The sequence below is a fragment of the Pantherophis guttatus genome, chromosome 2 (genome assembly GCF_059756535.1).
Source record: "Pantherophis guttatus breed Tessera chromosome 2, ASM5975653v1, whole genome shotgun sequence".
Lineage (NCBI taxonomy): Eukaryota > Metazoa > Chordata > Lepidosauria > Squamata > Colubridae > Pantherophis > Pantherophis guttatus.
In genome coordinates, this window is record NC_142064.1 from 192,502,265 (window position 1) to 192,646,443 (window position 144,179).

Here is a 144,179-nt window from a genome sequence, read left to right on the forward strand (position 1 = left end):
ATTATTATCTTGTAGGTGGCAGTCCTATGCCCTCTGCTTTTCAAGACTCCAGTCTCTTATCTTCTGGGTAATGTAAACTTTTGTTATTTCTGCCCTGAATATCATTTTCTTCTACAAAGGCCTGAAAGTTACTACCAAATTTCAGCACTAGTTCTTGTTTCTGTTCTTCTTTCTCATCCACTGAACTTGGGTTTTTTTTTGGCTGATTGTCTTTCTTGGAGAATTACTTCCTCTGTCAGCTTCTGGGGTAGCATTTCTTTTGCTTGGTCTAATCAATCTCTGTCTTCTGTGATGAACAGAAGTATGACAGCCACCACTCTAATTCTGTTATTTTTTTCCTTCAAGCATTGTTATTTGCAACTTCCCCCACATCTCAAGTTGCTTATTAGTTAGTAATAAGGAGCTTGCTGAGGATGATATGCTTTGTGCATCTCTAGGCAGGATCTCATATGGGTGTCAAATGTCTTCAGATTGTCAGTTTGTATAGAAATAGTTGTTGATTTATCAAACAAGTCTAGAAGAGTCTGAGTGGTTAAAATGAAATATTTGGTTAAAAAGCCAGAGGAGAGTTTTGCTGTTAGAAGGTAATTTTACTCATCAGCTGGAACATCATTAGAGGCACAAGTACAAATGCTACTTTCCAAGTGAACAACTATACTTATCAGAAGCAGTATTTTCCTGGAAGTTTTCACTCTATAAGAATCCATTATTTTGGTTGGCAAAGGGAGAAGTTATTTATGGAGATTCTCAACCATCCAGGTCATGATTGCCCCCAAAGTGTTTTTCAAATGACAACTGGAGAAGTTGGCATATGATCTAATTTCTGAAACAGCATTTCAACAATTTACAGACTTTACAGAATTCTAGATGAAATTCTCTATTGAAATATCTGAGGTGAAGAGCTCATTTATCTTTAATTGTTCCAGGGCTGGTTTGGTGTCCCTTTTTCGCATCCATAGTGCCAAGAGCTTAAAGGTACAGATTGAAAACTTAAGTTGATAAAATAAGTGAAATGTTAAAGTAAAATTTAAAAAGGAGAAACAATAACAAATCCCAAAATATCCAAGAGCTTGTACAGAACTTGCTAAAAGTTATTCTAGCATCATTTTAGAAAAAAAGAAATGAGGAAAACGTTGTGGCAAATATATAGCTGGATACCTATGGACACTACTATATATAAGTGACATGATCCTCCTATTGAACAAATCAGTCTGAGGAGGAGTTTTGCTTTAATATTCTAAGAAGGAATAAACCACAAGAAAATAAACATTGTGATATTTTATAATACAGGAAGTCTTCAACTTACAACTGTAATGGACCCTGCCCATCACGGTCCATAAGTCGTGACAATTGTAAATCAAGTTATCCATGTGAGATGACTCAATTTTATGACTTTTTTGCAGGGTCATTAAGTGACCGCCGAGGTCATTAGGTAAACCAATGGTTCGCTATGAGTCAGTTTTGCTGAGAACCAAAAGTAAATGCAAGTTTTCAGCAAAAGCATCATAAAACACAGTCACACAACAATCGGATGCTGCAAATTATCATAAATGCATGCCAGCTGTTGAGTATCTGATATGCAAGGGGGTCCAGCTTTCAGAACCGGTCTTAAGTACCCTCGGGGGGGGGGTTCATCATAAATTCCTGTAGTACTAAAACTTATAACTGGCACACAGGAGTTACGTGTTTGGCAATCTATTCTATTCACTTAGCAAAAGCTCAGTCTAGCTCTTATGTCCTGCTTTCACTTATCACACAGGACAATTGCATATCACAATGGTGGACAAACTGTATACTTGTGGCTTTGCATTTGAGTATTTGCTACTATCAGGATGGATAAGGCCAATTATAATTAGACACTGCATCAGCAGTACTGATCTTTAAAATAAGCTGAGCCAAACTTTAAAAATCAACTGACCACTGAGAGAAACTCAAAGACTCATCCCTGCAGATGAGCAGACAATATTTCTCTTGTCTTACCTCTTGTAATTAACAACGGGCTTTCTCCAGAGCTCATTTTAATTTCTCCCTCAGCTATCTTGGATTGCAAATTCAGCAAAACTCCATTATGACAGAGGTTATACCCATGCAGTTCAGGTGAAATGAATCTATTGAATGTGTGTTTGTTTGTTTTAATGCTATGTATTTTAGCCTGACCTGACACAAAAGCTATTGCAGCTGCTTTTTTAAAAACCGCCTGGTCAAACATAGGAGGCTTATATAAGTAACTTTATAAGCTGACAGAGATCCCAATATTATCTATTTAGTTATCAGATTTTGCCATCACTTAGCTACAATGATATATCAGATTACAATTATGGGACAGGGTAACCAATGTGGCTATATTGATAGCTACTAGGTATATAATAATAAGATATCACGATTGCCTCTGTAATTTATTTTACTGAGCCTAGTCTATTATAGTAATAATATTGTTTTTATTATGCTAGGATGTTTTCAAGAGGAACACAAACATGCCACAAGCATTGAAAGTCATGATCTGAGTGTTGTATCCTTTGTCTTCACTTTTAATATGTAGGACCCTATCAAGAAAAAAAGCTTTGATTTCTTTCTGTTCCTTTTTAGACACTTGAGTTAGCTAAACACATCCATGGAAAGAACATTTGTTAGGGACACACACATATTACACCTTGAAGCCTCCCCCCCCCCCCATTCACTTGCTCAGTAAACTTGCTGCCTGGAAACTGTCTGTGTTGTATTCCTTCGCAGCTTTTGTAGTAAGAGGTGCTAACCCTTCAAAAGCAATCAGCAAAGTTTCTGGGCATATCCTTTGCAATCAGAAGTTATTCAAGTGATAGTTCTACCAGCTGAGCATACAGCTCTCAAAACAAACCGCTTCTCTGTTCCTTTCTTTCTTATCTCTTCCTCATGTTGAACCCTAGTATGAAACTTGTGTTAACCCTTCTTGGTTGCTCTCTCAGCATGCTCATTCCCTGGAAAAATGGATACCTTATATTCTCTCTAAATTTTGTATAGCATCCTCAGTTGCAATTGCAGGATTATGGTTCCCTAGGCTGGGGTTTTTTTCTTCTTTCTTGCAAGAAGTTGTTTTTCCTTAGACATAACTGAGGCAAAAGTAACAGTGGTGGGGTTTGAATCAGAAGTGGGCAGAAGTACCCATTCTTGGACACCTCTCTTCTTTCCTGAGTGACAGCCAACCAGAAAGCAAGATATGGACAGAAAAGTCTGTCCTGAGGATATGGACAGAAAAGTCAAGATGGTTGCTGTGATGGCGTAACAGAAGCTGTGCTTGGTTTGTATTTGTGTTGCAGGTGCAATAAAAACCAGGTGGAATTTTGATTGCATTATTGCGCCACCTCTTGACCTTTTTTTTTACCACATTCTGTGTAGACTGCTTCTGGGAAGAGACAATTTGTTTTACCATTGCTTGATCTCCTATAAAGAAATTTTGAAAAGAAAAAAAACCCTCCAAAACATGAAATTTAGCTCCAGATTTGGGTTGGATGGCACCAAAGAGATCCAGAACACTCTAATGCTTTGCTGACTTCTAATAGTCATCGGGATTTTTGAAGCCTAGAAACATGTGTTCTGAAACTAAGAGACTAAGGTCCTGAACAGTAGCTGACCAGCAATAGCAGGGATAAAGGATACAGGCCAGCATTAAGCCTATAGCAAGATAGGAGTAGAAACATTGGTGTAGTTTTTTTTTTTTTGTTTTTTTTTTTGCCAGCTAAAGGATTGGTGAGATCCAATGGATAAGGCATCAGGCTAGAAACCGGGAGACCATAAGTTCTAGTCTCACCTAAAGCACAAAGCCAGCTAGGTGACCTTGGGCCAGCCACTTTCCCATGGCCTGAGAAACGAAGCAATGGCAAACTACTTCTGGGGAAAAAAACTTGCCATGAAAAGAGTGGGGACTTTTGTCTAGGTAGTCTCAGAGAATTAGACAAGACTGACTGGAAAACTGGGGAAACAAAAAACGATTGGTAGACAGAACTTCAACCTGGCTATGAGCAATAGCCCTCAGCTTAAAGAAGTAAGACAACTTCTTATTCCATTTTGTTAATCAGCCTCCTGGGCATGGTTCTCCCCTTCATTAGGAGTATCTTCAAGAATGCACACAGGCTTCAGGCAAGGGTTATTACTGCAATTCCATAATAAGCAGGGTGCCTTCTTAGATTTAACCAACTCACTTATCCTTTTACTTTGATAGGCTCTTCCCACTTGGGGATTCTTCCAATCTGCTGGCTGTGCACAGCACAGATTTTCGCAGGTAGGGGAGGCAGCTCCGATATACCGTAAACTTAGCAACGAAATGGGCATCGAGGGGTTGGAGCTGGTGGTAATATTGCTTCAGGACTGAACTAATAAATAAATACAGCTGACCTACGGGGAGGGGCGGAGGAAGGCGAAAGGCCATTATACCCAGCAACTAAATCATGGTGGCTGAGGGAAACGCGAGAAAGAGATAAATTCCTTTTCCTGCTGATCAATGCTTGCTCCGATCAGCCATTTCCGAGGCTCCCTGAGCGTCCCCGACCGTCCCCCCCCCCCGCCCCCGCCTCGGTTATCTGCCTGCGGAAGGCAAACGATGGAGCAACTTCACGCGGGGGTGGGGATGGGAGCGGGAAGAGCGGAAGCGGAGCGGGAGAGCCGACTTCTCGCTGCAGAAGCTCGCGCGTCCTCTTCCCAGGGAAGCGCGTGAATCATCGCTGCAGCGCGCTTCTCCCGACCGGGTTCCGACAGATTCCTTGCTCTCCCCACCACTCCGTCCCCAACACACATACACGGACCAAGCTCCGCCTGCGAAAAGAGCCCGCCGCAGGGCCATCGATAGAGCGAAGGAGGCCGCCTGGGGATCTTTATAGTGCCCATCCCTTTGCCCTAAAGGCTTCAAAACAACGGGTCGCGCGGGGTTATGAAGCTGCCGTGCTGCAAACCCTGCTGCAAACATTTGGAGGGCCGCTCAAGGTCAGCAGAGAGACGAGGTTTTCCTGTTGTCTCTTTGCTACCCGCTCTAGCGGTCACTGAGATTGTTTGCAGCCCGAAGGCAGTAGCCATGAGGGCTACCGAGGTCGTAAGGAGCGAGCGAGGCAAGAGAGCAGGTGCCCTGCCAGGGACGCTTCGCCTCAGCAACGTGGGCTGGAAGTGGGCATTCTCCGGCAGTCGCTGCTGGCCGGTCTGCTGCCTTTTTTTTTTTCTTTTCTTTCCCCTTCCTGTGAGAGGCGACAAGATAAACATCTCCTTGTTGCCATCTAGTGGCCGTTCGTATTTTTTCGGTCCGGGTGATATAGGTTTGCTTTTGAGGTCTCAAAGTCTCTCCTTGTTCCTGGCCTATCAGCCACACAGCCCAGAGACCATCCTCCAACCCCCACTATTGCGTTTACTCCACTTCCATGGTGCTCTTAGCTTTCAAGTTTCCCTCTCTTGAGTTCCAAAATGAAACATAAATAAATAAAATAAACAAATAATTTGGTTTTTTTTTTGTCAGTCTCAAGTCTCATCTTTAGAGAAAAGGTTGTTGTGATTGGTCCAGCTGACACAAACAAACAACAACAATTATTACCACGCCTACAATCAGGCTTGTCTAGAAACAGGAAAAGGTGAAAACTGCATCAAGTTCTTGATGAACCTGAACATTTGCAGTGTTCTGCCTCACCCAATCTTGTGTTTCTCACTAGCCTTCCCCACCTACACACAGTTCAGCGGAGTTCAATGGCAAAGGATGAATCAGCTGGATGGAAGGAAATGGAACTGTGTCATCTGCACTTTTCCTCAGGCTGCTGAAAAGGCCTGCAGAACCTGAGGCAAGGGTTGCTTTTTTTTTTTTTTAGCTTGAAGTCTACCAAGTCTGGCATTGTGGCTCAGCTTTCATACTACGGCATTTGTCTCATTTAAAAATGCTGAAATCAACAAGGGACGCGTTGAGGAGTGTTCTGGGTCTGGAGCACAAAGAAACATGACCGAATGGGCAGAAAAGTGGTCAACTAAACCTTTGAATGGGATAACTTTCTCAGGGGTGACTATGTTGCTAATTCCGGTAGTCAAGAATCGGATGTTCAGAAATTATGACTATTCTCAGGTTTTAATATTTTGCTTTACTGATGTTATTGTGTGACTCAGGCAGATAACATCCCTGGTTGCAGTTAGCCAAATTCCCTTTTATTGTTACCATTTTAACTGAATGCTAGCAGAGCAAACATTTCAAACTTGGATTTAACTGTTATTAAACAGGGAGGAATTCTACTCCTGGGACTCCTGTCTCAAAGCTTTCGATCTAGAATCCCTAACAAATGAGTAGCCTATAAGAAGGTGCCTTCTCTTATAGTTTATCTGACAGATTCCTACATAGGGCAGCAAGTACACTATTAGATGCCCAGGCTTTAGAGAACTTCCCAAATCCCTTGATTTTTCCAGAAACATTAGTCTCCAGGATTCCTGTTACAATAGGTCTCTATGCGCAAAACATATTTGTCTAAGAGCTCCTTTAAAAGCCCAAGTATTCCTGCCAAGGTCCCTATAAGTTATGTGTCATGTTTACTTCAGGCAAGGACAGGAAGAATTAGACTGCAACATGTACATACGATGCAGAGCAGGAATGGAGGCCACAGGGAACCAGTTCAAATAGAACTAGACAATATAAGCATTTGAGCTAATTGGGAAGCTGCTGACACCAGCACCAACATTTGATAGTGGCTTCTTTCTTTCAAAGGACACAGTTGGATCCTCCTCCCACAAGAACTGATGGCGCAATTTGTCTGGATGCAGGACCAGCCACAGGGTAATTAGCATCCTTGTTATTATTATTCCTTGGGTGTAGCACAGTTGTAGATCATTTGCAAGGAACCAGGTGCACAAAGGTATATTTAATACCCGTGGAAGGGTCTTTATTTCTTAATGATCATTTTGGTTGGCTCTTGAGGAAACAGACGAGAACATTAAGAGAGGCAATCATCTTGGATAGCTGCTCTGTGGTGAGTGGAGCAGAGTCTTATTAAATCTTAATGTGCGCTTTATTCCTGGGAAATGTACAAAGCAATTAGGTAAAAATTTCTCATAATTTAATTAGAAAAAAATATGTGGGAAAGAGAGCATCCTGTGGCATTTCAGTTGGAGTCAGTTTGTTCTGAAAAGGGAAAAGCCAACTATGCTGGATAAGATAGGTAATAAGATAGATAAGATGGGTGCCTCCCCACCTGACATGTTCAGGGCTTGGAAGATGATGTCAGAAGACAGAATAGTACAGATAGAATGACATCACTGTGGTACTCTGTTCCTGATGTCACTCAACCAATAGAGAGAAGCATGAAATAAATTTAAATAGCAAAGGATTGTTATCAAAGATTAAGAACTAGCTATATAAAAAGATTCAAACTTGTATTCTAATAAATTTTGTAAGTTAGAGCCCAGCTTATTAGAAATGTGAAGTTATTGACATGTCTTTGTGGAAATGGAAGAGTTCAGCTAAGAAGAACTTAAGAACTGAAGCAGTTGCCTCAGGTGACAAATACTGAGTGGTGCAGACAGTTGTGCGTCACCTGGCCTCTGGACCCTCTAAATGAGTCTGGAGGAGAGCTCTCTGTCAGTGCTGAAGAAGTATGATGTTGCCAAACCCTTTGGCTTTTGTATACAGAAAGACCGGGTGGGGGAAGCCATTTTGTTTCTTTGCCTCAGGCAGCACAGTCATTTGGGCTGGCCTGGAGACAGGATTTTTAAATATAGATCTTCCATGAAGTGCGAAAATATCACAGTCAATTTGTGCTCTACACACAGTCAGCAGTAGAAAGATAAAAGGCAGGAGCAAGAATGCTGTCAAGTCCTCTTCTTCCTTTCCTCTGCATCTTGTCGGCCTTTGCTGCCCCCTCTGTTAAGAGGAGAGTTGAGTTTAAGAAGGCAGAGCCTTTTCTTTTTTGTGTAGGAAGTATTTCACCCTGCAGGTTCTGTGGCACGCAAGTTGTGCGCTAAGATGCCATCTTCTGGAAGTTGGCAGTTGTACGTTAATGCATTTTGACAGGAGATAGCCCAGGCACTGCCTTGCTGTTAGCAAATAGTAAAAGATTCCTTTAGTCTTTCTTATTTTTTCCTCACCCTTCTGGCAATCTATCTACTTTTAAAAGTTATTAATGTGTATATTGTTATTCAGCAAAACATATTTATCTTCCTCCTCTACTTCTGTTTAAAGAAGAAACTGGTTTTTAGAAACACTGAAGGGCTTTCTTCCCATCTGTACATGAGTGTGTGTGTAATTAGATACATCTTAAGAAGAATTAAATTAACTTGCTCTGGAAAAACGGTTCTTATCACAGTTCTGCTCCTAAGAGTCCCCCAGCGGATGAAACAAATTACAAAATCTGATCCATTGGCCAGAGACATACTGCAGATGCCATTTCTATAGCTCCCCAGCAGTAAATGTATAAAATGAATGGAGCAAGTAAATAGGTGTCAATGGGAATAGATATGTGCTGAAAATCCTCCACATCCCAGCCCAATAAAGAAGATCTCCAACAGAGAAATGTGTGCAATTCATGCAAATGCACATCCACATCTCTTGTGCAATTGGCCACTGGAAGAGAGGGATATGCAGAAGATACGGATATTGACTTCTGTGTATATAACTGAAGTGGAAATGGAGGTCCCGTCATATTCATATTGCAGTGCTCATCCAATCCTTCCCTCTTTTAATTCTACCTGCAAATCCTAACAGATTATTGACAGTTCCAAAAAGGATAGATAAACACTGTCTGCCGAGTTGCTCGCTACTGCAGCTGTCATCACATTGCACTAGAATGGCTCCTAAATTAAAGAGCTTACAAGAGGAGTGGTGGGGTTTTTTTGGGTGGTGGACATGGAACACTTAACCCTTCAGGTCATATTGAATTATAACTTCCAGCAATCACAGCCAGCACAACTGATGGTAAGGAATATTTGGAGATTTTGCAGATCCTTTACCTGTGTGACTGCGGCTATTGGCAGAATCACATAAACAGCTCCAACACCATTGTGGAGGATAAAATTCACTTTAATTAGCTTGGGTGGGGGCTATCCTGCCTAGAGTTATCTGATAGGAAATAATATCTGGGAATAGGAAATTGATTTTATGAATCTGACTGGACAGCTTTTGTTTGATTTGGCCCTAAAAGAGGTACAAGAGGAACTATCTGACTCTGAATGAAGGCCAGTGATGGAGAGATTGTAACACTCAGTGTTACATGTCAGTGATGGCGAACCTATGCCATGCATGCCGGAAGTGGCATGCAGAGCCATCTCTCTGGGCATGTGAGTTGTAGCTGTTGCTCTTCTGGGTTCCAGTGCATCAGCCAGCTGGTCTTCACACATGCAGGAGTGCCGGAAATTGGAAGAGCAGCCACCCGGTGTGCATTCACATGCCAGGAAAATGATCTTCCAGTTTCCGGTGCATACATGCGCACTGGCCACCTGGTCTCCTGGTTTCTGGCATGCATGCACACACAAAGATCAGCTGGCCAGTGAGCATGCATGCGCCGGAAACTGGGAGATCATCTTCCTGACACATGCATGAGCACGGGGTGGCTGCTCTTCCGATTTCCAGTGCTCCCGCGCATGTGAAGACCAGCTGGCCAGCGGGCCAGAACCTGAAAGAGCAAGGGGAGCAGAGCTGCCAGCCAGGATGGGCGGGTCAGGGCTTCCGTTCTCGCTGCCCAAGTAGGCTTCTTGTGCGCCCCAGCCCTCCAGCCCACGGCACTAATGCATGTCTGTGGTCTGGAGCGCCTGGCCAACTCGGGTGCATGGGGCAGCATGGTGGTGTTTGCTGGCTGGGCGGCCAGCTGCCCCGCCCGCTGTTCCTGCTGCTGCCAGGGGCGAGGGCCAAGGGGGCGATGGCGGTTCTCACATTGCCACTTCCGGCTGGGTTACTGGAGCAGTCAGGAGGAGGAGCCCCATCAGGGAGGCGAGCTGCCCCAGGAGGGCTGGAGGAGAGCCCAGCTCATCATGCATGGAGATGCCGCTAAGGGACTGGCTTGCCAGCGGGGGAGCAGCTATAGGGGCCAGCCAGTCGCTCCTACCCCTCACCCTGTGGCTGCTGCTGCTCTTCTGGGGTTACAGGAGGAGCTGAGTCCATGTGAGAGAAATGTCTGTCCGGAACCAGGGTAAGAGGTGCGCTGGCAAAGAAGCAGTCACACTCCCTTGGTAGAAGTGATGGGAGGGGGCCTGTGCTGGCTTGTTCTCAGTGGTGGGCTGGGGGGGGCGCTTCATCCCAGCCAGAGTTGGGGTAAAGCTCTCCTGCCTGCTGGCCCCCCAACCTGAACCCCGGGAATGCCTACACCCCTTTCCTCTGAGGCCAGGAAAGGACGCCAGCTTTCCAGCAGAGGGAAGCGGCATTCTCCGCCCAACCTTCTCTCCCTGTCCGAGGCTACGGAACTGGGTCATCGGTGGGGATGTCCCGCCACCCCAATAGGGGCTGGGGGGGCAGAGGGCAGGCATGGAGGTGCGAGGACCCCCAAAACACCAGGCAGAGCCAGCAGTGGGTCTCCGCATGTGGGGCAGATCCCTTCCCCCACTGCTGAAGCTCCGGTGCCCCCTGCCACCCCTTTGCCCCATGGCCCAGGCAAATTTTGACATTTGAATTTTGACACTCTTTTGGTTTCTGGTCAACTGGTCTTCGTGCACACATGCATGCCAGAAACTGGAAGACCAGGTGGCTGGTGCGCATGCACATGCCAGAAACCGGATGATCATCTTCCTGGTGCACGCATTCGTGCTGGGCGGCTGCTTTTCCATTTCTGGCACATGCATTCTCCAGTTTCAGCACTCGGTGCTGAAAAGGTTCGCCAACAGTGCTCTATGTTCTGCATCTCAGATCAGTGTTGATTTCTGGTAACTGCTTGGACAAGTCCCTGCAGCTTTCTTGGCTAGATTTCAGATGGGATTTGCTATTACCTGCTTCCCTAGGGTTGAGATAGAATGATTGCTTCAAGGTCATGCAAACTGGCTTTTTTCCATATTCTACATTTCCTAAAACTTGGGAATCATTGATTTGCATGATTCTATACCTTTCTCTTTTGGCATTTCAACATGTTTGTTATATTACCTTCCCAAACAAACTCAAATTAATTTTAATTAGTGTTATATAGATGATTTACAATAAAGATCCATCACCGCTTATAGTTCAAGCATACTTAACATGGAAGTTGAAGATTCTGATTTCCTGCTTGAGTGAGCCATAAAAAGATGCTCACTGAGTTGAGATTTGTATCATTAAGGTGGGTTTTAATATTAGGCAAAAACATAGTCAATGAGAGTTTTAAAAATCAATATAATTCTTAAGCTCTAAAAATGGACGGGGCTGTCCTAGATCAATAAATAGCTCAGATGAGCCACTTTGTATGTGTGAATAAACTGTTCAGATATATTCTGTGGATTGTAAAGGCTTAAGTTAATAAATATTGGAAGACCAGTTATAAAGGCCTGGAAGCACTAAAGTTAAAGAAAAAAGAGAGAGAAAGGCTGTAGGTTGTCAATATTGTCACAAGATATTGGGATTCATTTCACTTCATGTATACCTGAACTATTCCTGAATTTCAACAGATACATAAAACAGAATATCATGAAATAGAATGTAACAGTTACTTCCAAAGGATTAAAGCTAACTTTAGAGATGTGAGAACAAGTTTAACAAAATAACAGTTGGAAGGGACTTTGGAGGACTTCAAGTCTAACCCTCAGCCCCCATAATTTATGGGGGTCCTTTTCAGAGGGACACAGTCATGTCATCAGGATTATTTAATTTCTGAAAGATTCAGGAAATTTCCATTATCTTATACTCTCTATATCTTTCCCTAACTGCAGGTGGATGATGATTGTTTTTCTTAGTTCCAAAACTTTACTATAGTAATGCCACATCTTAAGATCACAGAAGAGGTGCCAAGTCCAAGTTCAAATCAAATATTAAAAAAAAGAAATGTTTAATCAGAAGATAGTTTAAGAAAGAGCAAAAGAAAAAAGTGGAAAAAACTGTTTGCGAATGTTGAAACTGTGACACCTGCATTTTGCTTTAGGTTCTTCCAGATGGAAGTCTAATATCCAATATATGTAGTAATACCATGGAACATCTGTCTGAATGATATCATCCTTAAATCATCCTTTTTTTTTCATCCCTCTTGGTCCATTTGTCTATTGTTGGAGACTAGATCCAGAAGCACAAATCTCCAATGCATGGATGCTTCTTAATAATTAAACTCATATGTGCGTGTGGAAGTGTACACACACACACACACACAGTATGTGCATGCCCATCTATGGTCAGGCTTATGTTAATTCAGTGACCTACCTCTTTAAAATGCTTTGCTAAATCAATAAGTACTTTTTGCACAAGTAACTGCTTGCAAGATCTAGATGCCTTTTTTAGAAGCAAGTCACCTGCTAGAATTCTGTGCAACACAGTAAATGAAATATTTACCGGGGTTTTTTATTGATTATTTTAATAAAACAACATTGCATTGATATCAGCAATGACTGTTCTCATCCTTCCTGTTCCTGTTTCCTGCCTTTTGATGTTTGTACTGTAGGAAGTTAGCACCCATCCCTTTCCTAGAAGAATGAAATATTTTAGGAAATATTAAAAAGGCAGAATATTATATTTCCCTGGATGAGAAATGGAGAAACATGTTTTAAAGACAAAGCAGCTCCCACCTTCCTGCCCCCCACCCTTTGTTAATGGGCCAGAGGCAGAAACCAATCCTTTGTCAAAGGACATTTGCAACACAATAGCAACAGGAACTAACACAATGGGACCCATCTAAACAGAAACTTACAACATGGCATCTGGGAAGATTACATCAGCCAGCAAGGCTAACTAAGACCCCCACCCCCTGGAAGTCTGACAACCAATCAGGATACTCTTTCTGGGCCCCAGGAAGTTCAAAGCCAGAGAAAGCATAAAACCCGAAACTCGCTGTATCTGCCCTTTTTCTGTTCAGGAACTCAAGCCATGTGATCCTGTCCACCATTAAACCATCTTTCCAAGCAGTGTCCATGTTTCCAGTGTCTTTTTCCCCACTTGGAGCAGAACCCAGAAGGATATTTCTTCAACAGCACAGAGATTTTGAATGACGTTGTGGTAACACTCAACCCCCTTTCAGGTTAGAGTTCAATCCTAAATAGGGGCAGATGTTTCTCTCCTGGGGTTCAAAGAACAAATATCTGCTGCAAACTCCATGTCGACATCAGGAAGGGCATCTGTCCAGTAAATGTTCAGCTCCATCCAGTCGCCCCAACTCTACCCCAAATTAAGGGATTGCAGGGTAGTTTAAAAAGGGAGAAATGTTTGTACAGAGGTTCCTTACATCTGATTCTGAACTTTGCTATATTCTGCCAACTAGAATTTCAGAAGATCAAAACTAGCCCGTACCTCTTTTGTTCATCCTTTTTCAAGCTAGCAGACATATTTTATTGGGTGTGTGTACAGTACATACGTTAATGAACTATTATTCTGAAGGGAAAACTTATTCACAGATTAATTTCTGTCTGTTGATCTCCAATTTCAAGACAAGGTTTCATGACAAGAATAGCTTATGTTACTAGAAAGCCCTGGAAAGCTTTATGGTTTAGGATGCCATTAGCTTTAAGACATCTGATCCAGATGCCTTGCATTTTAATTTGTTTGAATACATTTTGACATTTTGACATGGGGTATGTACAATGACAATTCCTTGCCATTGTACAGGCTAAGAGACTTGTCACTTAGAACTCGATACTTTACAATGAAAATCATATCACTAAAAGGATATTTTTCACTGTTATGTTCAGATTGAATTCATACAGTATAGTATTAAGGTTCCCTTTTTTAATGGCTTGACAATACCATTTGCAAAATGCCACTTTCAAAATCTTGGCCTCTTCACCCCAGAATGGTTTCTATAGAGAATTATGGCATTGAAAACAAGACCTGTCTAGAATTGGGGGAAAAAGTGTTAGTGTCTAGATAAATTGGTCTATTATATTTGTCATCTTCAGAGCCTTCCTCCAATGGAACTTGCCAACTGAAATTATGCCCCAGGATCTATCATTTCATGGATTGCTAATTTGTTGACAGGTAGCAGGAATAAAAGATTTCTTTTTCAGTGGAAAGAGGAAGGAAGCAGATTCTGACATTTGTGTTGGGCAAAATGCTTTTTAATACATATAAATAAATGATCCTAACCAAAAGGTTAACAGGTGGCCATGGTTATAGATTGCATACAACTGTTTACTTTTGAAAAACCAAAAGTCAAGGGGCTCCAAAAAGATCTCTGTAAACTGAGTGAGTATTAAAAAAATGCAAATGAGGTTGTTTAAGAAAGTCTAAAGTGATGCATAATGAGATAAACAAAGCTGATGGGGCTCTGCGCTGTCTAGAATTAATAATAATAAAAATATCTTAAGAGTTATGGGGGATCCCTCAGTGAAGATGTTGACTTAGTATGCAAAAGCTGTAAGTCAAACAAATTCTATACTAAGATGTACAACTATGGAAGAATAATAAAATCTCCACAGTGAAGGAATGGATTGCAAAAATGTCAGAATTGGCAGAAATGGCAAAAGTGATCTATTTGGTCAGAGAAAAAAACAATCAAAACTTTTCTGAAAAACTAGAAACATTATATGCTGAAAGGAAAAAAAAAGATTTATATATTTGAAGAGTAAGATGTGGATTAAATAAAGCGCTAAAGGGATTTGTGCTATATCTAAGGGGAAGGAGGAACAATAAGTTTATAATTATCTGCTGGAAAGATTGGAAGTCATTCATGTATTTCTTAACTTTATTTTTTTCTCTTTTTTGTTTCTTGTATTTCCTTATTTTTTCTTTCTTTCCTTTTTCCTTTATATTTTTTTTATATGTCTTTTATTCTGAGAAATATATAAAAGATAAAGGTTCCCCTCGCACATATGTGCTAATCGTTCCCGACTCTAGGGGGCGGTGCTCATCTCCATTTCAAAGCCGAAGAGCCAGTGCTGTCCGAAGATGTCTCCATGGTCATGTGGCCGGCATTATATATATATATATAACCAATTCTATACTAAGGATTATTAGAAATCTTTGAAAAAGGAAGATCTGAGGAAAAAAGCATAACGGAACAACTAAAATGATCAGAGGGCTCAAATACCTTTAATATGAGAAGATAGAAATGTTTGAAATTCTTTAACTCGGATAAAAGATGACTAGATGAAAATATCAAGGTATACAAAACCATGCCTAAGTTGCACAAAGTGAGCATGAAGTTTCTTTCCTTTCTCTCAGAAATTTAAAACCACGGAATATTAAATAAATGTTCTAGAAGATCTAGAATACAGAAAAGAAAATACTTCTTGATACAAGAGATAATACAGTATATAGAATTTATTACCACAGGACATGGTGATGGCCATTAACTTAGGTGGCTTTAAAAGGTGATGAATAAATTTGTGGTCGTCATGACTTCTGAAAGGCTATTTGCCTTGAAGACTTTATGTGACCCCTAACTCTAGTTGCAGAGAAAAAAAAAAACAGCTGGGAATGCATAGTTGCAATTGATGCCTGTGAGCCTTGGGACCTCTGGTTGATTGCTATGAAAAGCAAAATACTGGATTAAAGAAGACTTTGGCTTGATCTTGCAAAGCTACTGTTATGCTTAGTTGAAGGAGTGATGGAGTTTGTGGGATAGATGGATATACCTTAACTATATGGGTTAAGAAAAGAAAAATTCTGGAAAAAGGCCAACTTTGTCCTTTCTTAGGAATGCTGCTCTTTAGCCTGGATTCTTGTCCTTTTAAATTGGAAATGCATGTATTGTCAATCTCAAAAGTCTTGACAGTAAAAAAAAATACAGCAAAGTAGATCAGAGGAAGGTTGGCAGCTTATTCTTGGGGGTTGAGATGCTGCTATCCCATAGCTTGTCACGTCTTTGTAGAAGTCAGTCTCTGTAACAGTTGCATAAGGTCAGGTCAGGAATCAAATAAATCTCTCTGGACGATTTCATGTTTACAATCCTCTAAATAGATCTGACGCTACTGTCACATGGAGAGATATCAGCTTCATAGTCTTAAAATAAAGGGTAAACAGGCTAAGCTCTTCCCTAGCATTTGAACACGTTTTTACTGCTTTTGAAAATCGCAAGGCTTGAACAGGGCAGCTTGAAGCCGTCCCTTTTGTCCAAAGTGATTCTGTCTATGCCAAAGATTGCCAAAAGACTTGGGTTCACCTTTCTTGAACTTCGTATGGACATTTAGAGTTGACACACAAATAAGTGATAATGCATATATGCCTGATTTTTAAAGATAAGGATCAAATATGTGTAATCTTTTGCCAGCCAGTTATTTTCTGCCCTAGTACATCTAGATGCAAGGCTGGTATTAGGGCATAATTAAATACCACAGTATGCTGCAATCAAAATTTAAATTTAAATCAATAATTGCACCATGCTTTTTGTTTTGTCTCAAAAAACAAGTTCTGGCAAGCAAGGGAAAGATGAAATTCTAGTAATACATACTAAGTTAGGCATATTTCATATGAGCATTTTATTAGTTAATTTTATTTTTTCGGCACACGGTTGCTGTCCTTTAAATGAAAGCTATTTAACAAGCCACCCCCTCAGTGGGGGAAACATTGCTGCACACACGCACGCACAGAATTAACGACTGAACAATTTTGGGAACTATTTCCTGAAATTAAATACATAACTTTTAAATTGACTGAAATTGTTCCATGTTGAAAGAAGTGGGAAGGGGAGGGGAGGATTTCTTCATATCACAGAAGCAATTCCCATTTAAGTCATAGAAAAAGTCATTTTGTATATTTGTATCTATTTTCTTTTTGGTAAATACTGATACACTACTCTAGCAGAGGGGATTAAAATAGAAAAAGATTGCCATTATGCACATGCCTGAAACATAATAAGATGTTTAAACTGCAACTTAAATTACTTCTACACAAAGCCTAATGCAAGAAACTGTATGAATTCTGATGATGAAGAATACGTTTATTTCATAAACCAGAACAATGATGCTTGTCCTGATTGCATATGACTTCACTGTGTGTGGAATTCATGCAGTTTCCTTTAAGGAGAAGAATCTCTCTCTATAAAAAAGTTTCTCTTGTCTTAAGCAGCTCTGAAAAATGGGATGAGAAACAAACAATAAGCACGTTTTTCACATACTAAACTGTTTTCCTGAAAGTATCAGCATTTTCATTTAGAATTCTTAACATATATTGCCTCTTCCCCATTATTTATGTTAAGAAGACCAGTAGGGCATTCCTGTCACATCAGTAATGTGTTTGGTGAAGTACAGGTAGTTCTCAATTTACAATCATTCATTTAACAATCAAAGTTACAACGGCACTGAAAAAAGTAAATTACAACCAGTCCTCACACTTATTGCAGCATCCCCAGTCACATAATCAAAATGTGGGTGCTTGGCAACCAGCTTGTATTTATGAAACTTGCAGCAACCTGGGGTTGATTGTCATTTGTGACCAGTCATATAAGCGGTCAGTCAGGAAGTTGGATTATTTAACGACCCCATGATTTACTTAATATCTGCAGTGTTTTGCTTAATAGCCATGGCAAAAATGGTAGCAAAATTGGGTGTGACCTACTTAACAATTGTCTCGTTTAGTAACAGAAATTCTGTTCCCAGTTATGGTCATAAGTCAAATACTACCTCTAGTTTCTTTTACCACTGCAAGATAGCAAACCTTCCACTCCATGTCAGTTTGGTTAGTGGTTGGCCATCTTGAGTTGCTGTATTGGCTTGCCACATTATACAGCAAGTATCCACTTAACTTTGAAAGTCTTCCAAAGGCAACAGCAGTGATTGCGTTCCAGAGCAAAAAGTGAGAAATAAACAGTTGTTATTTACAATTTTGTATTTGGAAGACAAATTGCTATAATATCTGATCCAGTGGCAAAGTGATTTTCACTGTTTTGCACCTTTTTTATTTAAGAGATAACCATTATAAATATTAAAATAAAAATAAAATCTGACAAGGATGAATGAAAAAATGTAGAATTGGAAAACTTGCCAGATTCACTACGGCAGAGGAGAGATCCAATTAATAGTGTTGACTAACCATTCTATAAATGTATTTTATGTTGTATCCAAAAGCCTTTATCCACACATTATTTTGCTCTAGGAAAAGGCTTCCTTACAGGAACACATGAAAACACAAGCACACATTAAAATAAGCTGTATGAACTCAAGTCCTACATTAACACCAACAGGGTAACAAAAAGATTGAGATGGCTACACAAGATCAAATACTGGAAGAACTGCTCTGCTCTGCTCTGCTCTGCTCTGCTCTGCTCTATTCTATTCTATTCTATTCTATTCTATTCTATTCTATTCTATTCTATTCTATTCTATTCTATTCTATTCTGCCCTCCTTTTATAGGTCTGGAAGTGTCACATTTAAAATGAAGAATCAAGGAAGATAACTTTTCCAGATACCAGCAGGAGCAAACCATTTTTCAAATTCCTTTGCAGAACTAAAATCAATATGCTAGTTCTCTCTAGTTTTATGAAATGTCTTGAAAAATATGTCTTCAGGTTCTAAAAGCATTACTCTGGTTTCTCTTCAGATCGTATAAATCTTTCGCCTTTTACTAAAAGCATTTTGAGTGAAAGGGGAGAAAAACTAAAATGCTTGCTTTGATCAAAGCTATAGAAGAGAAGATCAATAGCATGCAGAATGAGAGCTACAGGCAGTATAAACAAACTGGTTTAATGGTCAAGATCTCCTTTATCAGAACTATAATGTTTAATCTGGTGTGGGGGGGAGGGGCTTAGTATCTTCCCAAAATATAAAAATATTTCGTCATGTTCATTAAGTGACTCACCATAGTATTTAAGCAAATCTGGCTTCCCCCATTGACTTTGTTAGTTAGAAGCCTCCTAAATAATAATCATGTGACCTCCAGGATATGGCAACAATTGTAAATACATGCTGGTTAAGAAACGCCTGAATTTTGATCATGTGAGTATGGGAACTCTACAAGGGTTGTAACTGCGAGATCTGGTTGTAAGTTACTTTTTTCAGTGCCATTGTACCTTTGAATGTCTATTAAGTGAATGGTGATAAATTGAAGACTACCTGTATTGTACTATAACTCAGCAAGATACCAGTGACCATATCAACTTTGTCCTTTACACTCTCATTTCCAGTTTTTCTGAAAATGCACACGGGTACACATCAGTGAAAAGCTTATTTCCTGATAATAAGTATATATAATAAAAATAATTATAGTTCTTCAAAAACCCTACCTCCAGGGATTTACACAAGGCAGTCTAACAACTCAAATGTACATGAGGCCTTCTCGTCATTCACTTTTAAATCTAGCATATGAATCTTAATCAGCATCTGGACTGAAGGCAGAAGGAAAGGAAAGCAGTTTCAAACAGCATCCATAGAGGGCTCCCTATGCCATCTGAACACTTGGCTTCTCAATTTAAAGAAATTACATGCAAGGACACTAAGATTCTTAGAACGATTGATAGCTGTAAGGCTATTTTTTCATTTCCTAAGTCCATTCTTGGTGTGTGTGTTTTTTTTAAAATCAAAATGTGGAACTTTGTGGCAATGCTAAATAAAAAAAAAAAACATGAAGCTGATACACAGCTCCTTCTCTGAACGACCACTCTCACTTTATTAACAGATATGTAGTTAAGAGAAAATTAAAAAATAAAATTTCATCTCTGTAGCCAAGGATGGCAACAAAGTACTGACCTGTTCTCTATATCATTTGAATGGCAGTCACCTTTTGTAACCTTTGACAGGTTGTATGAATGCTTTGACAGGAAAGACAAATGCTTAGAGCAGTGGGTAAATTACACCATACTCAATCCAGTAACATAATTCACACAGGAGCCGGGCTTCTAATTGTGTATTTGCAGTACCAACCCAATGGTTTTCTTAAAAGCTGCACTCAGGCACCCACTAGCACTACATGATGCACTACACAACGAGACCATACAGTAGTGCTCCTTTCTGTACAATGTAAAAAACAATGACCGAACATTTACATCCACAAGCATGGATAACGTTAGTGTGATTCATTCCCATCATAAAGGTAATCAAATAAATAATATAAAAAGTCTACAGTACATGGAAATTATACTGCATTTTAGAAAACTACCCCACAGATTCACATTTTAAAACATATTTACTAGGTTAAAACACATTAAAATGAAACATGTCCCCATTAAAGATGTCACGAAATGGGATTTAGTTTTATTGCATGACGTTGCATAAGAAAGTATATTATTGAAAACTGTAAGGCATCATGCAATTATTCATAAAGCTTATTCATTACTATCCGTTGAGGAGTCGTTATTCACTTTACATTTATAAAATTGGTTCTGAAAAAAATACTTAAAAATTTAACATGATGAGCATTAAATAGGACCATGTAGGGTTGAGCTGTTAAAAAGTGCATTCAAAAACATACTGTGTGGGAAAGCTAAAAACAAAAATGGGTGAGAACTGCAGACAACATATAAGTTAATCCAAAAAGAAGGTGGCTTGATAGGCCTAGAGACTAATGTTACAAGATCCAAATTGACAAACTTGCTTAAAATCTGTTTTCAGTCTTTACGCTTAAAATTTAACACAATTGATACAATAAAAAAAATACGCTTTTGTAACCAAAATCTATTAAGTTCAAGTTATGTACACTAATTGATCAGAACATGAACAGGTTTGGATAGTGTGTAGTAATGTGAATTTGGCATTAATCAATGTATTGTGCCATCCAGCGAAATCCTTCCCCATAACCTTGTCTCTTCAACACACTGCACATGAAAACTTCTAAGGGCCGAGTGTTCAATTCCTTCACTGAGACATTCCCCTGGAAATAAAAAAAGAGGGTGCAGATTCAGTCATGAATTCTTGATGGAGATTTCTTTACAGGAAGACAATGCCCAACAGCACTATTTGATAGTGCTGACCACCTTTAACTCTTGTAGCTTTTTTTAATCTATTGTCCAACCACACTTGGCCACTAAAGAACATTCTATATTCTATGTATAACTATTCCTGGACAGAAATAGTTTGGCTTAACTTTCTAGGTAGGCAATACGTAGTTTTACAAGGGGGGAAAAAGGATAAGTTTACTTTTATTGTAAATGACACAATTAGATAATGAATTAGAAAAAAAATCCAACAAACTTGTTACAACTGGATTCCTGAAATATTATTAAACTCTGCAGAAATATGGAATTGTTACAGAATTTTAGACAAACTAGAAGTAAAGCAGAGCTCAGAGGAAAGAAATATGGCTAACACACTGAATCCCAGAGTTTAGTGTTATGGAAAAAGGCACATACCTTTCCTGTTGTCTGGCCGTACAAACCAAACATTTCTCGTAACCTCTCTTCACTGATGGCTTCTGGTCTGTCAATCTTGTTGCCAAGAATTAGGATAGGCACGTTAGCAATAGTTTCATCTGTCATTAATGCCTAAGAAGAAAGGAAGAAATGTATAATATTTTAGGTTTCATACAACCAGTACAAAATAGAAGGACATCAAATACAAGGAGAAACATCTGAAGACCTTCTGAAATGGTACTGAAAAGTATCTATACTAACTAACTGCCAGATCTCTTGAACATTAAAATAAGAAGGAAAAGTCAGATACCCTGTATACAAAATACCTTTCTTCCAGTAGTGAAATCCATTTATTTTTCCTACTGGTTCTGTGGGTGTGGCTTGGTAGGCGTGGTGGAGCTACCGGTTCTGTGGGTATGGCTTGGTGGGTGTGGCAGGGGAAGGATACTGCAAAATCCCCATTCCCTCCCCACTCCTGGGGGAAGGATACTGTAAAACCTCCATTCCCACCCCACTCTGGGGCCAGCCAGAGGTGGTATTTGCCGGTTCTCGGAACTGCTCAAAATTTCGGCTACCTGTTCTCCAGAACCTGTCAGAACCTGCTGGATTTCACTCCTGCTTTCTTCCATGTGATTCTACTTCATAACATTAAATAAAGATCAAATATGATATATAATAAAGGCCTATCAAAGGATTTCTATCTTAAAATGTTAGAATTGTATTAACCAAGCTAAGATTAAAGTTTATTCATCAAATATTGTATTCAGGGTACATTGGACATCCCCCCCCCAAACTATTTGAAAGGATGGACAATATTGGACATCAGATTTTCTAAGATGGATGTGTTGAAGGTTCACTAACTCATTTGATATGGTTGTGTGATCTTTATCATTTTAACTTCATTCTGATTATAACATAATGACTTGTATATGATAACAAGTGGCAACTATATTAAAATTATGAGAGGGTGACTAGTTAGCAATCACAATTAAGATTTGGGGATTGGGATGAACTGTTGCTAATATTTCTTTTCCAGAAATATTCATTTCATTTTAATGAAAATAATTTCTTTTAAAGTCTATTTATTTATGTTATGAAAAATATAATGCTCTTTGATATTTCCTACAATGGCTTGCAAAGAGATGAAAAATTGATCTCGCACTGCATATTACTTTCCAGTAATACTATGATGTAAGAAACATGGTGAAACTTCCTCTAGAATAGGGGTCCCCAACCTCTGGTCATGGACTGGCACCAGTTCACAGCATGCCAGCAACCAGGCCACGCAAAGAAGCAAAGCACCATTCGCGAAATGCAGGCATCACGCAAAACCATGTCCCCTCCGGTCCATGGTAAAACATTTCCATGGACCCACTGTACTAGAACCTAGATATAGAATATACATTATGGTCCTTGAACATCTTCTGTTGATCAAATACATTTTTTGATAGGGAGAAGCAAACTACCTAAGGACACAATTCTGATTGGCAAATTGTGGACCTCCTGGCTTGTGACTATTGATAGATCTGACTTTACTAACCCAGATTTAAGGAAAAGTACATGATAATAGTAACTGGTCTTTCCCGCAATGACACAACAGATCCACACAAATGTTTAATCATAAAAGTTTTGTTGCTTTCCCCGCAGTCATCGCAATGTTGGGCTTTTCATCTGGATTTTAGCAAGTGCCAAATATATATAAACTCACATCAAGTTCTTGCTTAGCTTCAGCCAATCTTTCATGATCCGCACAGTCCACTAGAAAGACAATGCCGTTGATGGCAGGCAGATAGTTTTTCCAAACCCTGCGAGCTAATAAAAGAGGGTTATAAAGAGACTGCAACAGGAAATTGCTTGCGACTCTTCTTACTTTATTCATAGATGGTACAGGTAGTCCTTGACCTATGACCATAATTGGGACTTAGAATTTTCATTGCTAAGCAACTTGGTTGTTAAACGAGTTAGATTTTACAATATTTTCTGCCACAATTGTTAAACAAATAACTGTACTTATTAAATGACTCATGCGGCTGTTAAGTAAAACTGACTTCTCCCATTGACTTTACTTGTTGGAAGCCAGCTGGGAAGTTTACAACTGGAAATCACATGACCCTGGGACTGAGGCCATTGTAAATACATGCCAGTTGTCAAGCGCTCAAATGTTGATCCTGCAACCATATAGATGTGGTGATGGTCATAAGTGCGAGGATCAGTTGTATGTCATTTTCAATGTCGTAACTTTGAACAGTGGTTAAACAAATGAATGTAAGTCAAGCAGTACTGGCATTAGCATTTCATTCGGTTGGATAAACTTTTTAAAAGGGCATTTGGATCTATGTGTGAAAAGATTTTTGAAAGCGATTTTTTTTTTGCTGGGTTTAAAACTGAAAACCATATCATTTATATTGAGAAATACAGTTTCTTGTGGATTTATTGTTGAATTACCATGTAATATTAAGAGCGTTTGAAAAAATTATTATATTTTGAAATGGATCTTTTTTTTAAAAAATGTCCTATAACTACAGATAGTCCTCAACTTACAACCACAATTGAGCCCAAAATGTCTGTTGTTAAGTGAGACATTTGTTAAGGGAGCTTTGCCCCTTTCTTGCCACAGTTGTTAAGTGAATTACTGCAGTTGATAAATTAGTAACCCGGCTGTTAAGTGAATCTGGCTTCCCCATTAACTTTGCTTGTCAGAAGGCCGCAAAAGATGATAATATGAGCTTGGGACACATCAACTATCATATATATGAACCAGCTGTCATGGCTTAGGACCTGGGTACTTACGGGACTGCCTTCTGCCACCTGTAGCCTCTCACCGGCCTTCTGCCACCAGTAGCCTTTCACCGGCCAGTATGCTCACATAGAGAGGGGCTCCTCAGGGTGCCGTCGGCCAAACAGTGTCAACTGGCGGCCTCCAGGGGGAGAGCCTTCTCTGTGGGGGCACCTGCCATCTGGAATGAGCTTCCCCCGGAAAGACGGAGGATCCCGGATTTACGCACCTTCCGCCGTGCCCTCAAGACCTTTTTATTTCAACAGGCTGGCCTGGCCTAACTTCCTTTTTAATTGTAAATTGTAAATTTGTTTTAAAACATTAGGGGTGTTTTAATTTGTTTTGGGCCAAATTATTTAATGAGTTTTATATTGTCTTTTAAATTTTGTAGTTTGTGTGTTTTATCTTTTTGGCTGTTCACCGGCCTGAGTCCTTCGGGAATAGGGCGGTATATAAATAAATAATAATAATAAAAAAATAAAAAAAGTAAAAATAAAAAGCATCTGAATTTTGATCACATGATCATGGAGACGCTGCAAAGGTCATAACTGTGAAAAACAGTCATAAGTCACATTTTCAGTGTCGTAACTTTGAACGGTCACTAAATGAACTGTTGTAAGTCGAGGACTATCTGTATTACTAATACATCTTATAAAAAAATTAAATAGTGCACCCTTTCAGGAGCAATATTTCATGTACTCTAGAAAACACCATTTTGAGACCACTAGATAGCCAAAGTCGAAGCTGATAAATATATAAATACAAAGCAAAAATGACAAGAGGACTAAGTTACTGGTACTCTAATATTCAACAGCAGAGCAAATCCTATAATAATTTGTCTTATTTCAAATGTAATAAAAACCAAAGATGGGCATAATTTTATCTTATTAAAATCATAAAACAATCATAATCGTACTTTCTATTATTATTAGAAATAAAAATGAATTGTTGAAATTTGACTGGAAAGTGTTAGAACAATGAAGGTGCATTGATACAACATTTAAGTTGACTTCACCCATAGAAAGGATACAAAGGCTTACGCTTAATATGTGCATTTATTATGAGAAAAAAGCATCAGAACAATGTCTACACAACAAATTTAAAATCAAATACAATATTAAAAAGATTTTCAGAACTGGAAAAAAAAGTTGCAGTATGATCACCTTGGAATACAGCAAACAAAGATTAAACTAACATCATTTAGATACCTCTGTGAGGATTTTGCCTGTTTGCTTCTCTTACCTTGAGCATGTCCTCCTAGATCAAAAGTTGTAAACGTCATACCAGCAATTGTCAGCTCTTCAGAAGCTATAGAAACATGAATTATTTTTTTTAAAAAGTGTCTTTCAGTAAATCTTCCCCTTGAATTTCTGAAAGCAGCTAAGTACTGGCTTGGTTAATGGCCTATGTCATTACAGGGCCAAATCAAGTCAAATTGAAAAAAAAAACAAATAACTGTTCCAACTCCTTCATCAAGTTTTTAATGTTTGACTAATTTTGACTGTAATATATTTACAGTTTGCACATTTGTACAGTTCATTTTTACTGTTATAAGATATTTTTAAATGCTTATATAAGAAGTGATGGCAAACATTTAATAAACCTCCAACTATTTGATTTCTTTCACACTTAATATTTGTATTTGTATTTGAAATTGTGATCAATGAAAATAATTTTATTATCAGCAGTGAAAAGAGAGAAAGAAAGAAAGAAAGAAAGAAAGAAAGAAAGAAAGAAAGGGAAAGAAAGAAGGGAGGGTGGGAGGGAGGGACAGAAGGAAGGAAGGAAGGAAGGAAGGAAGGAAGGAAGGAAGGAAGGAAGGAAGGAAAATGAAAGTTTAACTCTTTAATATGTTACTGAATCTAGACCATATGAAAATATAGTCCCCTTACAGCTTAAAGATGTTTCAAAGATTGACAGAGAATACATAACTTGATTTTACTCTTTAACATCTAAGTTTTACTTTCAGATAGAGTCGGTGCATCCTCTAAGTGCCTCCCCAACCAAGAATTTTGGAAACTAACACCACCCATTTTAATTCATACCCTGCCCCATAAGCTTTTCGGTGGCATAAAAATTAACATAACATACATCAGCTTTGAAGCAGTGCTAAGTATACATCAAAACTAAAACAGAAACATTGACTTACTGGGATGTAACGTGGGGACATGTTGTCCCAGTCTGTCATCTTTAAGCATGTGCAAGAGAGTAGTTTTTCCAGCATTATCCAATCCAAGGAATACTAGTTTACCTGTTTTCTTGTATAATCCTGAAAAAGAATGAGACTGTTCGGTAAACATGAATTAATTTTCTCAGCTCACACCAGAATGACATAAGAAACCTAAGGTAAGGGTAAAGGTTCCCCTTGCACATATGCCACTGAGCCGCGTCCCTCTTGACAAAACCTAGGCATTCTGTATAGCACCATATACTCTTAGAATTTAAAAGCAAATATCCAGGCACTGCTCTGGAAGATACTGCTTAAAACATGATAGGTGAATGCTGAAACCAAAACGCCAACATGTTTCTTCTAGTTCATGCTGATTATTTAAATCAGGGGTGGGGAATGATGGCCCTTTTATGATTTGTGGACTTCAACTCCCAGAATGCTTGAGCCAACCATACAGAGATTTGAAAATAAGCCTTAAAAGAGTAGCCAGTCACTATTCAATGATTCTGTGAAGTAAGAATGAAAATGTAACATTTTAGTTTTCTGAGGATTCTACTGTTATCTCTGGTTTAAGGGTTTTCGGGAGTACAGAACAGCAATGTCTGGGCAGAGAGATCTGTCAAGAAAGTCTCTTTGATGTGATTGATTGAAGCTCCATCTTGTGTACATGTGTACAATAGCCACACATCAGTAAAAGGGCAAGACATTGATTGCCCTGCCACAACTGTCCTATTAACTTTTTTTTGATCCTCAAATGTGGACACTGAAAGATAAAATCAGTTTATCTGGCAGTGCCTTCCAGAGATTCATGCAGTGAGTCTGACCATCATGCAAGCAGGTAGCTACTTGCTAGCTACTCATGTGATGGTTAGACTCACTGCACAAGTCTCTGAAAGGCACTGCCAGATTTATAGGCTGCCAGGCTACTTCATCTCACATTATCTATCAGATATATTTTTGTCTTTCTCCATCACCCCACTCTTTAATCCAAGGACTCCACTGTTAACCAAGTCAAAACATGCATTAGGCCTTAAAAATGATAAGCGAATTGATACACCCCTGCCCCATAAATAAAATTATTTCATTAGGGTAAAGTTTGAGATATTGCTTTTATGTACTTGTGTATCACCGGGTTCTCAAACTTTGCAAGCTTACACAGGCAAGCACGGACCAAAGACCAGAGTGAGTTTTGACAACACTCAAGCTGTGCCTCTGCAAACCTGGTCACATTTTTTTTTAAAAAATGGCCAACTCCCTTTAATTTGGTCACAACTCACCATTTGAGAACTCCTGCCTCAATCAGTTTACCAGCACCTTGTTACTCACAAAGCAAAAGGTAGGGAATAATATCCCTCATGATACTGTAACAGTTTTGTATGTTTGTGACTCACTTCATTGCAATCGTCAGGAGCAGGTTTATGTACTAATGAACCCAACAATCTGAATACGGGGGTAAAAGGGAGAAGGTACTTTGGAAAAAGTAGCTGCCATGCCACATCAAAATGTAAAGAAAAATTAAACCAGCAATGGGGACTAACATGATGGACTGTTGACGAGTATAGATCAAGATTAATAATGGAAGAGGTTGGGGTTTTCTGTGCTAAAATAAAGTGAAGGTCACATTGTGTTCTTTGTGATAGACTCAAAAGCCAAATTGCCAAATACTGTATAGATTAAAAGTAACTTTGCAAATAGCTCAAACTATTAGCTTTGTTTTTCGTGTATTTTAATTGCAAGTGTTTCGTTCGTGTATCCTTTAGCATGTCTAAATCAATAAATAAGAAAGATCAGTCAATCTGCATCAACTTAAATGAAGTTGTTTAACCAGCACTGTGTAAAAAAAATCAGAAAGAACCATCCATGAATGTAAATTAGAACATTGGCATGGAACTGTGGATATCTTACCTAAAAATTGCAGTACACTACTGAAGCCACTGTAAATCCAGTCAAATATAAAGGACATTTCAAAATCTTATTGGATCTGAAAGAAAAGAAGAGTAATCACAGGTATGGAAGGCATTTAAAATTTACTGAAACAGCACATGGGAAAAGGAAGAAAGGGTAAGCTGTATCTAGGGGGTGAATCTACTTTAACTGTTTTGTTGTTGTGAAACTACTAAAATGTGAACTGATTAAAATCTTAAGTACTGCACTCAAGAGGGAAGTATTTTCATGCTAAAAGAAAGGCCACATGCCAAAGAAAAATACAGCTCTGTCTTCCTGTTGGTATTTCCCCAACAGCTTTCTCCAATGGAAGACTCACTGCCTAGATTTCTGCCAAGTGGCCTTGGGTGGAGAAGAGGAGTCACCAACTCGGATGCACAGAATAGCATCACGTCTATAAACTGTATATCTATTCATTTTCTGTCAGTTTATGTAACTATAAATTTACAGAGAATGAATAGACTTAACCACAACAGCATTATGAGGTCCTGCCTAAAGGCATCTGCAGTTCAAATAATATTTTTCTTCAACTGCACAGGAAGTGGCTGACAAATATGATTGCTTGACTCCTTATGACTCCTAAGCTATAGCATTGTCCTTTTCTGAAGGATCTCAAAAAAGTAACCAATAAAAAGCTTATTTTAATCCAAAACAGCAGAGTTTTAAAAATGATTTTGAAGCAGTGGGCAAAAAATGCACTAGATACATTGAAGGTTTTAAGTGAAAAGCTACAACTTACTAAAAATACATTTGTTGAAAATTTATTATAATGTTATTATAATATTAATTTATTATATTATTACCTTAATATTTTAAACCTGTCATTTTACACAAAGTAAGGACATAGCATTTTCTTTAAGCAACTAGAACCATAAATATTACTTAGAAGATTTATCTGTTAAAGTTATTTTCTACAGTACACAATGATTCTTATTTACTGGCCAATGACTATTGCCATTTTCCTATATGTATATTCAGATTGGACAAATTTCATATAAATTATTGGATGGATTATGAAGCCTAAGCACAGAATCATAGCAGTCTCTTTTCTTTCTAGAACACAGAACACTGCCAAGACACACATACAAACAACAGCACAAGATTCATCACAAAGCAAAGAGGAGAAAATCAGAATGTGTGTGCATCAAGTTTTAAAGGCAACTACTTTTGTAAATGCCAACTGAGGTATCACTATCAAACTGAGTTGCTGGGGGGTAAATTAGTTTATTACCATCATTGTTGTATCTGTTGAAGCAGATTCAAAGGTGTCTTTTTAAAAAAGAAAAAGAATATGTGTATAAATTAGTCTTTTTTCTTTTTTTAAGACAGTTTTACTTTTTAATGTCTTTGTTGTGTTTTTTATTTTTTTATCCTTTTTTAAATATTTTGATGTTTTGTATTTTAACCTTCTTTGAATAAACTAAAAATTTCTGGGGTGGGGGGAAGTGATTCAACGGTTTGCACCTGAAGGCTCTTCAGAGCTAAATCCAATGCTGTTCTGCCACCAATTAAGATAAAATCTGCTTCCGTCTAGATAAAATGTAATCTGCTCAGAATCAGGTTACAACAGGAAAATCTATCTGCTTGACCAAACACCTACTGTAGATGGCCCTTGATCAGTTTTTTTTTTCCCTAGTCTCCTCAGTGACAGAACAGTTTCTGGTCCAACTTTAGATTAAACTACTTTAAGGAAGGTCAAGGAGATACCAGTGGTTTAAAATGGTCAAGACAATTCTATGAGACAAAAATAATACAGACAGTCCTGTATAATTTACAAAATTTAGTGATTGCTCAAAGTTACAAAGGCAACGAAAAAAGTGACTTATGATCAGTTTTCACACTTTCAATCATTGCAGCATCTCCATGGTCACATGATGAAAATTTGGACAATTGACAGCTGGCATTTATTTACGACAGTTGCAAAGTCCTGGTGTTATGTGATCACTTTTTTGCAACCTTCTGACAAGCAAAGTCAAGGGGGGAGCCAGATTCACTTAACAGCTGTGTTAGTTACAACTGCTGTGATTTACTTAAGAATTGTGGCAAGAAAGGTCATAAAATGGGGCAACACTCACTTAACAGCTGTCTCACTTAGCAAGAGAAATTTTCAGCTCAGTTGTGTTGCAAATCGAGGACTACCTGTAGCATCTAGGACTTTTTCATTTGAAGCAAAGAGAGTTAACATGATAGAAAGGTATAAAATTATGCATGGTATAGGAAATAAGGTTTATAAAGTGGTACTAATACTTCACGTAACTTTGATTCTATGCCTCTGTTTATACAACCCAGGATTAGCTTTTTTGGCTACTGCCGCACACTGCTGGCTCATATTCAAGTGGTCATCAACTAGTACTCCACGATCCCTCTCACAGTTACTGTTTTTGAGCCAGGTCTCACCTAATCTGTACTTATGCCTTTGACTTTTCCTGCCTAAATGTAAAACTTTGCTTTTCTCCACATTAAAATTTATTTTGTTGGATAGAGCCCATTGTTCAAGTCTGTCAAGATCTTTTTGGATCCTGAGCTTGTCTTCTGGGATGTTGGCTATTCCTGCCAGCTTAATGTTACCTGCAAATTTGATGAGTTCCCCTTCTACAACAGTGATCAGTCTCATTTGAGACAATGATGAATCCGCATACAGACGGGAGGTTGAACAACTAGCCTCGTGGTGTGATTGGAACAATCTGGAATTGAACACACTCAAAACCGTAGAAATGATGGTAGACATTAGGTTTCTCTTAATGTCTACCATCATTTCTACGGTTTTGAGTGTGTTCAGTACTTCCACCTTTCACAATACTAGACAACACAGTATCAACAATAGAGACCTTCAAATTTCTAGATTCTACCATATCACAAGATAATGGACAGCTCACATCAAAAACGTCATCAAAAAAGTACAACAAAGAATGTTCTTTCTGCGCCAACTCAGAAAGCTCAAACTGCCCAAGGAGCTGCTGATACAGTTCTACAGTGGAATTATTGAGTCTGTCATCTGCACCTCTATAACTGTCTGGTTTGGTTCTGCAATCCAACAAGACAGACACTGACTTCAGGGGATAATTAGAACTGCAGAAAAAACAATTGCTACCAACCTGCCTTCCATTGAGGACCTGTATACTGCATGAGTCAAAAAGAGGGCTGTGAAAATATTTACAGACCCCTCACAACCTGGACATACCCTCAAAATGATGCTATAGAGCACTGCACCCCAGAACAACTAGACACAAGAACAGTTTTTTCCCGAATGCCATCACTTTGCTAAACAAATAATTCCCTCAACACTGTCAAACTAGTTACTAAATCTGCACTACTATTAATCTTCTCATCATTCCCACCACCCATCTCCTTCCACTTATGACTGTATGACTGTAATTTTTTGCTTGTATCATTTGTACCCTATGACTATCATTAAGTGTTGTACCTTATGATTCTTGGTGAATGTATCTTTTCTTTTATGTACACTGAAAGCAAATAATAATAATAATAATAATAATAATAATAATAATAATAATAATAATTATTATTATTATTATTATTATTATTATTATTATTATTATTATTATTTTATTTCTATACCACCCTTCTCCTGAAGGACTCAGGGCAGTGTACAGCCTATTAAAAGCAGAAAGACAAACAACAATTAAAATAATTTAAAATTATTAAATAATTTCGGCTCAATATTAAAACCCCCCAAAATTTAAAACATCCAATTTAAAATCATTACATTGATAGCCCGACCTGGCGGAACAGCAGGGTCTTTAGGGCATAGCGAAATACCCTGAGGTCGGAGATCTTACGCATTTCCAGGGGCAGTTCATTCCACAGGGCTGGGGCTCCCACAGAGAAGGCCCTCCCCCTGGGTGTCGCCAGCTGACATAACTTGGCTGATGGCACCCTGAGGAGACCCTCTCTGTGGGAGCAAACTGGCCGGTGGGAGGCTACTGGTGGCAGAAGTCAGTCTCAAAGGTACCCAGATCCTATGCCATGGAGCGCTTTAAAGGTGGTAACCAACACCTTGAATCGCACCCGGAAAACCACTGGGAGCCAGTGCAGCTCGCGCAGGAGGGGTATCACGTGGGCACAACGGGTTGTGCCCATAACCACCCGCGCGGCCGCATTCTGGACCAGTTGGAGCCTCCGAGTGCTCTTCAAGGGGAGCCCCATGTAGAGAGCATTACAATAGTCCAGCCGGGAGGTGACAAGGGCATGAGTGACCGTGCGCAAGGCGTCCTGGTCCAGAAAGGGCTGCAACTGGCGAATCAGGTGAACCTGATAAAAAGCCGCCCTGGCCACGGCCGTCATATGCTCTTCAAAAGACAGCCGTGCGTCCAGGAGGACACCCAGATTGTGAGCCCTCTCTGTGGGGGGCAGCGATTCACCCCCAATAGTCAGCGATGGCACCAGCTGACTATATCAGGACGCCGGAAGCCACAGCCACTCGGTCTTGGAAGGGTTGAGTCTGAGCCTATTTCTCCCCATCCAGACCCGCACGGCCTCCAGGCAGTGAGACATCACATCAAGGGCATCGTTGGGGTGATCTGGGGTGGAGATGTACAGCTGAGTGTCATCAGCGTACTGATGGACTCTCACCCCAAAACCACGGATGATCTCACCCAGCACCAAGACAAATTCCTTGTGTGTCCAATCCCACTTGGCCAAAAAAAAAAAAAAAAACTTATTCTATTCTATTCCCTCATCTAAATCATTTATAAAGATATTGAAGAGTACTGGGCCTAAAATGGAACCTTGTGGTACCCAACTGCTTATTTCCCTCCATGTATATGTAGTACCATTAAGGACTACTTGTGGAATGTCTATGGAGATTCCTAGTCATCCAGGTCATGGTTTTTACCAAAGGTGCTTTTCTAAGAGGCAGCTGGACTTTCTGGTAAGTCCGGTTGCCTCTTGAAAAAGAACCTTTGTGACTACTTGTTGAGTACAGTTTGTCAGCCAGCTACAAATCCACCTAGTGGTGATATTGTGTATTTCACATTTTTCTAGCTTAGCAAGAAGTACGTTGTGGTCTACTTTATTAAATGCCTTACTGAAATCTAAGTATACTACGTCCACAGCATTTTGCTGGTCTACTAATTTGGTCACTTTATCAAAGAATGAAATAAGATTGGTTTGGCATGATCTATTTTTAACAAACCAATACTAGCTACAGGTTATATTTTTGTTTTTAGATATTCAGAGATCTATTTTTTGATTATCTTTTCCAGGATCTTCCCAGGTATTGATATTAGGCTGATTGATTTGTAATTTCCTGAGTCTGTTCCCACACCCACTTTCTTGAAGATGGGAACCACATCAGATCTTTTCCAATCCTCAGGTATTTCCTCAGTGCACCAAGATTTTTGAAAGATATGGTACAATGGTTCTGAGATAACATCTGCCAGTGTCCTTCAGAACTCTGGGGTGTAATCTGTCAAGTCCTGGTGATTTATATTCATCAAGATCAGATTGGTGTTCTCTTATCATTTTATTACTTATTTTAATTTTTATTTCTAGTCTATCTTTTACAATAGGTTTTTGGTAGGTTGTGCTATAGTTTCTTTTTGCATGAAGACTGATGCAAACAATGAGTTAAGCAGCTCTGCTTTCTCCCTACTACCTGTTACTTCCTTGCCATCTTCTCTCATTAGTGGACCAACTATTTTCTTTACTTTTTTCTTGTTATTGAAAGAAACTTTTTAAAAATCATCTTTGACTTTTGTTGCAAGTCTTTGTTCATTCTGAGCCTTTGTTTTCCTGACTTTGCAGATTCTGGCTATCTGCTGATATTCTCCCTTAGTTATGTGTCCCTCTTTCCATTTTTTTGTACTTGTCCTTTTTGTCTTTCAGTTTATCAGAAAGATCTTTGTGCAATCATACTGATTTCTTCTTGAATTTTTCTTTTTCAGTGGTATTGTGCTGGACTAGGTTTTTATGATCGCATTTTTCAGAGTTTCCCACGCTTTTTGAGTTGTTTTCCCCTTTAGGATTTTCATCCATGGAATCTTTCCTAGGCTCTCTATGAGTTTATTAAAATCAGTTCTTTTAAACTTTAAGACACTGCTTAGATTATGTTCTATTGCTTGTGTTTGCATTATATTTAATTCCAGTATGACATGGTCACTTTCACCCAAGGTTACGGCAACTTCAACTCCCTCTATCACTTCTTCTCTATTAGTAAGAATTAGGTCTAGTATAGCTTTTCTTCTAGTTCCCTGCTCTACCTTTTGGATGACAAAGTTGTCGGCTAGGTTGGTTGAAGATATCTGATGAAGGAATAAAATTAAGGAATACAATTATCACATGAACTCTTGGTTACACAACACCATATGTAAGGGCTATCACTTACAAGTCTGAAAAGCAAAGGTCAAGAACAAGCAAACACAGCAGTACATACACGTCATCTGATTTATTTATTGCTTGAACAAAATACCATCCAGAAAAAGCTTACAGGAGGCTTAGGAAATCTATCTTCTCAAGTAACATACAAATCAGTGCAGAGAGTATGAAGCAAAATAACTACTCAAGTTTCAGAAGTGAAAACCACTTCTTAAAACCTAGTCATATTCAATTAAAGAGAACTTTTTAGGTTAAGCCCCAAAGTCATCTTCTTTCTTTAAAACTATATTGGAAAAACCATGCTAATGTAAAGATACTGTAGAACAGGGACAGGCAAAATGGCATGTGGTTCTTCTGATTCCTTTTCTAGTCCCTCTCCCCAAATCATCTCCTCGAAGTCTAGCAGAAAAGAAACTTAATGAAAAAAGATTTCCCACTTATTTTCAGCGGGGAATGAAATAAAATAGATGTATTATGGTATAAGAAGGCATAGCCCCCCTTTCCACCAACCTCCATAAAATCTGATTTAATTCCATTCTTCAATGAAAGAGAGGGGGGGTGTTGACAATTCCAGTGCTCTGGAGTTATTATTTGTCACCACAGCATCTATTTTGGCTTTCCCTGGAAACTGTAAGAAGAGTGATGGATGATAGTGTTGATGATGATCATTCAATTACAAAAGATTGCCCGTCCCTGTTGTGGCAAGTGAAATGAGTTTTTACCAATTCTAAGAACAAATGTGTTCAATGGGAGAAATATACATTAAGAAGTTTGAAATGTTGTAAATATACAAAGACCCTTTAGGTTTAAACCTTCATCTGGGAGCTGCTGTGGCAAGAACTACACTCAGGCAAGTAACTCTTTAGAGAGAACAGCAAAACTAAGTTCCTACCCTGTTGTAGCCACTCCAGAACCCAGGCTCCCCTCCTCTCACTTAACACTGAAAGCTGCTGAAAGAAAGAGAAAACTCACTACCTCTTTTCTGTTAACCCAAAACAGGCTAGTAAGTTTTCTAAGCTTATTTACAAGGCTGGATTAAAACGCAAATGTCATTTTGTAATTAGGGACTATTGTATATACAAGCAAGATGAAGGGAGTCTATTTTTAAAAACTACTTGGATTGATAAAGCTTAACCAAAAGGAATGGGAGAAATATACAATCATGCAAAACAACAACAACAAAAACCCCACCACCCCAGGAATACCCAACATTTGCAGTGAATATAAATGAACTGCAATAAAAATTAAAAACTTTTTTGATTATTCAAGCATTTCTGGGTTAACGAAGGAGTATGGTCAAACGTATGTTTCCCCTGAGCCATGGAAGCTCCCTGAATTACTTTAAGGTAATCACTCTCTTTTATTCTAAATTATCTCACAGGATTATGGTTGATGGGATGGGGGAAAGCTGGCAAATTGTTATGGATGCCATCTTGAACTCCTGGAGAAAAGCCAGGATATATATTTAATTTAATTTAATTTAATATTTGAATTTATATACCGCCCTTCTCCTGAAGGACTCAGGGCGGTGAACAGCCAGAAGTAAAAAACATCTAATACAAAATTTAAAAAGAATTTAAAAATAAATTAAACATTTTGGCCGACAGTTAAAATCCCCCATTAAAAATCCAAATTAAAATACACAATTGGAGAGATTAGGCCAGCCCGACTTGATGAAATAAAAAGGTTTTGAGGGCCCGACGGAAAGTACATAAGTCTGGAATCGTCCGTATCTCTGGAGGGAGCTCATTCCAGAGGACAGGTGCTCCCAGAGAAAAAGCTTTCCCCCTGGGGGCCGCCAGTCAGCATTGTTTGGCCGAGGGCACCCGGAGGAGCCCCTCTCTGTGGGAGCGTACTGGCCGGTGGGAGGCTCTTGGTGGCAGAAGGCGGTCCCGTAAATATCCAAGCCCTAAGCCATGGAGCACTCTAAAGGTAGTCACCAACACCTTGAATCGCACACGGAGGACCACCGGGAGCCAGTGCAGCTCACGCAGGAGAGGTGTTACATGGGAGCACCATGACACTCCCATAATCACCTGCGCGGCCGCATTCTGGACCAGTTGGAGCCTCCGGGTGCTCTTCAAGGGGAGCCCCATGTAGAGAGCATTGCAGTAGTTCAGGCAAGAAGTGATGAGGGCATGAGTGACCATGCGTAAGGAGTCCCGATCCAGAAAGGGACGCAACTGGCGAATCAGGCAAGCCCCCCTGGCCACGGCCGTCACATGCTCTTCTAAAGACAGCCGTGCATCCAGAAGGACACCCAAGTTGCGAGCCCTCTCTGTGGGGGCCAATGACTCGCCCCCAATAGTCAGAGATGGCACCATCTGACTATATCGGGACGCCGGAAGCCACAGCCACTTGGTCTTGGATGGGTTGAGCTTGAAGCTGTTTCTCCCCATCCAGATCCGTACGGCCTCCAGACACCAGGACATCACATCAAGGGCATCATTGGGGTGGTCCGGGGTGGAGATGTTCAGCTGAGTGTCATCAGCGTACTGATGGTACTTCACCCCGAAACCATGGATGATCTCACCCAGCGGCTTCACATAAATGTTGAACAGAAGGGGCAAGAGGACTGACCCCTGTGGCACCCCACATACAAGGTGCCTCGAGGTTGACTTCTGGCCTCCTGTCAACACAAACTGCGACCGGTCAGAGAGGAAGGAGGAGAATTACCGCAACACGGTGCCCCCCCCAACCCCTCCAACCAGCACAGCATGATACCATGGTTGATGGTATCAAAAGCCCCTGAGAGATCTAACAGGCCCAGGACAGAGGAACAGCCCCTGTCCCAAGCCCTCCAGAGATCAACAACCAATGCGACCAATGCTGTTTCCGTGCTGTGCCTAGGCCTGAAGCCCGACTGGAATGGATCGAGAGAGACCGCTTCATCCAGGTACTGGGGAAACTGTCGCGCCACAGTTTCGAAGATTGGAGACTGGATGATAATTTGCTAAAACAGCCGTGTCCAGGGAGGGCTTCTTGAGGAGGGGCTAATTGAGGAGGGGCCTTTCAAGGCGGCGGGAAAGTAGCCCTCTCTCAAAGAAAGTAGCCCTCTCTCAAAGAAGCATTAACAACCCCCTGGAGCCAGCGTTGCGTAACCTCCCAGGAAGCCAGCACCAACCAGGAGGGACACGGGTCCAATAAACAAGTGGCCGCGCTAAGTCTACCCAGAATCCTGTCCACGTCTTCAGGGGTCACTTGGTCAAACTCCTCCCAGATAACACTCTCCATCACCCCGCCTGTATCTACCCAGTCAGAGTCCAGGCCTTCCCGAATTTGAGCAACTTTATCATGCAGATACTGCACAAAATCCTCAGCTCTGCCCTCCAAGGGGTCCTCCCGCGCTCCCAGATGGAGCAGGGAGCAGGTCACCTTGAACAGGGCAGCTGGGCGGTTATCTGCAGATGCGATAAGAACGGAAAAATAATTAAACTTTGCCGTTTTTATCGCCACTAGGTAGGTCTTAATATGAGACCTTACCAGTGTTCGGTCGGAACATATAGGTCGCAAATAACTAAAATCAATAAATTAGGTTTCATTCTGCATTTTTCACATGTACTTCAGTCATTATAAAGCTAGAGTGAAGAAGGCATGAAGATTTTGATACATGTCAGCAGCAGGATGAAATCTCTGGTTCATACAATATATTAAAGGAATGGTGAACTCCAGTCTGTCCCATCCTTGGATTATTGGAATTGATGTGCGGACATGTTAATATATACCATTATAAAGGAAAGATAACATTTACTATTTTATCATTTGCTACATTTTATCAGGCTGGTTTTTATGCTTCTTGGCCTGATTAAGAATTCCAGAGAACTCCAAAATGTGCCTTCCTGTATTTAATAGTGAAAAAAAATCCAATAAAATATAGCTTCGTTTATTGACATATTAGCTGTTTGTGCTAAGTGATAATACTGTTTGGTTAGTTTTGATTTAATGTATTCTGTGTTCCCAACCCTTGCTGCTTCTTTAACAATTTTTTTAAAACAAACCATAGTTTATGACTTAGTAAGCTACCAGACAAGTTAATATACAACTTGACTGCACTTTAGTCATTGACCCTGGAAATTCTGTCATTTCAGGCCACCAATCACCTAGAAACAACTTGGCAAATGAAAGTTTAAAGTCTACTATGTGACTGCAAAAATCATATCAACTTTAGTCAATCTAGACTTAACTTAATCTCAATACTTCCAAGAATTGCCCATGTTTTATTATAAGACAACTGGTTGTCTTTTCAATAAATTCTGTTTACAAGTAAAGCAGAAAAAGATTTCTTCATCTTATTAGCAAAACAATATCTGATTCTGATTGCTGATTTCTCCTGAGAAAATGTACCACTACAAAATTCATACATATTTCAACTTGTTATAAAAAATTTCCATCTTCACAAATGAATATTCAAATAGTAATTCTTTTAATTGTAAATTGTTACATCTCTGATTTTATAATATAATACAACTCAAACATAACCAGCAATATGCCATGCAAGTTACCATATAGGCTGCGTTCTACTCTTGTTGAATAGAATGTCCAAGTTTTGGCCAGGTTTTTACTTCAAAAGAATTAAAGAAAATAACATACAAGTAGTAGGGTGTTAAAGTATATAGATAGATTATTCACATGCTTACTAAACTCTGATTTTTTAAAACTAGTTTGTTGAAATAACCAAACAAACTAAATCAATGGCTGGGTTCATATAACACGCTTAGCCAGAACTGGAATCACCTTGAAGGGGAGATGGGTGGTACAGAAATTTAATAAATAAATAAACTATGCAGTCCCATGGTTCATTCTTAATTAAATTTCATGACTAATGTTATGTAACATTTTGCATTTCATAAACTTGTGTCTGAAGTATATAATACAAAATACTAAAAATGATGCTATTGCAATCTCACCAGATCCTATTAATGTTCTGATAAAGGCAGGGTGGATTTGATTTAAATCAAGTCGATTTAAATCATGATTTAAATCATGATTTAAATCACTAGTAAAAAGACTTGATTTAAATCAACTCGATTTAAATCATAATTTTTAAAGAGCAACTGTCATCTCTGCTACTCCTTTGACCCGCTGTTGACTCACCGATAATCCCAGTTTTGCAGAATATACAGCCTTGTGCTACATAACTAAGCTCCATTTCATGCTGAATAAACTAAATTATTTATGTATCTTAAATAGAAAACTATCTTACAATAGATTTTTACCCCAAAAGTTTTTTAATAAAAAAAAATCAATAAAAATAAAAAAAATCTGATTTAAATAAAAAAACCCGATTTAAATAAAAAAAATCTGATTTTTTTTATTTCTTAAAAAAATCATTTATTTTTATCCACCCTGGATAAAGGTTTTCAGAATGTTTTCTATACAGTATATACTTTTTATAACAGATAGCATCTCCAAAAGTATAGAAAGATAACAATAGTAATAAACGGTTCAAATTTGGGATTGAAAAGTAAGAAAGACTATACTGCAGCACCATTCATGTTGAATGGAATTTTACAACCAACTTAGGCAAATGAAATGAATTACTGAGCAAGATTTTGAAAATAAATGTAGTTCAGCAAAAAGCAACAGCTAAAATACAATTTCAATTAAAACATTCATAAAATTCCTTGATTATTTCATGCCTCTGTGCATCACTAAAACTAAATGTATGAGAATCTCCATGACAACTTTTTGAAGGCTTTATAATTAAAAGTTTATTACTACATGAAGATATTTCAATAATGAAAAATCCTAGAAAATATAGGATCTATATTTTAGGGATCCATTCTAGGGAAAAAGGTACAGCATGCTGCATTATGCCATTTACTGGTATAGGGAGCTAATAAGGTCAGTAATTTAAGTTTCATTTACAAATTTAATGTTTCAAAACTTGAATACAAAATTACTCCATTTAAATTCAGAATGAAAATATAGTGGAAGCATTTTTATGATCTCATATATCTGTATCCTCATCTTTTACTATTTGCAAATTAGTATTCCTTCTTAATATTATAACGTCATCTCATAGATTTCTATCAGCTAAGGTTTCAGATCTTGAAGATATCTTTCTTAGCAATTTACAATCTACTTCGATTAATTTCACTGATAAACCATCCTGTGAATTGATTATATTTCATCTTGAATTAATGTATTGATTTTTAAAAATGTGGGTTAATATATAATCTGTTCTGAGAATTCTGGGTGGTAGGTTGACGAGGGTTACAAAATTCTGAATTTGAAGTTCTGATTTATTTATATTTATTTTATTTACTACATATTTTGCCGCCCATCTCCTACACAAGGTGACTATGGGTGGCTTACAAGCTATAAAACACTTTTAAAAATATTGTAATTAAAATAACAAAACATAAACATTACAAGGATTAAAATATTATTAAAAACTGTACTGAAACTGAAACTAAGAGAGCTAAGAGTTGGATGGGACAGAGGTGTAATCTTCTTACACCACCTCCAGTGATAAACACCCGCCTCAGGGCCCTAGGCCAACCAACAAAGCCAGGTTTTAATACCCTTCCCAGAGGCCAAAAGGAAGGGGGCAGTGTTCTCAATTCCGGTAGCAGAATGTTCTACAAGGATGCGGCATGTGGTCCGTTCCACCCATTCACTACAGCACACAGATGTTAAACAAACTAAAAAACATTCTATACAATCTGAAGAGATGCCAAACAGCCACACTGATTATGCACTAATTCTGTATGTAGAAGCATATGGAAGGTTTTACAAGTCACAAACTTTGTTTTGCCTTAGGCCAGTGGTGAAATCCAATTTTTTTTTACTACTGGTTCTGTGGGCGTGGCTTGGTGGGTGTGGTGTGGCTTGGTGGGCATGGCTTGGTGGGTGTGGCAGAGGACGGATACTGCAAAATCTCCATTCCCACCCCACTCCAGGGGAAGGATACTGCAAAATCTCCATTCCCACCCCACTCTGGGGCCAGCCAGAGGTAGTATTTGCTGGTTCTCTGAACTACTCAAAATTTCTGCTACTGGTTCTCCGAACTGCTCAAAATTTCCACTACCAGTTCTCCAGAACCTGTCAGAACCTGCTGGATTTCACCCCTGCCTTAGGCCCAGAACAAAGTTATTGGCTGTATCTATAGAAAACCTCCTGGAAGACAAGATTCAAACAGTCCAATTAAGAGTATGCATTTCATTTTAATCCATCCAAAATAATAGGTGGTGGGATCCCAATGAATTCAGTGGTATCAGTTTGTTTTCCACAGTCATTTTGGATATTTGCCTGTGCTATCAATTTAAGATGAAACAGATCAGGAATTTTAGTGCACATGTTGTAATCTAAGCCTTGCTTGAGTTCACTAACAGTTTGAGCAATCAGAGGGCTAAGGACACCTTGGAAGCAATATTGCAATTGCTTGATTGCCTTGGTTAGTCATCTCAGGAGGGTCATCTTTGCCCTGATCTTTTAACACAGCTGCATACCTATTTCTAATCATTCATTTAAATTGCATTATTCTACTTCTAAAACTGAAACTTTTTTGGCATGGTCTGTTTGGTTCAACTTCATGCATCTACACTTCAGAACAATTTGTATCGTAACAATTGAAAAATTATGATTTCAACATTCTCATGGTTGATATCAGAAACCTCCTGGGGGAGAAGATGCAATTGTTTTGTGAAGTAGTGAACTAAGGATACTAAAAATAATTTAACACAGTAATAGCAATATTTTTTTTAAAGTAAGGTTAATTTAAACTTTTGGAACTGATATACTTGCCACTCATACCTCATTAAATCCTTGAGGTTTATGCAGTGGTGGGATTCAAATAATTTAACAACCGGTTCTCTGCCCTAATGATTTCTTCCAACAACCAGTTCATCAAACTGCTCAGAAAGTTAACAACCGGTTCTCCAGAAGTGGTGCGAACTGGCTGAATCCCACCACTGGGTTTATGAGATCTACATGAAACTTGATGCCCAACATATAATTTAACAAAAGTTTTACACAGTAATGTCTTCCATAATCTAATCTATATCATTTACAAAATCTCTAAAAGAGAATGTATACATTTAAAAAGATACAAGATGTCCATATTCTGTATATCAGAGTCCACGTAAGTATTATCATATCAGAATAGCCAAAGCAATGCTCTTTCAGGATTAATATATGGTTATGAAAGTTTGATACCGAGAAAGAAAAAGCGTACACATTTGCCTCTGCAACTTACACATAATAAATTAGAAGAATGATTTGGAAAGCTGTCCTATCTTGGATTTACAAAAGAGACAAGTTAAACTACTGAAGCTGTTCCTGAAAACAGACAAAAATAAAATGATAAGAGATCAACTTGTGGACATTATTCAATGGCATTAAAAATATGTTATTAAAATGCAAACCGAAGAACTATAAAGTAAAATTTAACTGGGTAGAATACACATGTTATGGTTTCTGGTAGCTCTTAATGGGATTTCTTGTTGACCTATTAAAGAACTATTTATGACAGATTTTTTTTTTTGCTTTATTTCTTAAAAAAAATAGTAAATTGTATAAAAGATTGGATTTATTTGATTAAGGTTAAAATATATATGTTAGTATTTCGGGTAGCTCTTAATAGACTTTTGTTAATTAGTACTGAATGATGGAGTTTCTATAATTTGACTATTGATATGGAATCATATAGGAAGAGATTTTTAAATTGAAATATTAGAGAAGGTGTTAATTACTGAAATGGTTTATACTTGTGTGGAGAGAGAGGAAATCATCTTTTATATATCTTTTTTCTTTTTTCTACATTGTTGCATTTTCCTGTTTGGTTTTTATGTTTCTTATTTGTATTAATCCTTTATCTGTCTACTTATAAACTTTAATAAATTATATTAAAAAAGCAATGCCTCTGAGTTATGAATCTGGGGAAGGATACAAAAAATATTGTGGCCTGCAAAAAGAACCACTCAATTAAGCCCAGACCAAACAAAGATGAATTACTCTCCTAAAATGATGATCACCAAGCAGAAACTCATACATTTTGAATATATGATGCAAGCAGATAATAGACTAGAAAAGACCACTATGTCTGGCAAGGTTGAGGAAGGAGAAGATAACAGATAAGGTGGATGGGCGGCATTAAAGAGATTATAAAACCTCCTTTAGTGTGGCAATGGAATATCACAGAACAAATTTAGGTTGTAAAAATTGGACATGCAGTATTAGGAATAAAACTCAGTGTTTTGAGTTGACGCAATGCAAAATATGCATGAAAACAATACTTCTTCTGGTGTTTATTTCTGAAACAATGAAAAAATGATTGTCCCCTTGTCTAAAAATCTGCAAAATGACAGATATTCAGCACCACATATCACATATATCATACTATTAAATTAATAGATATATTTTTAAAATTAGCCTTCTGGCTTCATCCTGTACTGAAAGGCTGTACATATTTTTCATTTTTTATGCTACACATGTAAGCTCACAATTCTTCTATTTTTTTCTGAAATTACTATTACTACTAGACTCATACTCAATCTACCAATATATCAACACTTATTCATTGCTGATATACCTACAAAGGGATGAGTCAACTAAATTTTGATTGCAGAGAGATGAAACATGGTCTGAAGAAACAATCTGTATTAGGCAATCTTGGATATCCATAACCATTTCAAAATGAGTAATAGAAGCCTTGTTTCATGAAATGTCTATCCTGAGTCTAACAGCTGGTGTTGGAAAAATATTTTAGTCATATGTGTTAACAATTCAATAGGTTTGTTTCTTTAAAAAAAATATAAAATACTTTTCATCTGAGCAGCCTACAGGCTTATTAGATATATAAAGGAAGGCAAGTTTTCCCAAATAATTGTTTGTGATGTCACATTCCCTGAGAATGTAAAAGGAAAAGCTTTTAGAAGTACACAGTAATTGTAAGGGAGGCAGGATATGCTAGTCGTGAAATAGAAGATGTTTGACAGGGAGAACCTCTTCTTTCCATGAAGGCTCTCCTCATAAATGAAGACTCTGGAAAAGCAGGATCCTCTGTGGTTGAAGAGGAATGTGACAGAGGTGGAGCTAACCTGTTGACTGTACAAGGTTAAACAGTCCAAAGTTTATTAACTTGGAAACAAAAGTCACCAAATTCAATGATTCCTAGTACATGAAGGTTGCCTAGGTCTGTTGTGTTCTCAATCCTGGACTGAGACCTCTATCAACTTGTTCGCAAAGAGAAGTAAAACCAATTCAATACGTTAAATATTTCTTCTCTACTTATCCCCATCCATAGTAAATAGGGCTAAACACATACATTTCTAGCATAATAGCAGCATATGCATAGTTGGGAGTAACTGGATTCAATACAATTTCTTTTACTCTGTGAGAAGTAGTTAGGAGTTTGTATGTAAGAGAATGACTTGTGTGGGTATGTGTGTATAAATGCAGATATATGTCAAAGCACATATTTGGGGTGGGTGGGTGAGGGAGTTTCCAGAATTGTTTTGAGGGAGAACTGGCAACTTAGTTGACAAATAGGGAAAACTGGGCTGTGAATACAAATTTAGCTGTGTTTACAGCAGTTTTCTACCTAATCCTTTTTTTGAGGGGAGTACAAGGTTGTCTTACATTTGGAGCTTTCCTCTTTTTTGTGTAACTGCAATTTGATGTGCTTTACATCCAGGTACCCAGTTTTAGAAATGTAATTCAATTATAATGTATATTTCAGATGCCTGCTTTTTTGACAGAAAAAAGCCAAAATCATAACCAAACTTCATTGTTTAAATGGTTTCAATCATTACTTAGTCAAAAGCAGTATTATTCCTAAACTAAGGGATTAAATCTAACTTGCTGATGGGGTCTAAGGAAAGAAAACATAAACGATTGTATACTCGCTCTTCTAAATAGTACTCCCAAACTGCTTGAAAAATCCAGTTCCATTGTACTAGCCTTCCATAAGCCAGGAAGCAATTATAGTTTTCAAACAACTCACGTTCCTCTCAAGGGTATCTGTTGTTTGCTTCATAGCAGTGGAAGCTCATGAGTATTAACTTTATTACTTAATAATTATCAACCAGAAGAAATTGCTAACAGGCATTTTAAATTATGCTTTTAATGAGGATTTGAATATACATTTGCCAATTTGGATAGCTTGTCTTTCATCACCTTCCAAACTTCTCGCATATGTGCCATGAAGGCTTTGAGCAAATCATTTCGAAGTTTTGCCTCTAAATGGGCATTCTCGCTGCCTACCTCAACTGACTGCTTGTAAGATGAACTAGAACAGGCAGAAACAGACAAGTATTTAGCACATAATCTGTACTATAATAGTGACTCGTAATGAGAGATAGATATGTGCCAGCACACAGGTCAAATCTCCAGCCTAGTTTCACCTTTGATCTCTTTTTGTACTGACTCACTCTGTGACAACAGGGCGGCTCACTTAATCTCTGCCTTCCTTCCTATAGTAGGGTGCTCATTTGCTTAGGGAAGGTTATAAACAAAGCTAATATTAATGGGGCCTTCATCGGTATCCCACTTAGATACTCGCACTCTCACACACATGCAGACTTGTACAGCACAAAATAAAGTAATGGTGGGGGGCGGGGGGAGTTATGGAATCAACGTGGGAAAATTCGGCTAATGTGAAATACAAGGAACGCGGCCGGTGGGGGGCGGGGGGGCGAGAGGGCAACCAAATCTAAGAAAACAAGAGACACAAGTAAAGGCAGAGGCCAAGAGGAAGCCTTGAAAGACGAGGAATGCGTGCAAGTCAAAGGGAGACTGGGGAGGGGTGGGGAGAGGATAATAGAGCAGAAAGGCAGATGAGAAGGATCGAGATCAAGGGGATCAAGAGAAAGGGAGAAAATCCAGAAGCCTCCCCAGCCCAGCCCGATGCCAACCGCTTCCTGCCAACCCGAGAAGAGCCACTCACCCTGTATGCAGAGCCTGAGATTCGCACCCTTCATCCACAGCTACCAACACAGCAGCCTGGAGGCCTCCCCTCTCCTCTGTTCTGCTTCTCCTCCGCTCCGCCCCTCCACGGCTCCTTCCTTCCTTCCGGGCCGTGTGGGCGAACCGGTCACCCGGCTCACGCTTGCGATCTGGCACGCGCGGCAGATCGAGATCTTCCCCCTCCCCTTCATGGTGGATTCCCGTAGGTCAGCCTCCGGAGCTTGCCCTTCACGGTTGAAATGGAAAGGACTGGACGTACCAGTTAGTCTCGCAACCCAACCTGTCAGCAGAGTTTCAGGAAGCCCATCTGGAAATTTAAGGCGGGCTCACTGCCATGGCCCTTCCAAGGCATTAGATAAGTAGATTTTAGGAAGGAAATAAGGAGAGTTCTGCAGGTAACCTACCGTAGTAAAACAGAGAAGATACTTCCAGACACCACTGCCAATGAACATGTCTGTCTGTCTGTCTGTCTGTCTGTCTGTCTGTCTGCCTGCCTGCCTGCCTGCCTGCCTGCCTGCCTATCTATCTATCTATCTATCTATCTATCTATCTATCTATCTATCTATCTATCCTCTTATTCTGCCTTTACCATTCTGTAAGCAACAAAAATCAAATGGGGAAGAGGTAGATCACAATTGCTTAATAAATGTTCCATATGGAAGTGTCTAAGTATCTATATGGGGAACAGTAAATAGCTTGCGGCAAAAATACCTATGTATTGTGGCACCTTAAAAGTGTATTATTATACCAGACATTGCACTTCCATCTCCTGTTTCTTTCCCCATAACAAGCACTCTTTGAAGTAGATTGCGCTATAAGATTTATAAAAGTCTTCTAATCCAAACTTCTACCCAAAGTAGGAATCTTCTGACCATTCCAGATAAATATCTCTCCAAGCTTTATTTGAAAACTTGCAATCATGGAGCCCAGCTCAAGGCTATCCCATCTCTTAATAGCTCTCATAGTCAGGAAATTCTTCCTTATTTCAAGTTTGCATCTCCCTCTGTAAAGCTTTCACCCACTGTATCTTGCCATGCTCACAGAAGCATCTTATGTGGAATCTTATGTCCCAATTTCATTGTCTTCTGAATAAAAGTCTGATCTGTAGAACATGAGTTCTCAGCAAAACAACTAAAATAATTGAAATCAGCTCTGTCACCATTATAGATGTGTTTAGCAGGCATGCTATTCAACCAGTTTTGAGGAAATTGAGCTAATATATCCAATTTGCAAATATAAGATTACAGTACAGGTAGTCCTTGATTTACAACCACAATTGAGCCCAACATTTTTGTTGCTAAGTGAGATTTTTGTTTGCCTCATCTTACAACCTTTCTTGCCTGCAGTGTGAATCAGTCAATTGTTAAATTAGTAACAGGATTGTTAAATTATTCTGGCTTCCCCATTGACTTGCTTGTCAGAAGATCATAAAAGCTGATCACATGATCCTATGACACTGAAACTATCATAAATGAGTCAGTTGCCAAGCAGCCAAATTTTGATCATGTGACCATGGGGATGCTGCAACAATCTTAAGTGTGAAAAACAGTTATAAGTCACTTTTTTCAGTGCCATTGTAACTTCAGTTACCAAACAAATTGTTGTAAATTGAGCACTACCTGTATACAGTATTCAAGTCCAATTTATGTAAAATTGGAAATCACAAAATGTAATTTATTTATGTAATTCTAAATCTTGCATTGGTTTTCTAACCATGGAACAACAATAAATGCATTTTAAGATGATATGATTTACTAATTGGACTTTTTAATTTCTCTTTCCTTAGTATCAGAACACCACAGAAAGCTAGTTTGTACCTTATAAAATGTATAATTTCAGATTATGGAAATTACAGAATTAAAGGATTGAAGATGGGCCTTCCAGATCATTTAATTCAACTCCTTATTACGATCAACATGACTAATTTCATAATACATTTGGTAGAGTTGTAATATTGTTATTCCAAATAAATTTCAGTTGGTTCTCACTCTGAATTTTTTCAGATGGCAATCCTATATATGTTTATATTCAGTGGGATCTTCTAAGTAAATATTTATATGAATTGCAGTCTTAGTTGTTGTTTTTTAAAAAGCACTTTAGCAGATTTTTAAAATATAATATTGACCAGTCCTCAAAGCCTATTAAATAATATATTTATAAGAGCAGATGTATCTTGCTCAACAACCTTTACAGTCACTTTAATTTTAGGATTAAAACTAAAATATATATTGCTCAGGTATGGATGCCTCTGGATCAACGTATTGAAAAATATAAAAACACTTAACAAATTATCCCCCAATAGCAAGAGAAAATTGATGATCATCCTCAATATTTGTGTATTTGCAAAGTAATTGCAAAACAACCAACCAAACAAACAAACAAATTAATAAGGTTTTGCAAAGCTGCAAAAGTAGCCTTCACTGGCACATCAGGAAACAGTTACTAGTGAAAACAAGTATTGTCTTACTACATAAAAGGATGTATAGTAGTTACAATGTCTACAATTTATGGAGTATCAGCAGCCTTAAAATCGGATGAAGTCTGTCCGGGACCTGTAACTAGTTCTGAAATGCTTGCATTTATCTGAAAAACAGATTATTTCCCCCAAAATCATTTCGTTTTTAGATGGAAAACTCAGTTAAAAGATTAACTGAGGATACATTGAAAGATGTATAGATATATTTTACCCAATGGAGAAATATAGATCCACATTATTTAGCTATTAGCTAGTTATTGCTTATATAGAGTGCAGTACTGCAAGCTACTTCTGCTGACTGCTGGCTTCTTGCAATTTGGCAGTTCAAATCCCACCAGGTTCAAGGTTGACCCATTCTTCCATCCTTCCAAGGTGGTTAAAATGAGGACCCAGATTGTTGGTGGAAATATGCTGACTCTGTAAACCGCTTAGAGAAGGCTGTAAAGCATTGTAAAGTCTCAAAGTTTGTTTGATGTTTTAAACATTTGTTGCAGAAATACTCTCATTTATGAAAAGATATTTACATCTACTTAACATCATCTTTCACTTGTAAGATTATAATTCTTTTTCTATTATTTCTTTTCATGAAAAATTTGTTGAAAAGGGAAATATACCTCTTCAGTAATTTTAATTAGTATGCTGAAATATTGACCTGTCATTAGCGCATTGCATTCAAACTTTGCTCCATTTGGTCTTTTTTAGAATGGTGTGGTTTGCATGTTTGTGTGTGTGTGTGTGTGTGTGTGTGTGTGTGTGTGTGTGTGGAGAGAGGGGGGGAAGAATGAATTAAGAGACCATGGATTAATACAATATATATTCCAATGTCTTGATTCTAATTAATTAATTAATTAGATTAACTAATTAATTTTTAAGCACCAGACTCATCAAGACCTAGAGTTCTTGGATGTATTTCTTACTTTTGGGTTTGCCATAGTTGTTTATCTTATATAGCCACAGTATATATATGTACATATTCAAAAGTATCTATTAAATTTAGTAGAGCTTAGTGTCTTGTATGATTGAAATTGTATGATAAAATTCTGAGATTGAATTCTGCTGGCTGGGAGACTAAAGAATCACCCTATAACTGAGGACAGCTCTAGTGGAACTGAATTTTCATTGAAAATTAAAGTCTTTCCCATTGGAATCAAAAGAATAGAAAAGGTCAACAAAAAAACCCACAAAACATTGTGGCCACATTGTGTTGTCACCACAACAAAGCATAGGTTATGATGTAACAGCATGCTTTTTTTTTGGCCTTTGAGTCAGTATTTGATTAAGTAGTTCCTACAGGGTTTTTTTATTTTTTGGGAAGTGGTGTTGTGCTTAGGGTGAGATTAGATCTCACTGCTTCCTCATTTTTAGCCTGATGCCTTTAGCCTGACTCATTATTCCACACCATACAGTAACAATAGAGATCATAACTAGGCTGATAGGAGAGTTATATACTCTCACCTTGTATCATGCATCTTCCAAAGGGATAGAATCCATTCAACACTCTGTGTGTGGATCAATAGGAGATTCATCAATAGTATTAAGTACCAACAGTGACTGGGATGCTGTCTGTCAGGTTGTTAAATCTGCCAAATGCAGAGGGGCATCTCTATGCCTATTGCTACAAACTTTATGTTTTTTAGGGAGTGCTAGATAATATGAAATTCTTTCTTCCACCACAATTAGTCCAGCTTTTAGGAATGAAGATGTGAGGCAGGTGAAAGGGCTACTTAATGAGCCCAAGAACAGTGATTCTCTCTCTGTTCATTCAGTTTATCTGACCTATAAAAGGAGATTGTAGAATGGGTGTTGTTGCCAGTATGCAAAGCAGGGAGGCAGAGAACTGGTAGAGAAAAGATGATGAGGCTAAGGCAGGGGTGTCAAACACACGTCGTCATGGCGGTGTCACATGATGTGTCGGGACTTTTCCCTTCGCTAAACCAGGTGAGGGCATGGCCAGCGCATGATGCATCCAGCCTGCGGGCCGGGAATTTGACAGTCCTGGGTTAAGGATTTGGCTTGGCAGTAAGTCTGGCCTGACAAGCAACATTGTCAGAATTGTCACATTAGTTACTATAGATTTCTTCAGAAAGATTGGTTGACTATGATAGGAACCATTTCTGTAATGTTCCAATAATGTTCTGTAATGTTCTGTAATGTTCCAATAAGGAACATTTCTGTACTATTTGAAGTATAGACTTGATTTTCTACCTATTTCTTCAATTTCCATGATGATCTGCTTGCTAAGCAACTCTGGATGGCTTTTAGATAGTTTAAAAATAACAGTTTAAAAGTTAATAAGAGACAGTGCTGGGGGAGAATAATTCTGATAGCACACAACTAAAAGAGGCTCATGTAACATTATGGCCATTATGTTAACATTATGTAACAGGGGAGGTGGAACAATGTCCTCTTCAAATTCAAATGATCCCAATCTGCAGCCTTTAATACAGCCATAAAAAGCTGGTCATAACAGGATAAGTGTGGTGAAAGAGAAAGCATGTTTTGCCTTCTAGATCCATGAAATGGTATTGTAGTGGAGATCTTGTCTCTGTCAAGTATGGCTTCTTCTCCCAAAACCCAAAAAGCAAATGGGGCTATATTGACACTTTTTTCCCCTGCTGAAATTAAAAATTTGGTTTCTTTCTTCTCAATGCTCTGTCAAAAACTAACAGCCATTAGTGTCTTGAATGAGGACACGGAGAATATCAATGAAACTTTTCATGTACTGGCACATGATTGGTGGGAGTCTAATGGTGTTTCTAGGGATGGTGTAGTCGTGCAGATACCATATTTTTTAGTTGTCTATTCCCCACCCTGCTCTCAGGATAAGCAAATTTAGATACAATGGACATTGTACCATAGTAGTAATGACATATCTCACTCCTCTTCCCAAAATACAAATCTCATATTGTTTTTCCCAAGATATTCCATCTATGTATTCATGTAAAACACTCATTTCTATCCCACTGCAATCCAGAGACTTGTTTGTCATTTCAAAAGACATTATCTGTTTCGTTTAGAATATTTATTTGACATACTATTCCATTTTAATCTTAATCGATTAACTTTAATAAATTTAAGATAATCTAACTCTGGAGTGTGGCCAGAATGTGAAGATAATTATAAAGGTTTTTTTTTCCTCCTTCTAAAGCATCCTGTTATCTGGTTGGAATTTAATGCAACAACAGAGCTCTGGAACACAGTATTTATGAGAAATCAGTTCAGCAAATCATGTAAAGATGATTTTTTGCAAAGTACTCAGCTGAGAAGACTGCTTTGATTTTTCCCTTTGTAATCTTCCAATATTAATTTTTTCCTCAGTTAAGCTGTCCTTTTTTTAAAAAAAAAATCTTGCTGTTTGGATTAAAAATATCAAATTTTTGCAGAATTTTAAAAATACCCTTCTTTTATCTTTTAAAATACATGTTATAGAAGTTGTCACCAAGCTAAACCTGCCTGAACTGTAGTGGGTGCCATGGGAGCAAGAGAAGGGAAGAAAGTTGAAAGCAGTGTTCTATTGTGAAACAAGCCTTCCCCTTCTGTACCTAGATAAGAGGTGGAACTTGTATTGCAACATAGTGCAATATTCTGCAGATGCCACTGCTGATGTCAAAAAACTGAGCCACATCAGCTCTGCTTAGGTGGCAGAAGTCTAAGAAATATCACACCTGCAGCATAAGCTACACTGGAAAGCTGAAAAATCACGCCAGATGATGCAGTGTGGCAAATTCTTCTGTGGTGTTGCCAAAGAAAAAAGGAAGGGGAAAAAAAATCCCATACGGACATGCTTCGGAAACTATCAGGAGCCAGTGTGATTTTAGTTTAGAAAATTGTCCTGTTCCTTTTATAAATTTGCAACTATAAACTGTCCAGGTTTGCTTCCATATTACATACCGTATAGCTTTATGCGTTTTTGACCCAACTTTACACCATACTAAATCTCAAACTCTGGGCGAGCGAGCTGATTTCCTAGGATTGAAGAAAATTCACTTTCCGAATCCTAGAAGACTTATTGATTTACCCATTAATCGTTCCGAGCAGCTATAGATCGGTTTTTTTCTTTAAAATTGGACTTCTGAGCAGGGTGAACCCAGATGTCACTGAATCCCGCCTGTCAAGTCAACGCTTTTAAAGCAAAACCTGACCGCGATGACGTCCCCAGGGCGCTATCCCTTTAAATCTCTACTGCGCCTCCAAGGCCACCGTTTTTTCAGCCCTAAGCCCCGCCTACGGCTGCGGGCTCCTCCGTTCCGGAAGTGCCACGTGTACCGAGTGCGCCTGCGCGGCCTTCGTTTACTTTCTTCCGGTGTGAAGAGCAGGGCCTCCCCTCCTGGGCTTGGCGAAGGAGCAAGACTCAGAGACGCCCGCGAAGCGATCCTCTTGCTTGCCGCTATGGCCCAGCCGGGAAGGCCCGCGTATAATAGCCTTACTAGAGCCGGCCAGCCGCCGCCGCCACCGCCGCAGCAGCCGTACAGCAATGGTGAGTGAAGCCGGCCGCACCCCGGGTCGTGTTAGGGGGCTCCTCTAAAGGGGGCTTGAATCTTGGGTGTCTCTGGCTCCTTTTCGGCAGGGCAGTCATATGTCACGCCCGCGGAGGGGCAGGGCAGGGCAGGGCAGGGGGGCCGGGAGCGCGGAGGATCCGTGTACGTGGCGGCGGTATGCCGACCCCGTTCGGTGTCGCCCCTCGCGGAGCAAAAAGCCCCCCCCCCGGTTTCCAATCCCGAGGCCTTGGCTTCCCTTCGCGATGGCAACCGGTGCTTGGAAGGCGCTGAGTGTAATAGGGAGAAAACCTGGGAGTAGCAGTGGAGCAGTGGCATCCGCACTCGTAGCAGCTACGGAGCATTTTCTTGCCGTTCTTGGGGGCGAGACAGCGATGGGCGCTCCCTTGTATCGCTCCCTGGCGATGCTTTCGTAACGATGAAACAAACGCCCGCCGCTTGAGAGTATTTCCCAGAATTTAACACGAAGACACGGGAAGCGGCTCCCAGAGGGAGAAATAGGTTCATCTGGGTAGCAGAATAATATATTCTCATATATATATATATATATATATATATATATAGCCATATATATATATATATATATAGCCATATATATATATAGGCAATACCCGATGAGCTCACAGATTATTGTGGCCCAGGTTTTGTGGCTTGCAACCAATTGAGGCTGTGTGAGAAGAGGGTATATGTCTTTAGAAAAACGGGATGGTTTACAACGACGGAAAAGTCCCCAAATGTTTTGTGTTCTGTACAATTAATTGATCAATTAGCCTTTTGAGGCGGCTTCCCAGCTGAGCATTTTTCCGCAAAAAACAAAACAAAACACCATACAGTTATTTTTTTAAAAAAAGAAAGAAAGAAAGCACTATTGTGAAGAGAATTGCATATAGAATGGATGCTGCTTGCTTTCTGGGATCTGTGGGTGTAAAGAATGCGGTGCATAATTCAAATCCTCCTGTTTTAAGGAGTTCATTATGCTGGTATAATCAGAAAATCTCTCAGCTGACTAGTTGCTCAATTTCTCCTCCTCTCTCAAAGCTGTCAAATGAGGCTGGTTGAGGAACTGTGTAAACTGTGCCTCATTTGTGTGCGTACCTGTGTGTTCTTCTGATAAAAATAGAGCAATAGCCAAACTTTAGCTGTGTTTCACTGTATAGTTTCATAGTTGGATGTTGGCAGTAATTAGTGCTCTATTTTTTTAAGACTGTAGGTCTAGGAAGAGAATCAAGTTGTATTAGTACTTACAGGAGTTGTACAAATTTTGTTTCTGAAAAGATTGAAACTGTGGTTCCATAAGTTACATTTCTGTAATATAGAACTTTGTCCTTTCCCCTTTACTACACCAATTTGGAGTTAATGCTCATAGGTTACATGATGTGGGCTTCCTGTTTACACGTGAAGTGTAGAATTCTAAATCAATATGGGCATCCTGAATTATAAAGTGATAGTGACCCAAAGTTAGCTGGAAATGGCGTGATTGTTTATTGCAACAGGATTTTGTGCTGGAGCTGGTGGACAACAAATAGAGATGTAGAAAGAATGCAAGCCAGTGGTATTGTTTAGTGTATTGGAAACTGATTTAGGAAGAGTAGCATTTGGCCTGTAGATTCTTGGTATCTTGCAAATCAATCAAGATGGACATATAGACATGGTGTGTGATTTTTAATTAATATGTTTGGTCTTGATGCAAATCATGGTACAGGTAGTCCATGACTTACAATTCTAGCTGATGTTTAGATATACCACCCATTATCAAACTATTAGCTATACATTTGGCTAAAGGAAGCAGTGAATCCCATTTTAACTATCCATTATGTAAAATATACTTCATTTTAACAATCCTGAACTCTCAACATATTTAGTTTCAATAAGTAAGTAACTCTGAATCCCGATGTTGAAAGAAAAAACTTGCTCCATCCGTATTTTCCATACCATGCATAATTTTATATTCTATCATGTTATCTCTCTTTGCTTCAAATGAAAAAGCCCCAGATGCTCCAGGTAGTCCTTGACTTACAATCACAATTGAACCCAAAATGTATCTTGCTAAGGAAGACAGTTAAGTGAATTTTGCCCCATTTTACAACCTTTCTTCTTGTTGAATGAATCACTGCAGTTAAATTAGTAACACAGTTAAGTGAATCTGGCTTCTCCATTGACTTTGTTTGTCAAAAGGTGATCACATGATATCGGGACAGTGCAGTCATAAATAGGTGTCCGAATGTGTGACCACAGGGATTCTGCAATCGTAAGTATGAAAAATGTTCATAAGTCACTTTTTTCAGTGCCATTGTAACTTCGAGATGACTAAACAAATGGTTGTAAGTCAAGGATTACCTGTATAGTGTATTATCTTTCCTTAATTGAAACAATTTTAAACTTGTATAGGTCTTATATTTTAGTTTGTCTATATGGATTTATGATGATCTAAAACATTGGAAGATCTATTTTAATTAATTAAATATATGTATTTTTAGCTTATAAAATATCCCAAGACTCATTTGACTCTTGCACAGAATTCTGAATGTGGTTTGTGGTTACCCAAAATCCTGTGCAGCTTCTGCGGCAATAAAGGCAGTAATTCTGAGTAAGCTGCAACTTTAAATAGAACAATATACATAGATGACCAGTTGATATAAGCATGATCTTTTATTAAAAATGTATGATCTGAATTAAGGAATTATAGATTCCACTTGTTTTTACAATCAGGGCAAGCCTAAATAGAAAACATGTTTGACTTATGCTAGATAAAATAATAAACTATCATTCTCCACCAATGTTTCAAGCCTGTTATTCCATTATCTTTCTGCTTTTCCAATCCAGTAATGGCAGTGTTCATTGTCTGTTTGAAGACTGGATTTCACTAATATTATTTAAAGGAATCACATTTCTGTACTCCATAAAACTGAAAATGAGATCTGATATCTTATGTAAAAAGGAGGAGGAAGTGGAATTAGGCATTGTATGTAGCAGAAATTCCAGTCTGTGATTTTCTGAGCATCAGAAAATTTTAAGTCTTAATTTTATTTGCATTGATGCTGAATAGTGCTTTGGAAAACTAAAGTGTTACAAAGAAACATAATTAGAATTCCAATTTGTTTCTAAAGTAATAGGAAAATTTATGTTCACGCTGCCTTGCAATTATTATCCATTTTCTATGTAGAGAGATGGGTTTTGATCCTGAAAATTCTATGGGAATTATCATATGGAATGATGGGAACATTTAAGCTTTTACACTTCCCCCAAAGGAGATGTCCTCTAGACTTGTTATATAATTTGATGCTGTATTTAGTTACACAGGCATAACACATTTTAGAATCTGATGTTTGAATTGTCACAATGTGACCAGTATCTGTCCCTCCAGGAAAGGCATTTGTAATTGTGATTTACCACAGTTTTGAAAAATTAGAAATTTTGCTATGGTGTCCCCTACTTTATGATTTCAAGGCAATTTCAGTTAGATATGCCTCTTTGCGTTTTAAATCTATTTCTGTTATTTTTCTTATAGGTCCTATTGAATTTAAACCTGTCCATACTATGCATATTCTATAGGTTCTTATTTTGGCTGATTTAATTCTAATGGCTTTTGGCCAGATGAGTGTGACTACCTTATGATATAAATCCATAGTCAGGAACATTGTATTTAATTACTTTAAATCAGCTTATTCACTAGTAGTTCTTAATAAAATTACAGGTGGTCCTTAACCTAGGACCACAATTGAGCCAAAAATTTATGTTGCTAAGTGAGACATTTATTAAGTGATTTTTGCCTCATTTTACGAGTTTTCTTGCCACAGTTGTTAAGTGAGTCACTGGAGTTGTTGGGTTAGTAACATAGCTGTTAAGTGAATCTGACTTCCCCATTGACTTTGTTTGTCAGAAGGTAACAAAAGGGGATCAGATGACCCTGGGACATTGCAGGCATCATAACTATGAGTCAGTTACCAAACATCCAAATTTTGATCATGAAGATGCTACAGTGGCTATAAGTGTGAAAAATGGTCATAACTCACTTTTTTCAATGCCTTTGTAACTTTAAACAGACACTAAATGAACTGTTGAAAGATAGTCCTCGACTTATGACTGCAATTGAGCCCAAAATATCTGATGCTAAGTGAAACATTTATTAAGTGAGTTTTACCTCATTTTACGACCTTTGTTGCCATAGTTGTTAATTGAATCACTTCAATTGATAAGTTACTAACCCGGTTGCTAAGTGAATCTGGCTTCTCCACTGACTTTGCTTGTCAGAAGGTCATAAAAGGTGATCACATGACCTTGGGACATAGCAACGGTCATAAGTATGAACCAGCTGCCAAGCATCTGAATTTTGATCACGTGATCCTGGGGATGCTGCAAAGATCATAACTGAAAAATGATCATAAGTCACATTTTTCCATGCCATTCTAATTTTAAACGGTCACTAAATGAACTGTTGTAAGTCAAAGACTACCTGTACCTGTATATTCTTTGATATAACTTTGACTGAATGGTCTTAAGAATTCTGAGAAAGGTAGGTTCAATTTTAGAAAGTGTGTACTTATTCAGAAAATTCAGATTTCGATAAAATGATTTGTCTGTCTTTCTTACAGTTGAGAAACTATATTAAAACGTTCCCAAAGTTGGTAGGATTAATTGTCCATTGATATTATTAATTTTTATTAAATATAGCTTTGGATAAGGAACTTAGTCCTCAAATCCTTGAAACTGCAATAGTGTCTTCTGTTCTCTTATTGCTTTGTTTTGTATTCTTTCCTTCATTCTTTGCATAGATTCTTTATTGTACAAATTATACTCTCATCTCATATTTGCTATTCATTAACTTTCTTAGTCATTGCACTTTTATTGAGAAGTCTAGTTAATGAGGCTGTTAACATGTCTTGCTTCTACTGTATATTAGAAAGAAGAGTATATTATAAGAAGTTATGTTCTTTGTTTTGTGTTTGTGTTAATTTTTAAGAAAACTTGTACAATCTCATTTGAAACTTGACTTTTTAATTTAAATTTCATCCATCATTTTTATCCATCCTTATTCATCGTTTCACTTTGGCTACCATGTTTGCTATGCAGTGACAGTTGCAGTTATTGATATTGGAGCTAGGTGTGTACTGAGTAGCTCTTGCATGGAGAATATGAGGGCAGGACAAGTTGCAGTGGGAAAGCACTGAATGTCTAGGTGGAGGAGACGGGATCCCTCTGTTCTACCACAGCTGGACCCAGCTGTTGTTTTGCAGTTGACTTACAGATCCTACCACTTCCTCCCTCTGCAAGGTCTTTCCCTGAGGCACCTTGGGAGAATGAGAGCACAAGTCCAACACTGCTAGAGCCTGCTCGGCCCACTGTTCGTTGTGATCCCCTCCCTGCATCTACAGTGAGTAGACCAAGACACAGCTGCACCCCTAGCCTTAGATTGATGTAAATTGCAGGCAGGGACAGGACCTGCTTCCACGGCCACTACTACTGTTTGATGTGGTTGATGATGCTTCAGTGTGAGGTTAAAAGTGCAGCTTGCCTGTACACGTGGCCTACTTGAAACTGCCACACAAGATGTTTGCCTACTTCCTGGATGTGAGGCGGGGAGCCATCAGTTTGAGACTCTTGTTTCAAGTTGCAGAAAATTTGAAGAAATACCTAATATGTACTTTTTCATACAGTGGAAGAGAGATAAACTTTAAAGGAGCAAAATATGAGCTGATCTCCATGTACAAGAATTATGAGGAATTCTTGTTTCATAACAAGAATGTTCATAATGTTCCTTCCCTCAGTCTTGTTATCTTTTGCAGGAGCAGATTAATTTTATCTGGTTATCATCCAGAGCTTGCTATATAACTTGTTTGGCCAATTATATAATGTTGAAGGCATGCACATCATTTGATTAGTTGAATAGTTTTTAATCAGACTTAATTTGGGGATCCAGAGCAGCTTTTGAAATGACTTGGATTTAAAATCAGATTGAAAAATGTAAAAGTGTTAGGACAGAAAAAGAGATCAAGCTAAAGATAGCCTTTTAAATGTTTATGTTCAAGTATAGAACGTTATTAAAAATACATATGATTGAAATAAATGGACTTGATCCTGATTGAGTTTGTATAACTTGTGACAAATAAGGAAAGATGTGGGAGGGTTTTTTCTTTCCCCTTATGTGGGAAAACATTCCCATCCTGTTAATCTCACCTTCCACATTAATATTTATTTTCCCAAATCATCTTTTGGAGGGAAATACTACTTTTTGTTACTTTTTATTGACAAAGGGTTAAACAACCACTTTTTTATTATTCTTTTGATAAAATATAAAAACCCTGTGGGAAATAACAACACATGCTGTTGAAAAATATACCTAGTTGGGCACGGCAAAGAAGGTGGCTGATGTATTTCTTTCTGTCAGTTCCTTCCCTGAGGTCTTGTAATACCATCATGCCTCCAGCTTTCCTTACTATATGCAAATAATTGTTCTCTATTTTCAGGTAATGGTTATTCTGTTGACAGAAATGCATGCTTTTAAAAATTATATAATTTACTGTAATGCTGAGGTTGATGGTGCTCATGGGCAGCTATACTTCATTTGGAATATTTTTTTTAACTTCTCCCTATGACTTCTTTTAAGCCATTGCTAAAGAGAGGGTCTACAGTTATGGCGTTGTTGGGATGCACTAACACATCTGAAGTATCTTGACCTTTTATTATGGAATTACAGATAATAATAAAGCTGTGGGATTTCTGAGTAATTTGGCAGTTTGTAAAGCCAAATAATGTTAGTGGTTGGCCTTATTAGCTTTATTTCTACTACTGAAATAACCTAAGGTTTCTCAACAAAAATGCTTCTCATTTATTAATTGGAAATGTCTTCCTCTAGGTCCTGTGCCAGGCTCATTGATGAATTCATCACACTTATCAGATGGACAGGGACATAATTCTTTGATCCCAAATATGTATACTCAGCAAATTGCAACAAAGAATCCTCTGCATGCCACCTCCGGACAGTATAGCCATGGTACATCTTGGAATATACCTTCTGGTCAGACTATTAATAGAACCCCAATGGGATCTTCTCTGACAGCATCACAGCCAAGTCCTGTTGCCCAAATGCCTTCTTTGTTGCAGAACTCAACTGCTATATCAACTTCTGATGGTAGTTTTTATTCTGGAACTAATCTCTCAGCTAATTCAAACTGGCAATATGTACAGAATCCTTTGACTCAACCTAATCCAGTATCTCAACCAAATCATTTTGCTCACACGGTAACTTCACCGTTACCGTCAGGGAATACAAATTTGCCCACAAACTATCATTATGTTCCTTCTGCTGGAGGTCCTCCAGTTCAAAACACCTATACAAGGCAAGGTAAGAAAAAGGAAGCAATTCTCAAGACTATATCATTATATCCCATGTACGGAAAAATCCTACATTAGGTATTTTCATCCAGGTATTCATGATATACTTATGAACGTGAAACTGAGGACTGTATAAGTGGGCGTACCTTCAGGGATTCCCTCAGTCTCTTCCTCCTCCTCTATAACTTCTAAGATTCCACAAATTTGTGTCAGAGGGATTCCCCTTTCATGTCAGAGTTGGAAAACCAGTTTAGCCTCTTTTAAATGCTATGCTGGCTGATGGTACTGCAAATTGTAATCCGGTTACAGTATTCAGCAGCATCAACCAGCATAGCCAAAGATAAAGAATATTATATCTGGAGGGTTGCAGATTCCTCAGTCCTGTAGGCTAAATAAATAAGATTTCATACCCTAATTAGCAATAATGTTCTATTTCATTAGCAATAATAAATTTTCTTCCTGTTTAATGTGAGCCATTAGCTGGCAGCTGATTTGTTGTTTAGTGAATTTTCAGCTCTCTGATAGTTCTGGGGGCTAAAAATTTATAGTAGAACTGTGTGGCATGGTAGAATATAATATATAGATGGGCTGTAATATGAACTTGCAAGTATAGTTAGTCCTCAACTTAGGACCAGAACTGACCCCGAAATTTCTGTTAAGTTTTCCCCATTTTACGACCTTTCTTGCCACAGTTAAGTGAATCACTGCGGCTAATAAAGATAGTTACCCGGTTGTTAAGTGAATCTGGTTTCCCCATTGACTTTGCTTGTCAGAAGGTCACAAAAGGTGACCACATCACAGCAACGGTCATAAATATGAATTGGTTGTGAAGTGTCTGAATTTTGATCACATGATCATGGGGAAGCTGCCAAGGTCATAACTGTGAAAAATGGTCATAAGTCACACTTTTCAGTGCCGTTGTAATGTTGAACAGTCACTAAATGAACTGTTGTAAGTCGAGGACTACCTGTATTGATTCTGTCTTGCCACAGATACGTAGTGCTGATGTGGTGTTGAGAAAAAGGGTAGATGTAGAGAACATTCTATCCCTGCTGTAAAATGGATATACTGACCTGTGTTGCTGAACTCAGTTCTTATTGAATGTTCTGTACTTCTTGTCTCTGTTTTTAAATGATATGATACACTTAAATAGAACATATATTTGCATAGAACAACTGTATGTGAGTCACTATGTTGTAGTATTTAAGTAGAAACACACACTATGATTCTGTAGCAATATGTTTGGTCTTTGTCAACAATTTCTCATGGGATAATTGCATTGGGTAAGATCTGTGATTTTGCTTATGTATAACATTAAACTTAAATTACTGTAGTTTTTTTTTTTTTTCAAATCTGCAATAATGATTTGATTTATATCTAGCACTAAACTGTAAGAAGGGGTGGGCAGCTATGGCCCCTTTACAATCTGTGGACTTCAACACATTGGCTGGCTCAGGAATTCTGGAAGCCCATAGGTCGTAAAGGGGCCACCCCTGTGGCACAGTGTTAGAGTGTAGTACTGCAGGCTACTTCTGCTGACAGCCGGCTGCCTGCAATTTGGCAGTTCGAATCTCGCCAGGCTCAATGTTAACTCAGCCTTTCATCCTTCCGAGGTCAGTAAAATGAGGAGCCAGATTGTTGGGGGCAATATGTTGACTCTGTAAACCACTTATAGAGGGCTATAAAGCACTGTGAAACGGTATATAAATCTAAGTGTTATTGCTATTGTGCTAACTAAGAAATGAACAAATTCTTTATGAAAATAAATTCATTGAGAAACTGTGTTAGGTATAAGTTCTGCTGGTTCTTGTAGGTACTGTTCCACTGCCAGCTAATCAGTTAATTTATTTGCCAGTTCAACCTCCTTTAGGAACTTCTGCTGTTGGAAGTCCAGTTTATACACATCCCTCTGCTCCCCCATTAGCTCCTCCCCCAGCAAACATTGCATCCCAGGCTGTACAGAACTCAGCAGGTATGCAAGAAGGTAAGCATTAATGTGGTTATTAGAGGAAGTTGCTTTCAGACAGTTAGGAGCAAAAATATGAATTATGTGAGCTGAATTATGTAGGAGTAATTGAATATGATTGCATGTGCATTCCAGTGGTGATACTTTATTTAGGAGAAAAGGAAACCTCTTAACAGCTGAAAAGAAATAAATGCCATTTTTCCCCGAAAATAGAACTACCTCGAAAATAAGTCCTAGCTTAATTTTTACACATGCGCCCAATATGAGCCATACCCCCAAAATAAGCCCTAATTAAGACCCGCCCATGGGCAAAAATTAAGCTAGAATGGGTATGGTGGGGTGGTGGAGTTGCCCTACTACTTACCTTTGGACAGTTGCAGCCAGGCCTCGCACACCCCGACACCTGCCTTGCCCATTTCTTCTGCAGCTGGCAAGGCTTTCCTGAAGGCCTCTGCAGCCAATAACAGAGCTCCGGATCGATCTGGAGCTCTGTTATCAGCTGCAGAGGCCTTCAGGAAAACCTTGTCAGCTGCAGAAAAAGTTCCTGAAGGCCTCTGACAGAGAAAAGGAAGCCCGGGGCAATGCATACAAGTGAGGTGAGTCAGTGGATGACATCCCCCGAAAATAAGAACTGGTGCCTTTTTTGGTGTAGATATGTGTGTGTGTGTATATATGTGTGTATACACATACACACGACGCTCTAGAGCACTGCATACCAGAACAACTAGACACAAGAACAGTTTTTTCCCGAACACCATCACTCTGCTAAACAAATAATTCCCTCAACACTGTCAAACTAGTTACTAAGTCTGCATTACTATTAATCTTCTCATTGCTCCTATCACCCATCTCCTCTCACTTATGACTGTAACCTTGTTGCTGGTATCCTTAAGATTTATATTGACTGTTTTCCTATGACTATCATTATGTGTTGTACCTTATAATTCTTGATGAATGTATCTTTTCTTCATATACTCCAAGAGCGTATGCACCAAGACAGATTCCTTGTGTGTCCAATCACACTTGGCCAATAAAGAATTCTGTTCTGTTCTATAACGCTAAGCCATAAATCATGATTTACAATCTACATTATGATATCAGCTGTGATCAGTGTTACATATTTCTAACAGATTATTTTGTTAATAGGTGATACTACATGCCCTCCTAATGATGGACTATCAATTCCGAACAATTACGATGCAATAGAAGGAGGTGGTTTCCTGGGTAAGATAGTTTTTCTTCCATTTCCATTGCTCAAAAGTAAATTAAATGGGGAATTAATTGTTTCTATTGTGCCTGCCCATATACTGTTTCAAAACAGCCACACAACACAAATATGAGCTATTTTGGTATAGAGGAAATGTACTTTCTGGAATTGAAAATTGAACATATATTTGTAAATTATGTATAACTCTGTGACTTAAAAGTCTATCAAAATCAATTTTGCCTTAATTACAGAACAGGAGAAATGGCCAGTAACATTTGATACAGGAGGAAGCCACTTAGCAACTGTTGTTTGAAAAAAAAAAGTGTTTAATTTTAATTGGATCTTAGAAGCATGCTATTTCTGAATTATCTCCTGAAAAGCAGTTTCATGATCTGACAAGAACTCAATGAAAGACATTAAAAGGTAGTCTTCACCCTAGGTCCACGATTGAGCCCCAAATTTCTGTTACTAAATGAGACAGTTATTGAGTTTTGCCCCATTTTATGAACTTTATTTCATTCATCTACTACCACAACCCTCACGGTCTTTGGTTGCAAGAATGATCCACTTGTTCACAGGCTGGCTGGTTAATATTGTGTTACAGGGCAATAAAGTGTACTTAAATTCTCCAATCTTTTGTGCTTGATATTTTTTCTAACAAATGGCTGGATTCATTGTCAAGAGTTAGAAAATTTTCAACATGCTCAGGTGATACTTTCAGCAGCTGATTCTGATACACTCAAGCTTTGGGCATTGAGGGGCTGAAGAACTAATCTGGGAAAAGTGAAAGTAAGTCATGTCGTCTTTGAATTGGTTCTTCCACCAATCTTGGACAACATGACATGCCTTTTATAACAACTTTTGCGATTCATTTGTGTTTATACAAAGTGGCGGCAAACTGTCTCCTTGCTGACCTTCTGTAACAACATTTATCCATGTTTGAAGGTCTGTTATTTGGAACAAAGAAGCAGCGCAAACCAGTCTTGTTTATTGTAGATTTGAGACTATAAAGCATTCATACTGCATGGTTTTATATACATTTTTCCTCAGTTTCAGTGTTCAAAACATCAGGCCCCCAAAAGGTCCAAAGTTCCATAGTGTTGTTGAAATGCCATTGCTGGTATGGAAATTTGGATTCATATGATTTTGCAATTGTATTAGCTGCTGTTTTTATTTACTTTCCACTTTCTGGCTCCAGGTTTAAGCTTGCATCACACTGCAGGACATAGTGTTCAGCTTTCTCTTTGTTTTGTGAATATCAGATCCAGTTTGCTGCGCTCTTCCTAAACATATGCAGTAGTTACCCCAAGTCCAAGTTACCTAAGAAGTCTATTTTTAATGTGTGGTTAAAATTTATTTTGTCTACTGTATTTTTCGGAGTATAAGACGCTCCGGACTATAAGACGCACCTACCTTTTTTGATGAGGAAAACAAGAAAAAGAAATCTGCCTCTGTCTCCCAGCAATTTTGCTTTATTTTCATTTTCATTTTCAGCATAGCTTGATTAGCACAAGAAAAAAAAATCTGCTCCCAGCAATTTACCTCCTTGCAGCAAGCAGCAGAGGCCTGCTCAAAACAGCTGAGAGTAAAACAGCTGAGAGTCGGGAGGCCGATCCAATCAACTTGTGCTAATTAGGCTGTGCTAAAGCTGAAACAAGCTGTTTCTTCTTGATGCTTGCTGCAAGGAGGTAAACTGCTGGGAGACAGAGGCCAAAGGGTGGGGGCCAGTGGGTGGGCGGGGCTACATTCGGTGTATAAGACGCACCGAAATTTACCCGAAGGGGGTAAATTTTCACCCCCTTTTAGGGGGGAAAAAGGTGTGTCTTATACTCCGAAACATACGGTATTTCTAACCACCATTTTTCTGCTTATTGGTGAACTACATGCTTGAACACTCTGTGATTCAACTTAAAATTCTTATGAAACTTTGAAAACATGTTACTAGCATTCCTAGATTAAAAGCAATGCCAACACTTTCCAGAATAATGTACAAAAGAAAACTAATCCATGTGCAAAAGATACGATGCTAGCGAATCTGCAGATTTGAGCATTGGCTGGATTACTTCAAAAAACATTGAACTTCGACCATAAGATACAGGTGAAATCCTAGCAAAAAAAAAAGTATCTTGTATCTGAAGTCCCAAGTTAAGGATCAGCCTAGCTGTTATTGAGAACAATGCAAAAAGAAATAACTGGAAATAGTGTTTGGCCCTGATAGTTCCATCTATTTCTTCATGATATTGTTCCCAAATTTCCATTAGCAGTTTTTGATGTGGTCCTCCAGATAGTGTAATAATGTGTTTTATTAGACATCATGGTCGTGTGATTGTAGCTTGGTTGCTTGGCAGCTGGCTTGTAATTACAACATCCTAGTATGATCATTGTTTGCAACCTTTGCTGCTGGCTTCTGACAAGCAAAGTCAATGGGAAAGTTAATAGATCACAAATGGTGAAGTGACCATGGAATGCTGCAACCAGACAGGATTCAATGGCATTTGGGACTGCTGGAATTGCTATCGTAAGTCAGTGCAGTCACATGATCTTGTCTCTTACTTAGCATTGGAGTTCCCAGTCCCAATTACTGTTGGGAATGACTACCTATATGTTACTCAAGTATCTGTTCTTAATCATGTGAAAGGGAAAGTTAATTGAATAAAATCATTATTTTTTTTCAACAATTGCTTCTTGCTGTAATCTGTTTTTTGTTACAATGAGCTATTCCTGTTTCTGTGTGATAGAATTTATTTTTAAAGTTATGAATACTATACCAAGTCTTCACTGGAACACTACTTTTAGCTAACTCTGATATGATAGTCACCAGTGATAGCACTGAGAGTAGCACAGGTAGACTGTCCTCAAACTATTGTATTTGAGAACAGATAAGATAAACATAACACTGTCCAGTGCTGGTTGTATACCAATATTGGTTTAATATTGGTGAGTGCCTGTTCTGATAGAAGTAAACAGTATAAGGAATAGGTAGCTCTTTTGCTTAACTGTATTAAACAACCATAATGTTCCTCAGATATGAAACATTTCAGCTGCAGTTGCTCATTGTTTTGCTTTGTTTTTGTTTCTCTTTTTAATCTTTTTTTTTTTACTGAAAGAGAGCAGTATAAGCCATTCAGAGTTCTTCTGGATTGGTGCCACATGTCAGACCTATAAATAAATATTACAGTATAATAATTAGATTTTTGTTCAAACGTGAGGATTCATTCGTAACTTAAACCCATTCAAAAGCTGTGACTAGAAAAGGCACAATGTTTAATGAAAACAAAAAAAGAATATGGTGACATAAATGTATTTATTAGTGTGAAAACTGAGCATGCTTAGGATCTCCAAAGCAGATCTTTGGAGTTCTTAACTGAGGCTTTATTCAGGCAGCCAATTGACTGTAATGATTTAAGTTAGCAATACTCCTGCCAGGGCCGGGAGAGGGGGAACTAAAATTAGATGTTATGTTTGTGGTTTTACTTTGAATGATATTAGTTTTTTTTTAAGTATTTAAGTTTTAAAATTATTTTTAAAAACACACCACATTTACTTGTCTGTAAAGTAATACTATATAACATAGCATGATATGTTTACTGGGTATACTGTATACTGTGATATACTTTGATATACAATATTTAATCACTAAAAATGGTTTAAAAAAATCTTATCATTTACCATTCGGTGTATTTACTCTTTCAGCAACACATAATCCTGCTCCTCAAAATACTAAAGTGAACAAACATGTTGGGACTGCTTATCCCAGCTTGCCCCCAGGCTACCAAAACGCTTCACCACCTGGAGGACCAAGAATGCAGTATCCAGGAGGACCTCAGCAATTCCCTCAGGTAAATCCTTTCTAATTTTACTCATATGTTATTTCTAGGTTCCACAAAGGCTTTGTTGACCTTGTAGAAGTTGTTCTTCCATAATTAAAGAGCTCAATTTTGGGGGGGGGGGGAATTAATCACATTTTTTATGTTGATAAAATGCCTTTTGAGGTGGTAGATCCAAATTTAAAAAAAAATAGAATTCAACTATTCAAATCTTGTTTTTAGTGCTACAATGAAATATAGAAGTTCTTACTTCTATATTTTGCATTTCGTAGACAAGAAAGACAGTAGACAAGAGATGGATACATAGACTTGTATCCAGAAAGTCTTTTTAATAGTGGAATGGGTAGAACTGGCAATTGGTCACCCTTTTCCTGGTGGCCAGTATGTCTACCATTTATCTTATATAGATAGAGAGAAGAGAGAAAAGATATTTAAATTGTATAAGTGGAAGTTTGCTTTTGAAACATATATAAACAAAACGTTAAAAGGTTTAAATTAATGGTTCCTGAGGAATAATTTAGAGGTGAAGAATACACTAGATTTCTTATTAAATGGTTATGCAAATTAAAAATTATAAACATGAATTGCAGCTTCCCTAAATTTAGGTTGTTATATGAAGACATGGTTGGCTTTACGCTGACTCCATTTAATCGCACCCTGGCCAGCCTAAGGGTAAGATTTCTGAACATATAGGCATTTGGTTCAATGAAAGAACACAGCAATAATTAGATATAGTATGGAGGGAAAGTCTGTGGAGATTCTCAGTTTCCTCCAAGAAGTATAAACAGGTACTTCTCAACTTACAACAGTTCATTTAGTGAGCGTTTGAAGTTGCAGTGGTAAAGAAGAATGTAATTTCGGACTGTTTTTTACACTTATGACTGTTGCAGCATCCCCATGGTCATGTGACCACAATTCAAATGCTTACAACTGAATCATATTTATAATGGTTGAGTGTCCTGAGGTCCTGTGATCACCTTTTGCAATCTTCTGACAAGCAAAGTCAATGGAGAATCCAGATTCATTTAACTACCAGGTTACTAATTTAACAGCTGTAGTGATTCACCTAACAACTATGGCAAGAAAGATTGTAAAATGGGGCAAAACTCACTTAACTGTCTTGCTTTAACAACAGAAATTTTGGGCTCCCTTGTGGTCACCCCTGCTCTAGAAGGATATGCTTGTTATCACATATAATGTAATGTTTTGGAAGTTATGTATAAAGTTATGAAAATGTAAATTCAAATTGAATATTTGAAAAAAATATCCTAACAGTAACAATAGTTATCCAGAATTGGTGGACTCCTCTTCATTAGATGTGCTCAAGCAGAGGCTAGGCAGTCATCAGGGATATTCTGATATTCTGAATCCTACCTACAACAAGGGGTTGGCGCTGTTTGCCTACATGATATTTCTCATTCTCTGAGTAATCAGTTCCTAGTTATAGCTAGATTAGAACTGGCTGGTTTACAAAAAGATTGTGTTTTATATGAAAAAGAACTGTTTTAATTTTCCTATGTTATATTAAAAGTTTCTCTGTTACATTTCTATCCTTTGTCTTTTTTTTTTTCAATTCTAGGGAGAAACATGTTAAAACCAACTAAGTTGATGAGTAAGACTAGCTCAGCAGTATTAAACTACTATTGCTAAATATTTTCTGCTGTTGTGTAAAGGGAGATACACTTCCAATTTGAGTTAAGCATCAGGTGTAATATTTTCCCACTCAAGTGAGCTCCACCCTCTCATTCAAGTTTGTGCTTTATAGATACATTTATAATTGGCTAGATTTTCCTAGCTATTTCAAAATTATCTCATCCCTCTTGCAATGCTCTCCTTAGTTATTAATAATTCATTATGAAATTGAAAAAATGCACTTCATCTAAACATTAGCCTTCATTGCTTCTTTCAATCTTTTTAATAATCAGTGTTGTCTACATAATAAGACTACATAGTTCAGTAAACTTTATTTTTTAATTTAGTGCTATTGCAGTATTTAAGATGTTGGACTTGGCCTGGAATTATCAATGGATAATTCTAGATAAGTGGATAATTTTGAACTCTACTCAGCCTACTTACATTATTATTCAGATAAAATGAAGTTTTCCCGTGCATGCTTGCACAAGGAAAACATGATATAAATGCAAATAACTAATATTACTGGAATATATTAAAAAATAAATATGGACTTTTATATCTAGATTAGTTTTGAGTACTAATAGGATGGTAAGATAGTTTATAATAAAATAAGGCAATCCTCAATTTATGACCACAATTGAGCCCAAAATTTCTGTTGCTAAGCAAGATAGTTGTTAAGTGAATTTTGTCCCATTTTACAATCCTTTTACTATAGTTATTAAGGCAGCAAATCACTGCAGTTCAGTGAATCATCTGGTCATTAAGTGAATTTGGCTTCCTTTATTGACTTTGCTTGTTGGAAGCCAGCTGGGAAGGTTACAAATGATGATCACATGATCTGGGGACATTGCAACCATCATAAATAGATGCCAGTTGCCAAGTGTCCCAATTTTGATCACATGGCTGGGGATGCTGCAACAGTCATTAAGTGTGAAAGCTGATCATAAGACACTTTTCAGTGCCATTGTAACTTTGAATAGTCACTAAACGGTTGTAATTGAGGATGACCTGTAAATAAACTACTATAAGTGCTTTATGAATTATGTATTTGCATCTAATATTAACCCCTCCATCCTCTATCATGCCTATGCATGGATTTAAATGTGTTTCATAAAGGTTAAATTTAATTTTTGTTTTGGGTGCAGCCTGGCTTGGGAGCAAATACCTTAGCTGCATCTATGGGTGGACTAAGTCTTCAGCCTGAAGGATTAAGACCTATCAACCTTCTTCAAGACAGAAATATTCTTCCTGCAACCCCCTTGCAAGCACCCATTCCCAATTTGCATCAAGATATTCAGAAGCTCAACTGCAATCCCGAGTAAGGTTAATTAATGCTGCTTGTAAAAAAAAAAAAAATCTTCAATTTCTATTATTCTGAACGTTCTCTCTAGTGTCTTTCTGGGTATTTTAAAATACCACATTTTTTTCTGGTATATTTAAACAAAAACAAACTGAGAAAAGTAATTTTAGTACATCAACAAGATGATACCCGTAATGTTAAGTTTTAATTACATTTACGGTATATATCCTAGATCATTACTTTGATGTCTGCCACAACTCTTGATAAAAATACAATTCTTAATAAAAAAAATTATCACTGGTGAATAAAAATCTAATCTGTTTTTGATGGTTCCAACTAATCCTATGTAAAGGAAAAAATGTAGGCTCACATGGTTCTTTCTATATATAACAAATGGTTGTATCTGAATACTTTCTGTAAGAAGGTTCCAGTTATTAAAACTGTCGTATAATGCGATTCATAGGACCACAGGATGCTGCAAACAATTGTAAATGCAACTTTGTTGCCAAGTGCAACCATGTGACTGAGGGGGCGGGGGAGAAACTGCCAAAACTTTGGAACAAGGTCATAACTCCCTTTTTCCAGGTAGATTGTAACTAAGTTGAAGACTACCTGAATACAAATTTAAACCTCAATATCATAACCATCATATAAAACTTTATCTATCTGACAATTATTTAAACAACGCACAAGTTTAATTAGCACACCCCATCACAACAGAGCCAGATAAAGCCCATACATTTTGCTATCTCTTCTGTTCACTTATAAACATAACTGATAACTGCTTCTTTACAATCTCTCCCTGCTCTCATATTTGAAAAAGGAGATCATGCCAATTTTCTAATTTTTATTTTAGTTTATAGGACCCAATCTTAAATTCAGCTGTTAAGTCTATCCTTTTGCCCAAAACTGGAAGTTACTTGGGTTTGCTTGATGACTGCAGCATTCGTTTTACAACTGCCACATTCACTTAACAACCACCACAAAAAATCAGATTGGTTATGTGAGTGACCCAATTTACGACAATCACAACATTTGACAAGAATTGGCAGGTTCCATTACAATCGTAAGTCAAGAACTATCTGTGCTGTATTATCCCACTACACTGCAATTAAAGTCTGCATACAGCAGTGTTTTTCAGCTGGTTGGTATGTTCTGCTGGAATGTCAGTTGCACAAGGCAGTGCTTCAGAACAATTTCCCAAAGAGTTTGAGAAGATAATTTCTACAATGCTGATAAGTAAAAGCTTTGTGCTTTATCTGAATACATAAAAATTATTGCCTTGCAACCATCACAACTTTGGAATTGAATTAATTGCTTAAGTCAAAATAAAGCTCTTATTAATTTACTCACTGGGCTATGGGTTTTAGTGGTTTGTTATAATAGGAAGTAAAATGAATATTGGATAAAAAAGATTATCTGCACTTTTTCTATATTTGAGTATATTGCTAATGCACCTTTACCTTTTGAGAAATGTAAACATGTTTAAGCATTTGAAGGTTAATGCATTCAGTAGAGTAGATTGTGAAAACCATATAAGGAATCTTGTTTTGATACTTGATAGTAACTGTTCTTTTAAAATAAAAAACTAAATATTGTATAAACTGTATTCTTCCCCAAATTGCATTGTAAGCACCTTTATCTACAGATTTATGGATGGCCCAACCAAGTGACTATGACCATCAACATAAATATTATAGAGATTATTCATACTTGTATGCTTAATATACACATGAATCTAATTCATCAAGTAACCCTTAGATTATGTTTTGTGAACAGAATCTAATGCTTGGTTAGCAATTTATTAAGGCTTCATCAGAGTTAAGCATTGGATTCATTTTTTTTCTCAGAAAACATTCTGCTCAAAGCAATGAAAACCTGAGGTCAACTTTGCTATTTTCTCCATCTCTTCCTCCTCAATTGCCAGCTTTACCCCTCATATGTTTCTGTTTTTGATTTGGGTTCATTTTTGAATACTCAAATTATATATGGATCTGTATTCTAGCTTCAGAAATACCCTGTTAGATCTAAGGCTGTACTGTAGATATAAAAAAACCAACAGTATGCAAAGGCTAATTTGGATTCTGGTGGTGAATAAATAGTATAAATAAAAGATTGATCCAGAAGTGTATTTTTCAAAGTGTGGTGTTACTTTCTAATGTTTCCTTTGTAATTTGGTCAGGATATCTACTTACTTTACAAGTTAATAAATGACTGTAGCAGGAGATCAGTTTGGTTTAGCAATTAAAGCACTGGGCTACAGACGAAGGGACTGTGAGTTGTAGTTCTGCCTTAGGCATGAAAGCTGACTTTGGACGATTCACACACTTGGCCCATGATGTCAACCTTGGCTGACAAACCAGTCAGTCAATTCCTGTTACAACCAAATTGGTTGGCATTTGGTTGATCAAAAGAAAAAAGAAAGAGAGACCCCACACTTGCAAAAAATGCTAGGAAAGGAAAAAAAATAGTGCCATAGCACAATCCTACAAACTATTAAAATTTTGCATTTGTTATAGGTTTTTTTTCCCTAAACAGAATGTTGCATAAGATATAGGGTGGTCCCCTTTCTTCAAACATAAGAGAGAGAAAAGTAATGACTGACTGGAGATCAGGAAGGTTGACACATGTAATTAGTACTTCTTTAATCCTTTGGTTTTCCATATAGGTTGTTCCGGTGTACCTTGACTAACATTCCTCAGACACAGGCCTTACTGAATAAAGCCAAACTACCCTTGGGGCTTCTACTTCACCCTTTCAAAGATTTATCGGTATGTTGTTTAATGTTTGAAAATGTCAGGGTGTTGATTTTCAAAATACATAGCCTATATTCAAATTACTCTAGTCAATATTCTTCATAATATAAGAAGTGTGGAGTTCAACTCCCCAACTTCCCCAGCTGCAGCCAATTCCCAGAATTCTGGGAGTTGAAGCCCACACATCTTAAAGTTGCCAGGTTTGACACTGCTCAACACTGCTCTAGATAATAATAGAATTCTGCATCCATGTATTATCCATAATTGTCTCAGAGATTAATTCCAAAAATTTGCTTTGATTTACCGTATTTTCCGGCGTATAAGACGACTTTTTAACACATGAAAATCTTCTCAAAAGTCGGGGGTCGTCTTATACGCCGGGTGTAGTTCTCCTGTAACCAGGCAGACCAGCCCGAAAGGCTCTGACGAGCCTTAAATGGCTCTGGCGATCCCAGCTCTGGCGATCCCAGCTCTGGCGATCCCAGCTCTGGCGATCCCAGCTCTGACGATCCCAGCTGAGTTCCCTGCAACTCAGCTGGGATCGCCAGAAACCACGTAAAAGGGAAAAAGTTTTCCCCCTCCAGCTTGCTTACCTCAGCTGCTAATCGCAACGCTTGCCTTCCTTTGCTTGCTTGAATCTATTCAGGCAAGCAAGCAACTCCCTGCCTGCAATCAAGCAAGGAGTTAGTTGTGGACTTCAACTCCCAGAATTCCTCAGCCAGCAAAGCTGGCTGAGGAATTCTGGGAGTTGAAGTCTACAAGTCTTAAAGTTGCCAAGGTTGGAGACCCCTGTTCTATTGGGTAAGATTTTTCCCCTTTGGGAGCTTTAAAAAAAATAGTCAATTGGGGTTTTTTTAGTTGTTCTTTTTTAGACCTAGCCATTTAGGAAGCCGTTTAGGAAGTTTTAAATTTAGCTTTCATATAAAAATAAAAATAAAATAAAATAAAATAATATTTGTGCAGCTTTCTGAGATTTAGTGTGTTTCTGTAGTGTTTCACTCCAACTACACAAACACACAAAATCTCACAAAGCTGTATGTGGAATTTTGTGTGTGTAAAGTGTGAAAGTTGGTTTTTTGGGCTTTTTGTGGCTGTGTGAGGTTCCTGCTTGTTGCAGGGGCCATTTTGGGTCTAGCACAGCTGCTTTTACATTGTGGGTGAGCCAGTTGTGTTGTGTTGTGTGTGTTTAGAGTGTGAAAGTTTTTTGGGGGGGCTTTTTGTGGCTGTGTGAGGTTCCTGCTTGTTACAGGGGCCATTTTGGGTCTAGCACAGCTGCTTTTACATTGTAGGTGAGCCAGTTGATGTTTTTTAATTTTTATTTGGTGTGCATTGGAAGAGGGGCAGTCTTATATGGCAAGTATAGCCCAAACCCTATATTTTAACAGGAAAAGTTGGGGGTCGTCTTATATGCCCAGTCGTCTTATACGCCGGAAAATACGGTATGTAATCTGTTGTGATGGCCAAATTTGGTAAACTGGCTGCAGCAGTTTCTACAAATAAAAATTCCAAAATCTAGTTTTGTTTTTGGATGATTCTCCTAAATTTTAGTTTATTGATTTGGGCATATTACAAGTTATTTAAAGAAATTAAATCCTTTAGTCAAGAGGAATTGAAATTGAAAATTAGAAGAAATTCAAATGAAATGACTTTACCAAAAGTGAAATTTTGTGTAAGTTGTCTTTTTAGAGTCCAGTTACAGCAGCATACGGTATTTTAAATATCATTTATTTATATGTATGTATGAATGTGCAGTGCTTCAACAGTGATGAAACTTTACACTGATTGAACTAAAGATTGGTTGATTGAAGCTTTCAGTTTTTTATATAAGTTTATCTTTTAAGGCATTTCAATAGATAATATTTCATCAAAGTTGGGAGTATCTTTAGTATCTTTTCTTCCCTGATTTTAATCTGCTGTGAAGGTTGTGTTTGCAAATAATAAAGAGTTACTAGGCTAGGGAATAACCTTGTGGGAAATGGGACATCAGTTGTTACAAATTAAACAGTCTATCTTGTCTCCTCATAATATATTTCTTTTTTACATAAGTCTCTGCTTGAATGCAACATACATTTTATATAGGTTCTCATCTTCTGCATATATTGTTAAGTGTGTTGCACTTAAAACATGTTAAGTGTCAAAGTCCAAGTAAATTATAACATTATAAGATGTAATTTAAAACATTATAAGATGTTTTATAAACATTCAGTTTTTCGTTTCTTCTTTCAAAATAAAACCTGATTGTTTTCATCAGTAGATGAATATTTCAATGTTGTCTGCAAGTATGAAAACTGCAAAGCCATGTCTCCCACTGGTACATGACTTTAAAGCCATCTCTTAATTTACCCTGTTTGCCCGAAAATAAGACCTCCCTGGATAATAAACCCAATCAGGCTTTTGAGCGCATGCACTTAAATAATAAAATAAGCCTCCGAAAAGAAGCCCTCCCCCAAAAATATTTAAATGCATGCGCAGCTGGTCCCCGCCATTTCCTCTGGTTGCTTGCCGCGCAAACAACAGGAGATGAGGCGAGGCCGGAGTGGGGGAACATGCCCCATGGATCCCACACGCCCTTACCTGACAGCCGCTCCAGCAACCCTAGCCACTGTGCCCAAACTGTCACACTAATGGCTGCCACAAAAGCCATTCGTGAAGAACAGGGAGGCGACAGTGGTGACAGGACATCCGGTCGCAGCGGCGTGGCTGAGCCGACAGCATGGTGCAGAGTCCTGGGAAGCACGGCTGGAAGTGCATGCACAGCCTCAGGGGTGAACAGCTGACCAGCGGTTGTTTCAGCAGCAGCCATGAGGTGACCATGCTCATCACCTCCTGCACCTCAAAAATATTAAGACCTCCCCGAAAATAAGGCCAAGTGTTTATTTCGGGGGTCAAAAGAAAATAAGACCCTGTCTTATTTTCAGGGAAACACGGTAGAAGCTCATGGAAAAAACACTAAATTGAAATCAGAATTGCCATTACAAGCATACCTGTCAAGGCTGTCAATTTTTATTTTCATTATCATTATTCAGTCCTCTGTCAAAAGAAAGAATTAAATTATACTTGTTGACAAATGTTCTTAAACAACTGATTTAAACATTCCTCCTTTCAGCAATTGCCTGTAGTAACCTCTAGTACAATTGTGAGATGTCGTAGCTGTAGAACATATATCAATCCTTTTGTCAGCTTCCTTGATCAAAGGAGATGGAAATGCAACTTGTGCTACAGAGTGAATGATGGTGAGTTTTTTTATGAGTTTAAATCCAATAAAGAGTCATTTGAGTTCATGTTAAGTTCTTAAGTGTACACATGTATACATACACATAAGCTGTTTGATTCCAGTAAAATACATTTATGACATCAATCTCTAGCTACTTTTAGGTAATTGAACATATGGGAATAAATATTTCTTTAAAAGACTACTAGGCTGAAAAATATTATATAAAATACTGTAAACCTTGAGAGTTACATTGGTTTATAAAGTGTATTTTCCTCCTCTACTGTATAGTTCCTGAAGAGTTTATGTATAATCCTGTGACAAGAGTTTATGGAGAACCTCATAAAAGACCGGAAGTTCAAAATGCCACTATTGAGTTTATGGCTCCTTCTGAATATATGGTGAGATTCTGCCTTCCCACCTTTCTTTCTCTCCTTCCTCCTGACCTCTCTTCCCAACCTTATACAATGTGTAGTCATAATAAACACAACTTGTGCAGAACTATTATATCTCAACATTTTTCTTTTTCTTTTTTTACCTTTATCCATTCTTGCATAGCTATTATAGAAAGTAGTATTTCAGTTGAGACAAAGTGGCTGGTTATAATTTGTACCATACATCTTAGAGAATGTCATTACATCTTAGAGCTTTCAAGTAATTGGTTGGATTTTCAAATTCTTTATGAGCAGCTTCCTTCTCTATTAAAAATTGCTCTTAAATTTCCAAACTTCCAAAAGTACCCTTTCACATAAGATTTTAATCCTGTGAAGGATTAGTAGAAGAAAACAAAAGTCAAGCAGTGTGCTCTTGCTTATGAAACAATTGTTTCAAACGTTGTTTCATTTTCCCTTACTTGTTGATGCTTATGCACTGTAGTTGTAGGAAAGCTTATTGATCTTACATTGCACCAGAGAAAAAGTTATCTTTCAGTGGAGAAGCACTTTTCAGTCAGTCTATGGGTTTATGTAGTTTCTGTGACAAAAATGTGGGAATAGTTTGTTATTACCTTCTTTCAGACTCCACCAGCTAAGAAGGACCAAAACGTAGATCTCTGCTTCTAATCCAGCACTTCAACCTTCATCCACACTGTTCAAGATTTGAAAGAAATATAGACTCTAATGTATTGCATCTTTACAATAAATATATCTTTTTATGTCATAGTGGTTCTCAGTCCTCTAAATCACTGAATCCAGTATACTACCATTTGCTAACTTTTTTAAAAACTGTGGTGTATGTACTATGATTTTTTCCATTTTGTAACAAGTTACAAAGCAGAGTTCAGTAAACTTGCTACAATGAAAATTTCTCATTTTCACAATAGAATTAATCAAAAATGGATTATAATATGTAAATGTGTATTATATTTTTACGGTATTTAAAATGCAGACTACCTTACAGCCAAGTAAAAAAGTCAGCGGTCCTAGATTGACATTTAAATGTTTATAATTGTGTCTTATTTTTTCAGCTACGTCCACCTCAGCCTCCTGTGTACCTCTTTGTATTTGATGTGTCACATAATGCAATAGAAACAGGATACTTAGACACTGTCTGCAAGACTTTGTTGGACAATTTAGATCTGTGAGTCCTTTGCATCTTTTCAATCTATCAATGTAACCTTTAAAATTCATATCTGTCCGGTCCTGGACCAAGCACAAACAAACAAATGAACACACAAAAGAGGTGATTTTGTTCTGTTTACTAAATGAGAGTTGGAAACAGATGCCCTTGCAGTATAAAGTCCTCCCTCCCCCGAAGTTCAGCAGTTTTGCTTTACAAGTGTTCCAAATCAAAGCAACACACAGGAGAGTATCAGGTGGAGTCCACTGGTCAAAGCATGTAGCAAATTCATCAGCCAGTTTAGGATCAAAGTCAGGGTTGCAAGATTCATAAGTCAAGGCACAGGAAGTAAAAGTTAGGGTGGTTGTCGACAAGGAACAGCTTGTGCTTGCTGCTCCATTTTAATAGAAGCAACCTCAGTGCAGCTCATGTGAGGGCGAGACCTCTTCTGTGTAAGCAGTCTCACAGAGCACAAAGGCTCTACTCCAGAGGTGGGTTTCAGCAGGTTCTGACCAGTTCTGGAGAACTGGTAGCGGAAATTTTGAGTAGTTCGGTGAACCGGTAGTAAAAATTCTGACTGGCCCCTCCATCTATTCTCTGCCTCCCAAGTCCCAGCTGATCGGGAGGAAATGGGGATTTTGCAGTAACCTTCCCCTGGATAGGGGAGGGAATGGAGATTTTACAGTATCTTTCCCCTGGAGTGGGATGGGAATGGAGATTTTACAATATCCTTCCCCTGCCACGCCCACCAAGCCACACCCACAGAACTGCTAGTAAAAATTTTTGAAACCCACCACTGCTCTGCTCTTTGCAGCCTGTCAAGCTCTTGTGTTGAGAGGGGGGAGGTAATTCTGCACTGCCATCTTCAGAGAGTGACAGCAGCTGTGTGTGCTGCTTTGGACTTACCTCCTTTGCTTGCTCAGGCAGCGGTCTGTCTGGTGGTACCTGGGCTGGCTGCTTGTTGTTTGTCAACACTTCTGAAGCTGGCTCTGGCTGATCATTTTCTGTTCCCTCCTCTGACTCAAATCTGAGCCCACCATGACAATATCATTAAGTTGGGTTGGAGTATGTCGATGCCTGTGTACACATATGCAGAATGTATACAATTATAGTTATGGTAATATTTGAGGAGGGAGTATTGATCATTAAGGAATGTTTACTGAATTGAAAAACAAGATAGCACAAGAGCTTAGCTCATTGCATGATGACATCAGTATACAGATAACATAAATTTACACAAACCTGCAATAATGAAAGTTTATGGACCTTTTAGAATTATCTGTAATCCAGATAATTCATCTGGATAGAATAACTCGCAACGTGATTTGAGGCTCATCTTTGAATAGGAATGGATGAACTGTGTTGAACTGAAGTACATTCTTTAGGAAATGTGTGCATAATCTGAAAGGACAATTTGCTTCAGGAACTCTGTATGTTGCAATGTTTGTAAGAAACAAAATGTCTTTTTCTGTAATGAAGGTAGAATTTTTCTCCATTTCAGAATAACCCCCCTGGGTCATTCTCTTGTCTTTCCATTTTTTGTCATTTTATTGTCACCATAAAGTTCTATTCCACTACTTTGAAACTTATTAATGAACCCATCTGAATGTGAGCTTTATAGCTGTTCATGGAAGAATCATTTATTTACTTACATTTAACATGTTACATGAAATGTTGTTTTATGAAAATATATAAGTTCAACTTAAATGAGCACACTTTATATATTTAATGCCTGGTGCTCAATTTCTCTGCTTCATTTTCAGACTCCCAGGGAACACTAGAACAAAAATAGGCTTCATAACATTTGACAGCACAATCCATTTCTATAGCCTCCAGGAAGGTCTCTCACAGCCTCAAATGTTAATCATTTCAGATATTGAAGGTAAGAAGAAATAATCTCGAATACTAAATTTATGAAATATGTTTTATGACTTCTGTCGTATACTCCTAAATTGGAACATTAATTCAACACATTTTCTGTTTTCAAAGAAGAAGAAAAACAGTTAAATAACAAGTCTTGGTACTTTGCTATTAAAGATGATTGTCAGTCATACTGTAAGCTAGGAGAGCAAGAAAGGAAAAAGAGCAAATGTCCTCTAATCAAAGACACAGCTAGAAAAACACTCCTTAGAATATGCCTCAGTCATTAGTGTTGAAGACTGCGTGTCAGTCTTCGAGAAAAACAGGGTCTTTCCTGTTTTCAATTTTTGTTTTGCAAACCCCCCCCTAGGATTTAAAATTTTCCATTGCAGATTTTCTTTCATACACACAGACTAGCTATCTGGAGAAGTAGCCCTATGATAGTTGTCTCATTTGCTATAGGTGTTTTAGGGTTACCTCTTACTTCACTTACAAATTCTGTCTTCTCACACTTCCATTATAGGTAATGTCAAAGAAGCAAAGCACTTCACACACAACTTTCAAGACTTGTTTTGTTTTTTTCTTTTCAATTTATCACTTTCTGGCTATAGGTCCAGGAAATAAATACTATCATTTCTGTAGTTTGTAGATCTCTCAGGACTGTAGTAGTTTGTATTTGGGATAATGTAGAGGTTTTAGCCTCTTAGATTTATTCTGGTGTGTGTGTGTGTGTGTGTGTGTGTGTGTGTGTGTGTGTGTGAGAGAGAGAGAGAGAGAGAGAGAGAGAGAGAGAGAGAGAGAGAGAGAGAGAGAGAGAGAGAAATTTAAAAGGTCGCTTTTCCTCAGTATTTTTTTTCAAATCCAGATTATTTATTTATTTATTTTACTTTATTCATTCAGTTTATATGCTGCCTACTTCGCCTGGAGACGACTAATCATTAAAAACCAATAAAAAACATTAAATTAATAAATAGTAAAATTAAATTAGGGCGATAGGAAGCAACATGCATGTGGGTGGAAGATGGGGTCGTAGTCCGTTAACCATGTCCAGAAAGATTGCCCCCATTGGGGTACTAGGCCATTTGATAGAGGAAGGGCTTTAGGCCCTTTCTGAATATCAGAAGGGTGGATATGGATCTCACCTTCGGGGGGCTTTTGAAGTCTAAATGGGGTACTCTTGAGTTTTAATCACAGGTAGCTGTGATTAAAAGCTGTGATTAAAAGACTGGGCTCATCACTCTTAGTCTAACTCACCTCAAAGGATTGTGTTGTGGAAAAAATAGGTGGAAGTATTAAGGTAGTCCTCGACTTATAACTGCAATTGGGATTGGAATTTTAGCTATAAGTTGTTGCAGTTGTAAATTGTGGCACCCACATTACTGAAGCCATTTTTTACTCTTTTTATGCCAGTCATTAAGCAAATCTATTCTCCCAAACCACTACAATCAGTTGCCAAGCACCTGAAATACAGTCATGTGACTGTGGAGACGGAGAAATCTTGATGTTTTATCATGATGTTTTATCATGGGTGGAAGTGCTTTATGGGCTGTAAAACAGCTTCTCCAAGGCTATCATAACTGAACAATCATTAAATCCAATGATAAAATAAATAATAAATACTTTGTTTTCTATCTTGTAGATGTGTTTATACCCATGCCGGAAAACTTATTAGTAAATTTAAACGAAAGCAAAGAGGTAAGAGGAATATTATACATTGTAAGTATAAGCAAAAGTATATTTTAAGCAATTGACTTTGAAATATTATTTTGCCTGTTGTAATAAATCTAAAACATATTTTGGCCTGAGGAACAAAATAACTTCAGTTAAAATGTTTGATACCTAATAATGGGACAAATGGCATCCAGCAGTCTGAAGAGTGATTCCAGTCCACTTTTCAAGAGCCACCTAAACAAAATCTTCCCAGATAATTGGACAAGACTGGGCCTGAGTTATCTACACCAGATTGGTACAGTCAGAGGGCAACTACTGATTTTATGGTTCATTTGTGTAACCTACACTCTCATCCGCTGTACTGTATAACTAACTTTTAAAGCACTAAGCATCTGATCAGTTATTATACTGATAAGCTTGGAACCTCAAATAAACTTTTGAAGCTTTCAGTTGTTTTATCAGATGAGATGCTGCTGCTACAAGTTCTTTAATAAATAAACAAAATAAACAACCACTGAGTGATTAATTTAAGGTCTCCTCGTTGGAGAAACCCTGAAAGTGGATGGTATTCCAATGGTGGTACATTGGCACATAAATTTTTAACACCAGACAAAAAAATTTCCCTTAGTTCTACTATTGTTTTTATTTTAAGTTTTATTTTTTTAAGCTGCAGTGTGAACTTCAAATATTGGATAATATAAAAATGGATAAATATAGTAAATAAAAAGATGGAAATTTGATTTCTTTCAGTTGATTCAAGATTTATTGAGAACTTTGCCTCAGATGTTTATTAAATCTTTGGAAACCCAAAGTGCTTTGGGACCTGCACTACAGGCTGCCTTTAAACTTATGTCACCTACTGGGGGTCGGATTACTGTCTTCCAAACTCAGCTTCCATCTTTAGGAGCAGGTGCACTCAAACCACGGGAAGAGCCTAACCAAAAAGCATCCACAAAGGTTAGCAAAACAAACTTTTATGCCTGATTTTTGAGTGACTCTTAAAATTTATTTTTTATTTTAACAGTTCTTTTTAAAAATAGTTCTAGTCTGCAGTGGGGCTGCAAAAATGCAAATTTTTCAACAGACGAATATCTTCTAAACCACAGGAAGCTATAGTTCTCCTTTATTCTGCTTTGGTCAGATTTAGCATTGAGTTCTGGATAGTATTCTGAGTACTATAATTTAAGAAAGATTCAGAGAGACTGGAACAGGTTCAAAACATGGCAATGAGAATGATCAGCAGAGCAGAAACTGTTGTATGAAGATACATTTGAAGGCATAGGCATATTTAGCCCTGAGGAAAGAAAACTAAGGGAAGATATAATACCATTATTCACATATCTGAAAAGATAATGCGCAGAACATGTTCTGTATCGCTACAAGAATTACAGATTTAATTTACAGGGAGGCAGAGCCTGACTGCATATTAGAAAACTTGCTAAAAGTAGAGCAGTTCAACTGTAGAATTTATTTCTAGACAGGTGGTCAACTTTTTTTGGGTGTACATGTATACCCTTCAAGTCAGTATTTACTCTGGAGATTGGACAAATCCCTGTAGTTTTCTTGGCAAGATTTCAGAATTGGCTTGCCATTGCCGACTTCCTAGGGCTGAGAGAGTGATTGGCTCAAAGTCATCCAACTGACTTTGTGCCTCAAGCAGGACTAGAACTCTCAGTCTCCTGGGTTCTAGTTTGATATCTTAACCACTATACCAAACTTAATTCTTGAATGTCTCTACAGGCTGAATATAGGTATTGGCTTCTTATGGATGATTTAATTTCATTTGCTATACTGAACAGGCTATTGAACCTAATGCCTAAATGGCCATTTTCAATTTTGATTGACTACTAGAAAGCCTAGACGCAAGTCATTTTGTAACAAAATCCTTGCAATTGTTTGAACATTACTAGCATTTTTTTAATATTGGGTAATAGCCAATATAAATCATTTGAACAATGCTGTCCTTACAGTAAGGCTGTGAGCAAAGCATCACTTTTCAACCGTCTACATAGCTGCAACTTCCTTTTACCCAGCATTCCTGGTGAAAGCATCTTCAGTGCATCCACAAGCATATGAAGGCAATTTAGCACAAAAAGGCTGTGCTAAACCTTTGGGAGGATGCAGCTGCTTCAGTGCTTTAATGAATATTGCTTTGTTGGTGGCATGAACATGAATGAAACACCCCTTCAAGTGCATTTTTTGCCTTTTTACCAGGATGTTCCTCTGACACCATCTACTGACTTCTATAAAAAATTGGCCTTGGATTGCTCAGGACAGCAGGTTGCAGTTGACTTGTTTCTTCTTAGTGGACAGTACTCTGACTTGGCTTCATTAGGTAAGACATTCTTTTTGCTTGCCATTTAGGAATGCTTTATTGAAAGATGTAGATTACGCAGGGATGATTATAATAAAATATGGTAATCCTTTATCAAAACTGTTGCATAAAACTATATATATATATAGTTGAGCCCTGTTCTACTGGTTTGCTTTCTTTCTTTCTTGATTAATAAAGGTATAAAACTATTTTCTCATGTGCTACTGTAAAACGGAGTAATTAACTTTGTTTTTACAATTACAGATTTTAAATTGTAAAAACAAAAACATTACAATCAAAAGATGGAGCAATATATTTCAATAATGTAGTTGATGCTATTTCCAGCTCATCATTTTTAAAAATCTGTTTTTGAGGAAAGAAATGTATTCCATTTCAGTAGTGAAACTAGTGCTTGAAAAAAAATGTGCATGTTTCTTTTTCTTACTGTAAAACTTCTATTTTTTAATATTATATTACTTTAAGTCCAAAAATGAAATAAATTTACCTTTTTTCTAGGATGTATATCAAGGTATTCTGCTGGTAGTGTCTATTATTATCAAGCTTACCATCATCAACACAATCCTCTTCTGGTGGAGAAATTACAAAAAGAACTAAAGCGATATTTAACTAGGAAGATTGGCTTTGAAGCTGTCATGAGGATAAGATGTACCAAAGGTCAGACACTTAGTCTGCCAGTTTTAATCGAAGCATTGTCATAATTGCTTAAATAAGTGAAAGGGTGCACGTAAAAAATTGAAATTCTAAGTACCCTGAATTTGGAATTCTGGCAAATGATGTTTGATACTCAGCACTGCTTAAGTTACTATACTTTCTGTACAGTCTTGAATGTATGAGCTTTTATGAAAGAGTTGTCACAGAATATTATAAACCTATTGTATAATCAGTGAAGGCTATTTCCACTTGTGTAAATTATCTGAGATTGTTAATATCAAAGATCATGGAAACATGGCATCTTGTTCCCCAGGGGCAAGGTCTTTTATATATATTGGATGGTTACAGTAGAAGCAGCTCTCTCTCTCTGTCTTTCTTTCTCTCTCTCTCTCTCTCCCTCTCCCTCTCCCTCCCTCCCTCTCCCTCTCCTTGCTATGTTAAATAAATTGGTTCAGGTCTTTGGGGAATCTGGTCTGCCTATCATAGCAGATTGGTATGTCTAGGAAGATTTTTAAACTGCATTGTAAATCCAAAGGTAAATTTATGCCTTGAATGTTCTTTTTTGGTAAAAGGATAGATTTTGGGGGGTGGGGGTGGGGTGAAGAGGACATCTTGAATCAACAAGCAATGCAAAATGATCTGAACGCATGAATGGGCTTGCTTTGTATTTATGAATGAGATGATTTTTCTAAACTTAAACTTATTTTAATCACAGTTTTCAAATGTTTTCCCGATTCAAAATAACATAGCCCTAAGTCCACATTTCTTCTTTACTGTAAAAAAAAAGTACATATTTTAATTTTGGTTCAGTTCAGTTATTGAAAACATAAGAGACTTATAATGATAATGCTAGTATATTTGCATAACTTGTTTAAGAATATTTTAATCAACTTAAGCAGTTCAAGAGAGACTGGCTCCATTTAGATAGCCCTTTTTATGTTGGTAAAATCCTCTCTGCATCCACAAAGAAATACTGTTCCTCACTACGTTGAGAATAATACTACAAAAGTTTTATGACAATGGGGTGTGTTTGCCATACAGAAATTTCCCACACATTGCTTATGCTTTGATGTTTTTAATTGAGCATGACACCTTATAGAAGTACTTATTGACAATGCTTAAACCTAATCTGTCAAAAATTGAAGAGTGAATACTAGTAATTTTAAACTTAATTATAATATTTTAAACACTATAATTCTTTTCACAGGCCTTTCAATTCACACTTTCCATGGCAACTTCTTTGTACGGTCAACTGATCTATTGTCTCTGCCAAACGTGAATCCTGATGCAGGATATGCTGTCCAAATGTCAGTGGAGGAGAGCTTGACAGATATGCAGGTGGTCTGTTTTCAGTCAGCCCTCCTGTATACATCTAGTAAAGGTAAGCAGCCTGAGGCATCCGGTATCCATTTCAAGGTCATACCCTCCATGCTTTTAATAACACAAAATGGTTATTATTAAAGTCTTTAGACTTTTGCAGTTTTCATGATTAAGATCTTCATAGGTTATTGGCAAATACTCATGACTTTCATTGTTAAATGGCACTTTGGGTTTGAAAAAAGTGGAAAGTAACATGTCTTTTACACAAATTTGGTTAGAAAATAGCCTCTGTTTAAATTTGTAAGACGAATGATTTTGAATAATGAACTTCACTCCATGTCCGCAATAGAATTAATGTATCGTAGTTTTTGAAGCATATGCTGGATTTATTTTAAATGCTATTAAAAACTACTTTTTTAACAGGTGAAAGAAGAATACGTGTCCACACACTGTGTTTACCAGTTGTAAGCCAATTGAGTGATGTTTATTTAGGAGCTGATGTACAAGCTATTACAGGCCTTTTAGCCAATATGGGTATGTGCTGAATTGTTGGATTGAATTGCACAATATTTTTTGATTCATTGATACTGTCATTCTACAAAGTTTAAAGATTGGTAGTAATGAATGTTTTGGTTGAGATTGTTTTATAATGTATAAAAGTGCTTTACAAAATGTATCTAAAAAGCTTGGCAACTATGTCACAGCATAAAGAGATATAGATACTATGCAGTGTTGCTTTGTATTCTTTTTGGTAAATTGGATATCTGTGTGAGAGATTGCGTGAGTGAGTGAGTCTTTAATATCCATTGTTAATGCTTTTTATTGCGATTGTCTTTTTGACATTCAAGTGGACTATGTTCTGTTCTTTTTCAGCTGTTGATCGGTCAATTTCTGCTAGTTTGAGTGATGCTCGAGATGCATTGGTGAATGCTGTAATAGATTCTCTTTCTGCATACCGCTCATCTGTCCTAACCATTCAGCAACCAGGTCTTATGACTCCTGCATCATTACGTCTGTTTCCATTGTTTATCCTGGCTCTCTTAAAACAGGTAAAAATAAAAACAGAAATTGCCTTAGAAATAGAAGTTGGCTAAGTAAATTTTGTTAAAATTGATGATAACTGTGTATAGTATTATAGTTAATTATTTTTTCCAGATATTTATATGCAGTAACAAATTTAGAAAAACTATTCTATATTGAGAATAAGTTTCCAGACTTCCTTGTATGAATGAAGTAAAAAAATTGTATGGTTGAAATTGATGATCTTGACATGTGCATAACTCTAAGTTCTCTTGTTTTTCTGCTGCTACTTTTGCTTACAGAAAGCATTCCAAAGTAAAACAAATACCCGTTTAGATGAACGCATCTTTACAATGTGTCAAGTGAAAAGCCAGCCATTAGTGTACCTCATGCTTATTATGCATCCCAATTTGTATAGAATTGACAATCTCACAGATGAGGTAAGTTCTTCATCTAAATTTGTCTGGAAATTATTGGATGTATCTTCCTAATCTCAGATATTATACAAAATTGTACTACAATATTTGACTTTTGTGCATATTTTATAATAAAGGCATGCATTTCCATGCTTTTATTATGCTTTAAGATTCAGGGAGTTTTCTTCAATATTCTGTATCAGTCTTCCTTTTTCCAGACCTCAAGTCTTGGAAGTTTGGAAAAAGGAAAACTTTTCCCTTTTCCCTACCTAAGCCTTGAGTGTGATTTAGTTATGTGAGTATTGACAAGAACATTGCAAATAGGGACCAGTATTTGACATGATAGATGAAGGCATTAATTATGAAGGTAGCAATTATGACAGACTTGGAGAGTAGATATAAATATAACAGCTTTTATACTAAGTTATAGTATAAATTGTGACATTTATGAATTAGTTGGCATGTACCAGAAATTTTATAAGCTGTTTCTATTTTTGTATGTAGTTGTCTAATTTTGTGCTTGATATACAAATTATTTAGCCATCAAATTCAGTGTTTTAATGTGTGTTTAAATGAATGGAGATATTAAATTATGATGGGTAAATTGCAAAGGACATTAAAATTGAATATATGAAAGTAGAATATCTGATATTACAAATAGATATGAAAGAATTAAATTTAAATGGTACGCATTCCTGCATTTTAACAAATGGAACAATATAATTTATATGCAAATGAAACATTATTAAATTTCTTTCAAGAACAACTTTAATTGGTGCCTGCAAATGTAAACACCTTTCATAGTGCAAGGAACAGAAATTGTGTGCAATTTGCAAACCACTCTATCTGGAAACATTAACAATTATTTTCTTTATGTTATAGATATATGCATATAATGATGTATATTTTAGACTTGATATCAGTCAGGATATGGTAGCCTATGTTTATAATACATAAGATCTACTGTTTTATTTGCCTGTTAGAAATCATTTTATCTATTTAGGGAGCCCTCAACATTGGTGACAGAACAGTACCTCAGCCACCCATTCTTCAGCTCTCTGTAGAAAAGCTAAACCAGGATGGTGCTTTTCTTATGGATGCTGGCTCTGTAAGTAGGATTTTATATATACTACAATCAGCAGGAGTCATCTCATGCTCCATAAATAAACCTTCATAGCAGTACTTTATTAGCCTGGTCTGAGGTAAAGTTTTAATGCATACATTATTTACTAATTCCTGTGTTTCAATATACAGGTCATGTTTTTATGGGTTGGAAAGAATTGTGGACAGAACTTTATAAGCCAAGTACTTGGAGCCCCAAACTATGCATCAATACCACACAATATGGTAAGAACATAACACGGTAAGCAAGGATAGACAGCCTGAATCCTTCATAGACTATAACTTTCATCAAGCCCAGCCAATATGATAATGGCTAAGAATTTACAGAGTTGTAGGACAATACCTTTACAGCAGATGGCAGCATCTAGTCAACCTGGTCTTGAAAATGCTAAATAGGGTCAGATCCAGTATGTAGCTGGGTGGGAGATCACCATGAAATTCTAAGAATAGATTGTAGAGTAGACAAAGTTTTTTTAAAAAAGTCAAAAGGCTAGAACAAACCATTTCCATACTATATTGCTGCCAAGAAAACAACAGGGATATAGTTGCCGAGACCTGAACTTGATTAAAGAAATTTAAGATGAAGTATCAGTGAGGATCATGTTACCTACTTCAATTCCTTGAGGTAATGTGGCTCCTTACAACTACCCAAAAGGAATAAGGTGTGGCCAACAAAGTACCAGTTGTGCAAACTGAAGTATTTATTGAAATAGACCTACAGAGAGCTTTTGTGATTCTGGCTTTTAGATACCTTATGAATGCCTGAGTTTGCACCTTATAATTTAAAAGAACTAAAGTCAATTTTCCAAAAATGTTATCATTAAATAAACAGTTTGTGCACTATATGCTTCTGTCTATTGCAACATCCCATTTGCCATGTTGTTGTTAGTTGCGAAGTCGTGTCCGAACCATCACGACCCCATGGACAGTGTTCCTCCAGGCCTTCCTGTCCTCTACCATCCTCTAGAGTCCATTTAAGCTCACGCCTACTGCTTCGGTGACTCCATCTAGCCACCTCATTCTCTGTTGTCCCATTCTTCTTTTGCCCTCAATCTTTCCCAACATTAGGCTCTTCTCCAGTGAGTCCTTCCTTCTCATTAGGTGGCCAAAGTATTTGAGTTCATCTTCAGGATCTGGCCTTCTAAAGAGCAGTCAGGGTTGATCTCCTTTAGGACTGACCGGTTTGATCGCCTTGCAGTCCAAGGAACTTGCAGGAGTCTTCTTCAGCACCATAGTTCAAAGACCTCAATTTTTTGACGCTCAGCCTTTCTTATGGTCCAACTTTCACAGCCATACATTGCAACTGGGAAAACCATAGCCTTGACTATACACACTTTTGTTGGCAGGGTGATGTCTCTGCTTTTTAGAATGCTGTCTAGATTTGCTATAGCTTTCCTCCCCAGGAGTAAGTGTCTTTTAATTTTTTGGCTGCAGTCCCCATCTGCAGTGATCTTGGAGCTCAGGAAAATAAAATTTGTCACTACCTCCATTTCTTCCCCATCTATTTGCCAGGAATTGAGAGGGCTGGATCTTAGTTTTCTTAATATTGAGTTTCAACCCAACTTTTGCACTCTCCTTCTTCACCAGCATCAAGAAGCTTGTTAGTTCCTCTTCGCTTTCTGCCATTAGAGTGTTATCATCTGCATATCTGAGGTTGTTGATATTTCTCCCGGCAATCTTAATTCCAACTTTTGATTCATCTATAGCCCCGCCTTTCTCATGATGTGCTCTGCATATAAGTTAAATAGGCACGGTGACAGTTTACAGCCTTGCCGGACTCCTTTCCCAATTTTGAATCAATCAGTGGTTCATGTCCGGTTCTGATTGTTGCTTCTTGACCCGCATATAGATTTCTCAAGAGACAAATAAGATGGTCTGGTACTTCCATCTCTTTAAGAACTTGCAACAATTTGTTGTGATCCACACACTCAAAAGCTTTAGCATAGTCAATGAAACAGAAGATATTTTTCTGGAACTCCCTAGCTTTTTCCATGATCCAGCAATTTGATTGGCAATTTGATCTCTAGTTCCTTTGCCTCTTGGAAATCCTGCCTGTACTTCTGGTAGTTCTCAATCCACATACTGCTAAAGCCCAGCTTGTAGGATTTTAAGCATAACTTTACTAGCATGTGAAATGAGTGCAATGGTGTGATAGTTTGAACATTCTTTGGCATTGCCTTTCTTTAGAATTGGAATGTAAACTGAACTTTTCCAATCCTGTGGCCACTGTTGAGTTTTCCAAATTTGCTGGCAAATTGAGTGTAGCACTTTTACTGCATCGACTTTTAAGATTTTGAATAGCTCAGCTAGAATAATGTCACCTCCACTAGCTTTGTTGTTGCTCAGATTTCCTAAGGCCCATTTGATTTCACATTCTAAGATGTCTGGCTTGAGGTCAGTGACCACTCCATCGTGGTTATCAGGGACATTAAACTCATTCTTGTATAGTTCTTCTGTGTAATTTTGCCACCTGTTCTTAACCTCTTCTTCCTCTGTAGGTCCCTGCCATTTTGGTCCTTTATCATGTCCATCTTTGCATGAAAAGTTCCCTTCATATCTCCAATTTTCTTGAAGAGATCTCTGGTCCTTCCTATTCTATTGTTTTCTTCTATTTCTTTGCACTGTTCATTTAAGAAGGTATTCTTATCTCTTCTAGCTATTCTCTGGAATTCTGCATTCAATTGGGTGTATCTTTCTCTTTCTGCCTTGCCTTTCACTTCCCTTCTTTCCTCAGCTATTTGCAAAGCTTCCTTAGCCATTTTGCTTTCTTGCATTTTTTTTTCTTTGGGATGGTTTAGTTGCTATCTCTTGTACAATGTTCCGAACCTCCATCCATAGTTCTTCAGGCACTCTGTCTATCAGATCTAATCCCTTAAATCTATTTGTTACCTCTACTGTATATTTCATCTTGGATGGCCCTGCATGGCATAGCTCATAGCTTCATTGAGCTGTGCAAGTCCCTTCGCCACAACAAGGCAGTAATCCATGAACGGGTATTTGCCATCTTATGTACATAAAAATACCTGAAATTCCGTTCTCATTTTGTTTGTGCCTAATATCATATTCAGAATGAACAGACTTTCTGCTTTAATAGAAATTCCTTTCCTACTTAATGTAATACATTAAGGTTTTGTATGCAGATAGACCTCGGCTTATGACAGCAATTGGGACCATAGTTACTGTGGCTAAGCAATGCAATCATAAAGTGTGACATCTTGTGATCACATCACCTTTAGCAATGGCAATTCTGGCAGTCCAAGATGCTGTCATTAAGCAAAGACCTTGCCTGACTGTGACTTCTGACTTTCCCATTAACTTTGCTTGCGGGAAACCAGTAAGGAATGTTGTAAATTGTGATCCTTTGTCTGTGGGAGTTGTAACAGTCAGAACTCCAAGAACCTGCCATTAAATTCCCCTTATCTGGTGTCACTGTAACTTTGATTGGTCAAGGAACAAATAATCATAGTTGAGGACTACTTTATCTTAAATTTGCTTAACTGTTCTTCCAGTTCTGTCTCCCGAAAAACACCAGAAAAAAGATTTACTTTGTTGTATTCTGAAAGAGAAAAAAGAGTGTACTTTTGCAGAATTAGCTTAGAATCAGTCCATGATGTACAGTATTCTGAATGCACAATATATTTTATAATGTTTTTTGCTCCATTATTACTCCCATTTTTGTTTTTGACAGACACAACTTCCAGAATTGAACACAGCTGAATCGTCTAGAGTGCTTGCTTTTATTTTCTGGCTAAGGGAGCAAAGGCCTTTCTTTCCTATATTATATATTCTAAGGTAAGTAGAATGCTTGTGAAATTTGATTGGTAGATTGAACAAAAATTTGCACGATTCTGAACACTAACAATTGCATGCATGTAAGTACCTTAAGTTGCAAACTTCCTTCAGTTCATGTTTGGTACAACAAGACACTTCTTTGCAGAGACAGAAAGCATATTCAGTGCAAAAACAAAACTACTAGCCAAAAGTATTAAGTAACACCATGGAAAGGAATAAAAGAATAGGGTATTGAAGATGATACAAATGGAATTATGAAATCGTTAATACTTATTTGCAGGATTGTTAGCTATTTAAACTGTTTAAAATATACAAAGTTCTTTTAATGTAAATATTGCATATTTATTCTATGCATACAATAAATGTTAACTAAATATGATCATTACTAGTGAGTTACTATGATGAATAGTTTTAAAAGGAATAAAGTATATAAGCATGTACTTATAATGGACTTCTGTTTATATTTTAGGGATGAGAGTCCGTGGAAACCAAGTTTCTTACAAAATATGATAGAAGACAGAACAGAATCTGCATTATCGTATTATGAATTTCTTTTGCATATTCAGCAAAAAATGAATAAATGAGCTCTTTTCTTAAATGGTTCGTCTGCTGAAAGGAATGTACCCTCCGTGCAGAACTCTTATTCCTGTAATGCTCCTATAAGTTGTTGGCCTGGTGCAGTTGATGAAAATCTCACTGTGATTCCCCCTCTTCTCCCCCCCCCCAAAAAAAAAGGAAAAAGAAAAGCAAATAAAGGACTGTGGAATCTTTAAGTACACTATTGTGTAGTTGTACGTTAAAACTTTAAAATAAATTTGAATATGTTGGACGCCTTTAATTTACTGCAAAAAATGTTTCACAGTAATTGTGGCATATGTTAAAAGGCAATATTGGAGAAATGTTTATAAACTAACTTTTTTTACCTTTCATTTTTATTTTTCTGCTTTGTGTTTTGCTGCTAGAATTAAAAACTCCAAGACTTGAGTTTCCAGGAAACTATATTGTCTTGATTATACAATTCATTATTCGTTAAAAGTTGCCTTTTTAAAGGAACAATGAAAAGTACATTGTGAACAAAATACTTGCAGTTTTAATGAGCTTAGTTTCCATTTCTTTTAAACATTGATTATGAAAAGAACAAAAGTAAACTTGAAATAGTCTACTTGGGTTTAAAATGAATATCGAATAATTCATTTGAATACCTTTAGGATGTGTCAGTATTCTAGGTCTTGAAAGATTAATGAGATTACATTATATTCAGTAAGAATTAAAATTTAAAAAGATCTGATGCAGCTGAAAAAAATAGTAAATAATAATTGATCCTAGTCTTGGCTGTTAGCATGATGTGTTTGGTCTTAATTCATTGAAAGTAAATAGGGGAACAGACAGTAAACCAAAAACCATTATTTTCGTATTGTTTTATTAATTTTTCAGTCACCTTTTTGTAATGGGATGAAGTTTTGATAAAATGCTTACTGGTTGAATAATACATTGGAGATGTATTTAATAACTTGTTGAAATCCAGAGGAGCATCAGATTTAGTAATAATTTTGCTATTCAACATTTTGAGGTTTTAATGGAAAAACTATAGACAGGAACCCTACTCAATTCAGAATATTCAAATACTGGATAGTTATAAAAGAAAAACCTTAGTTTTATGGTTCCCTGGAAATTGCTATAATTTAAATAATAAGTATATTGACATTTGTAAAACAAGGAACTGTGGTGGTTTATTATGGCAATCATTGGTTTCTACATTGCCCTTTACTTCACTCCCTCATCCCCACCCAAGAAAAATTGAGTATCTTTCTGCTGCAGATCCTTCCTGGTAGTCTTGATAGAATCATTTGCATTGATTTGTTGCTCATTGCTTTAATTTATACAATTTCACCCATCTGAGGAATGGATAAGAGATCATATATGCAGAAAACCAGTCAAGTTTTTTCATGAACTATGGTATTTATCAACTGCCAACTGGAATAGCAATTGTAACAAATGTTATAGTGATACTGTCTGCATCATGATCTACTTAGTTTGTTGGAGTGATTTATGAAGATCTTTAGAAAATGGTTGCTCAACATCTGAAAGAAAGGGGGACATTTCTTTAAAATGATTCAAATATCTAAAAAACTACCTGCTGACTTCAGGAACCTTATAATTGATTTCACGGTTTTAATTATTTTTCATTCAGTTTTGATTTTTTTAAAAAAATATTGGTAATCTAATTCAGAACCATATAATCATGATGAGATATGCACTTGTAAGTATGGAAATCAGTGAGGTGCTTTAAAATACAATATATAGCAGAGAATTAATTAGTTCTACTCCAAAAAATATATACAAACCTTTGTGTATAAACCAGCTTTCTGAAAAGAAGGTATAGGCAAAGATTAGATATAGGGAAATATGTATCTAGCACCTCATGCTAGCTGTGGGTTCCTCCTTGCTTCATTCAAGTTGGAGCAGAGAATTAGTGTGATCAGATTCTGTAGAACCTGAATGGTAAAATCCTGACAGGCAGCACCATGCCTAACTTTTCTGTATGTAAAAATATTCTGCATGGAGAGGAGGGAAAGGCATGATGTAGACATAGCTCTACTTCATGTAAGATAAAAATAATGGGCTTTGAACGAATTATGGAACCTGATAAACGTATTACAAGAATGCATCCCTAACTAACAAAAAATGTTAGCTGTGAGCATATTATGCTCTTTGGATAGAATATTGTTTAGAAAGTTCATGCACTGTGAAATAGTGAATTTTCTAATTCTTTCTGAGGAGAAAATTGATACCCTCCTCAACTTTTTAAGAAATCCAGGGCAAATCCATGTATAAATGTTAAATCATAATTTATATATGTTTTAGGTTCTTTAATAACATAAGTAATCAAGAGTAGCCTTGATGCTCCCATCTCAGCATGGCAGTCACCAGCAAATGTTCTCTATTTTTCTAGTTCAAGATTTTAAAGAATAATTAATATGATTTACCAATATTCTAGATTTGATCGTGCAACATATTAGCATTTACTTTTCTGTAACTTAATTTGCATTTGAATAAATTTTGATTGTTTTGCAATAATGCGGAAAAACTTGTTTATTCAAGGTTAATTTAACAGAATATATATATATATATATATATATATATATATATATATATATATATATATTCATATTCAGAATATTAAGGGACCATCAAATGTGACAAGCCTTTTCACTAACTACATATTAAATTCTTAGTCAATTTGATTTTGTAAAGTAGTGTAAAATATTGTAATATTAATCCTTGTTTTCTGAACTCAGACATTGATCTTTAGTGTGCAATTGTAAACCTTGCTCTTCTGACTTGAAGGCAAGGTTTTACTTGTTCCCCTTTTTACAGTTTGTAATTTTCACTGTTTTATTCCTGTAAAAAGTCATTTGTAACACATGCAAATGCTTATTTTAGCTGTGCTAATTTATCAAATTTGGCTACTCAATAAAATTAATTGAAAGAGCTTGCATAGAATTTTATCAGTGTTTTTATAATAAAATGGAATATGCAGAGACTATCTGACCATTTAATGAATAAAATGATTTTCAGTACATAAAGAGGTACTTCTATGAATGATTAGACCTGGGGATTAATGCTGTTTAAATGCAGTGCAAATTGTGAACAGATTGAAATACAAGCATTTTAATTTATTTTTGCCAAAAAGCAAGTATTATTCTTCTGATGTGGTAAATTTCACATTCAGCAATTAGTTTCAATAAATATGCAGAATTATAATGTAAAGAATTGCTGGGTCATTGACTAAAATATGATGGTCTGACTATTAATTAGAATGCTCCTCTGAGAATCGCAACTAATCAACTTCAAGCCAGTTAAAATTTCAATAATCATATTAGACTCTTATTGTCTAATGGATACACAGTATCAGAAAATATTATATCTCAACCTATCCACAATTTTAACCAGTACATCTATGTACATAAAAACTTTGGAAAGTGAATTAAAAACTTCAGTATTTATTTGGAATAGTATAGCACCGTGCTGGCGAACCTATGGCACACGTGCCAGAGGTGGCACACAGAGCCGTCTCTGTGGGCACACATGCTATTACCAGCTGCTCTTCTGGTTTCCGGGGTGTGCATGCGTGCCAGTCAGCTGGTCTTTGAGTTTCCGGGGCTGCAGCATGCACGCAGGTGCATATGCATTCCAGTTTGGGCACTCGGTGCCAAAAAGGTTTGCCATCACTAGTATAGCATTGTGTTAAATTAGCTCAGAATTAATTTTTCATGTAAGATTAACATTTTTGGAAGTATTTTATTATTTTTCACAAAGGTAGCTCAGCTAGCTTTTTCTTAGATTGCATATAATAGCTTATTCATTATAATTACATAAATCATTTTGTCCTGTATCCAGGAAACACATTTGGTTATAAGCAAAATATTATAGATACTGTCAAGCCTTAGCAGTGAAAGCATTTGACTAACTTTAACTGGGTTGAGAGGCCAAGTAGATCTGACCCTGATTAGAAATGGACAGGGAACTTTAATGGAAAACAAGGGCTTAAAACTAAACTTAAACTTAAAACTAGGCTGGGAAGTTATCTCACAAAAAAGCAATGGCAAATCACTTCTCTGTTATCAATGGAACAATGGAACAGAAGGCAAAAATTAACATTTAGAACTATATTTCTGTGGTTACAAACTTGCTAAAAATAAGTAACATATATGATTGGGTTCAGTGAAGAACAAGCTTAAAGGGTTATCATTATTTTTCTTCCCCTATAATCCTTTGTATCCTTCTCCTATACAGGCAGTCCTCAACTTCTGACCACAATTGAGCACAAAATTTCCATTACTAAACAATACAACTGTTAAGTGAATTTTGCTCCATTTTACAATCCTTGCCACAATTATGCAAACCACTGCAGTTGTTAGTAACATGGTTGTTAAGTGAATCTGGCTTCCCCATTGATTTTGCGTATCAGAAGATTGTAAAAGGTGATCACATGTCCCTTGGACAGTGCAGCCATCATAAATTCATGCCAGTTGTCAAGCATCACTCTGGCGATGCTGCAATATCATAAGTGAAAAACAGTCATAAATCACTTTTTTCAGTGCTGCTGTAACTTTGAACAGTCACTAAATGAATGGTTGTAAATTGAGGAGTACCTGTAAATCTTTGTGCTGTCCCCCAAGAGAATACTGAAGGTTGAAGATCATTCTGAAATGGTGGGGGAAGTAAAATGAAAATAGCAGAAATATAACATGAATTATAGGACATGTGCCTATGAAAGCCTTTATGTGCATCTCTCTGACCTCTCCAAAAGTTAGCAAATTTTAACTTTTAATGTGGTAACTGGGGAAAATGTAAAAAATGAAAAGTAATTAAAACTATATTTGAATGACACATAAATCAGATCAGCATTAATTTTGCCATCCTATATTTTTGGACTGTAATCTCTAATGTATTGTACCACTCAACGTACAACCCTTGGCTAAAAATATGATTGTACACTGATATTTAAAACTAAACCATTAAAGAAAATAATTAAAATTAGAAGACACAGAACTGTTCCTACTGGTATTTCATTTGATATCTCAAATCTAAAGAACAAAATTTGAAAAGCATTTTCTGAGTATAATTTTCAAGCCACCTATTTTCATGCCATGAAGCCCACTTTAAATTAGCTTGCTATTCAGCATAATGTGGGTGTCTTTATCAAAAACTTCCTTTAACTTGAAGTATATTTTCTCAACAACATTTTAATAATCTATTAAGGAAGTTGTCAGATTGGAATTGATAAGCTTATTAGAGAAGAATTTGTTTTGATCAAATTCATGCTAGCATCTGGCAATTACTAGCTTTTTATTATCTACTCTAGAATCTCAGTGTTGGAATGGTCCATAATATGCTGATTTTTTTAAAAGATACACAACATCTGGCACTTTAGTAATTTCCAGATTTTCCAATAGTATGTAAGAATTCATCTAGATTGTAGTTAGTTCATTCAATAACCTTGGATGCAAACATCTGATCCTAAAGTTTTAAACTAATCCAAAATATGGAAGTTTCTCTCCTCTTTATGTTGAACTCAAACTTCAATTTTGCCAGTCAGTTTCTTTATGAAACAATTTTTTGGGGAGTCCGAACCAAAGTTGGAGTTGAGTAGCTTTCTTTTCTATCTGTTAATATTTGAACTTCTTTACTGAGCAGTTATTATAGTGAATATTTTATTTTGAAAGCGTCCAAGAAGCCCTTTTTGTTATTATATGTATCTTTTCTTCAGCTCATTCTGAAATGTTGATTTTTGGACACTGGTTCTACTATTCTGAGTTAGTGGACCTATTTTGTAGTCCGAGTTACTTGACCTTTTTTGTGGACCTTTTTTTAGCAAGCCAAGATTTTGTCAAATAACAAAACATAAGATGCGATACAACTCTACCCTTCTGTACTTTCATGCAAGTCATAGTAGTACCAAAGGAGTAATGATTAATGTTATAATACATCAAAATGCCCATGATCCTAACATAGTTTACTTTTCAAATTTGCCTTTTTTTCTCTTCATTAGTCCCACAAACTTAACTGTCCCTTTTTTTTCTCTCTTTGAAATTGTTTGCCAAGTTCTTTTAAAATTCCTTTCTCTAAGCCAGACCTGGGTATTTTACGGTTCCAGGACACATACAGCTCACATAAGAAATTAAAAATCATATGTAAATAAGTGTAGTCCATACACACAATGCAACTACATTGCTTCTATTTTGAAGGCGACTGCAATTCATTTTTCAATGTACGTGTGTGGGTGCGTATGTGTGTGGGTGCATGCCTATGAACCTCCACACTGCCAGTTTCTCATGTAGCCCATTGAGAAAATTGCCCAACCCTGCTCTAGGCTTTGAGCTTTTCCCCATTAGCTCCTTCTGACATGGGATAACACTTATTATTGAATTTATTAAAATCTTAGCTAATATGCTTTGCTATTGTAGAGAGTTAGCACCCACCCCTCTCCTAGAAGAATAAAGTATTTTGAGAAATGTTAAAAAGGCAGAATATTATATCTGCCTGGATGAGAAATGGAAAAATGTGCTTTTGGAAAGCAGCTCTCACCTTCCTTAATAGCCCACAGCAGATGTCAGCATTTAAGAGATAAGTTCTATTCTAGCTCTATTCATAAGCAATTTAAGAGATAAGTTGTATTCTATCTCTTGTTGTTATTAGTTGCGTCCGATCCATCACGACCCCATGGACAATGTTCCCTCCAGGCTTTCCTGTCCTCTATCATCCTCTGGAGTCCATTTAAGCTCACACCCACTGCTTCAGTGACTCCATCCAGCCACCTTATTCTCTGTCGTCCCCTTCTTCTTTTGCCCTCAATCTTTCCCAGCATTAGGCTCTCCTCCAGTGAGTCCTTCCTTCTCATTAGGTGGCCAAAGTATTTGAGTTTCATCTTCAGGACTTGTCAGAGCAGTCAGGGTTGATCTCTAGGACTGACCGGTTTGATCGCCTTGCAATCCAAGAAACTCGCAGGAGTCTTCTCCAGCACCATAGTTCAAAGGCCTCAATTCTTTGGCGCTCAGCCTTTCTTATGATCCAACTTTCACAACCATACATTGCAACTGGGAAAACCATAGCCTTGACTATACGTACTTTTGTTGGCAGAATGACGTCTCTGCTTTTTAGAATGCTGTCTAGATTTGCCATAGTTTTCCTCCCCAGGAAATTCTATCTCTATTCATAAGCAAATTCCCTGCAGCAAGGTCTGAACAAAGGTAGGGTTAGCCCTCAGCCACAATAGGAATTGCCCAACAAGCCCCTTCATTGCATCAGCCAAACTTCAACCAAACCTGGGATGTAAGACAACCTACAGAGCCAGCTATGACCCCTACAGCAGCCAAAAGAATACATGTTCTTGCACAGGAATAGGGAAGTTCAAGTTCAAAGGCCAAGAGAAGGTACAAATACTCCTCACTCTCAACTCCATGTGGTCAGCTGCCCACAATCACACCTGCTTGGTGGTTCTGCTTCTTCATTAAACCATCTTTCCAATCAGCCTCCAGCCTCCATTTTGTCTCCAGTGCCTTTCTCCTGGCTTGGAACTGAGCTAGATGGATATTTCTTCCAACACTATGCTCAGCTTTATTTCCTCTTAAAAGCAAAAGTTCCAACATTGTATTTTTTCCTCCCAACATCCCTGCTTCCATTTCCTATTTCTTTGCCTCACCATTCTTTATTCCAAACCATGATTATATAGTGGATCTTATTTGTAGCACTCAAAATTATTAAAAAATCATTCCTAACCACTTTTATCCTAAAGTATTACAAAACATTACATTTGTGGCATTTTTATTTAAATTACATTAACTCTATAGTTTGCAAATCTGTAACTCAGTAAAAACATGAAATTCAATTACACCAAATAAATCTAAACTATTTTAATAAACTAATAGAAAACAAGTCTAGCAAAAAATCACTTTAAAAAAAAATAAAAGATGAAGAATAAAATAATTAAAATAAAGATATGCAAGCCAAAGGCTAGAGGGAAAAAATCCTTGCCTAAGTACTTTTGGGATTAGAATGGAAAATAATTTTGGTATTTCCTTAATTATTTTGGGGATAAACAATCAACTCCCGCTATCAGCTGGCTGCCAATTGAAATCCGCGGAGCCCCGCCTGAACCATCCCGCATGTGACCGTGACGGAGGCGATTATGATTTCTTTTTCCTAACCGATGAGATCATACTCAACTTTTCACCCGCTTCACTCCCGAAGCCCTTTTCACCCGCTTCACTCCCGAAGCCTTTTCCGCCATCTTTTGCTAGGGTCGGCGGCTTCTGTACAACGGCTTTAAACTTGCCGCCGTCACCGAGCTGCCGCTTTTGCTCTAACAGGGAGACCCTCATCTAAGATGGCGTCGCTCGTTTCAGCGTCTGAAGGCGGTCCTCAAATGGCGCCAGTTGCGCTTGCGCGTTAGAGAGCGGCAGTGGGAGAGGGGGCCTGGTGATTTCCATTGTATTACTTGAGGAGAGAAAAACCTTGAAGGTGGTCGCGGGTCTTTCGGCGAGCGACGGGTCATGGAGCCGGATCCTGTGGAAGGAGACGGGTTTGGTAGTAGCCACCACGAAGGAACCGGCGGATCTTCCCCACCGCTGAGCGGACTCACCGCCTCTCAGCGGAGGGCCGAGATTCGCCGGCGAAAGCTCCTGATGAACTCGGAGGAGCGGATCAATCGCATTATGGGCTTCCATCGGCCGAAAGCGGGTGAGGACGGGGTATGGCCTGGGATCGGGGGGCCCCGGGCGAGGAAAGCCCAGGCCGAGGTCGGAGGGAGGCGGGGATTCGGCGGGAGCGCCCTTTTCTTCCGTCTTCTCAAAACCCTCACATCATCATCATCATCATCATCATCATCATCATCATCATCATTATTATTATTATTATTATTATTATTATTATTATTATTATTATTATTATTATTATTATTATTCCCCCGAGGTTAAAAATATGGCCTTTTTTTGCAGCAAAACTTTGTTTCCATCAACACTGCAAACGGCTGACTCAGGTAGCGGCCAGGTGTTTGGCGCTTCGAGCTCCTCAAATATAAAATGAGTCGTCATTGTTGGATAACGGAAATTTAATGGAGTTGCTTTCTGATACGTTTTAAACCGCATTATTTGTTTAAATGGGACCGGCCCAGTCAAATAGTTACACTTGTTTTCCGGAACTGCATTCTCATTTTTGAAAGGGAAAAAAAAAGTCAAATTTGAATAGCTTTAATAAAAACGCAATGTCTGTGAGTTCATCCAATCAAGAAAATCTTACCTTAGTAAATAGCATTTTAGCATAATTGGTGGTATCTTAGTTGCTATCTTAAATTTGGGGAAGGAGTTGAGATTTGTAAGAGGATTATTACAATTTTAGTCTTGCCAATAGCAATGGATGCCATGTTGAGGACACTGCCCTTGCAGCTGAAAATGCAAAGGATCTGCAAGCTTAGCCTGGCCAGGTGGCTCAGTGGCTAAGACACTGAACTTGTCAATCAGAAAGTTCGGCGGTTCGAATTCCTAGTATAGGTCTCCTGCGTGAGCAGGGGGTTGGACTAGATGACCTCCAAGGTCCCTTCCAACTGTTACTGTTGCCTAGCTCTAATAATAAAAATCAAATAAGGTAGTCCTTGACTTACAATCACAACTAAAGCTAAAATTTCCATTGCTAAGCAAGACATTCGTAAAGTGACTTTTGCCCCCATTTTATGACCTTTTTTGCCATAGTTGCTAAGTGAATCACTGCAGTTGTTAAATGAATCATATGGGTTTTAAGTGAATCTGGCTTCCCCACTTGACTTTGCTTGTTGGAAGCCTTCTAGGAAGTTTACAGATGGTGAACACATGTCCCTGAGACAGTGCAACTGCCATAAATACATGCCAGTTGCCAGGTGCCCAAATTTTGATTGTGTGACCATAGGGAAGCTACAGTGGTTGTAAGTATGAAAACTGGTCATTAGTCACTTTTTTAGTGCTGTTGTAACTTCAAACGGTCACTAAATAATTATAAGTTATAAGTGGAGGACTACTTGTACCCTAGTGGAAAAATGGAACTAAAATTAAATATAAAGAAGACTCTACATCAGGTAGAGTAATCAGACTTAGACGATATTGCAGTGGTAGATAGCCTCTGCTTTTTGGATCAACCATCAACAGTTAAGGAAATCAGCAGTCAAGATATATGCCACAAAGTAGGGTAGAGCAACCATGAAGGTTTTGGAAAATATGTTCCTATACCATGATCTCTCTATTATCTGTAAAGATCAGAATTATGTAAGAATTCTCTGTGACAGAATAGGTATCATTTTAAGATGACTTTATTGTGAGCTAGAGATGCATTAAAGGTGACTACATGAAGTTTCCTAAGCATGGTTAGAGAATATCTTAATTATATACTTAACAGGATATGGGAATAAGTGACTAGTCCAACTCTCTAGGCCACAGGTGTCAAACTCGCTGTGTCATGCTATCGTGTGACGTTTCGTGACGTTTTTCCCATTTGCGGAGCTGGGGTGGGCGGGGCCTGCACATGATGCATCCGGCCCCCGGGCTGCCAATTTGATACCTCTATTCTAGGCAGTACATTATATGATTACCTTTGATATTTTAAATAATTTTTTCAATACACAAATGTAAGCCAATGTGAAATTGTGATTGAGAGTTGATTATTACTGGGGGGATTTACTCATTTCTTTTGAGCAATTGAAAGATATGCACCACTGTATTTTTGCATACAACATTACTTTATAGTGACAATTAGGATGTACATAGATAATTTCAGTGGCTTCTCATTATTATTGACAATGGAACATTTGGGCATATGATTCTTTGAGAAGCAAGAAAAAATTGAAGGAGTTGTAAAAAAATAAACAATATTTATGAGTGTGTATGTGTGTGTATTCTTTTATATTTCAACAGTTTTCATCCTTTTCAGATTGGGATGCACTTCTAAAATTTACTGCATAAATATGTTTGCTAATATCTCTGAGAGCTACAGATAAAGGTATTAGAAAAAACTACATTATTAATGTCTAACATTCATTACATATGGCACAATTCCTAAACATATATTCTATGCAGAAAATATTGTTGAACATACATCATAATAAGGTATACTTGATTTACTATTCATTTAACAACCATTTGAATGATAACGATCATTTTATGACAATACTGAAAAAATGTTATGACTGGTCTTCTTACTTATGACCATCGCAGTTCCCTCGGCGATCAAAATTTGGGTGCTTGGTAACTGGCATATATTTATGCCTATTTCAGTGTCCCAGGATCACATGTTCATTATTTTCCACCTTCAAATCAAGGACCTTCTGTACTTTCCTCTGCTGAATCTGTTGCGATTATGGGCAATTTATAATATATTTATATTTAAAGAAGTGCACATGGAAAAGAATGACTTTTAAATGTGGTTAGGTAGAAAAGGACTCTGGCTAACTGAAGCATCGTATCATTGGTTGACATCCTGTACTTTATCCTACCCTCTAAGAATTTATTATCAACTTCAAATTTTGGTATAATTTCAGTTTTTGTTCTGTTCACTTTAGATGATGACACTCATTCAGAAACTAAGCTTCAACTGGAACAGGATAAACCAATTTGCCTTCCTGCTCCTGTTTCCAAACGGGTTGTGCTTGGTGATACTGTCTGCAATTTATCAGGAACGGCTGACCACACAAGCAGTTTAGCAGAGCACAAAGGAGAGAAAATAGACTTATTTAGCAAAACTCATGAAATTGGTAGCGATGGCAGCAGTGAGCTTCGGCAACGCAATAGAGGGGAATTGTTGGACGTTCCACAGAGAGCACCACGCCATGGATTGGATCAGTATTTATCAAGGTTTGATGAAGCGATGAAGCTTAGAAACCAGCTGATGAATGAGAAGCCAAGTCAAGAAAATGGAAACGTTGTGGAGGAATTTGATTCCTTTCACATTTTTAGATTGGTGGGCTGTGTACTCCTTGCCATTGGCGTTAGAGTTTTTGTATGCAAATATTTGGTACGTTTTTTTAAAAAAAATCTTATTATTTTCATTTTTCTCCCTTTTTTTTTTTTTTTTTGTCTTGGTTGCCTTGCTGGCAGGTTTGTAAAGTAGTACATGTATGAGGGTAATTATGCTAAACAATTATTTTCTCATGGCTAAATAGATTCAGGTCCAAATCCATAAAACCCATTTATTGTTTCTAGCAGTAATTATTAAGAACTGTGAAAGTCAGAGCATCTTTACAGTAAGTTAGTACAGGAACTTACTTAATGACCACTATTGGGACCGGCCACTCCGTTGCTAAGTGATGCAGTTGTTAAGCAAAACAGATGATCATGCTAGACTTGCGATGTCAGTTCTACTATGGTTGTTAAACAAATCACTTGTCATTAAGCATGACATCATGTGACCACAGCTTGCAGCTTTCTGCCAGTTTCTCCATTGTCTTTACTTGTCAGAATCCAGTTGTGAAGCTGACCATTGGCAATTACATATCCATGGGATGCTGTGACTCTTACAGATGTGCGCCACTTGTGGGCAAATTTCTCCTTTACCAACATAAATTCTGGGCTCAACTTTGGTCGTCAGTTGAGGACTTCCTGTCTTGCACTTCATTCTTGGTATCAATTAAGCATTAGAAGGGGATGGAAATCCAGGTAGAAAGCAGTGGCTGTGTACCCTCTTTTTTGTTAACCATTTGAATAGTCCTAAAGCACAGCTGACAATCATCCCTTCAAAGAAACCCTAACTAATGCATTTTAATATTATGCACTGGATGCTCAAATAGCTTTGTTGGAAATAAGTGATAGGCCTGGTTTAATTATCATTAATACATTGCTATTTAACTTATCACAGATCCACCCATCTCAGTAGCAGTGACTAAATATTTTAACACCTATGAGTTGTTCTTAAATGGAATATATTTGATTAGTAGCATTTTTAAAAAGTGCTTTTTCTTTTTTCATTTTTTAATTAAATCATTGAAATGTTCTACAAGAAATAGAGGCTTTCCTTGAAAGCATCTATTTAGTATGATTTCTCATGATTATTTGCTAAAGTATATAATTTTTTATTGTTTTTTCTGCAGTCAATATTTGCTCCATTCCTTACTTTACAACTTGCATATATGGGACTGTCAAAATATTTCCCTAAGGTAAGTGTTTTGTTAGAAAAATCAGAGAAATCCTTAACATTTCTAACTTGGAGTGACCAAGGATGGGAGGAGTTACTTTAGTGATGACTGATGTGATAGACTTAGACTTGGGAGATTCATATTCTCAGTCAACCATAGAGTCCTCTGGGTGATCCTAGGCTAATTGTTTCCTTATTTGGAATAAGTTGTGGGGGAAGAAGAATAGGTTCTATAACATTTAAAATGAAATAAGATGCTATAAGATGAAAGTTCTGAAAAATTAAACTTTGTTGTTTTTTTGCAGAGTGAAAAGAAGACAAAAACTACAGTATTAACTGCTGCTCTTTTACTGTCTGGGATCCCTGCAGAAGTAATTAGTCGTTCCATGGACACTTACAGCAAAATGGGGGATGTCTTTACAGACCTTTGTGTTTATTTCTTTACTTTCATGTTCTGTCATGAACTGCTTGTGTTTTTTGGCTCAGAAGTGCCATGATAATAGCTGTGGGATTCAATACATCAGCAGGACTATTTTAGTCTTGAGTTCATTCACACCCTTCTGTAAATATATAAACAGGGTTAAATGTTCATCAGTTCTTTCTTCTTTCTTAATTCAGTGTACTTTAATCATAGCTACGAATGAAAAGCTGCATTCCCAACTATGAGGGTGAATTATTACAGGTTAGGTATCATAAGTGTGATTTCAAACATGGAAGACAGTGTAACAATGTTTCAAAAGTGGGCCTTTCCTGCTACTAAGGAAGACATTAGTTTTCCCACTATTGCTGATGCCACCTTGTACTTTAATATTTCTCTTTGGACATGAAACCCCAAGCAACTGAGGTATTGTGTGGTTGACCGAATTATATTTTATGGCTTTGTTCCAGAATTCTTGTCTGCAGAATTTATACTGAAGCTCCTGTTGAGCAAAAGGTGGAAAGCTATTTTGGCCTGTTCCTCCATATCATGTGCCCCTTAAAACACTGGGATAAGTACCCTCTGCAACATCATACAAAGGGCACAGGCAGTTGAAAGGGATAGTAGGAAGTGCTTCTCTTCCTCCCATTAGAAGCCCATGCTTGAAACTTGACCTTTTCCACAAATGGAAAGAGACCTACTGTGGATCAATCGAGAATGATTTCTTAAGGTCATTCCTCTGTGTTAATATTTGTCACTTCAATATACTAGTTCATACTTTGAGCAAGTGGCATATGCTGATAAAAATGCTGATAAAATTCAGAGGCTTCTGGTTTTAGGAATGTAATTAGACTGGGTCAAATTATTTTTTTGTCATCTCCATTACAGGTGGTAATGTTCTGTTGATAATATAGAAAGATGAATTTAAAAATAGTGCAATCTAACTTGACATTTGTGTACCTTCCCATTTGAATTGGAATCTTGCTAATTCTGTTTACATGAATTATGAATATGCTGCATTAAATGGATGCTGCAGATTGAAATACTGGTCTTTGGGTTATTAGCTCTTTGAACAGTTAAGTATCACTAGTCTTATTCATCTCTTTGACATTTCAGTAAATTTTAGATTTTTTTCTTTGTACAACAAATTAGGTCAAGCTTCAGTATCTTCTCCCATATATTTTCTTTTCAAGAATATGTGCATGTGATGTTTAGCATCTTTACCTAAACACCAAGGTACACTGCAGTGCAAGAAGGTGCAAATTAATATTTTACTCCAGTGATAGTCAAGTGTTTAATATGCATAATATTTTAGAAAACAGGTAGCAGAAAATATGGTCTGTTTATAGTAGAATGCTAATTTTAAAATATATGAATTGGTTCTTATAAACCCATCTGAAAACAATTACTTGAAGTATCTTCCACTGAAGTTAGCAAACCCTGATGTTCCTTTTTGAAATGTTTTGTTTCTTGGCCTCCTCTATAGTCAAGCCTTAACTCAGTTTTAAAATTGGTACCTTTTTATAGTTTTGTATTTATACAAGCAATTTCCCACATGTTTTCATTTCACATTTATGTAGCCAATCACATTGGCTATAAATAATAAAATATGGCAAACTTTATTAGTTGATCTTAATTTGCATTAGATTCCATTATGGGCTGAAGGAGATGTGTCATATATTTGCAATCCTTTCTTATGTTACAGTTCTTCCCTATCTTATCTTGTCACTGTTATGTATATGTAGCCCATTCTCAGTACCTGTAAGTAGTTCTATCTTGCAAAGATTTGGAAAGTAATCAAAGACAGAAATTATACAGTGGAACATTTTCATTATTCTGAAAAATGAGATGACTTTTTTCTTGGGTTTTAATTTTTGAAGTGTCTGCTGTCAAATAGCTTGACTTAACTGGAAATGTCTTTTGCTTTGCTTACAATTATTACAGATAATTTAATTTTACAGACTAAATTAAAACACAATTGGGTTTTTAAATACTTGATAGAAAGTTAAATTGGTTCTTCCTTTATAATGGACTCATAAGTTTCCTTACATTGTAATTTCAGTGATTGCATTTACTGAACCAAATTTTACCATTGCTCCTTGGAAAAAGTGTTTTGGAGATTAAGTCATGGCTGATATACACAAAGAAATGTGCATATTTTGGCAATGCAGTTTCATTCGATTTAAAAAACAAATTTGTCTCTTTACAACATGAACTATAATGGAAATACCTTGAAAAAAGTCTATTTTTAGGTTTTTACTCTGCACATTAATTTTTCTAAATTCCTATAATTCATATTTTTGATGATGGACCTTCAAATATTAATAAAATAGCATAAATCTAAGATCTTGTTTGATATATTTTTACTTCAAAAAGCAAACGTAGGTATAGAATTATCAATCCCAACTCTTGATATTTTGATAGTATAGACTGTTTTTAGATAGTGGTTCTAGAAGATGCAAAAAAAAAGAAGCACTCATTTCATAGAAGATAAAACAGATAAAAGTAGGAAAATTAATGACCAACACATTAAGATGGAGATCTTCATGTTTTTCCCAAATCCTTGCTTCATAAAAACAAAGATTTTGATGTTCTAAAACCCACCACAACAAAACACTTAGCTATTCACCCATCTATACTTTTTTTAAAAAGGGTGAGGAGGGGAGGGCAATAGAAAACATCATAAACAAGATTCAAGTTAAAAAAATTATCAGTGCTGCATTGAAAAATGTGCAAAATATCTTCAAGTGTGGCCCCTTTCTAAGGAAATTGCTAGTATCACTATTTGCAGGTTTTTTGGTGTCCTTATTTTTAATATATTTTACATATTTAAATGCAAATAGAAAATAATTGGGCAGAGAGCCTGGTGGTTTAAAAGTAAGTTTCTCCAAGCACAAAGAAGGAACAGCTCTCCTGTGCTGTCTAAAAATATGTATATGATGAAATAACAAGCTGCTTTGTATGCTTCCTTATCCATAATTTGAACTTTCTCTGTAAAAATCTCACATTGTTGTAATTGTTGCATTGATTTTGTTAAATGCATTGAAGCTATATATGTTATAATTATTTATGCTTTGGCATTACTTGAATATACATTAAAATGTCTGCAAAGGCCAGATTTCGTTAATTTTCCTTATTTCTGAATTAGTAATTTAGGACACAACTTTCTGGTTCCAGGAGGATTAAGGAAATAAATCAAACCTTTGTAGCTGAACTTAACAGTGTCCTACCTACTATCTGCTGGATAGAACACTTCCTGGATGTATAAAACAAAACAAAACAAAACAAAATGTTTGGAAAGTCTGGTTATTTCTACATTTCTTTGGTAGTAAACTTGTTATATAAGAACAGCTTTATCCTTTATCCTCCATATGATCCATAAGAATGCATTCCTCAAATCCGCTGTCTTTGACTTTATGATCTCTTAATGTGATTACCATGGAGATTCTTGAGAATATGACACAGATATTGTCATGAGAATGCTAGAAATTTCCAAAACAGACTAATAGAAGAGTGCATTTGTAAAGATAGTCTAGGATTTCAGGTAAAACATGCAATTGGTCTTTTAGAAAACTTAATTCCTTTGATTTTATGCCACTTTAATACCAAACTTTACCAATTCTGATTTTCTCTGTCTATTGAGAAAGAGAAGATAACATGGTTTGGTGATTTTTCTGGAAAGTTGTACATAATGCCCAGGAGGATTTGTGTGCTGAGTTCAAATTTTTTGTACTATATTGGTAAAAATCCATAGATCTATGATTCTGGTGATAGGTTCTTTGAAAAAGTTCTCATTTGTCTATGTTGATTTCAGCTGGGTTAGATATGAAATCATGTGAAGCCATACATCAGATCCATTTTGGCACCACTGGGGCCAAAAAGAATGAATCTAATTACAAAACTTCATTGTAAGTAAAAGAACTATGATTTGTGTTTCATGCGGATACATACAAAAATAGTAACAAATGAAGGCAACCTGGTCTCAAATCCATGATTTTGCACCACATATGACCCTAAACTGTTTGCAGTGGTTCACCGGGTTCAAACAAAAGTTCTGTGAACTGAACCAGATTGAAATCCCATCAAAAATTAAGTTAAATCAAGAGGACATTTCTTTTGCATTGTTGCAGGGCACCAAGTTGCCCAACAGTAATTTGGTAATTCTTTATGCTCGGACACACATGGTTCATGATTTGACCATGGAATTTTGTACAACCCTGATTTTTTTTTTTTTTAATGGGACTAATAGAAAAGTTGTTTCTGATCCACCTTTTTAAAGACATAAATGGAATCAAAACCGGACAGAGAAGAATTGTTGGGATGTATGCCACGCCGAGAGTCATAATCAGAGATGGTGATTCCAGGCAAATCCCTCAAAAATATGAAATCGAGAGGATTCACATTTCATGCCAAGGATCAAGAGGTCTTATGCCTTTCCATTGTACAACAAATAAACAGGTGGCCAGTTGTCTATGGAGATTCTCAGTCATCCAGGTCACGGTTGTCCCAAAGGTGCTTTTTCAAGAGGCAATTGGACTTTCTGGGTTTTTCCCTTTCCTTTTTCCTCAAGGAAAAACCAGAAAGTCCACTTGCCTCTTGAAAAAGCACCTGTGGGATGTGACCAGTTGGCAGCAGACTACGAATAAACATTAAAGCACAGGTCTGCTTAGTTCTCCTCTCCTGAAAAACATCATGGTCTACAACGCGGGATACCGTATTTTGTCTACGAGTTAGTCCCTATACAGTGTACACCAAGCGCTCTTAGAACAAAGTTACCACCCGCTTAAAATTCCGGCGGGATACGCAGTTGCTCCGGAAAGCGCCTGCTGGTCGCTCCGCCGGGCAGAAGAGGCTGCTGTGGGCCGGCTGTAAGACATGATCCGGGCCCACTTCTTCCTCCCCTTTTGGCGTCGGTGATACATTTCCGCTTCGCTTGCTTCTCGGAAAATGGTTGCAGGCGCCGCTTGGCTTTGAGGAGCCGAGGCGGAAGAGAAAGCCGTCTGTCCTTCGCTGCTTCGGGGGTTGCTACCATGGGTCGGGAATCGAGGTAAAGGGCGCGAAGGGGCGGCGGACTTCAGGAGCCGGTTTGGCCTTTCCTCCGCACCTGGGGCCGAAGGAAAGGGGATCGCGTAGGAAGGAGGAGGCCGGGGCAGTCTAGGAGAAGGCCGAGAAACCGGCCTCGTTGACGTTGGGGTGGCCGCCGGATTCAAGAGTGGACTATTTATATAACACCGCCGCTTTAAACTCTGGAGCTTCAAAATGGGAAGAATAAGCCTTAAACGAGGCGATTTGCAACATGGAGGATAAGGGCGGTCCGTGTTTGCTGCCTTTGGGTTTAGGCCTCTGGCTTCTTCCTGGCCTTCTTTCCCTCATGGGGGCCGCGTTCTTTCTCGACGTTAAAGCCCAATTAGGTCGTCGGTCTAAAGGCGACTTTTATTCGGACGAGTCTATGGTCACGTTTCCCACTGCGCGCCTCGTATTGATGCCCCTTAAAAGGCTATACGACTTGTGTACAGTTGTGATTTGGGCTTCAAACATTTTCTATCGCAGATTTTATTTCGTTTGGTTGGTTCCTTACTCGCGGTGGCTTTCCACTCTAATCCTTGTCAGCTATGCACATTTATCAATGTATTCGTTTGCTAGGCGAGTTAGGATGGCATGTAAAATGAGTTAGGAGTGATAATATTAAGAGAACAACACATAAAAAGAGGAAAATCAGGAAATACTGTCAGATTGCTCCTTACTGAAAGATGCTACTGCATTATTATTATTTTTAAAATCCATTATTGCAACATCTTGATTCACCAAGACTTCTCAAACCCTTGTGCTAACATTATTCTGGCATTATTGCAATGCCCTTTAAATACATTTGAATGTATGGATGGATATAGGAATACATTAGTTCTGCTTCTCCTTAGATTTCTTTATTTTCCTGTACAATGAAGTATAATAAGGCTTAAAAATGTTCCATATGTGTTTGTTTTTTTTAATTGGAGGGGCGGGTATCATTCTGCTTGCCAGAATAATTGCATAAATAAATTTCAAAACAATTGGATCAAATATCTGAGAACAAAACTGTCCTCTCCACCATTTGTGTTTTCCTTCTAATAGTGAGATCCTTCTTGAACAAGTTATTCCAATGAGGCTGTTTTGCAAATGTTGGAGCCTGTCCAAATGGGAAATGGTCATTAGTGAAAACTCAGTTGCATAGCACAATCTTGAAAAACATGCGTGATTTTCACGATATGAAGTTTGGTCAATCACATAATAAACTTGCAGTAACTTGCATGGAATATTTCATAGGGGAAGCTCAGTATTATATAAAATAAGCAGAGCCCAACTGTGGCTGGCAGGTTTTGAAAGGTTTCATGCAGAAATCATCCAAAAAGGATTTAGTTGAAGATGCCACCTTACTTACCTAATCTCTCTCATTTTCTTAGATCAACAAAGCAACAGTTGTCCAAACAAAAACAGTGAGTTAATCTATTTAAAATAATGGTTTTTCATCTCGCAATTTCTAAGCACAAATGTACTATGTAAATAATTAATGATTGTATTAATCAAATAGTTGCTACCTCTTTCAATATATGTGTGTGATATTCAGTTCAGATGTTCATTGGGGTTTCATGATGCTGTTTTTCCTTCAGTGTATGATGGATTCCTATTTTATATGAAGTGCCATTATAGTCTATGCTTTGGAAAAGGCTTTAAGAGGATAGTTAATTAGAAAGGAGGGTAGTTTTTAATTTTTTTTACTTGTGAATTCCTCTATTTATATTTTGGGTGCATGTGCTTAGCAAACTTGCCTACTTTAGAATTTGATTGTATTTTATTTGAGCATTGTTATCTTATGTATTCATATATGCTAGAAGTAAAATACATGTTTGACCAACACCTCAATAACTTTTGGCTGAAGATATATTCTTCCTCTCCTCCATTTTGGAGCACATCACTTGTCACTTGAGTAGTGAGCAACATTTATCGGAGGTTGTATATATACTTATTAAGTGACAGGATGTATATTTGTTTTGCTTTGTCTTTTCTTCATGAAAAATTTATAAGCTAATTCCTTGGTATCACTGTTGTGCCTCTTTAACATTTCCACTTATAATTTTGAATCCGGAAATTAATAGACTGGAATGTATATATTATCCCGTTTAACAAATTATTTATTTCTGCTAGAAGAATTTAGGACTCCATAGCTAGTATTTCCCATTTAGTATTTTAACATTTACAATCAAGTGGATTGCTAGAAAACAGCTATCCCAGAGAATCTCAGAAGTTTGTAAAGATTTCAATCTTAGTCTCAGTCTCAGACTAACTCTCTTATAAGAAAACCAAATCAATTCAGTAGTGAAAATACTTAAAATAAATGATGACATATTTTCACAGACTAGTTTGGAAGCATTTTTAATAATTTTAATCATAGTCTTCAGTATTTGTTTATCGCATCCTTTACACTTGAATTTCTGTATACTTTGTCTTCACCCTTCTGTAATTATACAACTGCAGGCATTATCGGAAGCGCTCCTCATCACGAGGGCGCTCTGGTAGCCGTTCCCGCAGTCGTTCTCCATCTGACAAAAGAGCAAAACGTGTAGATGACAGGCGTTCTAGGAGTAGAGAGAGAGACCGTAGGCGTGAGAGATCACGGAGCAGGGACAAGAGGAGGTCTCGATCGCGTGACAGAAAACGGGTGAGGTAAGTCATCTTTAATAGACTCCTGCAAGAAAAAATTCTCAGTAAATGCTGAACATTTTTCTAAAAAGATTGACGATGTGGAGAAGGAATATTCTTTTGTCACTGTAAAAATTGGCTTTGGTTCTTAATTCATTAGAATTCATTGTTCCTTTATTGCAGGGATGTCAAACTCGCATTGTCATATTATCGTCACATGACGTATTGTGACCTTTTTCCCCTTCGCTAAAACGGGGGTGGGCATGGCCAGCATGTGACACATCTGGCTCACGGGCCACAAGTTTGACACCCCTGCTTTATTGGAATTCATTGTTCTTTTATTTTCTGAAATGAGTATATTCTACTTCCTCTTGGGGAGTGATGTCTTATGAACTAGAAATTTTTTTTATTTAAGATTGTACCTCAAATCTGCTTTGTACAGGCGCTCAAGAAGTAGAGAGAGGGAAAGAAGTAGAGAGAGAAGACGATCACGCAGTCGAGAGAGAAGACGATCTAGAAGCCGGAGCAGAGGCAGACGGTCTCGATCTTCCAGCCCTGGCAAGAGCAAGAAAGTAGAAAACAGGTAATTGAGTGTATGCATTTTTTTTCTAACTCTAGTAATATAGCTGCTATTATGATCATATTCCAGTTATGTAGCTATGAACTTTTATTATGGAATGCTGTTTCTATATCGTATTTTGATATGCCAAAAATGTCTTTTTGCTACACCTGGTTCACTATATGAGAATATCCTTTTCGTACACCTAGTTTTATGCTTATTGTGAGTACAGTAATATAAATCAGTGTTTCTCAATCTTTTTTGCCTGCGATTCCCTTCCAACCTTGATTTTCTCCCATGGATCCCCTGTCCAGGTCCCATTACCAATGAAGAAGATCATCACTTGCACACTTGGTTTGTAAACAGAATATATGTTTTTATTTATAATAATTTTAGTACTGCAACACACTCCTTTGTCAGTTGTTTACTGAGGGCTTCCACCATCTGCCAAATAAATAGGCTGACAATGATGTCCAATTCCATGTCTCAGATATAGACACAGGACAGTAACTGGTGGGTTTTCACTGTCAACAAGACAGCATTTACTTGGCTTTTTTGTGACCCATGCCATGCCTTCCGTTACATATTTTTCTCCTGAGGGTCCCTTGAAATATCCTGGTGCCTCCAGGAGTTACCTGGTGAAAACCGCTGGTATAATTGAATAGACTAGAAACAAACCATAATCTTACTCATATTCTGCAGTCTGGAGCATTGCTCTGCAATATTCTCTGATCTTTGGAATGACTTTATGAAAAGGAACTTAAACTAATCTATACCGTTGTTAGACTTCTTGCTTACACTAATCACATATTTGATGGTAAATCCCATTGAACTCAGTGAAACTTGGGGGGGAGTGTATAAGTATACATAAAGCTGTTTCTATGCAGATTTTGATGCATTTTAATTCTTTAAAATCAGCGGACCTAAGTGGCTAACACTGCATTGGATAGAATGGTTATCTTTTTTGTTCCTAAGAGCTAAATTTTGCCTTCAAGAATTTTATTTTATCATCTACTCAAAAAAGAGATAAAAATTTCGCTTCATTTTCAATTTTTGATTAATTGCAATTTAAGTTTGCATCTAAACTTTAGGAACCCCTTTCACAAAATAGTGGAAGGGAAAGGTATGTATGGAATATAGGAATCATGTGACTGAATTGGAAGTTATAGGGTTGTTAATCAAACACAGTGATCATAAAGCAAATCCATTTTCTCCAAAGGGTGTTTTTGCCAGGAACCAAAAGTAAATGCCAGAAACTAGCAAAACAAAATCCCCAAATTATAACCATGTGGCCATAGTGCTTCAAATAGCCATAAAGGTGATCTGGTTGCCAAGTGGTCAAAATGCCATCACATCATTACAGAAATGTGCATTTGGCTGAGGTAACACCAAAACTGGGTCATAACTAGCTCTAGGGAGATCTGTTATAACTCTGAACCGTCATTAAGCAACTGGAGATAAATTGAAGACTCTGTATTTTCCCAGTACCTACAGAATTAATGTCTGCAATTTTTAAGCATGAATATGAAATTGTCCAAGGGTTGTAAAGATTGTGCTATACATAAAGAACTATGAAAGATTTGGGCAGCTATATTAGACCATAAATATGCTGTCTAAACACTGACAGAGGGAAACTAATTTGTTCTAACTTTAGGAAAGCACAATTTAAAATTGGCTTATTTCCCTAACCCGGTTTATAATAAATGAGTTTATCTATAGACATAATACTGAATCTCAAATAAAAACTTAAATGTGTCTTGCCTGCAGGTGCCAGAAGGGCAGAAAAAGGAGTTCAGAAACTTAAGACTCGTTTATTATAATTTAATTTCATTCAATGAAGCAATGTCTAATAAAAACAATTTTTATATTCATTAATATTGTCTGTCAAGAGAACAGAAACCATTCTGCAATACACAATGCTTTCTATGTCTTTCAGATCACGCTCTACAGAAAAGATAGAAGGTGTGGAAGTTAACAAAGACAAGAAAAAAGAGAAAGAGGACAAGGAAGAAGAAAAGGATAAAGATGTAAATGTAAGTACAGACAGAGTTCTATGTCTATAAAGAGTAACAAGCCATTTTTAAAACTATAATTTTGAAGGTTCTGCAGAATTTCTTAGGTTTTAATGAGAAATAGCACAAAAAACATTTAAATAAGTAATTAATAATATATGCATGTATTTTAAAGGTTTGTATTCAATGTAGCCAGACAGTAGCTGATATCATAATGATTATATATTTTAAAATCCAAATAACTTGCATTATGTGTTGTTACAACCTCTTAACTTATTTGATCTTTCTGGCATTTATTACTTATTTTTGTTTATCTGTCAACAAAACCATATAGATTTTTAGAAAGACAGGTTTTTCTATCTAATTTAATAAAGAGCTCCTAGCATGCTGCTCCTATACCAGTACATTTAACAAAATAGTTGTATATTCGTATTTCCTTTTCCTTTGTTATCCACTGGTCTAGAATGTAGTTTTACCACATTTTTGTTTTAAAAAAAGTTTACTTTCTGAAAAAGTTGCTATACTGGATAGAACTAATAATCAAATTTTCACTAATTGTATGCTTCCAGGATTTAGATTAATTTCATTTCTCTTTAAGCCATGTTAGAAATTGGATACTACCTTTTGGATGATTTTTTTTCTGTAATAGAATTTTGATCAAAATAAATTGGAAGAGGAAATGAGAAAACGAAAAGAACGAGTAGAAAAATGGAGAGAAGAGCAGCGCAAGAAAGCTATGGAAAATATAGGAGAACTGAAGAAAGAAATTGAAGAGATGAAGCAGGGGAAGAAATGGAGTTTAGAAGACGATGATGGTATTAATGTCTTTATATTAAAATTATTTGTGAAGAAAGAAGCTATGTTCTTTTGAACATAACTGAAGACAATCACCACAGTGGTTCTTAAGGTTGTGCAGGAAATGGGGAAAATATTTTATTTCAATCTATTTGCTTTCTAGGGGTTATACAAAATTGTTTTGGATCGACCCTGGTTAGACAACTGAAATTTAAAATGCTTTTTGTTTTTATGGATTTGGAATGAAACAAAATCCAGCCTGCACATCCCTCTCTAACTTCCAAATTCTTCCTCTCCTTGCTCCCCTGAAGCTGCTGAAACTTTGGAGTTTCTATATGCTTCTCTGTGCTATTACTGTATAAAGCAAATCAGTCCTGCACAAATGAAAATACCCCAAGGTTGCAAGTTTTGGTTTCCAAACCATCTGAAACTAGGTGTTCTGTCCATAGAACAGTTTATGCATGTTGTTTTTACACTTTATTCCTTATGCACTGAGTATATTTGGTAGAGAATTTGAAAAAGAGGGTCCATTTTAGTGTTGAGACTTTCTTGATTTAGTTTTATTGGATGACAGAGATTTAAACAAGGAGCTACTGTGAGATTTTTGGGATAGGGACAAGAAGGCTCAAGTTCAAGCCCTAAAAAACTCCTTGGTTGATTTGAAGCCAGAAACTTGCTCCTAATCCAATCTACTTCATACGGTTAAAACAAAATACCCTTTTGGATCTAAAATTTTGCTGCTCTCAAACAGAAATGAAATAGCACTAGAATTTGATTCAAAAACATGCAGCAGTAATACCTTCATAGAAGCATGCACATAAAAATATAAAATAAAAGTCTGGAAATAAACAGAATGGTTGGGTATATCTAGAGAGAGGGAGGTTGGGTCTGTTATTTCATTTTAAAAATATTTAGTTTTATAGGTAGAAAAAATAAACAACCTCCACATTCAGCAGTTAGACTGTGCAGAAAATCAGTGTCACTGTTTATACAGAAAAGAGTCCTCTTTTTTTTACCATTAAAATATATTTAGGAAAGTATGAGTTAGATATATAGGAACAGATAGTTTCCCAGTATGGTTTTAAAAATATCTTTCATGTTAGATGATGATGAAGAAATTGCAGAAGGAGAAAAAGAAGGTAATGAAATTGAAGATGAAGAGTTAGATCCACTAGATGCATATATGGAAGAAGTAAAAGAAGAGGTCAAGAAGTTTAATATGAGAAGTGTAAAAGGTGGAGCTGGAAGTGAAAAGGTAAATTGTATTTGATTCAGGTATTGAAATAGCTTTTCGAATATTATGACACATAAATTCAAAATTAGAGTATTAAAGTAATTCATGTTTATGATTTGCTTTGTGTGCTTCCAAATTCAGTAAAATCCCCCTCCCCCCCCCTTTTTTTCATTTTAAAGAAATCGGGTCCAACAGTTACAAAAGTAGTAACTGTAGTGAAAACCAAAAAAGCTTCTCCAGAGACTGAAAAGAAGAAAGGAGAACTCATGGTGAATGATCAAGATGCAATGGAGGTAATTAAATTGTGTTGCATTATTTAATGTGAAACTCCAGGAAATACTATGTGTTTTAAGAGATAGTTAGTTTCGGTCATGGGGATAATTTTATTTTGTGCAGTTTCCCAATCTGTATAGTAATGAACATGTTTACATTGGAATCAGATAATTTGTCTGACTTAAACTTTTTTCAAAATGAGGTATCCCTGAAAGGGAGCAGAAGAAATCCAGTGAGATTGCTCAGCATAATCAAAAATTTAATTTAATTTAATTTAATTTAATCAATTCAATTTATATGCCACCCCTCTCCGAAGACCCTTTAAAAGGGGAGCATATGTTGAGTGCTGTTTTCACCATAGCTGCTTGGACAGTTCTCCTTACCTCAACTTAGGGTTATAATAGTTAATAAGCAAAAGCAAAACAGATAGGTGGTTCATTCTAACAAGTTTCATAATGATCAAATCTTTGTTAATCACTACTGTCATGCTTTTGTAGTTACCTTGTTAGTTTTATTTTTTATTATCTGGTATTATCTGGATGTGTAGTCTTGCAAAATTTCAAACATTTTTTAAAAATATAGAAATGTTTTGCAAAAAAACAAAACCTTCCTAAAGGTCACACTTTTCTTGCTTTGTAACCTACCAGTATTCCTCTGAAGAGGAGGAAGTTGATCTCCAGACTGCACTGACAGGCTACCAAACGAAACATAGGAAATTGCTGGAACCAGTGGATCATGGGAAGATTGAATATGAGCCCTACAGAAAAAATTTCTATGTTGAAGTTCCTGAGCTAGCCAAAATGACTCTGGAAGGTAATCAGCAATGTCAGAGAAACTGCTGCTAAATTCAATAAATTAAATTGAGAGATATTGTGAATTGGGTTCATCTCAAGAAATATGCTACTTCCTCATTAAATTATTTCCTCATTATATGAGGAAATGGCAGTTTCTTTATCCCACCACTCTGGTACCTCTTAAATTTTTCAGGCTGAAAGCTCCTTGAATAGTGTAGGAGGGTGCAGAGAATCTTCAACACTCCTGTCAGCTGCTATCTTTTTTTGATTGTCTTGTCTTTTTGTTGTGTGGTAATACAGTTTTTCGGTGGCAGCTCTGAAGTTTGTGGTGTTTAACTCCCAAAGTTCCTCAACCAGCTAACATCTCAGCCAGCATGCTGGCTGGGAATTCTGGGAATTGAAATCTACACATCTTAGAGATGCTAAGGTTGAGAAACATAATAATAAATGTATTATACTTTCTACACCACAACTACAAATTCCTGTTCTTATATCTGAAAAGATTATTGAGAGAGAATAAGAAGCACCCGATGAAATCACAACAAGGTCAAAAAAATGAGAAAAAAATAATCATCTAGTCAGGAAGCAGAGATCCATGGATCTGCTTAGTATTTGATTCTTTTTCAAAGCTAACAGGAGAACAAATTACTTTTATTGAAAAACAATGTTTTACGAAGTCAATAGTTTGGATTCAGAATAGCCATTCCACAAACAGGCTTATTTCTTGTGTACTATGAGCCATCTGTTCATATGATTTGTAGTCTTTAGCTCTTTTTCCCATATTGGGACAATAAGAATCAGCTTGAGATCCTTGCCCACAGCTTCCTTATTGAAGAGCTCAAAGTTAGGCGCTTTCTCTTCTTTCCTGCCTAATCTCAAAATGCCTGCTGCCCTAAATAAAAACTTTCATTTTTCTTTCGTGTTAAAAAAACAGTATGGAGAGAGTATTATTCAAATTGATTTGCTTAGTCTCAGAGTTTTGAAAGCTTCCAGAGGTAATTACAGTCATGTGAATTGCAAAGCCAGGATTTTTTAGGCTTTGCTTGTGCAAGCCATAATAAGAGTGTCTACTTATCCTAGAATCAATCTAATCAGATTATGGTTTACTGTGGTCTTAACCAGGCTAACAGGCTATCTAATTAAAAAGCTGCTAATTATTTTGTATTACAAAAGAAGGTACACAGTAGTTGTAGATAATGATGCTGATTGCATGATGTTCACCAGTTATATTAAAATCTTTTGTTTTATATTGCTCGTAAAGATACCTGAATATACCATCTTGTAAAAAAGTGATCAAACATTAATAGCATTCTTCGTATAGAAGACATATTAATAAAATCAACAAATGAGTGATTCATATATTAATTCAGGTTGTATGTTGCAGAGGTAAATGCATACAGATTGGAAATGGAAGGAATTATAGTCAAGGGTAAAGGATGTCCCAAACCAATCAAAACCTGGGTACAGTGTGGTATTTCTATGAAAATCCTGAATTCCTTGAAAAAGTAAGTAAGCAATATGGAAATAGATAGTTTATATATTTTAGGATTAGGAAAAATTGTGAAGAGATTTGCAATGTACAGCAAAAATTAGGGATATAGTGCTTCATATATTGCCAAAGTGTAAACACTTATTAGCGCTAGTCAAGTATTTTATAAGGCAGTTTCTGCTATACAAACCCACATGCCAGAAATCAGGAACTTGTGAGCCTTCAGGTGTTGTTGAAGTATAATCTTCAGGACCTCCTAGGCTTGGCTGTAGTTACTATGAATTACACCTTGACATCATCTAAAGGTATCAGAATAGGTAATAGTTTCCCATATTTATAATTTCACTAATCTATAGCTTTACTTTGTAAAGTATGGTATGTGATATTAAAACTGAAAATCAGTACTTTAGTAGATCCATATATGATGTTGTTCATGTCCATAAAGTATCTTTTTATTTCCTTTTTAAGACATGGCTATGAAAAGCCCACCCCTATCCAGGCCCAAGCTATACCTGCAATTATGAGTGGACGTGATTTAATTGGCATTGCTAAAACAGGAAGTGGAAAGACAATTGCATTTCTGCTGCCCATGTTCAGACACATTATGGATCAGAGATCATTAGAAGAAGGCGAAGGTCCAATAGGTAAGGATGTGGTTGTTAATCCAATCACTCATGTACAGAAACAGGATTATTATGCACGGGCTCCTAAAATGTTCCTAAAAGGAAACAAAATGCAATAATAAAACAGCTTTTGAAACAATGCAGAGCATAAACCAATCAGTTGAAAATAACCATATTTTTAATTTCATGTTGGAAAAAGTTTCCTGCTGGAAAATATTAGTGATGGTTTTGCTTTAATTGAAAGAGAGTTCTGTAAAGTATAACAAAACAAGGTATTTTTTTCTTGTAACATAATATATGAAAATCTTTGAAGAGAGTCTCAGTTTTATTGAAACTTCTGGTGTGCACATGATAAGGGCTTTCGGATTAAAATTTCTGGGTTTTTTTCCCCAGCTGTCATTATGACACCTACTCGAGAACTAGCCCTACAGATTACAAAGGAATGTAAGAAATTCTCAAAGACTCTTGGGGTTAGAGTCGTGTGTGTATATGGAGGAACGGGAATAAGTGAACAGGTATGTTATCAAATTTATATCACATTGATAGAATCTAGGATTACCAGAACTTTGGATTCAGTCTCCAAAAAGTGCTTTGGAGCATGTATTACCAGTGCAGCACCTATTTTAAACAGCCATACCTTTTCCCAGGATGAACAGAAAGGTAGCCACCTGAACCTAGGAAAATAAGGCGATGCAGACATACTGAAGCATCTTTCCTAGATTGAATCTGAAATGCTGAAAAGATGTAATAGGATTGTATTGCCATCTATGTGATAAACAACTCTTGTCTTTTTTGCAGTCAGCTTAGGCAGTTCCTCCATAACTTCATTATTAAGTTTTTTTTGTACTTAAAAGTACTGGATTAGATACCAGAAACAAGTAACTCCTGCAGTGAATTTTCCTGATTGTCCTCTATTGCATCTACCATACTTCCTCAGGGTGCTTCTGATGGTTAAGAGATACAAGGAGGTCTAGATAGATAGTGTTTCTTTAACAGAAAAATATTTTTTTCTAGAAACAAAAATAAGCTTTTTGCCAAAATAATCAGATTATTTTTAATCTGGTTCCAAAAAGATACTTCAGTGTTACAAATATTACAGATATTGGGCTTCTCTGCACTCTTTAATTGATTCTGGGAAAAGACCCAGCTGCTTTGGAGACAGGTGCAATGTTTGCATTTCAAAGTACCATTTTCAAACTGAATCTAAAAATCTGCACAGTTTTACTTTGTACCAGGGTGGATTTGATTTAAATCGAGTTGATTTAAATCACAATTTAAATCTTGATTTAAATCACTAGTAAAAAGGCTTGATTTAAATCAACTCGATTTAAATCATAATTTTTAAAGAGCAACTGTCATCTCTGCTACTCCTTTGACCCACTGTTGACTCACCGATAGTCCCAGTGTTGCAGAATACACAGCCTCATGCTACATAACTAAGCTCCATTTCATGCTAAATAAACTAAATTATTTATGTATCTTAAATAGAAAACTATCTTACGATAGATTTTTACCCCAAAAGTTTTTTATTAAAATAAATTTGATAAAAATCAAAAAAATCCGATTTAAATAAAAAAAATCTGATTTTTTTGATTTTTTTAAAAAAATCATTGATTTTTATCCACCCTGCTTTGTACATTCACAAGGACTGGAAAACATAGATTTGTTTTAGCCAACTTTCCATAGAGAAAGAATATGTACAACTTTAAAATATTCTAAAGAGTATAATGGATTTGAATTAGTTGTTCAACAGATGCTATAAAATCTGATTAGTGAGGTTTTCTCAGTCTAAGGTTCATATTACTTAGTGTCTGATTTTTCTGGTAACAAAGTAATATTGGAGATAGGTCTACATATCACACAACTATTATATTTTAAAATTAACCCATTCTGGCTGTGTACAGAAAGTAGAAAATTTTGTTCTTTCCTCTCTAGCTGCTTTGTTCAGAGGCAGTTCATTTTTTCCTATGTTTAGGAAGAAGGTGGGGTAAAGGAAAATAGATGGACATTATGTAAAATGTGGGCTTAGGTAGAGGGGCTCGGTGGATGTGAGCCCTCAATTCCCTCTCTGTATGCTAGCTGAATATTTCTCTGACATTATCAATTTAATAATTGAGAACAGAAGGGAACATTTTAAACTGATATATTAATAGTATCGATAATTTATTACTTGTTATAAATGTTACACATTAAAATAGTTTCTTCTACTTATTTTATATTCAGATTGCTGAACTGAAAAGGGGTGCGGAAATAATAGTTTGCACACCTGGCCGTATGATAGATATGTTAGCAGCTAACAATGGTAAGAAAATACTTGTTGTTTGTAAAGACATTGTGACACATTGTTTCCCTCTCCTTCAATAATGAAATTCATAGATCTGTTGAAGCTGTGATATCTATTATAATGTAGAATGTAGTTTTAAAAATGATTCTCTTCAATATCTTTCATTATAAATTTTCAAAACTATTTGATGAATGGAAACCCTTGAAGCATTTCTTAAAATAAACATACTCATTTTGGGATTATAGCTCAACTTCAGAATTGACTTTCTAAAAAAGCTATCTATCATTTACATTGAAATCATGTTCCCTATCTAATGGTTGTTGACACTGATTGTTCACTTTTTGTACAAAGAAGTTTTCATCTCTAAATTTGGGAACAAAACCTAACAGTTTGAGTTTTTTAAAAAAGCAGCTTTTTTTCTCAAAATGTTTCGATAACAAATAATCTAAACAGAGATATTGCAGCTTTAAAGTACATTTTACTGCAACATTATGTGCTTATTGCACAATATTTGATTGATTGTTTATGTATTTTGCTGTAAAAACTCTTACTAAACTGTTGACGTTTGACTTCTGTGGAAAAAGTTCCTTCAAGAGTTATAGAACTGGGCTTCCAAAGACTAAGCCATCAAAGGTAGGTACAGCAATGCTGTTTCAAAATAATGTACACTTGTATGGTAAGAGCCAAATTTAAAAAAAAGTGTTGCAAGTTTCTTATTTTAATCTATTAGAAATAACATGCTACATAATGTGTTTAGAAGTAAAGGTAAAATAAATAGAAATCTTGTGTTTACTTTGAATTACTTACTTTTACACCACATTAAAATAGCATTTCCTCCTTCAGATTTTTAAAAAGAGCTATCCACTTGCTTGAAGATGCTGCAGTAAGGTCTAACTCAATCCAGCTTCCAACCACTAAGCATCAGTAGCTGAGGTGAAACTCAGACCTCCTGTATACATTCACTAAGTGAAATAGAAGTGACATGGCTCGGGCATCTCTGCAGATTTTTTATGTGTTTTTATTGTTTTTAATAATTTACTTTGATATCATTTTATTGAAATGGGAGTAGCAGTTTGTATAAAGCCGTGATGGCGAACCTATGGCACGTGTGACAGGTGGCACACAGAGCCCTCTCTGTGGGCACGCAAACCATCGCCAGTTAGTCTTCTGGTTTCCAGTACACACATGTGCACCGGCCAGCTGGTCTTCACGGGTACCGGAAAACGGCCAAAGAACAGGCTGTTTTTCAAGCTGTTTTCAGGCCAAAAACGGCCCGGAAAACGGCCAAAAAACAGGCATGTGCGCACTGGCCAGCTGGTCTTCGGGTTTTCAGCATGCACACATGTACATGCAAGTGCATGCACATGCCTCCTGGTTTGGGCACTCAGTGCCGAAAAGGTTCGCCATCTCTGGTATAAAGTAATAGAAAGCAGGCCTGTTGTGGATTGTAACTTCTTGTTTGTTCTAGAAATGACTCTCGGCTCTCTTTATATGCAAAAGTAGTCAAGAATGTTTTCTCTACTCTCTAGCTCCATCAAATATTAGAGCAATAGAAACCCACAGTAGAAATCTGTAATTCTTTCCAGTTTAAGGGTTCATGGCTTCTCAAGTCAAATCCTCAAACTGCTTCCTACTGTTTAAAAAAATAATAGAATTAAGTTCTAAAAGAAAAGCATTTATGTATGTTAAATATGCATGTATATGCTCTCTTCTTTACCATACAGTATAAACCAACAGGGAGGAAATACAAAGTACATTAAACAGTGATGGAGAATCACTGATGTATGTGCATTGTGCTTTTGGACACAAAATTTATTATAGAATTGCTGATTCTCAAACAATTAAATGGGGCTTAGGTACACTTTATATCAGCACCTTTGGAAATCTTTAGTTTAAATTTTTAAAAATCTTTTTGGTCTAGACTCTAGATCATTACACAAGGCAAAGATGTCGTTTGCATGGGTCTATTTATCATTGTGTGTATCAGATAACTATTCTTAAGATTAAGTTCATTAACTTTAAGCTATATTTGTAGATGAGAAAAAAAATGTGCAGTTCTGTTTATATTAGTATGATGGTAGTTTCTGTGAATAGGTTCTGTGAACCCGTATGAGACTTTCTGCTTAGAAAATTTGAGATAAAGCATTCCTGACGAGTGTAATTAAATTTTGAATCATAAGTATTTCCAATAATGATACTAAGATTTTGTAAGGTTTCTTCAGTTATCACTTGAATTTTGCTTTCCACACATGCGCTGTAATCTCTAATATGTTTTTTTCTAGGTGGCGCTCACAGATAATGGCTGATGTGGCTCGTTGCTTCACCTTAGTCTTAGTTTTATGATGTGTTTTGGTGAGGGCTGTTTTCTGAATTTTGCAGGTTCTTCTGGCCCTGTACTGATATACAAGAGAAGTAATTGACAAAATAATGGGCCTTGTGCATCAGTACACAATTGCCAAAACATTTGCCAGTACAAGAGATAAGGCACTTAGTGAATTGTTTTTTTAAAATAAATAAATGATTAAATCTTTGTTTAGACTCTAGTCAGAATATGTACCATTTTATTTATATAATTTACGATTATATAATTTTATAATTTTTTAGATTTATTCTTGTTTTCTTTTGTTGTTTTCTCTCCTTTCTATAGGTCGGGTGACAAATCTTCGGAGAGTGACATACGTTGTCCTTGATGAAGCAGATAGAATGTTTGACATGGGCTTTGAGCCTCAGGTAACCAGAAGAATGACTAGCTTTTACAGATTTCCTAACAAAGGCTTACATAGTATATTTCATGTTCTGCTCTGTGATGGCATAGCTATTGATTACTAGAATGTTATTTTTGTCTAGTAAATGTTTAATCTCCAATCTAAGTACCAAAATGGGCATGGAAGAGTCCACTTGTCTGATACTACTTACACTACATTGCTGTCTGTTATCCAATTCATTAAATTAGGTACAAGATTATACAGAGCCAGAAAAAAGAACAGGTTTTACCTACTAACCACTTGTAAATATCTTAGTAGTAGATAATTGCTTATTGCTGGTGTGAACACTGAATATTGTAGGAGAATTTCTTTCCACAGGAAAGCAATAAGTAGCTGATTTGGGAAATTCACTATTAACCCACTTTTGTTCACAATAGGTTATGCGCATTGTAGACAATGTGAGACTTGATCGCCAGACCGTGATGTTTTCTGCTACTTTCCCTAGAGCCATGGAGGCTTTAGCTCGCCGTATTCTCAGCAAACCAATTGAGGTCCAAGTTGGTGGCAGAAGTGTTGTCTGTTCAGATGTTGAACAGAGAGTGGTAAGATGTAGAAATGTAATCTTTGTCTTCCCTGTCTTAATGACAGCCTTCAAAGGATAGCTTTAGAACAAAGTTATATATCCAAGATACCTTTACTTGTAAATATTTTGCAGGCATTGACTTCTGAAATGTATTAATTGTATAAAGTAGAGAATAATTCTTGTTTTATGTGTCTTTGATGAGACAGTTCATCAAAACACTAGTGATAACATTTATTTTCCTGTGTTGCAGAGTGATAGCACTTATATACAATTTTTATTGTAAAGTTTGTCCAATAATCTATTGTGCTAAAAAATTCATACAGTACAAAGGAATCCATAAAGGAACATATTCAGATTGGAACTGGCACTTCACTATCACAAAGTACCAGATTCAAAGAAGACTGTGGCATTATCAAAGAAAAAGTTAAATTCAGGGCTATTTTTCTAAATATTATCCATAGCTATTATTTATCAGTTTAGAGTCAGAAGCCAGAATTTACATTTTAGGTGATCTGAAATACAGTTTAAAGCTTGTTTTTTTTTTCACTAGTAGCCCATAGTGACGTTTACATAGTAAATAGTTTAAAAATTAGAGATAATTCCAGAAATTATTTCAAATATGCTGTGGATGGCCAAAATACAGGTTCAGTAGTTTCATGGGCTAATACATTTGGCCAGGATGTTGAGTAAGGTTGGTTAAACAATCAAATTAATGTAGATTTGAATAATTTCTGTGTCTTTGTTTTAGTATAGTATGCAGTTATAGTTTTAATTGGAGTTTTTTTTTTTTAATTTGATTTATATGCCGCCCTTCTCCGGAGACTCAGGGCGGCTTACAATGTGTTAAGCAATAGCCTTCATACTTTTCTATATTTATACAAAGTCAGCTTATTGCCCCCACAAACTGGGTCCTCATTTTACCTATCTTAGAAAGGATGGAAGGCTGAGTCAACCTTGAGCTTGGTGAAATTCGAACTTACAGTAATTGCAGACAGCTGGTGTTAATCACAATGGTTTTAGTCTGCTGAGCCACCAGGTTAATTTAATTTAGATTAAGGTTAATTTAGATTTTGTATAGTTTTGACATAATGTGAGCTGCCTGGAGTTCCATGAGTGAAATGGCAGCCCTAAAAATAATTTAATGAGCAAACAAATATTTGTATGGGTTGGAACAGGTCTTTGACATGACCCCAAAATAATGGTATATCTTTGTAGTACTCACTTTGTACCTAGGCAGTCTTTTTTCCCCCAAAGACAAGAAAAATGAAGCTGAATCTTGCCCTGTTTGCTAGTTACAATTATAGATTATCTATAAAAAAAATAATGCTTTTTATTGTAAAAGTAAATTTTCACTGAACATTTACTACAATGTTTGAATCAGGTTTATTGCTATTATAGACCATACTAATATCTCCAGATGTTCCATTGGAGATAACTGTACTGTTTCCTTCACCAATTATTCCGGTCTTTCAGATTGTCATAGAGGAAGAAAGCAAGTTCTTGAAATTGCTTGAGCTACTAGGACATTATCAGGAAAAAGGAGCTGTCATTATATTTGTGGATAAACAGGAACATGCTGATGGATTACTGAAAGACTTGATGAGAGCTTCTTACCCCTGTCTTTCACTTCATGGAGGTAGTGGGCATTCCTCGTCTTTTAATTATTTGACAAAATAACTGAACCTTAAATGTTCATCAGCATCCTCTGCATATGTTTTCTTCTGCAGGTATTGACCAATATGACAGAGACAGCATAATCAACGATTTTAAGAGTGGAGTATGCAAACTGCTTGTAGCTACATCAGTAGCAGCTCGAGGTCTTGATGTAAAGCATCTTATGCTTGTAATCAACTATAGTTGTCCTAATCATTATGAGGATTATGTGCACAGGGCAGGCAGAACTGGGCGTGCAGGCAACAAAGTATGTAAATATTTTTTTCCACTGATGACTTAAAAGATAAAGTCCCATGCAGATGGGTTATTGCTTTGTTGATTTATATAATTTCTGAGCAGTCATTTGAATTAAAATTGTTTTATTAACAATAAAAATATGTTTATTTCCAATTAAACAGAGCAGTGGTGAATAATCTGAAGCCCTCAGACTGTGTGTGATCCTTGATTTAATGTTCTTCAGTCCATGGCTTAATTGTATTGACTTAGTGATTTGTACTTTACATTTTCAACTAAATAGTGATTTTGTGATTGAAACCAAATTGAAAACTGTTGACCATATGCTTAATAAGAATGGGCTGTAGAATTATAATACAGTTTGCATATAGATAAGATCAGAGGTGGTATTCAGCAGATTCTGATCAGTTCTGGAGAAGTGGTAGCGGAAATTTTGAGTAGTTCGAAGAACCGGTAAATACCACCTCTGACTGGCCACCCGAATCTATTCTCTGCCTCCCGAGACCTAGGTGATTGGGAAGAAATGTGGATTTTGCAGTATCCTTCCCCTACCAAGCCATACCATGCCCACCAAGCCACTCCCACAGAACCGGTAGTAAAAAAAATTAAATCCCACCACTGGATAAGATGCATGCACATACAAACATCCTTAGCGAATCACTTTAAGGATTCAGCTCTGTGAAATCTTGTTTGAAAACGTCCCCATTGAACAAGGGAGAACTAAGTTCTGGATTACACAAGCTGCAGGAGGAAAAAATGTTAATAAAATTTTATTTTTCCTCATTACACTTTTGAGCAACTGAAGATAGGTTTCACTTTTTCATTTACAGGATACGCATTCTGGATCATGCTCTGTATTTTGGCATTGATTTCAGGTTTATTTTTAAATCAAGTTTTTTAAAAAAAAGAATAAAAGTAAGATTAGAAATATATTATATCCTATTGTTTAAAGCTAAACATATTTAAACATTTCTGGAATGTTGCTTAATACTTCAGAAATTAATGCTTGTTTTCATTGATTTGTATTAGCATCAGAAATTTGCGATAGTATTAAGACTCAAGTCTTTATGCTGTGATTGTTTTTTTACTTTATTTGTTTGGTATATATTTAGTTATTTTGAAACCATTAATTAAATGCTGCACATCTTTCACACTGTCTTAAAATTTAGTTGACCTCACTGGCTATGTAAAAATATGAAAAACATAACTTATTCTTCTATGAACATTTTGCATAAAAATGGAAAAAAGAAAACTGATTTATAGTTCTGTTAAGCAGTATAGGTTATACAAAGAAGAGCAATATGTAACTTTAGAAAGAGAAATTCAAATATATTTCTACTTATAACTGCTAAGAAGAATATTGGAAACCACTTCTTTATATCTTTTCTTTTCTTTTGAATTTTCTTCAGTTTTTTTTTTTCTTTCCTGGACCTTTTTTCTTTTTCTTTGGGTTTTTTTTTGTACTAGTTGTATTAGTTTTTATCTTGTTTAAAAGTTTCAATACAAATTAGTGTGTGTGTGTGTGTGTACATGTATTTAAATTGACCGATGATCAGACATAACTATATAGGTTGGTATGGAACTTTTTCTTTGAAAATAGAGAAAGATAACTGATTTTGAAGAAGGAAATCAGACTTTGCAAATTCACCCCAGTGTAGTGGAAACTTCACAAAAAGAAAAATAACTTGAAATCAATGTCTTTTCAGTTATATTATGTTTATGCTTAATATTTTATTACAGGGTTATGCCTATACTTTCATAACTGAAGATCAAGCACGGTATGCTGGTGATATAATTAAAGCTTTGGAGTTGTCAGGTACCACAGTTCCTCCTGAGCTAGAGAAGCTTTGGACTGATTTCAAAGATCAGCAGAAAGCTGTGAGTTACCCATTTTATAATTGTTGGTTTCAGATTGCTTACTTAAATCCTGTTTATGTTTATGTATGCAAACAACAGTTCTTAAACAGAATAGTTGGGTGCCTTAGGAGTACAGTTTGTACCTTTTCAGATTAATTGAAGGAACTCTTGTGTAAACAGTGTACTCTGATCACAGAAGGCCTGTTCTACACATTGTATTGGAATGGATTATGCTAGAACTTTGGGGTGATGCCTTTTTTTTTAATTTCTAGGAAGTTGTCTTCATGTGGGAGCACCCAAGAATGGTAGCTCCTCTGGTAACTCATAAATCATTGTACATCATTAAACTACATTTAGTATTAACAGCTGACTTCTCATTTTCCCCAACACTCTCTTTAAGTTTTCCTGGTCTGGTCTTGAGAAGGTTCTTTAGTCCTTGAAGAGTAATTGGGAGTATGAATTTGTTCAACTAATATATGTTGTTCTTTGAATGATGGTTACATTTTTGAACATAACTTAAAATCTCTTAAAATTCCAGTTTGAAATATGCTGTTTTAGTTTTGTGGTAGATACTAAATTCTCACATTTCTTTATCTATTTAATAATTGGACTTCAGGAAATTAATACTGAGGTACTGAACAGTTTTTTTCAAGATGTTCATCTGTATCCCAGTTGGGAGATTGTTAGGAATCTGCCACATAGGCAACTGATCCAAACCAGACATAACAAACAGATGATGTGAACTAGTCAAGTTTCCAGCAATCATTAATCAATAGTTCCCAGGAAACCTCTAATCACCAACCAATCCTCTGAGTTCATATCTTACAGTCTACAAATACTGCAAGGCAAACCCTTGTTTCTATGGAAGATTCTCTGGGATGCAGTGCAAAATATTGGCAGAAAATCTCATCAGTACTTCAGTATTCATCTCCCAAAGAATCCGATTTACTAAGTATGGAAATCCAACCTGGTATCAGCCAAGGTACCACATACCCTAAGGTACCAAGGTACCACATTTCTCTAAAATGGCATATTAAAATATCTTACATGTTAAAAAATTTTGCCAGTAAACATTTAGAACATTTTTATCTTTGGTGGCTGACTTTTGATTATGTGTATATAGGAGGGGAAAACAATTAAAAAGAGTAGCGGCTTCTCTGGTAAAGGATTCAAGTTTGATGAAACAGAAGAAGCTTTGGCTAATGAGCGGAAGAAGTTACAAAAAGCGGCACTTGGCTTGCAGGATTCAGATGATGAAGATACAGCGGTTGATGTAAGTATTTCATACATTTCTTCATACATGCCACAAAAATCAACCACAATTATTTCTACTTTCTTATTTACTTTCAATGTTTTTTTAGCAATTTTTATTTTGGATGATTTTTCAGGTTAGTACTTGAAAAAGAAATCAGTTGGTTAGGTATCTAAACCATTAGCATGTTGCTTCTAATCATTTACTATGTTAACCCTAAAAATATGAACTTTCACTTTTCTTTTTTATTAGATTGACGAGCAGATTGAAAGCATGTTCAATTCAAAGAAAAGAGTGAAGGACATGGCATCATCTGGTGGTTCATCTAATGTTCCTGCCCCAACAGCAGGAAATGCAGAGAAATTAGAAATTGCTAAGAGATTGGCATTGAGAATCAATGCACAGAAGAATCTTGGAGCCGAGGCACAAGTATTGGTCTCTTTCCAGTTTAAGGTCATCCTCTTCTACAAATCAATTTTTATAGTTTTTATGTTAAATGCTTTATGTCTTGCTAAGTTTATATAGTACAATCTTCACAATCTGGACAGCTGTGCAGACATAGACATTAGCAGGAAAGAGGGATGAAACACTTTTATTTATTTCATTTAAGAAAAAATTGTTGCACTTGAATTAGAAACCCAATTTGAATTTGTATTCAGAAAAATATGAATCAGTCCATTATAAATTATAAATTCCTCTTAACTGTGTACGTGATGCACGAAATTATCACAAATAATTCAAAATATTTTGAATAACATCTGTGTAATGAAAGTATTTAGTATAATAGCAAAACACCATCTAGGTATTTGGGTTGGTAGCAGTATAGAAGCTATAGTACATTAAATATAGATAGTATTCACAAACTTGTATATGGGGAATCCAGATAACTGAAATTTTATTATGTAATTTTATTACAAAAGCAGTGTTCCCCCTGGTTGATTCTGCCCAGCTCAGAACACGTGTGATGTTTCCTAGATTGTACATTTCTAATGGCCCCACACGAGATTTGTTATGTGTCCTATGCTGTGCCTGTTTTTTCTTGCCTGAAAAAAAAAGCCAATTTGAATGCAGTAATTATCTACAGCCCTCCAGATAATTTCTAGAGGCATAGTAATGTTGTCTGTTATAGCAAAAACAACAAAGACTCTTGTAAAGGCTAATACATTTATTTTAGTGAAGTAGATATCATCTCTGCCAGAATAAATTGGTTGGTCTCTAAGGTATTGCAAACCCTTTTCTTGTTTGTACAACTGGTAATTTATTTATAATAAACCTTTTGTTTTATTTCTGTTTTCCTATCTATTTGGAGACTGGGAAATAAGATAATTGGAATAGAAATAAGAGTTGCCACTTGTTGCTAAAAATGTTATATGAAAAGTTCTGAAATCAGGTTTCTGATTTGAAACTATCATTGTGATTACAATAAGAGAAGGGAGACAATTGACTTTTCCAAATTTGCCCGCTCTTTACATCTTCCTTCTCGGTACTAGAAAGCATGTGGGAACTGATGCTATGACTGCAATATGAAGCAGCAATCTGCTTCCTATTCCCATCTGCCAGCATTGACAGATCGGTGACTGAAGTATCATACTTTAAAATCACAGTGATCTTTGAATAATTAAGAGACTGAGACATTGCGAAGGCCTTTATTTCTGCAAGCAAAGTCATATTAGCATCCCCTTAGGTAGTATCTATGTCCAGCTTTATTTGACAAGCTTTTCATTTCTCATTTTGTTCAATTGCTTTATACATTTATACCAAAATCTTGATATATTAAATTGCAAGCAGTATGTTTCTGAAATTAGGTTTTTTTTTATTTTAAATACCTTATTTCAGGATGTGATGCAGCAAGCTACAAACGCTATCCTGAGGGGTGGCACAATTCAGGCTCCAACAGTTTCTGCAAAAACTATTGCTGAGCAACTCGCTGAGAAGATCAATGCCAAGCTCAATTATGTGCCTCTCGAAAAACAAGAGGAGGAGAAGCAGGAGGGTGGACAAAATGAATCTTTTAAGAGATATGAGGAAGAACTGGAGATCAATGATTTCCCTCAGGCAAGGATTGCTTTTCTCATTTTCATTTAAATTGCAGAGGTTTTTAATTGCTACCGCTCTTCTTATAATAATGTTTTTCTGCTCCCATGTAACTAACTTTTTTCTGTTGTGTTTCTGTTGCTTGTTTGTATAATTCAGTTGCACGTTTAATTTTTAATGAATGTTGATTATAATCACATTGCATTTTTAAAAGCTTAGTATCAGAATAAAAATTGAGTTGTAAGGCAGTACTAACTATAGTCACAATACTGCCTTTGGGTCTTCCTCCTGCCTTTCTAGATGTATCATGATTGAGTTAATCCAGTAACTATCCAACACCATCTCTGATATGACATAGATTTCCTACTGGCAAAGAATATGTGATGAATCCTCAAAAAAATTGATCTTTTAATGATACTGAACAACCTGCAATATTCCAGGATAAAAAAGAGATTGCATCATCATTCAGGGCCAGTCACATGGCTTGATTTTCACAAGCTAGTGATGTAAAATCATTGTGATGACAGGGAACCAGGTCTCTGCCAAGGCTTATCTCATACACATCCTGCATCTATGCCTGGGGATCTTGGCTAGGTAATCAAAATTAGCACCATCCAATGAGGGTTGCCTTGAAGGATCTTTTATTTAATCAACAGTTCTGCAACCAGCGTCACTAAATGAAGAAAACTTCTCAGTTTTATGGATAGCCTGACACTGTCCCTTATGCTGTCCTGCTGGCTAATGAAGGTCTGCAGAGCTATATTTTGGAGGAGGATGTCCTGCTATTCCCTTCACTACTGAGGGGAAATCATCTGTGTTAGAGTTGTTATTTGCAAATTGTATAGAGTCACACAGGTGAAATGAGTGATATAAAAATTAAGTGGATGGGTAGATGGATTGGATTGGATTGGATTGGATTGGATAGATAGATAGATAGATAGATAGATAGATAGATAGATAGATAGATAGATAGATAGATAGATAGATAGGAAACAAGAACTGTAAGTGGTTCAGCAGTTGTACTTCAGTTTCCTTCAGATTTTCTAACTTATATTGCCCTCTACTTTTCCTCATAACAACAATTCTGTGAGGTGGGTTGGGTTGGGCTGAGAGAGAATGTGACTGGCCCAAAGTCATCCAGCTTGCTTTCATGGCTAAGGCGGGACTTGAACTCATGGTCTCCTGCTTTCTAGCATGAGGACCTAGCCACTAAACCAGACTGGCTCTCAATAAGCTATCATCCTAAATAAAATATGGAGAATGGTGGAGTATTTGAAAGACAAAAAATTCTGTTTACAATGAGGGGCACTTGGATGTTATTCAACAGCACATAAATCAGTTTGGTGATATTGGCAGTGAAAATGTTGTCCTTGGAAATTAGAATTGCTCTCCTAGAATTCCAGCTACCAGTGTTATATGTATTCAGAAAAATGCTGCAAGCAATCGGGTGTGTTTGTAGTATGCAATTTGGAGATGCTTGTGTAGCGTCTAAAGGAGCTTTGATATGTGAGTGGTCCCTACTCTTCACCTTTTTTAGTATTGCAAAATTATTAGTATGCACTCTTCATTACTCTGGCTCTTTATCAAGTTGTTTTACTTTAGTTTGCTTGCCCTTTGACAGCACACATGCTCAGAATATGGCCCTTAACTAGACTGTTGCATAAACTTTAATAGGAATACAAAGTCCAGTTTCATGCTTTCAAGCATGAAGCTCTATAGTGCCTTTTAACACTTCCAAATTGTGTTATTTGGCTGAAAGCTGCTTACATATATATATTATAAATAATAAATAAATAAATAAACTCTGCCTTTAGTAAATGAAACCCACAAAATCCTATGGGGGAAATTTTATTCTTTGAATGGAGATGAAGCAGTAAATAAATCACATGATAGCAGGGCATAGATGAACTCTGGCATAGAAAAAATGCTAAATGTTTAAAAGTTAGCTCAAAACAGTATTTCCAGAAAGATAAATGTATTAAATCCAGCTTTCTTAACAATTTTCATAAAATGCATGCATATGGATCTTAATTAGTTTCCCCAATGAATAGAACCTAAAAACATAGGTGCAGTTTAAGTATCTGATGATTTTATCATGCAACTTGAGGGAATTCATCATATTTAGAATTGCACATGACTTTTTTTTTTACTTTTTATCATTTTCTTTTGCAGACTGCTAGATGGAAAGTGACTTCAAAGGAAGCACTGCACAGAATAAGTGAATATTCTGAAGCTGCCATTACAATCAGAGGAACCTATTTTCCTCCAGGCAAAGAACCCAAAGAGGGGGAAAGAAAAATTTACTTGGCTATTGAGAGTGAGTATGACTAATATTTTTGAATATTAGAGTGAGTATGACTAATACCCTAACTTTCTGAGAAGGAAGTTAAGAAAGTTAACTTGTATCTTATATCAACTAGGACACCAAGCTTGAGAAAGAGCTTTAGGTGTGAAAAATCTGCAGCTGAACATTGCTTTGCATATTTCATGATTTACATGTTCAGTAAGCAGGTGTTCAGAACATTGTTTATGCTAAGTGCCCTCCCCACCAGCAAAAGGTCCACTGCTGCTAACCAGATTCTTAAAACTGTTGCTATGAAGAAAGAAAAGTAGCAAGTTGAGCAAAATAAACAATAATAGCTCTCCCTTGCAATCGTGCCCCAGATTCCATTTCCCTGTTGGTTAATCTTTTGATGATTCAGTTTGCTCTTTTAAAGAAAAGTACAGGGTATGCACAGATACAACAGAAACGGAGAGAGACATAAAGAGAGGGGGACAAAAGTCACAAAAACAGGCAGTTTTACATTTCAGCAGAACAAGCGTACACATTTGACTGCAAGAGAACTAACTCTGTTTTGTCATTTTTGTTGAAGCTCTGTACAGCTGGGCAAACCAAAGAATAGCAGCAGGGCATCGGGGTTTGGTTTGTTTGTTTTCTTCATTCTTGGCACTGGCTACATTTGCGATCTAATGAGGAACCAGTACCTTACATAGTGATTAATATTTTCTCAATTGTTGATAGAGAAAGATCATAGGGTTCATCTCTCCACTACCTACCTGCCCCAAACATGCCTATGAAAATCAAAATCCAGCCCTGCTGGCCCAATTGCTGAAATAATGCATGGTGCTTTAATCAGCAACTGTCCTTTTCATCTTCCTGTATCAGCCAAGTTACATTCCACTCATAAGAGTCTTAGGGAGCAATACATATCTTTTCCCAAGTCTGTTGAAAGATAACAGAATCTGGCTTCCTGCATGGGAGGCAGCTAGGGATTCAGCTGTCTATTTTTGCAGAAACTTGTTTTTGTCTAGAGTTTCCTTTTTTTCTGTCTCCTTTGATAGCTTATTAACAGATTGTTTTATTTCTAGCTTGGAACACAAGCTATTTCTAGCTTGGAACCTGATGTATAGGTTACTCTGTCTTGGTGTCATGAACCACAGTTTTTATCCTTGAAGTCTATGGTTTTTGTTCATTTTTGTCAATTCTGATTATTTTTTGCCTCTTGAGTAACTTGTAAGAGGCAATGGGGATATTTCTTACCTTTTTCTTGTACATTTCCTTGTTGCGCTTTAGTAAAATTATTTTTTTAAAAGGATAATATAGTGTAATGGCTGTTTATTAAAAGCAACCTGTTCCAGATACATTATGATTTATATTCAAATATGAATTTGATACAAGCAAAATAAATAACCACAGCCCACTGAACTCAATGGATTTGACTGCACCTTCCCCAGAGTAGAATTTGGCTGTAAATATAAAGAAACTGAACTTACCGAAACGGGGGAAATATTTTTGTGCTCATAAGCATGCATGTAATATTTTTCTGGTCATGTAATTTTTATTTTGAAAGCTTTATGGAATTGTTGCTTTTAATCTGCTTGGTTTAGTGCTTTATTTTTATGTTTCTTTTATTGTAAAGTGTCCAGAGTCAATTTTGAATTGGATAGTATAGAAATAGTGTAATAAATAGTGGAAGTGGCTATTTGGAGAAGAGATTTGGGGGATTTTCACAGCCATATGTGTGCGTGTGACACACACAGTCTATTTTATAGTATGAACTATAGCTTTTATGTTTTATTTACCCTCGAACGGAATTTAGCTCATGTTAATAGTATTCATTATCTTGATTTGGGTAGAATTTTCTATCAGTATTTAAAATGACCATTCAATAAAAACAAAAGTATGACAGAAAGCTATTTTGAAAACCTTAACAATTCTGAGAAAGTATCTTGCAGTGTTAAGATTAATTACATAGATGTTATTTTATGCTAGGGCAATTAATTTTCCCAAGGAGCCACATAAGAAATTAGGACTGTTATGGGATCCAAACCAAAAGTACATAGACACACAGGCATATATGTAAATTGAAAAAAAATAGCAGTTCCCTTCAAAATAAAAGCAATGCAGTTCTATTGCAAGCTTGATATATACTTATTTATCTTTGATTTCTAATTTCTGATTGACCTTAAGCGGGCTGGACAGGGACAACCAAAGAGCTGGATGTGGCTCTGGAACTGTAAAATACCCAGGTCTATTTTATGCAGTAGTACAGTGGTCCCTGACCTTTGCGGCTTGGCAGCCCAGCTGGGTGGAGGGGACAGGGGAACTGGGTGTGCAAGTGGCAGGTTGGTGCATGCATGCTCGCAGCCCTTACCTGAGTTGTGGGCTAGCATGCACACATGCAATTTGACTTGCACGAGTGGTGGTCCACCAGTCCACCGCTTATGTAAGTTGAATTGCACGTAAGTGAGCTCCGGCCAGCTGCTCTCACAGCCCAATTCTGAATAGGCCCTGGCTCAGTAGTGGGCCGCAGCCCAGAGATTGGGGATCGCGGCAATAGCATTCCCTTGAAATAAATGAAAATATTTTTAACCCATTGATAATGTACCTCTAAAATTATTTTTTGTAAATTGCAACCTTGCTATGTCTTGGTGGCAGGTTCATAAGCAAATTAGTATCTGTTTTCTTCTTTGGTAATGCCTGGTAGTCAATCACTTGGCTACAAGGTTTTTTAAAAAAAATATTCTAACAATTCTGCAATTGATTATTTTCTATGCATGTAACGACACATGTAAATTGATACTCAAGTAGTATAACAAGCATAAATTTATTTATTTAACAACCCTATGTGGTATGATAAAGAAACTAGAAAAGTCCAGTATTATAAGTTGTAATTATACAAATGTAATTAATACTAAGAGACATGGAAAAAGATACTGGAATGTGGATATGTGTTACAATGCATCCATCACCATCATTCCATAAAATAATAATCTGAGTAATTTTGGTTTAGGTTTATATGTATAAAAAGTATTTAATAGTGTCAATTAGTGTAACAATAACCATAAAACAGATTAGAATAAAATGAATAATCTTTTAGATTACTGCCCTAGGTAATTGGAATAATGAGTTTAGCTCTATTTGATGGACCAAGAACTAAGGGCTACACTCTCTTTGAACGTGAAATACTCCATCTTTCTGCTTTTAAAGGAGTCTGAATTTTTTTGGGCTTCCATGCTAAGGGAATGTGGAAAAAAAGTTGCCAGAGGTGTATAACATCAGAGAATGTGCTTTTTAAAGTTAAGGAGACTTTTAAAGCTGCATAAGAAACTTGGTACAACTGTTGCTTTATATCTGTTATTTATATTTACTTAAATGAGTCTATCCTGATGCAAAAGAACTTTTGATTATTTTATTTATCTATTTGTATGTTTGTTTGTATACTGTATAGGCTGCCTAACTCCTAACAACTGGCTAACTATTGTGAGATAGTACAAAATGTTACTAATCTATTTTAAAGCATACATTTAACATGCAATTTATGGATTATTTAAAAATCTTTAAGACTATTTAAGATTATGTTTAAATAATCAGATGTTTTAATGGGAGGTTGCTTTGCATTTCCAGGTGCCAACGAATTGGCTGTTCAGAAAGCAAAGGCAGAAATCACTAGGCTTATCAAAGAAGAGCTTATCCGATTGGTAGGTAAAATATGATTTCATGATTTCTGTGTGAAATGTGAAAAGGCATCCATATGTAAAAGCTCCCAGTGATTATATGCTCCAATACTAATTTTGCAAAACCTGCACTGGCTGCTGATCAGTTTCAGAATTCAATTTAAGATTTATTATTTTGATCTGTAAAGCCCTCCGTGGCTTGACATCTGAGTACCTGCAGGACCACCTGTTCCAAACAGAATCAGCTTGTAAGATTTTTGTAAGGAACAGTTATTTTGGCATTTCCAGTGGTTGAGGGAGGTTGAAGTAAGAAGATACTGTTTTTCTGTGATGATGCTGTTGCTTCGAAATTCTCTTGATTTAACACATTGCACCATTTTTACAGAATTTTTAATGACACAGTAACATAAATCTATTATAACATCTTAAATTTACTTATTCAATATTGCAAATCCTGAAGTCATGAAGTAATGAATTTCTACTTTACAATTTATATTAGCCACTGTTAGCAGCAAGATATCAAGAAAATTTTATTACAGGATGTCTTTTTTAAAACAAACATATTTTTCAATAGTTAAAATCTGGGAAGTTTTTTTAGAATTATGTTATATTTTTCTGTAAAAGTAGAGCAATTTTCTTTCTGTATATATTTATTTTAAGTAAAAATATGCTTATTTTATACATCATTGTATTTCGAATTCACATGTATAGTGCTATTTTGAAGGAGTCTTTATCTAATGTGATGATTCTGTAAGCAAAATAGCTTTAACACAGTTAAATGCTTATTGAACTTCATTTTATACTCCTTTCATAAGATTGCATTCAGAATTGTTTGAACAGAAGGATCCTTCTGATGGCAGAGGGATTTTCTGTATTGGAAGAAGAGGGCAATTTTTCCTAGTTTCTGCTTGCTCCAACAGTATTCCCCACCCCCAAATGCTAGTTCATATATAATAGTTTAAAGACGTTTCACCATTTAGTATGGATTTTCAAGACTATTGGGAGGAATTAATGAAAGCTGGATCCCCTGCTCTGCTTCACAATAATCCAATTTGTGGAAGGTCTGTTCTGTGCAACTCTGAATTAAACATGTGTTTTTGTTGCTTTTTATAGTCAGATTGACTTACTGTTCTCTTAATCATTATCAATTGCATCTTTGATTAATAACATACTCATTTGTTCTCTTGCAGCAAAATTCATACCAACCAACCAACAAAGGAAGATACAAAGTTTTATAAATATTTGGAGCAACTTTCTCTCTACTAGTTTCTCATTTGTGAAACATTTTTGTTTACCTTTGTTGTTTACTGCTTATTTGTACATTGCTTTTTAAAAATATTGTAATTTGATTAAAGATCAAGATCAAAATTATTTTGGTGGGGGATTGTTTTCTGCATATAGAACCACAGTTTCAAATGGGCATAATTATTTTTTTTAATTTGTATTGTTTTTCAACTTACTAAATAAAGTCAGTTAATAATCTTCATGAAAAGTATATAGTACAATCTCAGTTCAAAATATTTCAGGCAGGAGTGGGATGTTACAGTTGTTTCTTGCTCATTTTTAGGAAAGGAAAATTGATTTAGAATGAAGATTAAAATTTCCTCTGTTGTGTGTTAGATTTTTTCCCCCTCCTTTCCTCCACTTCCTGGTGATATTAAGAACTTTATGATCTTCTGGAATGTCATGTCAAAAGAGAGTTGAGTTGGCTGATGAATAACAGTATTACATTTTAGAAAACAACCAAGTAATACAAATGTATATTTAATTAAGAGGAATATTGTACTTCTGTAATATGAGAACTTTTTTTTTGGATAGAAAAGTATGGATTTAATCTAGCTCACTGCATAGATAGGGTAATTTATTTCTCCAGATTTTTTTTTCATGATTACATAATAATTACCCAAGCACCTTCAGCATTGATGACTGTTTTCTTGGAAGACAGCAACCTGTTTGAGCATCACATTTGATTTCAGACTACTAAACTGTCGGAACCCATATGAATTGTTACAAAATAACTTTTTCAAATTCCTGTAGTTTTAATTATAGTATTATTCTATAATTGGAGGTATCGGTAGGTATGTAAAAGTCCAGTTTGGAAATGTCCTATGAAAAAGCGTGCTCCTCTATACAAAAACCTATTTTCAATGTAAAATATGAGCAAAGTTCTAAATTTAAAAGCATGCAGACCATTCCCAGAAATTGGAAGAATGGGGGGGGGGGAGGAAATCTATGGCAATGGGGAGGAAATTATTGATAAAAGGAACTGCCAATTTCCAAACTTGCTTGTCTCACTATCCAGGAGAAAAAAATGGAAGGGAAGATTAATATTAGGTATTTATTTGCTCACTGGCTTTTAAAACTTTCTTTCCTTTAGATTTTAATTGAAGGAAGAAAATATATATAAATTCTAGGACTGTTCTAATTTTGTATCCCATTCCAAGTGCTGGGGTGTCTGAGGAATCTGGAAGTTGCAAACCATGACTCTCAAACTTTTTTGTCCCTATTACCTACAGGGCATTGCCAGTGTGGCAGCTTTTTCAGTAAAGTTTTCTGTCGCCAGTTCAGGTAGATGGCCCTGGGACATCCTCTCTAAAATGTCAAACTCATATTTTTCAAAACATTAAATTGAACAGATTGAGAATTGTTAACTGTTTCGTTTTTAGACAGTGACACCATTCTTTGTGGTATATTGTGGCTCTTTTATGTTTTTGTTTTAAAGCTAACATTTAATTTTGAAGTACTGGAAAGAGAAAAGTAAGAGTATGGTTTTGATTTGAAATACTCTTGTGTTGGGAAATTTCTTAGAAAAGCCCTGATGGCACTTCCATATAGGGAAAAATTAATTCTTACAATATTTAAAAGTGTGTTGCAGTGGTTTAGTTGTTGGCTAGGACCAGGGAGAAACGGATCAAATCCACTCTCAGCTGTAGAAGCTCAGTAGTGACTCTCCTTCCCCTTCCCTATCTTGTCTCTCACAACTCAATTTTCTTCACAGGGTTATTGTTAGGGGAAAAAGTTGGAATGGGACTATTAGGTATCTGCCTTGAGTTTCTGGAGAAGAAGTTGAATATATATTGCTTAACGCATTGTAAGCCGCCCTGAGTCTCCGGAGAAGGGCGGCATATAAATCAAATAAAAAAAAAAATGAAGCTAATCAGAAAAACACACTTGGTTTTAGAAGGAATGCAAGTCTTTGTAAAAAAAAATGTGTTTCACTATATACATGTTTTCTAACTGCTTCATTAAATAAATAGAATTGTCTAATTCTTTTCTGTACATATTGAATAAGAAAAAAATTATCCTGCTTTCATGGCCATGGACTATTATTTATACATAACCATTTCATTAAAGAAGTCTGTTGGTTTTAAAAACCTTCAGTGATAAATTTGTAAGCACTGTGGTTTAAGATCAGTCCAGTTCTGCTAATGGGAAGCTCTGATTCAGCAGAGATTCTAGTGAGATACAAGGAAGCATTTTTGCTAATTCTTGGTGCTTCAACCCGTCAAACCTCTTTCTCTCCAAATGTACTCCAAAGAATTGGAGAAAACTTTGGAACAATGTTTCAAATGGGGGAAGAAATTTGCAGAAAACATCTATTTTTCTGTTCACAGAATCTTCCACTGAATTAAAAATTTGGGAAAAGTGTTTTTAGAGCAGAAATAAATTTACTGTAGTCATTCTACTTATA

The 144,179-nt window shown here is 36.8% G+C and overlaps 4 protein-coding genes across 9 annotated transcripts in view; 3 read left to right on the forward strand and 1 right to left on the reverse strand.

Moving 5' to 3' along the window:
• Positions 1-16,476: 16,476 nt before the first annotated feature.
• On the reverse strand, positions 16,477-46,739 carry SAR1B (secretion associated Ras related GTPase 1B). The gene is made up of 7 exons (XM_034403931.3): positions 46,411-46,739; positions 28,146-28,221; positions 26,220-26,339; positions 25,313-25,378; positions 23,003-23,106; positions 21,295-21,426; positions 16,477-20,816 (listed from the first exon to the last, which is right to left on the reverse strand). The coding sequence occupies exons 2-7, from the start codon at positions 28,201-28,203 to the stop codon at positions 20,700-20,702; spliced, it is 597 nt and encodes a 198-aa protein (XP_034259822.1). The 5' UTR covers positions 28,204-28,221; positions 46,411-46,739; the 3' UTR covers positions 16,477-20,699.
• Positions 46,740-52,038: 5,299 nt separating this feature from the next.
• On the forward strand, positions 52,039-93,158 carry SEC24A (SEC24 homolog A, COPII component). Of its 6 annotated transcripts, none has more exons than XM_087887447.1 (24): positions 53,151-53,383; positions 55,578-55,650; positions 60,256-60,744; positions 62,590-62,718; positions 63,847-63,924; positions 67,601-67,746; positions 70,515-70,687; positions 73,338-73,440; positions 76,532-76,658; positions 76,928-77,037; positions 78,102-78,214; positions 79,957-80,075; positions 81,693-81,748; positions 82,475-82,681; positions 83,939-84,059; positions 84,555-84,713; positions 85,918-86,091; positions 86,454-86,564; positions 86,904-87,079; positions 87,353-87,490; positions 88,470-88,574; positions 88,721-88,813; positions 92,277-92,380; positions 92,850-93,158. In XM_087887447.1, the coding sequence occupies exons 3-24, from the start codon at positions 60,276-60,278 to the stop codon at positions 92,962-92,964; spliced, it is 3,126 nt and encodes a 1,041-aa protein (XP_087743573.1). In that variant the 5' UTR covers positions 53,151-53,383; positions 55,578-55,650; positions 60,256-60,275; the 3' UTR covers positions 92,965-93,158. The 6 variants fall into 6 exon arrangements, with proteins under 6 accessions (XP_034259754.2, XP_087743572.1, XP_087743573.1 ...); XM_087887449.1 differs by having other exon boundaries at positions 53,192-53,383; positions 62,590-62,706; XM_034403863.3 differs by lacking the exon at positions 55,578-55,650 and having other exon boundaries at positions 52,039-53,383.
• A 7,879-nt stretch (positions 93,159-101,037) lies between these two features.
• Positions 101,038-109,567, forward strand: CAMLG (calcium modulating ligand). Its single transcript, XM_034403910.3, has 4 exons — positions 101,038-101,623; positions 104,466-104,917; positions 105,990-106,055; positions 106,339-109,567. The coding sequence occupies exons 1-4, from the start codon at positions 101,437-101,439 to the stop codon at positions 106,528-106,530; spliced, it is 897 nt and encodes a 298-aa protein (XP_034259801.1). The 5' UTR covers positions 101,038-101,436; the 3' UTR covers positions 106,531-109,567.
• A 1,511-nt stretch (positions 109,568-111,078) lies between these two features.
• DDX46 (DEAD-box helicase 46) overlaps positions 111,079-144,179 on the forward strand; it is a 33,329-nt gene continuing 228 nt past the window's right edge. The window contains exons 1-24 of the mRNA XM_034403847.3: positions 111,079-111,498; positions 112,892-112,924; positions 113,964-114,152; positions 114,571-114,711; positions 116,624-116,720; positions 117,349-117,514; positions 118,598-118,749; positions 118,908-119,021; positions 119,649-119,814; positions 121,180-121,300; positions 121,753-121,928; positions 122,301-122,422; positions 124,131-124,209; positions 126,839-126,921; positions 127,334-127,498; positions 128,953-129,115; positions 129,207-129,400; positions 131,128-131,265; positions 132,368-132,517; positions 132,749-132,949; positions 134,333-134,551; positions 136,703-136,847; positions 140,439-140,512; positions 141,679-144,179. The exon at positions 141,679-144,179 is cut by the window's right edge and continues 228 nt beyond it. Of these exons, the coding sequence (XP_034259738.1) occupies positions 111,482-111,498; positions 112,892-112,924; positions 113,964-114,152; positions 114,571-114,711; positions 116,624-116,720; positions 117,349-117,514; positions 118,598-118,749; positions 118,908-119,021; positions 119,649-119,814; positions 121,180-121,300; positions 121,753-121,928; positions 122,301-122,422; positions 124,131-124,209; positions 126,839-126,921; positions 127,334-127,498; positions 128,953-129,115; positions 129,207-129,400; positions 131,128-131,265; positions 132,368-132,517; positions 132,749-132,949; positions 134,333-134,551; positions 136,703-136,847; positions 140,439-140,512; positions 141,679-141,726 (3,153 nt within the window). The 5' untranslated portion in view covers positions 111,079-111,481 and the 3' untranslated portion in view covers positions 141,727-144,179. The remainder of the gene's footprint in view (positions 111,499-112,891; positions 112,925-113,963; positions 114,153-114,570; positions 114,712-116,623; positions 116,721-117,348; positions 117,515-118,597; positions 118,750-118,907; positions 119,022-119,648; positions 119,815-121,179; positions 121,301-121,752; positions 121,929-122,300; positions 122,423-124,130; positions 124,210-126,838; positions 126,922-127,333; positions 127,499-128,952; positions 129,116-129,206; positions 129,401-131,127; positions 131,266-132,367; positions 132,518-132,748; positions 132,950-134,332; positions 134,552-136,702; positions 136,848-140,438; positions 140,513-141,678) is intronic.

Excerpts from the sequence above, each read along its gene's own strand:
- SAR1B (XM_034403931.3), bottom strand. The coding sequence starts at position 28,203 with ATGTCCTTTATATTTGACTGGATTTACAGTGGCTTCAGTAGTGTACTG. Across the intron at positions 26,340-28,145 it reads TAGTGTACTGCAATTTTTAG|GATTATACAAGAAAACAGGT; the intron begins GTAAGATATCCA and ends ATTCTTTTTCAG. Across the intron at positions 23,107-25,312 it reads TCTAGGAGGACATGCTCAAG|CTCGCAGGGTTTGGAAAAAC; the intron begins GTAAGAGAAGCA and ends CTCTTTTATTAG.
- SEC24A (XM_034403863.3), top strand. The coding sequence starts at position 53,053 with ATGACGTCCCCAGGGCGCTATCCCTTTAAATCTCTACTGCGCCTCCAA. Across the intron at positions 86,092-86,453 it reads CCTGTATACATCTAGTAAAG|GTGAAAGAAGAATACGTGTC; the intron begins GTAAGCAGCCTG and ends CTTTTTTAACAG. Across the intron at positions 87,491-88,469 it reads TTGACAATCTCACAGATGAG|GGAGCCCTCAACATTGGTGA; the intron begins GTAAGTTCTTCA and ends TTATCTATTTAG.
- CAMLG (XM_034403910.3), top strand. The coding sequence starts at position 101,437 with ATGGAGCCGGATCCTGTGGAAGGAGACGGGTTTGGTAGTAGCCACCAC. Across the intron at positions 101,624-104,465 it reads CTTCCATCGGCCGAAAGCGG|ATGATGACACTCATTCAGAA; the intron begins GTGAGGACGGGG and ends TGTTCACTTTAG. Across the intron at positions 104,918-105,989 it reads TTTTTGTATGCAAATATTTG|TCAATATTTGCTCCATTCCT; the intron begins GTACGTTTTTTT and ends TTTTTTCTGCAG.